This window comes from Puntigrus tetrazona, chromosome 14, assembly GCF_018831695.1.
Source record: "Puntigrus tetrazona isolate hp1 chromosome 14, ASM1883169v1, whole genome shotgun sequence".
NCBI classification, from domain to species: Eukaryota; Metazoa; Chordata; class Actinopteri; order Cypriniformes; family Cyprinidae; genus Puntigrus; species Puntigrus tetrazona.
This window is the reverse complement of record NC_056712.1, coordinates 9,508,379-9,652,557: the sequence shown is the minus strand read 5'-3', so window position 1 is coordinate 9,652,557 and position 144,179 is coordinate 9,508,379. Positions and strand designations below refer to the sequence as shown.

Sequence of the window (144,179 nt, the reverse complement as noted above, 5' to 3'; positions counted from 1 at the left end):
CTTTTTTTTCTTTTTTTTAATTGGTGCTAAGTGAAATCTCGGTTGACATGCATTGTGTTTTCAGAATCTTGTCAGAGAAATGAAGCGCTCTCTTTTCCATTTGCAGAAAGACAGATTGGCCCAAAGATTTCATGATGGAAACGGGCCCTGAGATTCGAAAAAAATGTGTTAGGAAACCTCTTCCTGTCAGCTGATGTCATGATGCTAATGAACAGATGGAGCTATATGAACCAACAAAAATATGGATGTGCAATTAATTCGGGGTACAATATTGATTTAAATGAGGTTTGCCATTCCATTGTGATTATTAGAATACTTTTTTTAGAATACTTTTTTTTATTTTCTGATGATTTTGACTATGCAAAAGTGACCTACATGATGCCAGGGTGTTCTGACTAGTTGTTAGGTGATCCGTGTGAAAAGAAACAAACTTAAATGATATTCTGGTTGACTGGAGTGGTCAGTTATGAGCTTCAGTGTAAATGTATTTAAATGGGATTTTGCCATTTCGGTAAGTTTTAAAATGCAGTCGCTTAAGGCAAGACAATCCAGGAAAAACATTGCATTTCATGTATTTTTTGATCATTTGGCTTTTTGTAACAGTGGATCCATTTAAATTTTTAGCATTATTGAATATTTATTGTCTATTTGCATCTACATTAAAGTTAGTTTTTTTTTTTCATGCAGTCCTTATGAACATGAACATGGTGATTTTCACAGAAAGATTTGTTCATATATCACCAGCTTTTTTAAATTCTAAAAACATGGATTTTCTTTCTTTCCTTTTTTTTTTTTTTGATGGATGGATTGTTGTCGTTGACAGTATTTTCTGATCTATGTGATAAAAAGACAAATCCAAAATCCCTTCCTAACCTTTGACTTCAAAATGTCAACAAAATTAATTTTGTACCTGGCTTTATCCTGTGTTCAGATTTCTGCTCTGGAAACACACACACACACACACACACACACACACACACACACATCTACATACATATATTTGCATATTTACATAAAGACTTCCTCATTTGCATACTAAAACATAACATTAAAAAAAACCTTTTTGTTTAAATTTAATTCTTAATGTAATCAGCCAACTAGGGAAATATGGTAAAATATCTTTTAATTAAAGTTTGTACCTTGTTTGTACGCCCAAATTTACTCACCCTCGGGCCATTCAGTATATAGAAGATTTATTTCCTTTGTTGGAACAGATCTAGAGAACTGTAGCATTACATCACTTGTTTACGAACTGATCTTTGTGAATGGGTGCCGTCAGTCCAAACAGCTGATATAAACATCACAATAATCCAAAAGTAATCCACACCAATCCAGTCCATCGCTTAACGTCTGGTGAAGTGAAAAGCTGCATGTTTGTAAGAAACAAATCCATCATTTAGAAGTTTTTGACTTTGCTTAAGGCTAACATATCTGTCCTCTAATAAGACTTTTTCCATTGAAAGAGTCGTCTTGTATGAATCGTTTTGAGAGAAATATGCGCAGATCAGGCAGTTTACAAGCGAAACCACATCTAAACAAACATGTCTGTGGATTTCAAAGTGAGAGGACAACAGCAGATGAACTTTTCACACGGGAAGAGTTTTATTATGGATTATAAACTTGTGCTTTGGCCAAAAGCGATGACTTAAAGTTAAAATTCCCCTCACGAGACATTAATGGATGGACTGAAGTTGAGTGGATCGCTCGTGTATGCTTTTATCAGCTCTTTAAAGTACATATTCAAAAATATTTGGGTGAGCTTTGCTTTAGGGGTTTTAAAATCTCTAACTCCAAGTATAGTACATTTTCATCATATTCTTCCAACACCGTATCACAAAATGCGCATCAGTCATCTGAAATATGTGTATCTGTGTAAGGAAATGCACTCTGTGTATTCACAGAGTCGAGGGCCAGCTCGCTGCGGCAGTTATCAGAGCGATTGTCCTCCTGTCCAAGTCTCCAGCAGAGCCTTGAGGCATCTGGCCGTGCCGTCCCCGTGTCCTCACAAATACCCTTCTACAACACCAGATGTTTCTACACACGTCGCCGTCCAATCAGAACGCGAGATTTTCCCTCCCTGAATCGAGTCCACCAGGTGGCATTGGCAGATATTTGAGCGTGCTCACAACATTACGTAAGTCCCCTCGTTTTCTCAAACAGGTTCTAAAAAAGTAATTTCCATGTCAATAGAGAGTAATTACTACAGATGCTTTAAATAACACAAATCATTTATTGATATGCTCATGCATATACAAGTATTTTTAAGGAAAAACGAGAAGATCCATCATAAATGCATCTACTGTCTCTCTCTCTCTCTCTCTCTCTCTCTCTTGCTTAGCGAGTACAGTGCGGTAGGCAGAAACAGAGAGAGACAGATATATACCACCACCCACACATGCATGTATGACCCTGTGCATCTCACAGCAGAGAGTCGGCCCCCACATCCGCGCACACACCAGCGATTTTAACATCCAAGGGGTCAGAGTCGCTCCCAGAAACACATGCATGGGCTGGCGGAGGGAGTCACGCTGCTGTTTATCACATGGATGGAGGGCCGCTCCTCAATCACGGAGATCAAAGTGGGAAAAAAGGGTCCATACTCACAAAAACATGGCTATATGTAGGTTGGGAGAGGAGAAAAAAAAAAAAAAGTCTTGCGTGCCGTATTTAGCACACTGCCTGTTGATGAGGTCTTTAAAGAGTCTTGTACAGTGCGCTGTCAGTTGTGTTTAGAGAGCGCTGCTGCGTAGCTCTGCCTGGGATTATAACAAATCTGTCATGAATTTTAGATGCTACTAAACGCAGGGACTCGGCAGCCCAAGAGACGGCAGTTGGCTGTGAATTGTCATTAGCGGCTCCCTCCGAGGCTGCGAGTGGTGAAGCCGTACTGGCATTGAATGTTCTCTGGTGAGAATACTCACTTCCCCCTGCTGATCCGGGTCCATATGGATATCTAGAGTCTCGGATGTCTGTTTCAGGATCACTTCCGCGCTGGATAAGGCGAACCTGAACCTAGGTTAGCCCTCAGCGGATATAGAGATGTGATGCAATTTAACCTAAAAAAGAAAAAAAAATTGACATGCATAAGTGCATTTCCATATTTTATAAATAAAATGTGAGTGGTGCTTACCTGTCAGGATGTCGCTATGCAGTTGCTAAGAGGTTCTGGGTTGTTGCTAAGATTGGATAATTGTTTGCCAGAAGGGATATAACTAAAACTAAATTTAAATCAAAAAAAAAAGAAAGAAAAAAATTTAATTATTTCATCTGGTTCATCAAAGCAACATTTTTCCCTTCGTTTTGTTTACATTGATGTAGTAAAATAACTGAGACAGAAATGAAAAATGATAATGGATAAACTATTAAAATGAACAAAAAAAATATTTAACTAAAATTCAAAAAAAGAAAATATGAAAAAATATATGAAAATTAAAAACTATATTATATTAAAGTATACTAAAAGAACACTGATTGCTAAGTCAGCATCAAGGTTATGATCGGTTTCTAAAACTACTAAAACAGCAAACTACTTTTGTTAACAGAGATAAAAATTATAAAATAAATTAAAACTAAAACCCCTGATCAGATCAGACCTAAGTTAGTTGGAATAGCCCAGGTACGGTATCTTTTTGTTTTAGCGTTCATGTTTGACATTTTACGTGATTAAAGTCTTCTGTGTAAAAGTAACTTTCCTGGGTATATAATTTTGTAATAAAAATAAGCGTCTGATTCACAAACCGATAACAGCTTAACATTATTAACCTTAGCCTACCCTGTTATTATATTCCAATATCATTATGCCTCAATTAGCTAGATATTGACAGAGTTGTTGTTTTACAGATGCTCTCTATTTACTATAAAAACACAATTTGTAATAAAATTGTAATAAACTTTGATTAACATTTGTGTTCTGTAAATGCACTGCTGGTCTATTTGGCTACTTTTTAGCACACCACATAAAGTATGCCATGTAATACGTTAATACGATTTTGAATGTTACGTGCAAATTAACACCCGACCTCGTTTGTAATGCTGCAACTGTTACAATAAAAAAAAAACACTGAAAAGTGAAAACATACCAGGTAAAAGATAGCATGGTGTAAGCAACACTACGACAAACAAAACTGATCATGGGTGTGTTAGATTTGTGTGAATAAACAAGCTTTTGTCATATTGGCGGTACCGAGGGGCTTAGGGCCAACATAAAGGCTTGGGACGACCCTAGGCCTATTAACACAGAACAGGCCTGTAAGGATTCCTGGAGCTTCTTCTCAATAACTTCAGTTTTACCTTTACTTTTTTTTTTCTCTCTCTAAGCAGAGGGAAGAGGAAAAGCTTTGAGAAAATCCTTGTGAGGGTTTCTTCATTTATAGATAGAAAGCTCAGATATATTTATTGATCTCCCAGGAGAAACGTAGTAATAATTGGCGGATTAGCTGAGAGTCTGGAGATTTTTACTCTTCAGGAATTTGGAAGTGGGTTCTCTTAGAATCCTCATGGTCATTCCAATTACTCCTTTTACAGCATCAAGAGACAAAGCAACTTTTATGTGCGTTTTTTAAACAAATGCTAGATCAATAACTCGTTAACAGTGTGATTTAGTTACAACTGCTATAGTTTAACACTACTGGATAAAGACACAGTCGGTATTGATAAAAGAATCAGTACGTCACCTGGTCAAAGTGTAAATGAAGCTCGTGTGTGTCCACATTGATTCTGCTGTCATTATCCGCATGCACTGTCCTGTCTCATTGACTGTCCTATTGTTATAGTGGTCAAAATTATTACAATTACACTGTAATTTTGTCCTCTTACAAAGCTCCTTATAAGCATCTCCATTTAGAACATCACAATACAATGTGTGCCATTGTCCAAGCTTGACTTACTTTACAAACCTTTAGCTGACAATCTGAGCGCAAGACACTTCTATTTGATTTTATCTTCCATAACGCTCACATCGTCTGTTCACTGGGTCTTGGCTGTCTGATTGTCCTTCTGCCTCACTGTCTAGAGACTAAAAGGATTCATAGTAGTGCAGGATATCAACAATCTGGTCTCTAAAATGATTATCTTCCAGTTTTGTTTCTTCATTGGATCAGAATTGGGGAATTATTTTTATTTTAAATTTTTTTTTGCACATTACATCAATTACTCACCAATGGATCCTCTGGAGTGAATGGGTGCCGTCAGAATGAGAAAGCAAACTGACTCCATTCCATAAATTCATATCTTGGAAGCAAAAAGCTGTGCGTTTCTAAAAACTGAATTCACCGTTGATTTGTTTCGCTTCTGGCCAAAATACTAGTCGATAATCCATAATAATGCTTCCTCCAGAAAAAAAGTTGATCACCTATTGTCCTCTCATATCAAAAAAAAAAAACAAAACACCAGCATATGTCAAAAGCAACATCAAAAGCTTTTTGCTTCACAAGACTTTAATTGATGTCGTTTGAATTATTTGTGAAATTTTTAGGACGTTTAACTGTTCGGACTCTCATTCTGACGGCACCCATTCACTACAGAGGAAACATTGGTGGCTAAGTGATGTAATGCTAAATGTCTCCAAATCTGTTCCAAAAAAAACAAAAAAACAATTTGGGCTGAGCACATTTTCAGCAAATGTTCATATTAGTTGAACTATTACTTTAAAATATGATTAGAAAGACAAACATTTGTATTTCTAAGTACTGTGCTCTGAAAAACAGGAATGTTCATTTGGGTTTCATTTTAGCTATAAAAATCCTGCAAAAAGATCCAGACTCCACCTGTACTGTGCCTTTGGTCTCCAACCTTCAAATGTATTTAGAGTGCCAGTCCACAGTATCCCACCTGACTGACTGCACTTCCAGCCCGTGCCAGATCCTGGTCGCGCAACCTGTCTCTCCAGCCCAAATCCAGATCATTCCAACTTCTCCCTGCTCCCCACCTGATGCCCCGTGATGCCACGGTCGATACCCCACAAGTCCCTGCCACCACAAATACACCACAAATCTGGATAAACACACGTTACATATTTGTAATGTTTGGCTGTCAAATACGAATGCGTTTATCAGATCAAATCCCATAGGAAAGAATTACAAATGAGCCATCTTTATTATTTTAATATAAATCTTGTTTCTCCTAGGCAGCGATGAGATAGTTTTTTTTCCTGGATGAGAAAAGGAGCCAGTTTAACTCACAGAGATCTCAGCAATGTTTTCTCAACAATGTGAGATTTGCCAAGACTCCAAATGTGCAATCAAAAGTCAAGAGATCTCGATATGAACTCTCATCAAATTCTTCAAAGACCAAATGTTCAATGCGAAGCTTTCCACACGAGAAAGAAATGGATGTCCAAAAGAATTTTCTTTCAGGAACAGCTATACATTTCACAACCAAATATAAAGAAAAAGTAACACAGTGAATGCACCAATTAATTAATTAATTAATTTACTAAAGAAATACTTCAATAAAAGCTCAAATGCACATTCATGCATATTTTTTTTTTACCCCAAATGTATTTTTTTTTACCCCAACAAATGCATTTTGTTGAGGTAAAATGTGGTGCAAGCAAATGCAAGAATGTTAGCATGTTAAAATAAAATTAAATCAATTCATTCACTTTCTTAGACTCTAGCATAAGCAGCTCAACATTTACAGCACGTTATTAAATTAAAAATGTTTATAGTCTCATACTATTAATAGACATATAGTATCAATCTGTCAAAAAAAAAAAGCCTGTTGCGGTTCTTCAGCTCCAAAACAAAACAAGGTTAACGGAAGCACTTTGATCAGACTATCCTCAGACTCCATGGAAATATAAGCTATATTTTCCATATTGGAACATAAATAATGTATAGTAAATAAAATGTTAATAAAGTTCATTAATATTAAATCAGCGGAGATGCAAAGAGAGCACATTCTTACCTCACTGGAAAGACAACGATAATAAAGTTCTGCTTGTTATTTTGGCCTTCTATTATAAGACTCTCCAAAATATGCGCAGAAAATAGTGACAGGAGGTTAAAGCGATACAAGTGACTCACGGACGTCAAACCGATCAGGTTATTTTTAGAGGACATCACGTTTTTGACGGCTTTGTCCTCGTGTGACTGTGAGCCGACATAATAGGATAATAATATTAGGTAATAATAATAACAGAAAACAATGAGAGCTCATTTAATATTTGACCTTCTGCAAATTGCATAGCGTCTCACCATGAAACTGAGTGCTGAAAATGGATTTAAGTTGGAAACGTTTAATAACGCACTGCAAGAAGATTAATTGCCATCGGAGCTTATTATGCCGAGAACCGCTCAATTTCCTCTGAGCTCGGACACAAATGAGACACACAAAAGACGCTGTTCTTATTCACCTTGACATATTAAATGTCCGCACTGACAAGGACTCAATCAAATGGTCGTGTCCTGGGGCTATGAGAGCTTTGTGCTGTGTGTCATGGAGTTTCAGCTTTGTACTGCGCTGAGGTGACCTGCTGAATTACATAAAAAAAGGCAATGTCATAAAATGGCATAAGATTAATAAAAACTAAAAGTAAATTCTTATAATAAAACCATGCAGTTAAAAGAGAATATTATGTATAAAAAGCATATTAGAAAAATAATATTATACAATTTTCTATTGAAGAAAACTTTTTTTTGTACCTTTTACTTTGATTTCTATAAAGATTTTAAGTTCACGTAAGCAGTAAGTTCATAAGCAGACGTTCACAGTCCCATATGTGGTTTTAATACAGATTTAAAAATAGCACCCTATTTCATTAGGCTTCATGTAAATCTGTCCCACTTGAAGTGTGTTCAAACCCTGGAGACCAGGAGAAACAGGATACTGGAGCCGATCCCTCTCTCCTCATGGAAGCAAGCATTCTTCCTCTTTTTTATTTCTATTTTATGCCTGATTTGCTGTCGTAAGCTATGACTCACCATCAAGCATATGAAATTTGAGTCCGCTGCCAGTATATCACGGTAAAATGCCTTCTTTTGGTTTATAGCTGAGCGTGGTTGTAGATGTAAGGTCAGACTGACAGGCTGCTAATGTGTCCGTACCATTCCAGACAGTGTCATGTCACCAGATCTTCCTTGCCGTTTTGAAATTTATTATATATATGATGTTAGAAAAAAAAAAGTACTACCGTTCAGACATCATCAAGGTTGTGATGATATGCACTGGGCCCAACAAAAAAAACAACAACTTGTAAACCAATTGGAAAAGCCATTATTGATTTTCTGTTTAACGTTAGTCAATCATATCGGCGTTTTTTTTGCTTATATTTATAGGTCAAAAAATGAGGAGGAAAAAAAGTGAAAAACATTCTGCTCGTCAGTCATTTCTGCTCATTCGCAGCGGGCATTCCATATATGAAAAACCATATATATTTTAAATATGCATCAATCTGTCAAAAACTATTTACACAACCAGAGAATAGAAAGACATAAGAAAATAAAGAGACAGGAAAGCCAAGGGACTAAAAAAGATGTAAGACGAGAGTGAACACTAGAAACTTTTCATCGGTGGAGAGAGCTAAGAATTTCAAAGCGCTTGAAATCAACTGCTGAGCTTGCTTTGCTTTTGCTTGACAGGCTATACAATGTATGTCTAATTCGGTGGCAGATGTTCTACAACACTTAAGAACATTTTACTTCACTACCTCACAAAAGCACAAAAAGCATTATTTGCTATGATTAAATCACAGCAGCCAGTTTACTAGATGAGGTTTAAATTAGAGATAACATTTTGAGTATGTCGTCTTCTGTATCAAGTTCGTGGGTTTAATTTCCAGAAAATGCATGAACTGATTAAAAAAATGCAATGTACTGTAAGTCGCTTTGGATAAACGCGTCTTCCAAATGCTTAATGTAAATGGTTACCTGAAAGATTTCTAAATTTGATCCAGCAAAGGCGTCAGTAGGTGGTAACCAGGTTGTGTGCAAGGAGGCCTGGAGAAAACCATTCGTTTGCATTCCCATTTATCTCAATTGCAGCTGTTTGGCTGCCACAGGACATCTACTGAGACATAATGAAATATTAGTGATATATACAGTACATTGCTTGCAGTGTAATAACAGCATCTACCAGCAGGGGCCAATGGGTTCATGATTGTTGCATTACTTGTCATTTTTTTGTATAATTTGCTTGCAATTTCCTTAGTTGGTGAGACATTTGCATGCAAATTATAAAACGCTATTGCTATGGCACATTTCAGAGTGTGAGTTGCTGTTGTATGTAGTTTTACGATTTTAAAAAGCATTACTTTTTTGTAATTCTGTTGCAACGTGTCCGGTTTATTACATTCATTTTCACTCAAGTCATCCATGAGTGAATACTATTGCTATTACTTATAACTTAATTAAATGCATGGTTGCGAGATAAAAATCTAATTTAATGATTTAATTAAACTATGATTAAACCAAGTTGTAGTAACTTAATGAAACTGCCTTGATAACTTAGGAAATTGGGCAGTGGATTTCCATTTTCCAGCGTGCTTTGCATATAATGGAGAACGAGAATAAATGTTGAAATTACGTCTTATTTCATGGCCTGCTGGTGACATTTAAAAGACTTTCTGTTTCTCTTTTCTGCTGAGAAAAAAAAACAAAAACGATTTTGCGACCTATTTTAATTTAACAATTCTGACTGTTTTTTCTCACGGTTGCCAGTTTGTGTCGGAATCGTGAGCGAAAAGTAAAAATTCTGAGATATAAAGAACTGCTGAGAAAGAATTATGAAATGTAAACTCGTGAAGTACAAACGTGTAACTGCGTGAAAAAAAAACGATCCGTAACGCAAAAAGTCGCAGTTACTTATTTCCCCCTCCGTGGCGGAAATAAGCTTTCATAGATTTAGGCTGCGCAATAAACAGGGTACTCAAACGAACGCATGACACTGCTAATGTTTTAAACCGTGAGAGATTTAGAGGTTAAGTTCAGCCGCTGCAGCCTCAATCACAGCCACACACACACCTGCTCTCTTAACTGAGGTGTTTACCTCATCTGACCCTGTATCATATCGTTCATCTTTGCAGTTGTCTCCCTTGTCGCCCATCCCTATTTAGCTCGGATGTGGCCCGGGCGTCCTTAACACACAATGACTGCGTTACGCTGCCTCTGGGACCGAAAGGGGCATGTGTCGCCCCGGCCGAATCCATTGTTCACACGTAGACACACATACTCACACGCACTGAAGGTGTCCTTTGCCCCACACTGCCGGTTGGTAATTATCAGTGCTCATCTGGTCCTGCTGGCCGGACAGCCGGTCAGAGAGCGAGACAGACAGAGATAGACAGACAGACAAAGGGAATGCAAGTGAGACAGACAGAGAGAAGGAGATACGTGGTCTAATCTCAGAGTGCAGGGGCTCGGTCATGTCAGAACAAACGCACTTAAAGTCAAACGGTGTTTACAGTTCGCAACCTGTATACTTCCGCCATGTGGCATAATGTGAAATATATGACATTGATTTTATACGAGGAATGATTTAAGAAACCAGCAGGGTTAGCTTAGGGGATAGAAAATATTGTTTGGCCAGTATAAAAAAGTAAAGCGTCCCCACAATTCACAGAAACATACGCGTGTGTCTGTGCTTAATTATACTATGAACAATTATAGTTCTAAAATGATCATTTAACGTTTTTTTAAAGATCATTATTTGGTGTATTTGCTGTAACCAGGTATGCTGACATGCTTTAATTTAATTGATTTTTTCGAATGCTGTACGTTGTTGTAGCTCCAGTACGCCCGCCTCTCTCTCAAACGCTTCGTTTTGTAAAAAGGCCCCTTCTTCCAACAAGCACGGTCTACTCTGATAGGCCAGTTTACACAGTTCATTGTGACTGGACGAACCCCGCAAGCAAGCGTCGGAAATGTTACCACAACCCGAAAGGGGAACAGAGTCGTGTGGCAGACACAGCGCTCGTATGTATTTGCAGTATAAAAGCTGCGATGTGACCCTGTCTTTCACACGCAACGAGTTTTAATGCCCTTTCACACAGCGCGTGGATTACACTTTGCTATAAAACTATAAAACTAATTCATTTCAATAGCTTGCGCTACATGAGTGAAAAACTCATAACACATTTGAACAGTCAATAGCAAAAAGCGTACTGTAGCATTATATTATATTATACAAATTTGTAGTTTTATATTTCTTCTGGTCTATGTTTATAGTTTTGCCACTGGAGGTTTATTCTGCTTCTAAGAACCCCGGTAATATGAAAAGAGTCCATAAAGCCTTAACCTAAACAATCCCCAAAGTCTGCAAACAAACAGCAGATTTTATTTTCATTCAAGCTTTTTTTCTTTTTTTTTCTCAGAGACAGATGACATTTGTTATCAGCGATACCAACCCTTTCAGTTCCTCCGTAGTGTGAAAAAGCTGCAAGCTTCTAACTGATCCGCTGAGACCATGACGACCTTCAAGAGAAAAAAAACAAAACAACTTAAAAAAAAAAACACACCTCTTTGGCAAGAACTTATGATAAATTGCTTGTGCTGTTCCTGATTTGTAAGTCGCATTGAATAAAAACATTTGCAAACGGGCTATAAGTAAATTCATATCATGTTTATGTATATATTTTAGATGCAAATTTTCTCTGACACATTTTTGTTGATGAGTCCAGGCAGTAGAAGTTCACAAAAATTCACGTTATGTTTATGTGAATGTTTCTGACTCAAATTAGAAGAAATTGGCAATGATGTGCTGCATTGCTCTTGGTGTGAATAGGCTTTTAGTATATCAACACTAGCATGTTACGAACACCATGAGCAAAAAAATAATAATTTTTTGATTACTTTTTCCGCATTTCCTTTTCTGCCATGAGCATATTGTACTAAAGCATTCAAGATAAAAAAAAACACTGTCATCGTTTATTAAATCAAATACAGAGCAATTCGGGAAGTCCAAAGACCGTCCATTTCGGCTCTTAATGGCCGAGACGTTTTTGCCTTTTCCTTTGTAATTATCAAATGAAAGTTGTTCCTGTTCTTTTAAGGAGTCTCTAAGCAACAATAAAACGCATTTGTATCTGCTGTTTTAGGAAAGCAGCAGCTACTGAAAACGTCAAGAAAATAACGCAGTGTTAGCACGCATGCATGTTCAGAGGTTTACTGTACATGCGTGTGTATGCATCCTTCTAGTTGCGTATGTATGAATTTGTGCATGTCATACTTAATATTCATATACCCCAAATTAATAAATATTACAGCAATTCTAGATGAAATGATTAGATAGAAATTTGATTCATTTCCTCATGTAATTTGCACAAACAGAAACAAAACGGCAACGGCAAGACTATAATTCTTACAACTTAAACCGTTTGTTCTAAATAAAGTTTAAGAATTGTATGAAACCGTAAAAATGCATTTTCATAGTTGTAAATAAGGATTACAGGAGTATGATTTTTCTTGTATGTGCTATTGTATTGTTGCAGTTTCTTGACATTTATTATTAACATTATTTTGTGAACTTCACGAGCAATTTTTGAATTAAAAAAGTGAGGTTCGTAATAAAATTAGCAATACGTGTATCTCAACAAAGTCGTATCTTACCAGCGTTTACCCTAATCGCATGTTAATTTTGCACCCCATTTGCAACAAATTTCAGTGCACAGCAGCATAAATGAACTTTTCACAATTATGGGGAACTGCAGTATGTACAACATGCTTGGAAAAGACACGAACTGATTGTCATGACAACGGCAAAGTTTATGACGCAGAGCGAGAAGGGTAGACGCGCTGGAATGATATATTCATTTGGTGGTAACTACCATATTCCGTCCACAGCATCGATGAGGATGCAGTCATTATACGCTCAATCATCACTTTTGACGCATGCATGTGTGTTTACGAAGGGAAAGCGATGTGAAGTGACGTCGGTGTAAACATGCTCTCTTAACGTATATCAAAGCCTGTTCAGGCTCTGTTGGAATAAACCGTACTGCGGTTTCAGAGCCGTTGTCGGATCAGGAGGGACCGTCACATCTGTTTGGAAGGTTGTTTTTTGCATGACTGTCCCCAATAGTAGTCGATTCTCTTTTAATTTGGGAACGAACGGAAAGCAAACAGCTTTCTCTCCTTGATGTATGTTTTTATTGCCGCGTACGCCCTGCGGGGACAGCGTGAAACAAGTGAGCATTTCAAACAGGCAACATTCATTGAAATCGTTTCAGCTTGTCCGGCTCAGTGAAACAATGAATCTATTGCTCACTTCAGCGTTTTTTTGTTTGGGATGGGGTGAGAGTCTGGTGATAAAAAGCTCTGAATAGACACAAATTGGCACTCTAAACGGGGCTGCAGCGTTATATGAACACATACTGAATGTTCTCGCGAATAGAGATGATAATTAAGAGTCACAGACCTGGACGTATTGTACCGTAGTATACTGGCCTGCACAATTACCTGGAAAATACAATGAAGTGGATTACGCTTCCCTCCCCCATCAAATCAAATATACATTAACAGTATAATAAATATACATGAACAAAACCACACATCTACAATTATTATTTGTTTTTACGTAAAGGTTTAGGGTCAGGGTACCGCTGATCAATTTATTATAATCATTTTGGAAGAATTCTTGCCTTTAAACAGTTACGTTTTAAACATTTTTTTGAATACTTTGAGGTAAAATTAAAGTGGCTGTATCTGTAACTCAATAAGGCCGTCTGTACTCTGTATTCTCTGTTTTGCTTCGATTAACAAAGTCCAGTTTTCCCGTGTGAATGGGAAACCGTCCCAAACGATTCGGCCAGTGCCAGACCAAAACCACGATGGCAAGCGACTGACTGACGACACGGCTTCATGCTGATAGGTTCAGACAGCCGTGGTGCTGCGTTCCTATCTAAAACGTGCTATTTTTATTTTTAAATCTGATTTCACGCAAATATGAATTTCAATTTAGGCATGCATATTTCCAAACACTATGATAGTGCTCTCTCTGAGTGATTTGTAATTGTAATATTATGTCTGTGCAGTCGAACCTTTTAAACTATAAGTGAATTTTAGGTGTTTCATGTTCATTAAAGTAATAAATATTTGCTTAATAAAAAAATCATGAAGGCCGTTTCAACATTTGTTTTAATGTATATAATATTCCAAGATTGGGTTATCCATAGGACCTACAAGGAAAGTCTCAATTTGCTCTCAGTTCAGTCTAATTGCTTATTTGTTTGAATTTATTCATGCTTTTTTTCTTCGAACACTTTTAAATAGGTTTCATGTGCGTGTGCGCGCATGCTCATGTATGTGGCCTTTTTGGAAATTTGAGCGGCTGGTTGGGAACGTGGCCATCCATGAGTCCATCTCCGGAGAGCTCCCTGGGAGAACTGATGCTTATTTCTGGAGCTCCTATTTATACTACAGGATCCTGAATGAAGAGGAGCTGGTAAAGGGGACCAGCGTCCCGACCAGAGACATTATCAGATAGTCCAGGGTCAGTTTTCAAAGAGACGCTTGCAAGACAGCGTAGACTAACTGCTGCAGAGTCTGTTCCTCGAAATATTAATAATTCAGTAATAAGAAGAAAAAGGAAAAAGAAATATTCTTCCTACACAATACACTTAACAGATTTTACATGCGTTCTCAAAACTGGATATGGTTCCACATATAAGCTGTTAAAACATTACCATATTTTTTTGTATATGCATGTAGTATCACATATAGTAAATGCTATGGTACATAAATATGTTTAAAAATAAATATATATTTATTTTTTGGAAATGATATCAGTTTTGTAGCCTGATGTAAATATATAACTCATATAATATCATTGTGTTATTTTACGCCAATCATTCAATAGAATGGTACAGAATTGAATGCTTTAGTTTTACAAGGAGTGAACGTATTTTTTTATACTTGGCTGCAGTGGTACAATTTTGTGTGCCGTTGTTAACTAACGCAGGTTCTTGTTTGCTACTGCAGGCTCATTTGAAAGCCTACTGCTTCCTCTCTGTGAATGTGTTCTGCTTCAGTCCCCTGCGGGTGAACTTCCTAATCGCTCGCTTTTTGTAATGAGAGATTTGGTCAGTGGGCTGCACAGTGCTGTAAATGAACACTTATTCCTCCCTCAGAAACACAACAGTCACAGAACGCAGGAAGAACCAGGTGTTGAGATCGCAGCAGGTGCGAGGACAAAGCCACCTGATGCAGAAAGGTGTTTATTTTGTAAGTTTGACATCAGCTTTTGTAATCGTTATAGATAAATATGATTGTTATTATTATTATTTTTCATATTTGTCTTTATTTCCTATCCCTGTCATTATTTTGAATTAATCTGCCTTGATTTTTATTGTTTTATTTAAAATATAACCTATTAGTTTCATATAAAGGCATATACAGTGAGGTTTAAGTATGCTCCTGTTTTGCATTTTTCCATTAAAGGTCATTTTATCGACATAACAACTGATTAACACTTAATTATTGAAATGGAAGATTTTCCCTTTGTCCCACATTAGCAGCACTCTGCCGATGTGAACACAGCTTGAAGATCATGCTTTCCAGCAAGATTTCACAATGTTTTAAAGAGCCTCTTGTACTTTTCCCCAGCTTTAAATGAGATTTGCAGTTGCAGATTTTCACTGTGAACCCTTGAACCCCACTTTATGCTCTTAAGATTTTATATTCATAAACTCAACATTTGTACTTCAGCTACCGCATTTGTGCACACCATTTTTAAAAAGCACTTTTTATTATAAATTTACAATCCCTTCTTATCATGTTTTACAACGCATGACACTTTGTTTCCATAGGGACACTGATGAATGAGTGTTGATTTCCGGGCCTCCTGATAATGTAGTTACTAACACGTTTCCTATTTTCATTTCCCCCTTTTTCCCACAGAGACTAAAGCATCTTTTTAGCGGCGCAGAGCGGAGCAGCGCTGCACTTCCTCATACATCATGTGTGTCAACACTCAAATCTACTGCATTGAAAATTGCCCCACAAATCAGCAAGCAATAAAGGAAACAGAGCGTTGAAAAAACACATTTTTACAATTACGTGCAGCTGTTTGTGGATCTGCGTATTGAGCACAAAACAAGTTCAGTTTGAATTTCTAACAGAGAACAGAAAAAAATGTTCAGATGAATCAAAACCAACACTGGAAGCTGTTTTAAACATGTCTGTAACTTTAGCGCAGGTTATCCCGTCGCGTGTCTGGCCTGGTGACTATACGATGGATTTTTATTTGCTGCGTGATCCAGTGATTTACTGTACAGTATGCACAGTGTGTGACCTTAATACAAACATCTGGCCTGTGGATATTATATCAGGTGAGAGTTACCACACACACACACACACACACACACACACACAAGCGCATTTAATATTTAGATAAAAGAATATTGCAAATTCTGTCATCATTTACGTCATTTCTTGGAACACAAGCAAGAAAATAGTGCACTTAATCTGACTTTTTCACGCAATTACAGTGAACAGAGGCTTGCAAAAAGAATACAAAAGCACCATTAAAGTATCATTAATGTGGGCAGTATGAATCGTGTGCTTTATTTCAAGTTCTCTGAAGTCATACAGTACAATAGCTTTGCGCTTGGATCGGATCTTTCTTCAGGGAACTGTTGAAGAAATAGTTTACACAAAAATTAAATTGGAAAAAACATCCAAGATTAAGTTGTTTCTTCATTGGAAGAGCAATGTAGTGTTTGTAGTACATCATTTGCTCATCAGTGGTTCCTCTGGAGCGAATGGGTGCCGTCAGAATGAAACCCCAAACAATGGCTAAGAACCGCAATAATCAAGTAATCCACACAGATCTAGATGAAATGAAAAGCTGTGCTTAATTTCACCAGCTGTTCGGAATCTAATTCTGACGGCACCCATTCGCTCTAGAGGATCCATTTGATGTAATGCGACATTTCTCAACAAAAAAAAAAAAACATCTTACATGGCCTAAGGGTAAGTACATTTTCAGCTAATTTTAATGTTTTATGTATTTTATTCCTAGTGTTTAAAAATTACTGAAATAAAACTGCTGCAATCAGATCATTGACTGTTTTGTCAACAAATTATTCAGACCAATTCTGAAAATTGGTTTAACAGGCATTTCTGCAAATTCGCAAGTCTCTTTCATGATATGCAACATCCCTTCACAGTCTAATCAAATCCCGCCCTACATTTTTCTTTTCTCTACTCATTGAATATTCAGCTTCGCTTAGAATGCCGTCACATTGTACAAGTATAAAATGGGTCGCGAATACCGTTTCACCATAAGGTGTGTTAAATCCAGAAAATTCATTTAATATTAACTGAACCGTGCAATACAATCATATCACCAAATCTGTTCTCAGATCACAGTCTGGTCCGACACCACACGCTCAGAATCTCCCGATGTATTTTCTTTTTGCTCATAACACAAAATCACAAATTCTTTTTGCTCTTCTCTGTCTACCCCGAGCGTCAGGGCAGAGCAAAGTCTACAGACAGCTGAATTCCGGGACGTGGCATAAGAGGGGGGGAATAAGCTGGATATAATCCCAGTGCAGTGAAGTCTCTGGATCTGGTCAGAGTGGAGCTGTTGCTCTGGATTTAGTCTGACTGATGTGCACAGGGCGCTCAACGCGGCGAGTGATCTTGCGTATGTTGCAGGGGCTGTGTAGGTGGCAGGTATTTATTGCTTTAACATGGGCGGCAATGAGGCGTCGACGAACACTGGCCGTTTACACACCGCGAACACTCTCGCCCCGGGCCAGGGAAAGAGAGATGGGGAGGTGGAAGAACGCAAGGCTGAGGTGAAGCTGCTGGATGAAAGGGCAAGAGATATAAGTCTGGGGGTTACGCTTGTGTACAGCAGGGATTCTTTCTGACTTTTTTTTTTTTTTTTTCTTGTTTTCATCGCTCTATCTCCCTCCGCTTTTGTGTATTCGTACACAGACTCTGAATATTGCAGCAGCAGACAGCGGGAAGCAGCCTCCTGTTGATTTGGGGTTATCGAGTTAAGTTCTGATGTTTGACAGTAGCTTCATCACTCCACTTTAATGCGCCCGCAGGGACGTACAGGTGCCAAGTGGGTCCATTTCTAGCCTTGTCCTGAGGCAGCTGATCGGAGTTAATTGTTTAAACGGTAAAAAACAAAAGCAGTGCAACTCTAGACCAGAATTCGTCCTCTTTGACTTTTTGTTTGACACGCTCTCCTCTTCTTTTTTTAAACAGAATTAAATATTTAGTCTTGCAGGCTTTGCAGTTCTGTTGTAAATCATCCAATAATCTCCACACACTCCTGCAGCACAATACAGCAGCTCTACGGCTTGATTTCCGAGCAACTCTTTTTAATTAGGTGACATATTTAAGCACCCCTCCCCCCGGTTTTACATCCACGTCTTCCACGCCGTTTTTCTCTCGCTACCCCTCAAAAAACGTGCTGCGCTCTTTTCCTGAGGTTCCTGTGAGGAGAATCAACACCCCTAATGAGTTTCATCAGTGTAATTGATGCTGTAGGGTTGCTTTTACAACCATATAGACCACTTAGATCCCCGGGGTTCACAGTCTAAGATCTATCTGGGTCTGAAACCACTTCAAGCACGCACAGAACCATCTAATCTGTGAAATTACACACACTGGGCATGAGACACTGCATAAGAGAAAATGTAAACTTCTGCAGGTATGCGTAAGTACATAAATACAAATAGGTTTTTATTTATTTAGTTTTTTTAATGTAATGTATGATTTAATCAGACTATTTAATATATATATTCTATATATATATATATATATATATATATATATAAAATTAAAAAAAAGTGTAATACTGTTAAATATTGCTACAACCTTAAATTACTCTTTTATGTATGCATTTGCAATATGAAGACATTTATTCCAGTGACCCAAAGCTGAATTTTAGACACATGATCAAATTTTTTTCTGATATTGATTTTCTCCCCAAGAACCATTTCTTATGATTCTATGAATTTTATATTAATTCTTTGATATATTGAAAAAGTATGTTATAAATGCTGTATAATATCAGTGGCGCGCCGCGCTTTTCCCACTTAGGCTTCCAGTGGCGTCCTACAGTCCACAAACTAATATAACTCTTCTTACTAGCAATGATGCCACGGTTATAGAAAGCATAAATATTACACAGAAAGGCAGTATAACAGAGCATTGCATCACAGACAGCGAGAAGGAATGCTGTTAAAGCAAGACCATTTTGTGCTTGAGCACCACTAAGCCACTTCAGCAGCTCCAGGCACGTGAACAAAAGCAATCTCATTGGTTGGCCAGTTTTTAACCTGGCACGTAAAACCCCTCAAAAAAGTGTGTACAAGCCTTAATAAGAAAAAATCACAAATTCATTTAACCTACCATAGTGATGTTTTGTTTTTCACAGAGGTGCAGAGCAGATGTGTGTGTAGTTGTTTTTTTCGAATAAGAGAAAATACAACTAACACATACACATATACATACATACATACATAGTATATATATATATATATACACACACACACACACATACATACATACATACATATATATATATATATATATATATATATATATATACACATACATACATACATACATATATATACATACATACATACAATACATACATACAAAATATATATATCTTCTAAAACGTTGCAGATGTTGAAACGCCCGTATTTAAAAGAAATAACTGATATTTAAAATGTGAAATTAACTGCAAAGATTAATATTCTTTTGATTAGTTATTTAACTGTATTAACAGCCCTAATTGTTATATAGGCAGAAGTTGTTAAGACTTTAGTGTTTAGAGTGCGTCTCTCTCTGAAGGTTACTAATATCTATCACGCTTCATTTCAGGTGGGCGGTGTTTTCGATGCCCTTCAGTGTGTGGATATGTCTCTTCCTTAATTGTTCCCTGTGTGACCATCTCTTTCCCTCCCTTTTTTAGAAATGAAAAAATCCTTTTTTTTTTCCATTCCTTCATCCTCATGGAAAATTTTTCTCTGTTGGCTGCAGCATCACTTCCTCAGCGTTCGCTGTGGCGATGCCACCCCCCGTCAACAGCAGCAGATGTAGCCCCAGCACTTTTCTGGGGCTTTTGCTGAGCCGAGAAAACGCCGCTGAACCCGATGGAGCAACATCACCCGTCAGAAAATCCCTCAAAACAACATACAGGACAATGTCTGCGTTTTGTTTTTTTGATGGTCTCGGAGAATTGTTTTTCAGGTCTGAGCTGAGCATATTGTCCTGCTGCTCGATCTTTGCCTGAGGCCAGATCACAGATTGTTGATGCAGTGTGTCCACAGTCTCACCTTTGAGATGTTATGGAGAAATTCATAATACAACAGTGGCTCTCAGTGGGTTTTTTCTCTTCAGAACCCAGATGTGGAGACCAACACGGCTCCAAAAAAGTAGACAAAAATACCCTTAAAATCAATTGACAAATGATGATTTTTAGTTCCTTAAAGTGTCTTGAATTTTTAATGCTTTCAGGCGACTGGCAGCCAGTAATTCACTACACAAAAGGGGTTGTGCTCGACCCAAACCATGTTTATCCTTGCTGCGATCTATTTTTAATACGGTCTGGGTTGTATTTTTGCATCTTGTGAAGTTTTACTCGTGGTTTTCAAGGATGAGGCCATGTCACACAACCTGTCCATGTTGGCATCTGTCTAGCTTGGCTGCTTCTAATTCTCAGATCAATCTGTGCCAAAATACCGTAGAGTCCGATTGGACGCGCAGCCGTTGACGTCAACAACAAAGCATATGTGAAGCATTTCTACTGCCTTTTAAAACTCGATAGGCTCACTTTTTGTACGATTAGACTGGTTAGTATGACCTTGCTTGCCCCTGCTGTTAGATACCGTAACTGTACCATCTGGCAAGATCATCTTTTTCCATTGATGGTCATTCAATAGCCATGTATTCTCTTGCAAGCGACAAATGTTTGATTATAGCAGATGCTTCACCGGAGGCTTTTAAAAGCGTGAAATGGATTTATATTTTTTCCACTGGCTTCTGTTTTTGACAGCATAGAATAGTTTCTGTTAAGATCTTATGTTCTTATGGTGCAATCAGTCAATCCATGTTGTCACGATGTCTCCAGATTGAATAATCATGTTTATGCCTCAGATGATGGCTAAAAAAAAAAAAAAAATCGAAGAACCATGGACAAAGATGCCATGATGAATGTGTTGCTCATGGACAGTGCAGGTATCTAATACGCACCTAATATGCACTAATATGCGTCACATTTGCTGAATGAAATCCAGTGCTTGTTTCATACTAATTTTGGGCTGCTGATTCCAAAAATAGTTACCCGTTTTTGCTTGAGCATGTCACACTTTCTCACCAAATATGATGCTTTTGATGCAACAACCATTTGTAACTATTGTATTATCCCTTAAACCAACAGAAAACCCATCACAAAGACATGATTTCTAACTTCCTCTGAGCCAGATTACACAGTTTGTTTAATTCCCAGCCAGTGTTGGAATGATTCTGAACACATGCCTAATTCTAATTTACACTTTTTACACTCTTTTGCAGATTGTGCGTTAAATTACACACTTTTGCCATTTTACATGCATTAAGTCTGATGCATATAATGTGACCCTGGGCCACAAAGCAAGTCGTAAGGGTCAGTTGTTTTTAAATCTGATTTTATCGATGTATGGTATGTTAGGATATGACAATATTTGGCTGAGATACAACTAGTGGAACTGAAGTCACAAAAAATATATATATAAATAAAATAAAATAAAATACATTTGTAAAATTACAATTAAATATTATCACTGCATATTACTAATCAAAAATACATTTTTTATATATTTATGGTAGGAACTGTACAAAATATCTTCATGGAACATGATCTTTACTAAATATTCTAATGATTTTTGACATAAAAGAGATCGATGATTTAGTCACAATTAGTGTATTTCTGGCTATTGCTACAAATATACCCATAGTGGCCTACCTTATGATTGGTTTTGTGGTCTAGGGTCATATATATATATCTCATTTGAAAAATCATCATTCTTATTTTGCTAAAACATCTACATGTTGGAAAGGATTTTTAAACTAAGCATCATTAAATGTTTTTTCCAAATCAGCAAAGTCAAGATTCAGGGCTGTGTTATGCAGCTGCATTTTATGATTTACCTTTGGCATAGTTTTTTTTTTTTTCTAAACGACTTTATCATAACAGACCAGGGGCCTGTTTTTGGGTCACAACCCACCAGTTGAAAACCTCTGCAATAAAACACTTTAAAACAAGAAGCATCTGCCGACAGCGAGGAGCGCAAACACCGTGGATCTTACAAAACGAGCTGGACAAACCGATAACACAGTGACGGACGCCATGTCATGAGAACGGAGGTTGCGATAGGATATCTGAAATGCGAGCAGGACAGCTGTGAAGCTGTGAAACGCTGGAGCGTGGCTGTTAGAGATTGCGTGTAGTGTGGGTGAACGATTGTGGGCAGCGGATGGGCTTTTTTCAGCGCAATAATACAGGGATTTGTCAGGGGCAATGGTGATCACAAGAAAATGTGGCATGTTTTGTGTGTGTGTGCGTCTGCATGCGTATGTTTGCTCATGTCAAGTGCTTTTCTGTGGATAGGATTTGATTACCAGACAGTTTGAGTCACAGTTCTGAGTCATTAGTTTCATTTGCCAGTCCTTCCATAAGAGCTCTGAAAACATGCAGTAAAAGGGCCCTCTCCTCTCCCGGCCTCCCTCTCTTTTTCCCTGCTCTCGTTTCTATCTATCCTCTCTCTCTCTCTCTCTGGCGCTCTCTACGCTCTCGCACTCGCTAACACCTCTACGCATCGTTCCCTAAATGTTCCCCCAATGTTCCTGAGTGCTAATGCACAACGGTTAACAGTCTACCTGCTATCTTCCTGCTAAAATTGAAGCAAATCAAACCACTTTACGCATGACGTGATGTCAACTGTGGAAAAACATGGAAAATTCTGTAATATTCTCACCGTTGATTTATAGCTTTCTATAGTTTTCTGCTATAAAAGGTATATATATATATATATATATATATATATATATATATATATATATATATATATATATATATATATATATAATATATATATATGTACACACACATACACACACACACACACATACATATTATACATGTATACACAGGCATGCATATATACACAAATACATACATAATATGAATCTATTCTATAAGAACCTATTACTCTTATAGGGTTACTTCCCACCAAAATAAACTTTTTGTTAAATAATCACTTATACCCTCATGTCGTTCCAAACTTGTGAAAGCTTTGTTCATCCTCTGGAAATTTAAGATACTTTGGATGAAAACCGGGAGGCTTGTGACTGTCCCATTGACTGCCAAGTAATGAACACTGTCAAGGTCCAGAAAAGTATCAGAATACTCAATCTGCCATGAAAATACGTTTTGCACGCGAAGAAAATAAAAGTAAATTATTTCATTCAATAATTTGTCTCTGTCATTTTGGACTCAAATTAACTTCTGTCAGGCGCAAAATGTTTTCTATGTGTATTCATACTTTGATTTCAGCAAAAACTGGCACAGCTGACACAGAAGAGTTACGCAGTTGGCACGCAGTGGATATTCTCCAAAACAGCTCTAGGGTGATTTGATATTTTATGGGCAAAGTGTGTCATTTCTGTCCATCCATAGTTCCACCAAATGCACAGCTGTTTTCATATACTTCCAGTCTCTGTCATTTGTTGACCTTTTTCACATCGAGATACTATTAATTGTAATTTCAGTTCTACGACGTGTGAAATTGGGACTTGATTTAATCCATTCAATAATAATTTCAATAATAATATTTTTCCCTACGCATGCAGCCTCGGTCACATCAGCAGAACAGAAAAAAACAACATTTTAAAGTGGAGAAACTTTTACCTTTCATTTAAGGTTTGCAAACAACATTTATTGTACTTTCAGAACAATGCGCACTGATGAACAAAGCAGAAATTGCAGTTACCTAGACAGAAATTATTTGGCTGATTCGCTGTTTGATTTTCTGTTGTGCACAGACTCTCTGCTTCGCGCTAAAAAAGAATAGAATAGGTTGCGCTGCCTTATTTTAAATCAAAATTAGGACAAGCCTCCGAAGCCTCATCCTCTTCAAATTATAATCGCCGTATGAGGGGGGGAGAAACAGCATTATGACATGAAACTATAAAGTGTAGAGCATTTAAACATCTCTCTCTAATTAATTATGAAGATGACAACTTTGCAAACTCGAAGTCGGTTTCACTCAAAAGCACATGGAGGGCTAATAGAATAGTTTCTTCTTCATTATCGTACCGCGCGTGCATAATGTGATGTTACACTAGAGTGCCGCCTCTAGCTCATTATGTTTATTATAAGCTTTTCTCGCACGCGAGCAACCTGTGAATAAGGCCGGTGAAAACGCCACCAGCTGCCCACAGATCATACGCTTTAGAGCAGAGCGAGAGCGCCGATTGAGGATGAGGTTTTTAGCTTTTTTTTTGTAGCCAACTAAACAAGACACGGCTGCTGATCCTGGATCAGCTGTGATAGTGACAGACCGGGAGTTATTATGCATGTGCAGCGCGTGTCAGCTTGAGCTGATAAGGATCGCTGGGTGCGATTGCTATCAAAAACAATTGGACAAGAGTTAATTAGCTTTTCTTTTCACGGTTTCCATCGAGCGCGGGACCGGGATGGGAAACCAAGCATGTTCTTCGCAGGACAGAACGCACGCACGCACGCACGCATACTACATCGAAGACTTTGCCCCGTCCCAGGTGTACAGGAGCTGCGTGTGGTTTGTCCTACTTCCTGTACAGTGTGACTGTACCTCGGATTGTGCGCGAGCATGTGTGTAACGTTGCGACAAACACTGACCCATTTCGATATGCTGTAATATTTACAAGCCCGGATAAGTTTGATCTTTTCCGAGAGAGCAGGGGCTGTTCGTCTCGCAGCTAATTATAGCCTAATCCGAGAAAGGCGAAATTCAAATTCGCACCTTTTAGTCGCCAAGATCAATTAACACCCGTCCCCCAAAGTCAAAGTTTACCACGGGCAAGATCGGACACGAGAACTGCTGCGTAAAGCGAGTTCATGCGCAATGCCGCCGCTACATCACCAAAGTGATCTCGCGCAAACGTTCGCAGGCAGACTTCTCTTAAGTGCGCTCGTGAGTGCGTTGCGCGTCGGACGCACGTCCCAGTTTTGGCACTGAGGCGAGTGTGTAGGAACCCAGCGCGTCCTCCTCTCTCTCCTCTAACCTCCTCACAGCGAGACGCACGATTCCACAGGATGCTTCACCATATGCTTCTCTTAACCGCTGAGTTTGGGGTTTGGATGTAGGCGATCCATCGGGCGCAGAGCGAGTTCTGGATTTGGATGCTTCGCTGGCACGGCTTTGCGGGTGATGGTGAAGCGCGTCTTGCGCGCTGCCGCACGTTTCCTCGATCTTTCCTCGGGACGTTTGGCGAAGGGAAATGTGAAGAAGGCTTAAAGAATGGCATGTAAACATGGTTTCTGCCAAGAAGGAGATGGTGACTGCGATGTACCCCACTTCTATTTCCACTCTCCTCTACTTTCTGTGCGTGGCGGCTTGGTGAGTTCCAACTGGATGTGAGCGTTACGCATGGCATCTTTACGCCTCGAGGTTACAAACGACAAACCCGGGCGTTTTTTGAACTGTTTGTGCAGTTGATTGATAGGAAAAAATAGGCGTTTATTTCATGTGTGCGCAATGTTAAAATGCTTCAGTTTGCTCTGTGTTGTTTTTAGCATAAAGCGAATATCTGGACAGATCAGAAAGGATGAGAAATTATACCCGGAAAATTTCACACGCATTCTGGACCGACTTCTGGATGGATACGACAACAGACTCCGACCTGGATTTGGGGGTACGTGCCAAAATCATCTCAACATTTGGCCAAAAATAAAGCGCACGTTGCTTTTGAAGCTTCTCGCGCAAAGCGAGCTCTCCAAACGGTGTGTTTTTACGCAGGTCGCATGCTGTTTACCAAGTGTTGTTTGTTTGGTAAGGGTTGGTGTCCTCTGAGGGGAGATGGAGGTGTATGCCAACTCCAAATGTCCTTTTGCTGCCCACTTTCTTTTTCTGCTCTCCATGTATCTAGATCGGTGCCGTTCGGTTGTTTAAGCGAGTTTGGTTATGTAATCGCTCCGAGAAAGCCGCTTAATGCATATTTTAAGTAGGAAGAGTACAGATGTTCGCTTTGTGTGCGTAAACCGCTCGCACTCCTCACGCTCCCCTATCTTTTAACAGCGCGCGTCAGCGTTTTAACGTGTTTTGGGAAGCCGAATGGGCTGCTTCTTTATAACTGTTGGTCAGCGGTGACTGATTTTATGGAAGCTCTAGTTTTGAGCACAACAGCACGAACGATTTGACTCTGCTCACAGTGCCTTGAAACTTCAGAATTAACCCCTTGGAGCGCGCTTGAGATATTTAAAAATAGATAGACACGTAACTTTGCGCGGATATTTGTTAAAACCCAAGACTTTATATCACCATTTGAAGAATTTGCTTCGGAGATTAGCTAGTGCGCATGCAGATTGTTAGAAACGGAACTGAATATGTTCTGCCTATACGCACGAGCCAGTGATGTATTAATCATCGCGTAATATTGATTAATGACTTATTGATGAAAGTCACTATGTAAAGAAAAACATCAAGTGCCGCACGCGTCACACTTTCCGCTCGTATAATTTTTCTAGTCAAGAAATAAATAATCAAATCGAAGCTTGTGGATCTCTATGCGTAATGCCAGGATGTGATTGGAGCTCAGGGAATGAAGCTCTGGTTTTTTTATGTAACTTTAGTGAAGAGGCAGAGAGCACATCTCTCCAAACAGAGCAGCACACCCACCTTCACATGACAAGAGCTCTCGAGCGGAGCTGGATCAGGCTGGAGGGGCTTGATCAGCTCTCAGCTAGATGGTGTGGGTTCACAGTTCTAGTAGGATCGCATGAGTTGCCCTTGCTAAAGAATGCAGTGCTTCAGAGATGATAGATATCAGGGCTCAGCCGCGTCTCTTATCACTGGCCTTCTTGTTGTCGTCCGATTGTTGCGCCATGAGGACTTGGGTTTGAAGAAATGTACTTTTCAAAATATTCGGTATTATGTAATTGTTCACCCAAAAATGAAAATTCACTCTAAAATGTTGATTCGAACCCGATATTCTTTCTGAGGCACATGAAAAATTGCTCATTTAGAATTAATGCCGCATGTGATTAAAAAAAAAAGCACCACAAAAGTAGCCCCTACGAATTATCCACTATAAGTCCTCTGACATCTGTGGCTCGAGGGAAAGACTTTTTTATTTTTATTGTAAATGGCAAGCTGCATTTTGAGTTTCAGATTCTTGTACAAGCTGAATTATGACTTGCAAGAGCATGAGTAATTTTATGATACTTAAAAGGTTCTGGGGTTTTTGTGGTACTTTCTAGAGCTTGACTAATGACACTGAAATAATGGAGTAAGATTTACTTTAAAACTATCTGATCACAAAAGTGCTAAAAAATTTCTTTAATTTTTCAAATAATGATAAAGAAACGGCAAGTAACAGTGAATCAAATGTCAAATTTTGCCATAGAAAAATGTACTCCAATAATCTTTTATTCACATCTTAAAAAAAAAAAAAAAAATACACTGCAAGTACTGGTATATTGAACATTTTACTTCTGTGTTTCACTAAGAAAATAATGTTTTGGAATGACGTTTTCGAGAAAAGAAAAACTGCTCAGTGGTGGTCTTTTATAGCTTGAGAGACTGAGTGAAGTTCTCAGTTATGTTTCATTTAAATCTAAATAAATAACAATAGAAACAAATGAGATAACTGTCATGCAGTAATGCGAATGTGAACGGCAGCTTGACATTGAAAAAAAATTGATGAGAAATGTTTGAGTTCGTATAGAGACCTTTGACTTTTGATTGCACGCTTTGGTCTTTTGGCAAATCTTTGCAGTACGAGGCATTGTTGAGACATCTTTTGAATCTCTAAAAGAGATGCATCTGAAAGCGAGGGACCTGAGAAACCTCCATTTACTCTCAGTTTAATCTCGTTTGTATAGAAGAAAGATTTGAGAGATTAAAAAGATCTGTTTTTGATTTTTGTGTGCAGTGGACTGAGTTTGTGAGATTGTTCCTGTCTTTCATATTTCAGTAGGATCCATGGTTGTCAACTGTGAGAGATGCTTAGAGTGTCTGTTTAATGACAGATAATCCATTTTCTTGTGTTTGACTGAAGGCACTTCTCTCTCAAGTGATTTACTCAAGCATTTATCAGAGAGCCTCTAGAACATTAAGAGTTCAACCCTCACAAGTTCAACCAATGAGACGCTTCAGTGATTAATCATGTGATTTAGAGCTTTGAGTGCCTGAGTCTGTTTTCAGTGACACTTTTGGTCTTTATTTATTTTTTCATTTTTGTCCTCAACAAGAATTTGGTAAAAGTAGATAAATAAATGATAAATGGCTATAGTCAGAGAAAAGTGGAATCCAAACTGTGCACATTTCCTTTCCTAATACATAATCATGGTCAAATTGTGCAATAATTGACAGTGTATTTAAAAAAAAAAAAAATCGGCATAATCTGCCTTTCTTTTTGACTCACTTCAAATCTAAGATGTAGATGCCTTTTGCTTCATTACGACCCATTTGGAGAAACTAAGCATTATATTGCTTTCTCGCCAATGCGGCGAATGGGTGCCGTCAGATGAAAGTCCGAACATCTGATAATAACATTACAGTAATCCTCAAGTAATGTACGAGATGATTCTATCAAGTGAAAGTGAAAAACTGTATGTTTGTAGGAAACAAACCCATCATTAAGCACAGAATCAATATTAGCTTGTGGCTAAAATACGAGTCCTCTATCCATAAAAAAGCTTTATCCAGTAAAAAAAAAGCCATATTGTCTGAATCTGAAGAGAAATATGCACAGACCAAGCACTTTTGGTCTTTATATATATCACATGTGATAATGATTACTGTGATGTTTTTATTAACTGTTTGCACTCTCATTCTGACGGCACCCATTCACTTTATTGGTGAGCGAGTAATCTAATTCAACATTTCTCCAATTCTGTTCAGACGACACAAACGTATCTACATTTTGAGTGGCTTAAGGGTAAAATTTCAACAAATTTTCATTTTTGGGTGAACTATTCCTTTGATTTTAACCAACAGCTGTTCGTGTGCTGTTTTAGACTGTAAAATCTTAAGAGTAGTTATCTAATACCGCATCCTATTTTCATAAAGGTTATACAATATTAGCACATAATTACAAACTCCACTGTGGCTCACATTTAGCTCTGCTACCATTCTGACATGAAACACACTTTACACCATCAGATAAATTCCTTACCGGTCAAATCAAGTCCTGTCCAATATTTTTTTACACAGAAGAAGTCGAAGAAGTCGAGATGGTTCTGATTTAGAAAGCAAAAGCAATCCTGCATTAATCCATTTATTTAATTCTTAATACCTGGTTTGAGTCACAATCATAGATCACACCATATCTGTGCATATATATTTTTAGTCATTAAGAGGTTTAATGTGATTCTGATTCCTGTGTCCGACCAGGTCCAGTGACGGAAGTGAAGACCGATATTTACGTCACAAGTTTTGGCCCAGTTTCCGACGTAGAGATGGTGAGCTATCTGAAATGTTTATGATTATGCGTGAGCAGGTTGGATTTGTGTGTGTACATGCATGTGTGCACGAGCAGCTGTTATATAAAGGTGTCATATCCGTCCGCTGAGATACGATTAAAATAAATAATTCAGCCAGCTTGCCGTTTAGATCAATGCAAGGTGCAGTTGTCTGCTTAGTCAGAGTGAATCAAGTAAGAAATTCAAAAAAAAAAAAAGTGATTGAGTCAACAATTTCGGCAGGTATTCTCCCTTGAGAGCAATATGAGGTTCAGCACCTCACACAAGAGCACAACAGCACTAAATGTGACCAAACTAACAGTGTTTAGCTCAAACTGGTAAGGCTGTAGTAAAAATAATCTTACTATGCTTAAAAAAAGTGTAGAAACTTTAAAAGTATAGTAAGTGTAGAAACGATTAAAAGTAGAGAAGTAGAAAAGTTCAACTGCATTTTTCATTCTTTTAAAATGTACTCCAGCAAACTTTGTTTTATTTATGACTTAGAAAAATAACTTTGTACAGCAGATTTGATTGGGTCTTGAAAAAAAAAAAAACCACAACAATGATATTGTTTACTCTTTTTTTTTTTCTGCCCACACAACCTGAATTACATTAGAAGAAAATAAATGGTTGTTTCATATGTGTAGAAAGCTTGATCCTCGCTGCAGTGTTATCAAAATAAATGCTATTTAGCAGAATTAAATGAACCGATGGTTCCTAACCTAAATGGTGTAGAATACTGCAACGGAAATTTCTTTAAAATGTAACTAGAAAATGATGATTTTAATAGTTAAAGGGGAATGTTTGACGAGGTAATGCAAGGGTTTCTTTAAAAAGTAAGTATGCTTTATTGATTTTATATTTTTAAGCCGTTGCACACTGAGCCCAAAATTTTTGTTGGAATTTTTTGCGCATTAATATGAACTGCCTTGGAAAAAAAATCAAACCAGGTTCAGTTTCCTGCTTTTTTTGCATCCGCAGCAAGCATTTTGATAGGACATGATGATGAATACGAAAAGTATGAAAAATGCATACGAACATGTCAGCAAGCACCTTGACAGGGGATTTTTCAGAATTACAGAAGGAAATTCTTCATAGGGTTTATTTGTGTTGTTTTTAAGGAGCAAAAAAATTACAGAGCATGTTTCACAAGAAATTTCTTTTTTGGAAGAATTTGATGAGAAATCCTTGAGTTAGTAAACAGGGTTCATTTTGATGTTACGTTGTTTTTAAGGGTTACAGGGGAATTTGGCAGGCGCACAGTTTGTCAGCGTGAGAAGAAGTGTTCGTTTAAATGCCTAGACAGATTTTTTTGCAAGATTACGGTGGATTTTTAAAATTTATTTATTTCTTTTTGATTTGAGAAGTTGCTTTTTACGGAACCACTCTAACGAAGCCTTCTGTCAAGAGTAAGTCAGATTGATTTGCGTGCAGTTTTGACTGCTCTATTTCTGTGTTTTTTCCAGGAGTACACCATGGATGTGTTCTTCCGCCAGACGTGGGTGGATAGGCGGTTGAGGTACGACGGCCCGGTGGAGATCCTCCGGCTAAATAACCTGATGGTGACCAAAGTCTGGACCCCTGACACGTTCTTCAGGAACGGCAAAAGATCTGTGGCTCACAACATGACGGCGCCCAACAGACTTTTCCGAATCATGAAGAACGGCACCATCCTGTACACTATGAGGTACAGCGCATATCCGTCCGGTCCTGAGTCCGATTTATGCTGAAAAGACTTTGGCAGGCTGTGTTTGCTCGTGGGTGACCATCGTTTTGCCAAGTAGGATGTGTTCCTGGATCATCTTTTGTTGGTCCTGCAACAGCATTTGTGTTCAGCGAAAAATGGCAGGTTGATAGGAATGTTTTTGAAGCCTCAAACGCCGCCCCAAGGCTAACGCTACAATACTAGCTGGTTGATAGAAATGGATGTTGATCCAGGAACATGTCCTGCTCGGTGTAAAGTGGTGTTGAAGGCGTTGGTGGACATCGCATCCTCAGTATTTTAACCATATTTCTGTGGTTTTTTGACAGGTTGACAATAATTGCAGAATGTCCGATGAGACTCGTCGATTTCCCCATGGATGGCCATTCCTGCCCTCTGAAGTTCGGCAGCTGTGAGGATTATACGTTTTATATATGTTGATTTTTTTTTTTCGCCCTACGGAACACTAAAGCGTGATTTGTGCTAGTATTTCAGAGTAAAGGAAACATGGCAGTTTAAATGGCATGTTTGGAGCGAGGAGAAGAACATTACTTGTGAAGCATTTCTTGAAGAGCGCTGAAATAATCCCTTCTTTAAAAATGGATTTTTCTCTCTCTTCGCTGTCAGAGGACTAAACAATTCAAAAGAGAAACTGAATTGATTATTTAAGGGCGTGTTGAGACCCTACAAATTCAGAATTGTAGTTCATCTATATGCTAGTATGCTCCTAAAAGCTGACAAAATTCACTTCTAGCATGCGCATTTTAAATTCACAGGCTTTCTCTCGCAGAAAAAAAGCTATTAATGACTTGTTTAAATTTCATTGCATTTGTTTTTGTCCAGTGAAATGCAAATGTCACTTCAGCTTGTAACGCACTAAAACAAGCATTGGAAATGTGGCTGATCCAGAATAGCATTCTACCATAATACACTTTCTCCGCCTTGTCTTTTAAGGTAGTGTGCTAGTATTCAATTCTAAACTGAGACTGTGTTTTTCAAAACATGGCAATATTCAGTATTCAACATCACTGCACATAGTATTTCTGCTGCACATAATATATACACTGCTGAATTATTGAGGCTGGATTTATTTGACCAAATACAGTAAAACTGTAGCTAGCATTACAATTTAACAGAACCGTTTTAAATTTGAATATATTTTGGCACCAAATGAATTGCCTTGATGCTGAACTAGGTTTTCATTATCATTACTCCAGTCTCCAGCGACACACGATCATTCGTATATCATTTTAATATGTTGACGTGTTTATTAGAAACATTATAAATATCTTTACTGTCACTTTTGGCCAGTTGAATGTGTCTAAATAAATATATTACTTTCTTTACTGATCAACAGTAGCGTATGCAATACGTGGTATATGCATTTTATGTGTTGAATAGCTAAGTTGTTTGCTATATTTGCCAAAAATATGTGTTCAGCAGAGCATGCTGCATGGAAAATTGCATCCCACAATGCAATGCGCTTAACTTGACAATTCAAGTAATGTTACAGGTTCAAATTTCTTCACATAAGGTCTTTTAGAATTGATGGTACAGACAACAATTTGAACATAACACAAAATTGTTGCCCTGGCTGCTAGTTTAAAACGCTGAATAGTTCTCGACCCAGAATGACTTTTTCATAGTTGGCTGAGCAAGTGTAAACTCATTCTTTTCTTTGGGAGAAAGAAAAATAAAATACATATATAAATATATGCACAGTACATAAGCTACAAGTTTTAATTTGAGAGCAAATACCTCAGAGGTCTGAAAAAACAGCTCTTCTCCACAAGGAGAAATTACTTTTTCCTCCGAGTGTGTAAATACGGAGTTGGTTCATATTCTAAAAACTGAACAAAGAATCTCTATATCAGCAGGACTGTTCACGACAGTCGGTCAGCAAAAATGAAAAACGAAAACGTGAAAAAAAAAAAAAGTTCAGGAACAGAAAGAGAAATCTGAAAAGAAGGCGTAATCTCAAATGGGAATATGTGGCAGGTGGGTAGGGCTCTTTTATGGAGACTGCTGGAAGATCTGGAGATAAAATCAGTCCAGAGAGCTCCTGCTGGCGCATTGTGACATTGTGATGGAGGACGATCTCGATGTTTGGGTTTTTTAGTGGTGGCTGTGCTAATGTGCTGACGGATATCTCGCTCTCTCCTCTTTGTCTTATACATCTTCCTGTCCTTTCTTTGAGCCGGAGGGGAAGCATCTAGACAGAGAGCTGTTCGTCCCCTGTAGAGCCGAGAAGGTCACCACAGCTTTCCCTCCTGCCCCGGGACAGCGCAGACCTATAACAGCTCTCGTTTTTATTTTACACTCTTTACGGTTTTCTTCTCCTCTCTCCTGTCATGCCATTCTCTTTATTCTGTATTAGCGATGTTCGCTCGGGTCACGATCGCTCAGGGGGTTCGTGATTTGAACGATGCTGAATCTCACGGTGCAGTTCATTCTGCGCAGTAAGGCCGCACAATCAATTGAAATAAAAGTGCAGAAGGGCTGTGATTAAATTAAATTAATACTTCGTTTCGTGAAGCACGGCACTGCGTTCAGTTGCACGCACAGCTTATATTCAGGTGCTTTTGGTGTTGCAGTTGAAGTAAATGTTGCAACGCTTGAACGCTAAAAGGGTTTGTTCACCCCGAAAGCAGCACAACTGAAATGAGCCCAGATCCAGAGATTAATTCAATTCATTAGTAAAACAGTCCATGAGACATCAACGTCAGTTTTGTGGCACTAAGAGTAATTTTTTACTACTACAGACTGGCAGGCAGAGAGAACAAAACCGACGAGATCGGAAAAACTGAACTGAAACAATCAGGAATTAAATACAAAGTAAATGGCATAATTACAAGACACACCTGAAGACGATGAGACAATTAACTGAAAGTAGGGCACAGAGCAGGACATGAAAACAACAACAAAAGAGTCCAGATACATGACGTTACCGATGTATTTACTATGTATTTGCTGCCTATGGAGGGACAGTGTAGCCTTGATTTTACCAAGGAAGACATGATCCTGGCTCTCGGATTTAATAATAATTGAGGTAAAAAGCGAAGGTCTTCGGAACGATGTGAGGATGAGTAATATGCCCGAATTTTAATTTTGGGGTGAACTAACCCTTTAAAATGTACATTTGTGAATCCATATCCCTGAACTTGTAATAAGAATCGTTTATCCACCTTATTTTAAATGGAAGAGTGCTGCAGCTGTAACTTTAATCTGCAAGGCTTTCCGTGTCATCCACTTCCAGTTATTTTTAACCGTACAAAACAGCTTGTTATGTTGCTTGGTCTTTATCATACTAGTTTAATGTGTTGTCACAATTATAAACACGCTGGTTTGTAGGGTAAACAGTTTTGCTTTTTACTGCACTTCCTTACTTCATTTCTTTTGCATTCTTACTTTCCACCTCAATAAAAACTCAGTGGTTTAATTAATGTTTGAAAATGAAGATATTAAGGCAGCCATAAATACTGGTATTGTTATTTCACTGTTGTAATGAAAATTTAAATATTTATTATTGTCGTTATTATTATTTAGCACTCAATTTATTATTTTACAATGAAATACAAAAATAGTAATAGGCCCTTTTTTGTTTAATATTTTAATTTAGAAATCAAATCTAATAATATTATTTTACTGTATAGCAAATTATTATTATTTCTTGTCATATTGAAATACAACGTTTCTGAATAAATTGCACAATCCTGCAAACCATTTTTTCATTGGGTTATGAAAAAACCCAACAAAACTCTTGATTAAATTCATTTTGAAAAGACTAGACTTTGCTCAATTTTGCTGGGAATTTTAGAAACCACCAGTATTATTTTATTAGAATTTATAAAACACTATTATAATATTTTACTTAACTTTATATTCGATGTAATTGTGTTGCATTTTTTTCTCTATCGATTTTTATTCGCTTTTTTTCAATCGGATTTATCGGGTTATGTTTTAGCTATTAAACTAAACACGAAAGGGAATTACTTAAATAAAAGTTTTTTAGTTTTACATAAAATGTTATTTCAGTTAATGTTTATATAATTCCAAGTGATGAAAATGGCAAGAAACCACTTAGTAATGGCCTGGCAACCGGAAACCAAACGCAAGCATCGTGACAGAAAGTTTTACGCTGACAAGTTTGAGTCTTCAGAAAATAAGTTTGTAACGATACTCATGTTTTACTGATCCGCGCGTCTCTCCCGCGTGGTTCGCCCAATTCCCCTCGAAATATTCTGTCATGCCCAGCGTGACTTTGGATCAAAACTCTCTCAGTCTCTCAGTCCCCTCTCTCTTCTCTCTTGCGCTCTCTTTCTATTTTCATGGGGTTGTTGGTGGGTGTCTTGGAAGCCCTTCCTCTGCTCTGTTTCCCAGTGTGTGGGGGTTCAGAAGCAGAGATGGAGAAAGAGACGGCGAGGAGGAGAGCAAAAAAAAGAGAATTAAGGAAGATAGAGATGATGATGATGACGATCTCAAAGGAGGACAGGAGCGCAGGGAACGTGTCGACGGACTCCTGGATGTGCAGTCAGTCTCTACTCTGAGAGAGCGTGAGCTGTTTGATGTATGGATTTCTCCTCCATAAATGAAATCTGTCTGATTCGGAGCAGGAGAACATCTCAGCGGATCTGATTTCTGTGTCAGGATGATTGTTCTGCTTGGCTTGGATTTGAGATTGGCACGCACAGTGGAGGAAGTGGGCAGCAGTGAGGAAAGATCAGTGTCTTAGCGGCGACCGTTCGACCCTGAGCTCGCGGACTAATACGCACAGTTCCATGCGTAGGCTTACCCAGAGGAAGATTTATTGCTCAAAGATTGCTCTTTCATCGCTCAGGAGACATAATGAAGTTCTCAGATACGCTTAATTGAAGTATTAACTCCTTTATTTCCTTTGGTGAAATAAAAATAGAAAAATCGAGACAGTTGTTGACGTGGAAGAAGTATAATTAGATCATAAATGTTGGACTTTGGTCTTCTGATTGGCAAATCACAAATAGGACCTTTTTTTCTATTTTATTCGTTTCTTACTCAATATTTTGTCTTTTTTTTTTATCACGCATATCTAAACATTTATAAATCCAGATACATTAAAGGCATTGCATTTTTGTGAATCATGAAGAAGGTTTATGGTCAAAACAAGAAAATAATCTGTCAGTAAAGTACCCCAATGGCGGATAATTGTTCTTGTTTTAAGCGTAAACATAATTATAAATGCATTGTCATGTAACAATGTTTAGATATTTGCCATGAAAAACAAGAACGTTTGCAGTACAGAAATGAAATGATCTTACTTTTAACTATAGAACTATCCCACTGATGTCTTAAACCGTGCTCAGATTTGCTAAAGATCTGCTATCATAAATCTCAATGCAAATAAATATTTTCCTCTGATCTCTAGTTTCTAGCAATATGCCAGCAATTGCCTCATTTGTTTCCATTTTACCTAAGGCTTTTTTTCTCTGGAGGAAAATCTGAGCATCAGAAGACTGCAGCAGAAGTGTCCATTTACTCTCTGTTTAATCTTATTAGTCTTTTTTGTTTCCACTGAGATACACACACACACACACACACACACACACACACACACACACACACACGCTGCCACAGCTATGGTCTGATCGTCAGTGTTATGCACAAATATGGTCTATGTGTCATGGAAGGTGTTGTTATGATGGCTCTGTTGTTTGTGTCAGATGCCTACCCAAAGACCGAGATGATCTACACCTGGACCAAAGGCCCGCAGCATTCTGTGGAGGTTCCAGCAGAGTCGTCCAGCCTGGTGCAGTACGACCTGATCGGACAGACTGTGTCGAGCGAGACCGTAAAGTCCATCACAGGTACAGACACATAACACGCTCTCACCGTGACATGTTTGCTCCAAACATCTTGAAATATACAGTATACGACTGTTCGTATGTTTGGGGTAAGATTTTCTATGTTTAAGAAAAAAGCCTCTCGTGCTCTCCAAGGCTGCATTTATTTGATTAAAAATACAGTAAATATTGTCTAATATGATTACGATAAAATAGCTGTTTTCTGTATGTATATGTTTTAAACTGTGATTTATTCCTGTAATGAAAAGCATCATTGTTCCAGTCTTTAGTGTCACATGATTCTTAAGAAATCCTTTTAACATGCCGATTTTCTGCTTAAGAAACATTTCAAAGTATTATTTTTATCAATGTTGAAACTGTTGCAACATAGTTGCAACTGTGCTGCTTCATATTTTTGTATGTTTCAAAAATCTTTCATTGTAAATATCTTTACTGCCAGTTTCAATCAATTGAATGCATCCTTGCAGAATAAAAGCATTATTATTATTTGTATTATTATTTCAAATAAATACTGCCCCAAAACCATAGAACAGTAGTGTAGTGCTTGCAGTGTATTAATGTTCCACAAAACTGTGGTTGGGATTTTATATATATATATATATATATATATATATATATATATATATATATATATATATATATATATATATATATATATATATATATATATATATATATATATATATATAATGGTTGTTATTATGTCACAGTATACTGCAGTTTCAATACAATAAAATGTCTTGCTGTTGTGGACTTAATATGTTGTGCCTGGTCAGAACACAGTGTTAGTCTTAGAGGGATAGTTCTCCCTAAAAAGAAAATTCCCACCTGGTCTCATGACAAAAATGTACCTGAGGGCACTTTTTCATGAGATGCGTACCAATAAGTACATATCACTGCAGTTTCCAAAAGACACCTTTTATTCCTTTTCACACACATTTACATAGTTTTGATTAATAAAACACAATTTCACGCAATTTACTCACACAATTACTTGAATATTATTTTATGACTTCAAAACAAGTTTAATATGCTGGGAGATTTGAAAACTGATACTTTTGAACTGAAAAAATATGCTTATCTAGTCTAGATTTTTTTTACTTGTTTCCAGCCAAAATATCCAAAAAATATTCTTAAACCTAAAAGGGATTTTCTAGACAAAAAAAAAATATTGTTTTCAAATAAATAAAAATAAAATAATTCAAAAATAATTCAAAGTTTTTACTAAGTAAGCTAAATAATAAGCTAAATAATCTGTCAGTGGGGTAAGCAAAATAATCATATTTTTTGTTTGTTTCAGTCAAATTATTTAGCTTGTTCTAAGCAAAAAGTCGCTTAATTTTGACTTGTTTTTTTTAAAACAAGACAGTAATTTAGGATTTAAGAATATTAATAATTTAGATATTTTGGATGAAAAAAGACAAAAATCTAGACTAGAAGAGCATTTTTTGCAGTGTGAATGCAAGCATTAAAACTTTTTTGAATAGCTTCGGTTCGAAACCTGTGTAACTATGGTTCAACAAAACCGTTAAAATCTGCATATAATTAAGTTCAAGTGGCACGTTTGCAAAAACAACAGCATTATTATATCCGTTTCGCATTTTGTTAACAGTATCGGGTATGTTTAGGGTTAGGTTTAGTTAGGTTCATATTTCCAACATCATAAAGCATTAACTTTTAGCAACAGTCCCCAGATACTTGAATTCTGAACCACCACAATAAATACCTGAGGTAACGTAATAAAAAACAGCAATACGTGCCTATATCTACATGATAAAAGGAAATGAACCCGTGTTTTAGTGCCACTCCGTGGATTGGAAAATTTTCTCATCAATCACTCGTCCTCAGGCAATTCCAAACCTGTAAGACCTTCTTTCTTCTTCAGAGAACAAATTGATATATTTTTGATGAAATCCAAAAGCTTTCTGACCCTACACAAACAACAATGTTTCCAGAACCAGAAAAGTAGTAGAAACATTGTTACAATATAGTTAAACCGTAACTTTATAGAGCTATGAGAATGCTTTTTGCGTGCAAAGAAAACAGAAATAACGACTTTATTCAACAATTCTTCTCCTCCACATCACAAGGTAGAATATATAGCTTTTTTTCAGTTACATCGCTGTCTGTACAGGGTCTAAAGCTCTCAGATTTCATCTGAAATATACGATTTTTATGTTCGGAAGATGAACGAAGGTCTTGCTGGTTTTGAATGACTTGAGGGTGAGTAATTAGTGAGATCATTTTCATTCTTGGGTGATCTTGGTTTCTGCAGTGATTTATATGTGAAACAACATAGTATTCAATTGACGCACAAAAACGTAAACTTGCCTAAAACTCAAGAACTGCTGTTTCTTTCTGGGGGTGCAAATCTAGTTCTGTTTATGCCGTTTACTCTAAAGGAAGAATTACATTTTGGACATCAAGCTGCCACGGATTTTATGCCTTAATAGTTTATCCTGTTAATACAAATACCCTTGGCCGACCGGCTCTTTAGGCTATGTTACATTTAAGTCCGTCTTATCAGTGCGCACGTGTTCAGAGACACCTGGTCTGTGTCCGAGTCACCTGATCACCGCATATGGAGAATATCTGATAGCGACGTAAGCTAGATTAAAAGAAAAACCTTTTTACTCATGCCACAAGGCCTAATGTAAGCTTAAACGTAAAGGTCAGCGCGAGTGCCTGCAGATCGGCTCTGTTTTTTAGAGCGCTCGGTTAAAAAGAACGGGAAAAAAACAACGGCATTTGTTTATTTATTACGTCTTTTTGATCAAAATTACATAAGAGATTTGGAGCATTCAGTGTGTGTTTTGATTACTGGAGCGCTGTTTCCCAATACGGCTGTGAGCCTCATTCTGTTAAAATAAGATGAATCTGCCAGCGCAGCTTAACAGCCAGAAAACTTCGCTGTTCAGCCAAAATAAGTCTGCCGTTGTGACAGACTGTCATTCTGACCTTGTTCCTATGCGTGTCCGCTTTCGGGCTAATAAGGCACTTCCTGTTTCTCTTTCTCTGCTCTTTCAGGTGAATACGTGGTAATGACGGTCTACTTCCACTTGAAACGCAAAATGGGCTACTTCATGATTCAGACGTACATCCCCTGCATCATGACTGTAATCCTTTCTCAAGTGTCTTTCTGGATAAATAAGGAATCCGTGCCCGCCAGAACTGTCTTTGGTACGTGTTACTCTCAAATCTTCTGCACCGTTTCCCCCTCTGAGCCGCCAACACCATTTTCATGCAAATACGGAGAAAAGAGCTGCTTCCTTCTGTCACATCTTCCTCCTTCCCTCTATCCGTTTCCCTTTCTTTATGCTTTTCTTCCTTTTTTCTTTTTGTTTTATTCCGCCGTGCGCAACCCTGGGTTAATGTCTTGTTTAACCCAAGGTAAAGGCCACCTTTGAAAGTGGGTTAGCGTCACTTTTTACCCATGTTGCGGCGCTAAAGATATTCTGCGTGGTGTGTGAAGAGCGCCTTAAAGCCGGGCATCATTAAATTTACATGCACTTTGTACAGTTGCAGAAAGTTTAACGCTTTCACGCAACAGTTCATTTGCTTTCTCTTTTTTGCATTTTTTGGACAACTTGTGACAAATAGAGCAGATTTACACAAGTAGGCGCACTACTGTTGAAAAGTGTTTTTGAACTTCCCAATCTTTGAAAAATCATGGTAAAGAAATGTGTATATATATCATAGGTCACAAAAATATTGAATAGCACAACTGTTTTCAACATTTATGGTAATAAGAAATCTTTCTTAAGATGCAAATTAACATTTTATAATTATTTCTGAAGGAACATAAAGCACTAAAGACTAGGAGAGTAGTGATGCATCGCTGGAAGAAGTTACATTTTAAATATATATTCAAATAGAAAATTTGTAATAATATTAACAATATTACTGTTGTTACTGCATTTTTAATCAAATAAATGCAGTCTTGGTGAGCATAAAAGAATGTAAATCTAGAATAAGTGTGTTTTTTATATTTCTGTGTGTGTTAGTGTTTGTTTTGCGACTTTAGCCTGATCCAATTATGACGCCGTGATGCCTCACCAGCCACTGAATCATAACATGTGTCACCGCGTGTATCGTGTCGATTCCCAGTAAACGAGAGAGGACGAGGTATTTTGTGTGTGTTGCAGGATCAAATGAACACAAAATGCAGGCAAGCGTGCACCTATTATATTCACAAACTGAGTTGCACGTTTAATAAAAAGTCTTTCTCTAATTCCGTAAAAGATTTCGAACCATATTTTTAAAAGTTGGTTTCAGTCACTGCAAAAATACTCATTATTTTAGTCTCGTCGATCGGTACAAATACCTAGACATTCAAAATGAAGATACAAATGAAATCTTTTTTTTTGAACAGTTTATCAAAATAAAGTGAATTTATGCTCAAAACAAAACAAAAAATCTATCAGTGGGGTCAGAAAAAAAGTCTTGTTTAACCTTTGAATTAAATGTATTTTTCTTACCTCGCTGATGTTCTTGTTTTAAACACAGATTCACTTAATTTGGGGGCATTTTTCAGAAAACAAGACTTAATATCATTTTGCTTTTCAAGTAAAAATATCTCGATTAAAGAAAGTTGAAATATTTGTACTGGAAAATAACTCAAATAATGCAGTAATTGTTTGCTTAATCATGAATTCAGCTATAGTATATTGTTATTGATGCAATATACTAAAATGTCATTAGAGACAAGCTTGTCACATTCATAATACACGCAAAAATGACGGTAACTCTTTACAATAAGCTGTCGTTTGCTAACATTAGTTGATATATTAACTAACATGAACAACCGTGAACAATACATTTATTACAGTATTTATTCATCTTTGTTAATGTTAGTTAATAACAATGCAATCATTATTAGTTTTAGCTCACAGTGCATCGACTAGTGTTAACAAACACAATTTTAATAATGCATTAGTAAAAGCTAAAATTAGCATTAAGATTATTAATGCTGTAGAAGTATTCGTAGTATTCAACGCAATCTGCTTAATGGTTCCTTATAACAGTTTTCTATGGGAAACCACCATAAAACATTGCTTTTTTATATTCTGGCTTGATATAAATCATCAATAAGGTGTTTACTGAATTTCACCTTTTAATATTTCTGTGACGTCACGTGAAAACTATCAATAAGTCATTCTTCGTTCATGTTAAATAACGTTAGCTAATGATCCTTATTCTGTGAGCAGCCGAAAAGCACGACACAAAAAGAAAAGGCCCACCACTGCACGCACTGCTACTTTTTTTGCACAGAAGTGCCCTGTTCATTTCCATAGTGCAGCGCCATGTGCCTGATCAGTCCTGAACGCCCTTATGTGCTGTGACCTTATCTGTCTGCTGCAAACACAACAAAACACTTTACATCCACAGACACTCGTTCACGCTCGTGCACACTCGTGCACGCACCTCCTGTTTCCTTCCACACTTCACCTGGGGCACTAGAGATGCTGAGAATAGCACGCTCTCATTCTCCACTGGAAAAGTGTAACAATGACCCACCTTCAGATGGCTACTAACAGAACGGTGCGCTTGGACGCGGGCCAGAGGAGCGGATTTTCATGTCCTAGATGGAAGTGTGCTTAGTGAAGGGGTTTCTGGGTAATGACAGAGTGAGTTTTTGATGGCCGGTGCATGTTCAGAATGGACACAGCAGGAGACCACAATGATCTGTTGTTTATCTGTTCTGGGATGGCTTCCATATTTCGTTTTCTCTGTTTTGGAATGATGCTGGCTTCCAAATGGCTCCGTTACTGATTTTTTTTTTTTTTTTTTTTTACTACTTTTGTCAGCACAGTGTAGTTTGAAATTAGTTTGGGAGTGTTTGATAAAAGAATTTGCTTTTGCTTTTTTTATGTTTAAGGCATAAAAATGGGTCAGGATCATAAATAGTCAAAGTTATGATGTCAGAACCGTGAGTGCATTAGCATATGGAGACCAATATTTGCATATCCATACCATACACTGCAAAGCAAGCAAAAATAACTCAGTATTTTGGTCTTGTTATATTCGATAAAAATATATATATAGACAATCTTAAATTAAGATGCATTTACTTGGGAAAGTAAGAGATATTGTGTTTTCTAAGAAAGACAAAAAAATAAAGAATAAAGTATTTATGCTTAAAAAAAAGTGGGGTAAAATTTCACGGGGATCTTCACGGGGATAATAAAGGCTTTCTAAAGAAAACTGATAGATTTGTGAACTACAAATATCCATATATAAAACTTTATAAACTGTAATCTCCAGCTTCCACAAAACTGTCCTACAGATTTTAATATAAACCGGTCGAGGTTTGCCTTTGCTTGAAACAAAACTTTTCATGAAACTAGCATATTAAACATTACGGTGATATATAGTTTTAAATATTGATATTTTTTCTTACTAAAAAAAAAAAAACATTAGTTTGCTTCAGAAGGCTTTATTAACCAACTAGAGCCACTTGGAGTATTTTTATGATGGATGGATGCACTTTTTTACAACCATTCACTGCCATTATAAAGCTAGAGTCATTTTTTTTTTTAAATGATTATGATAGTATTTATCTGAAAGAATAAAGTCATATACAAGGATCAAGGATAGCTTGAGGGTGAGTAAATCATGGGGTAATGAACTATCCCTTTAATATCTTATTACACACCTCAAGTAAATACACCTTGACTGATATTTATACTAGAAAAAAGACAGAAATATGAAAATATGTATTTTTTTGTTGTTGTTTTATTTGTGTATATTGATGGGTTTTTTTCAGTGAATACAGTACTTAAGGTAACATAAGTGCTATAGGAAGGCAAGCACATTTAGCCTTAAAGATGTGGTGCTAAGTTTAATTTGCAGAAAAATGGTGATGGCAAAAAGAATTGCCTAATATGTCGTAGTTCCTTTAGAAATATTCAGTAAATGCTGTCATTATTTATTACCTTCATGCAGTTCCAGACTCATTTGACTTTAATTCTGTGAAAACTAATTAAATTGAATGATATAATGAAAACATCTCGTATGGTGAAAAGGTGCTGTCAGTCTCATAAAACGACAAAAACACTATAAAAGAAGTCATTAAGGGAGCTTTTAGCGCGAAACAGATCAAATTTTAAATGATAATGGCTGAAAATCTTGCTATCTGCTGTAGCTCTAAAATCTCATTTGTGTTTTTGTATATTTATACACGCCGATCAGATCCTAATCCAAGAACCCAAGTCGTTCGGTGTCATGAACATCAAATCTGTCACGGCACATCTTCACATGCCAAGTTCACAGAATGTCTTTAAAAAAAGAAGCAATAAAACACAGGTCGGTAAATATCGACAGGGTGAACCTTTACTTTGAATCCGTCTCTCTTTCTGTTAGTTATTAGTTAGTCGTGTCCCGCTTTGTAACCCCTTCTGTTTGTTCCATTATCCGTCTATTGCTCATTTGGGTGACAGAGCTCTCTCGTTCTTCTCAGCCAGTCACACAAGAGCACTAAAGCAAAGCTCTCACAGCTCTGTGGATTCGGCAGTGCAAAACACATCCAGCACCCCTGGCTAAATGTAGCCTGTGATGTACCTATTGATCGTTCCAGATCGGTCTGCACGTGGGCGTTTGTGAGTGCACTGTGATCGTGCGAAGTTTTCCAGAGAGTGTGGATTATTCTCCAGAGCCGTGAGCTCATCTTATAGGCGGTTTTACATTGGGTTTCATTTGGCTTGAACCAGGGTTGGATGCAAATCCCTCGGCCTGCCCCCGCAGGTCTGAGAGCCACCGTGAGCACCGGCGGCACCTGTTTACTGCTGTAGCTAGGTAACTCAGGTGGAGATGTTAACTTCACTGTTTTATTCATGGTTTTGTCCTTTTGCTGCTACTAACAAAAATTTACATACGTGGAACAACACTTGTGTTCGTCTACCGCAGGTGTGAGGAAAGATGTGAAGAATACTGCTCACCAGAGGCATCTTCTGCAGAGATAAACAGCTTTGAGACGTGTATTTTATAATTTTATAGAGTGCATGTATATAGAGATCATGCCCAAGTCATGCTTAACCCCAGATTCGAAAATTTTATCTAATTTAATTATTCAGTTTTGTTTTTTAATTTTTTAATTTTATTTAATGTATCTAGCTAGCTAGCCATCTATCTATCATCGATCTATCTATATGCAACAGTTTTTGTTATAATTTAAATTAAAATAATTTAATTAAAGCGAATACATTAATAATAAAATGATTTAAATAAAATAAATTTAATATTGTATGATGTAACAAATTAGGATTTTTCTTTCTTTTTTTAATACTAAGACAATTAAGCCTATTTTAGGTTGTTATTATTTCTCAGAAATTATGAAAATAAAACATATTTCTCACAAGTCAATACCAATTATATAAATAGTTTTTTGAAACTGTATTTTTCTTGACTTTTACACACACACACACACACATATATATATATATATATATATATATATATATATATATATATATATATATATATATATATATATATATATATATATATATTATATAATACGATTTGAACTAATACTAATTTTTGCACATTATTATTCTATTTGTTCATTTATTTTATTTTACATATATTTTACAAGATCTATTCAATATATAAAGCCTATTTTTGAACCATTAGGTTGTTTTTATTTGTCAATATTATTTATAACAATTAAACACACTCTCCACAAATTTTTAGTAATTTTTGTAATGATTTTTGTAAGATTAGGTTGTTTTTATTTGTTAAATATTTTTTAAATTCCAATTTTTGTAATGATTTTTTGTAATGATTTTTGCTACTGTCACAGTAGCATTGTATTTTTATTGTTTTATGATATAAAATGTACTGTAATGCAGTGCCTTCATGAAAATCAGCGTAAAAGCAGTAGAACAAATATTACCATCATGTATCATTTCTTTACACATTACAGTAATGAGAATGAGATTTTGTTTGCATTACGATGATGAGAATCGAGGGCAAATGTGCTTAATTGTGGTGAAAAGAACGCTAGCGCAAACATTACAGATGGTCATAAAAAGCACTTTTTAATTTTAAGCAAATGTATCTCTTTTTCATATTTCGAGTTAAAATCCGCCCGGCCGCTTTCTTGACAGGTTTTATTTCAAATGTGACACAAAACAGCTGTCACACCAACCAACAACCAACAAATTAATAGTGTGAAAGCGCCTTTTTATGTCCATGTTTATTTCTAACATCTCGCAAACTCCAGAATACAGAGAGAGAATATGTAGGAGAGCGTGTTTGTCTTGTGTGCGGGGTTGGCTTGATGCGCGAGAGGTTTGTGTGTGTTTTCTTATGTTTTATTAGCGTGTGCGTGTGGGTGTATGTGTGAGTCGAGAGAGATTCTGTGTGTGTGTGTGTGTGTGTGTGTGGGAGGAGAAGGGATACTGGCTGCCTCCGTGATTGTGTGTATTTGTGTGTTGGTGTATATGTGTGACTCACGTCTGGCATGCTCGCTGCTCTGTGGCAGGGTTTAGTTTCACCAGGAGAGAAACGCTTCCAACTCAAGACATTCAGGTTAAGAATGAATTCCTGACTCCCCCTGGTGGTCCACAGCGTTACTGCTGGAGAAATTACCTCGTTTTTGCATCTGACCTTTAACATTTGTGTCAGGCCCGCCGGATGGTTCAAAACAAAAAACGAATAAACCTAGTAAATGGATCAAAAAATAGCGCTCGGAGATGTTCTTAAAGCTGAACTTTGTTGCGGAGTGTCACTGCGGTGTAGATGACTGTTTTTATACGTTTGAAATGTAATAAAATTACAACTAAAAAGAGGAAAATGCTTCCCTTACATTTTGCTGCGAGCGTATTCCGAGCTGAATGTCAAAAGAGCTGCTGAAATAACTCTTTCTTTTGACTGACATCAAAAATGGTTTCACGAACTTTTGGTTCATAAAAGAAAAAAAACTGAAGCGGGGGCATAGCATTTAGGTAACCAGGTGCATGTGGGTCCACCGAAGCAGAACTTTCAATTAAAACAAAGGAGCCAATGCTTAATTCATGCCCAAAGACCGTACAGCATCACGTCCAGCTTCAGTAACATCTGCAACATTTCAGTTCTCTTTCCTTCATTCTGATTGGCTGTTGCCACTGTGGCTTCAGCGGAGGGTTCGTTTTCAAAACCTAAGCTAATGAAAAAAAGTATGCGTGGACAAGAGAATACTACAGGCCCAGAGAATGCAAATAAATTGAGTGGGTAGTTTTGTTCATTTGGGCCGCTGTGCCAAGATTGTGTTTGCGTCCAGTAAAAACACGTCCATGTTTTAGTGCCATGTTGAAAAATAAATAAAAATAACTATTAAAGAGTTTATTGATGACCCATTAAAGAGCATAAAAGCGCAATTATTGTTCGTATTTTATCATAAAATTGAAAGAATTTTCTGTTGTAATAAAAGTAGCATAGCAAAAAGCTTATTTGTGTGGTTATTATCAGATGGTTGGCCTGCTGCAAATAATTAATGGGCTTGGAAACGTTATTTCAGTGCGAATAACAGCTTGTGGATAGTCGTGTAATGTTATTTAGCTCAGGAGGAGTAAAAAAGAAGACATACTGTTTAAATAGAGGACATACTGTTTTGCTGCACACCGATTGGATGTAATGAAGTAGGCGTTTCATTCAGAAATGAATGCTGACAGTTGGAGGGGCGTGGTTAATGATGTCGATAATGATGTCGTTTTTGCATGTGGCCTCCGGGCTGACTTGCTTGTTCTAATGTACTTTTACTTGTACTTTTTCAAAGATGGTTCCTAGAGAGTGACCTTCTTTGAGTTATCGTCTCATCGCGCCTTAATGCGTCTCAATACGCGGTTGCTTCTGTTAGCCTGATGTTATGGACTTTTGCGGCAAACGGATGGGGCGCTAATAGTTTTGCTCATCAAATTTAGTTTAATGCTAAACTCTCGGCAAATTACGCTCTCGTGCCGTGGTCAGTTTAAGCGCTGCCGAGGGAATAAAGAGAAGAAGAGCATAATCACTAATGGACACTTACGGACGATTGGAGTGATACTCGATGAGTTTGTTTACATTTATGGTTTTCAGTCAGAGGTGAAGCATTTTTACCTGGTTATAAGCAATAAGGATTTTAAAACGCACATTACGTGCTATCATTTAAAAGGAATTACCATTAAAAAGCAGTATGCTCATCACAGACCACCTTAATCACCCAAAGCATATCAAATAAAAAGGTTCACAGGGCATGTAATTCATTCATTCACAATCATAAACATCATTGTCGTTCATATATTGAATGCGACCTGGTCTCGTAAAAATAAGTACCTCTGTGCGCTTTTTGTGCAATGCCGTTTTTACGTGCCTTACTGCATGTTTCGCAAATGTCCACTGAGTGGTGCTAAAACACAGGTTCAATACGTAAACCCTGGCACGGTTTTATTACGTTGATATAGGTGCATATAGCTGTGGTTTTATTACATTGATATAGGAATGTACAAATCCAACCCTAAACCTGGTGTTAGCAAACACAAAGCGGATTTATAAAAACGCATTTGTTGATGGAACCGTGCCATTTCAACTTCCTTTTACACAGATCTGAACAGTTTTGTACTTATTGGTACTTGTTTCGTGTCTCGCTAAAAAGTGCACCCAGGTACGTTCATGCCATGAGACTCGATGTTTGTTTCTTCCAGGAATCACCACTGTTCTGACCATGACGACCCTCAGCATCAGCGCCCGTCACTCTTTGCCCAAGGTCTCGTACGCCACCGCCATGGATTGGTTCATCGCCGTGTGCTTCGCTTTCGTCTTCTCTGCTCTCATCGAGTTTGCGGCTGTGAACTACTTCACCAACGTTCAGGCAGAGAGAGCCAAAAGAAAACAGGCCAAAGCCGCTGCCGCCGCCGCGGCTGCCAAGGGCTCCGTGCCGTCAGGAAAAAATAAAGACACAGAGGAGGTTCTACAGGTGAGAAGATGTTACACACTTTACAGAGACCACATATACATTATAAAACACACAGTTCTGCCTTTAAAATTTGATGCGGTGCGCTGTTACGTTGTACAGCAATTCAATTATTAATGCTCCACACTGCACAGTTCTCCTGCTGCCTTCAAGTCCTCTTGAGGGTTTCCTACTTACTTACAAGCGCCAAACATAATTTCAGAGGAAAAAGTGGACGCATTGGAATATTTAGTATTATTATTCTTTTTTTTCTTTTCACTAACCAAGCCCTCGGTGCAGCCTTCAAGTCTTTTGGAGACGTTTCTACTTACCTGTACTTAGAAGCCTGAAAGACACTTTCAGCAGGAAAAAGAAGAGGTTGCTTTGGCAAATTTCTTTAAAAATGAATAAATGCATATTTACATAAATACATAAATACATAATACAAAAGCGGGAAGGTTTTTGAGGGTTGGTGCAACAAAATGTGCATTACATTTGTTATTGACTCTTGATTATTCAGATAAATATAACAGATGGAAGTGTAGTTTGCTCCCCCAAGTCTGCCAGTGTATTACGGTCTACATATTTCATATTTTATGGCAAGATTAATTGATATTTTTCATCAGCAGCACGCAAAATTAATTGTATTTGAAAAAAGGATGAAAACAAAATCAATATTTTTCATTTTGCATAAAGAAAATGAAATCTATTTCATAAGCTATTAAAGTTTTTATATGACATGAAATATATCATATAAAACATGATGTATAAATATGTATGTTACCTTATTAATTTTATAATGAATTTAAAAAGCCTTGATTTTCTTAATGCAAAATGTGATTACATATTTATTAATGCTGCCAAATGATTACTTGCATCCAAAATAAATGTTTTTGTTTGCATAATATATGTGTGTATATTTATTATGCATATATATACATATGACATACAATATATTTCAGAAATATATACATGAATATACATTTATATATTTGTATTCTTATATATTATATTATTTATATATATATATATATATATATTTCATTTCATTTGACAGCACTAATATGTTCTTTTAATTTTGGGATCAATTTTGAACCTGACCTGTTCATGCTAGGTTTTTATCTCATACTGTAACTGCAGTAAACATTTCTTTTTAACTTTTATTCAGTTAGCTTTTTTCAGTCGGTTGAAAAAGTATGATGTGTAAAAGCAATATGCATATTTTCATGTTTTTGCATTGATTAACGCGACCGTCCGTAGCTAGAGTTCTGCATCGGAATCGTATGTTAGTTTAATTACAGCTGATGGGCCAGAGCACTCAGAGCGTGCATGTGAGCCGTGGATTTGGTCTTTTGCTGGGACATCGTTCGTAAGCTGAGATGGCGGATTAGAAGTGGCACATGCTGACAGCTGTGAGACTTAGTGAGAGTGTGTCTGTCAGACTGTTGACGTGATATATTACGGGCCTGTTTTTTTATGTCGTTTATTTCTACAGGCTGTTAAAGATGCTAATGTCCCTTATCTAATGTAAGTCTTTCAAATCAAATCACCAATATTTCTTTTTTCCCTCTCTTTCTCCCGCTCATCGTAACGCGCATTTCTATCTGCCGAATAGAAGGATGGGGATCTTTACTGTGAAAGTCTCGTATGACTCAGTCAGTGAGCACAGCGCAGCAGGAACTACTGTACGCTCGACTTCATACACGTTACAAATAATCCAGCCTGGGAATTCACAACTTTTTTTCTGCGCTTACATCCTAAATGTCCAGTGCTGCTAGAGTTTCATTAACAGTTAACAGTTAAAGGAGTGAAATACGCCTGGTTTCTTATGCCCACCCAGACTGAATTTATTTAATATTGTAAGCAATATTGTTAAATATCATTACAGCTTTGACTTTAATGTTTGAATATATTTAAACATTTCATTTATTCTTGTGACGGAAGCAAAATTTTTAGCATCATTGCTTCTGTTTTCAGTGTCACATGATTTTTTAGAAATCATTCGAATATGCTGATTTGCTGCACATAAGACTTTGTTTTTATTATTACTAATATTAAAAGCCGTTTTGTTGCTGATGCCAGTAAAAGTAATTAAAGTGTAAAGACATTTTAAAATATTAAAAATGTTTCTTTTTTAAATAAATTCTATTCACAAAAGACATTATTAGTAATTATCAATAATATAATCATTATCAGTTATTCTCCAAATGACCTTATTTAAATGATTTCTGAAAGAATGTGACACTGAAAACCGCTTTATGCCATGAATACATTTTTTTTTTTTTTTTTTTTTTTTTAGAATTTAAATAGAAAATTTTCCACTTAAATTTTCCACTTTAAATGATAACAAAGATTTACAATATTACACTTTCTTTTCTTTTTTTTTTTTTGTTTTTTGAAAGTATTTGTTTTACATTTGTGCTGCATCTTACTGGGGGGTTGAATTTTTTTATTTTTTTAAAGACAGTACTTGCAAATAAACAGCACTATCAGCAAGGGCAATCTATTCTAATCAAATTCCCTCTTGGGTTTTTATATGCTTGATCTGAACCCATTAAGGAACATTAGGAGAAAATCCCAATATGGAGCAATTTAAGTCTATGTACGTACACGCTGACCACAGCACGGCCCCGGATTAATGTGCCTCTTTTAATAGGTTTTTCTGTGCCGGAATAAAGAACGTAAGAGAAAATGTTCTTTTCCTAGAGAGACTGAGAGTTGAGAGAGGAAAAAAAAACAAGTATAGTATACAAATTATCAGGGAAGTGACGTGATGGGTTTGATCCCAGCAATCCTTTTCAATCCCTGTCCGAGTACTACATCTGCTGAGATTTGAACCTTGCAACACTTTTTTATATCCCATGAGGCCATCAGAGCTGAGGATCTAGTTGTAAAATGGAGAGGATCGTGAACCAGGAGGTTTTTTTTTAAAGAGTAAGCGGCCATAGATACCCGGAAAGTTGTTTCTTGAAGTTACAGAACTACGTTCTTGTTCTTATTTTTGCTCTGTGAAAAGTGCCATTGCTTCTTGTGGGTATGAAGTATATTTATACTGCATTCATTCATACCTAAAGAACGTATATCAACGTACAAGAAATTCTTCATCAAATGAAGTGTATAGAAGTAAGGTACAGGAAATTTGGACGCAGTTTACGTCTTTCAGAGCTAAGTATTAAGTCTCTTTCTGTCTCTCCTCACAGCTTGCGCTAACATATTTTCCACACACCACAAGACACCAATTACACTTTGCCAACTGTTCATTTCTCAGAGGAAATGGCGAAAAATATCAGGGTGAAACTGGGCTATCAGGTCCAGTGAGAAAAAGAAAGATCTCTCTTTACTATAGTCCCGGTATACTTGTTTATCTTGTGTGCAGAACAGCACTCGGTATAAAAAAAAACAAAAAACACCCATTCATCTCTACATTTTCTATTCAGATTTGATATGCCGACTTTGGGTGAGAATCTATAGAGTTCTGTATTTATTCAGGGCTGAAATAAATAAAATAAAACGCATATAAGGAAAAAAATAAATAAGAAAAATATAAAATAAGTAAATAAAGTATCAGAGAAGACGGAGAGCAGGTCACTAACATGTTTGAATTGTCAATGCTGTTATGAAAAGCTCATAAAAATGCACTTTCAACTATGAATTCCCATCAGCCTTTGCTGTAAAATCTCCTCCCTTGATATCATTTGGATCTGTTACACTTGTTCACACACTCACAAACACATACACACACATTGAGTGGACTCATCTCTCTTGTCCTTGTTTATATGAAAAAAGCTGTTTATAGAATAGCTCCACCCTCCTCCTCCTCCTCCATACACCCACAAACAGCAAACCATCTGATCATAAAAGCTCCTTACAGCCCTGAACGCTACTGCAAGCGTGACGTCTGTTCAGTTGCACATTACAGACACATGCTCGCTGCGTGGTGCACTTCATTCCGTTCCTGATATCTTATTTAAAATGGTTTCAATCATGCATATTGCGTGTAGAAGTATTATCTACGCAAATAAATAAAGCTTTGTTTTTTTGGCTGCTGCACTAAAATCGCTTCTTCAAATGGGTTATGGATTTGCTTTGACCGGTTTGATTCAGAAGCTGTTGCGAGACTCTTACGTGTCTTCTCATTAAAAACTTAAGTTTGGCAGCTCAGATGTGGCAATGCAATAGTGTCATCAACACATTTAGAAAAGATTATTAAACCAAAACTGGGTTTTATATTGCTTCGCATTTCAGAAGACAAAGTTTTTTGTAGCAATGCTTGCTTTAATGTTTTAAAACTACTGTCAGCGCTAACTTTTAAAGGAATAGTTTAGAACTAAATTAACTTTTTTTCTAAAAATGTACTTACCCTCAGGCCATCCAATATGTATATGAGTTAGTTTCTACATCAGAACAGATTTTGAAAAATTTGGCATTAGATCAATTGCTCATTAATGGATCCTCTGCAGTGAATGGGTGCCGTCAGAATAAGTGTGCAAACAGCTGATAAAAAACATCAGAATAATAATAAAGTAATCAACATGACTGATGGATTTTGATGTGAGGGGACAACCTGAGATGGACTTGATTAATTGAGCATTCATTTGGATTATGAACTCTTATGAACTCTTAATATTTTGGCCAGAAGCGTCAGTTTAAAGTTAAAAATGTTAATGAGGAATAATTGTTATGCAGCTCTTCACATAACAAGGCAATAATTGATGTACTGTAGCGGTGTGGATTGCTTGTTGATTATTTCGTGGTTTTATCAGCTGTTTGGATTCTCATTCTGACGGCACCCATTCATTGGTGAGCAAGTCAAAATGTTCTCTGATGAAGAAACAAACTCATATCCAAATTAGATAGACTTGAGATTTGAGTATTTTTCTGCACATTTTCATCACTATTCTTTTAAGTATATACTGTAAATTCTATTTTGTATTCAAACAGCATTAGCTGAGAGACTTCGTTATGCATTACGGTTACATTTTTCTCCCTTTTACCCAACAGCAAAACTCAGACACCAATGGAAACTTACGAAAACGCGTCAACTCCAATGTCCAGTCTCAGCCAGACTCCAAGAAAACCCAAAGAACCGAAACGTCTAGCAAGAGTGGCACAGCTGCATCCAAACCGACCTTGACCAGCCAATCATCTTCCACCTCAGAGGGTACCAGCAGTTTCTCCAGCCAATCACGTCTCAGCCCCAGTTCCGCCAGCCAATCAAATGCAGCCACTTCATCCTCTGCCTCAAAGACAACTCCGCCAGCCCCGCCCTCAACTCCAACAGTTCCCGAGAAACCGTCGCCCAGCGCACCCACAGGCTCCGCCCCTCTTCATCATCTCCTCGGGCCTAAATTAGAGAATATTAAAAAGAAGGAAGCCAAGGCTGCCCCTCAACCTACCCCTCCTCCAACCGGAGGAGCCAGCAAGATCGACGAATACGCACGTATTTTATTCCCAGTGTCCTTCGGGGCGTTCAACATGGTGTACTGGGTGGTTTACTTATCTAAAGACACCATGGAGGCAAAGGGAGGCTAACAAGAAGAGGATTGTTCTTTTTTCTACAACTCAAATGAAATAAAGAGCCCTCTTAAGGATTACGTCAACAAGCAATTCCAAGAAACGAAATTATATTACAGCAGACAAAACTGCACAAGCGCGCAGAAGAGATTATCGGGGTGAAATAATATTAAAACTTTTTCGTTGGTAATCAAAAGGGCCGTACACAAGATTAAGCATGTGGATATATTATAATAAGTCAAGATAATTCAATTAAAAACAATCCAAGCAATCTCACAGGAATGAATCATAGATTTATCTGTTGTCTGTTTGAATAGCCATATTTCCAGTCTGTCCTATTTATCACCGGACACACTGAAGAAGGAACAGTGCCACTGAATAGTAAAACCAATACCAGGGTCGTTTAGTCTATTTTTATATAGAGACACTTCTGGAAAATATCCTTCATTCGGAGAAACGGAATTTTCAGAAACCTGACAGATCTTAACTGACCATGCGGATGTCTGCCAAGAAGACGTATTTCTGACATATTTCTTTCAGTTGTGATGAAATCTATTTTAAACCACATCATGGTGTATGTAAACTATCGGACACGAATGGTATCTATCCTGTGTTCTCTCGCCGAGAGAAAATGTTGGAAGGGAGCTCGTCCTGATTGGTGAAAAACACATATGCATGTCTTTTATTTTTTAAAGAGACTTTAAGAATTTTCGTCGTTACAAATTAAGTCGTTAAAGCACAAATGATGAATTTCTCTCTTTGTTTCTGAAGTTGAATGGCTTGTTTTTAGTTCGGGTTTGGGTTTCGTTTTCATTATTGCAGTATTTTTTGTCTTATAGCTGATTACGTTCTCTGCTATAAAGAAGGAAGTGTGACACAGGGAAGGAGTTTTACCATACGAAGCACGCAGCATGTGCCGACGGGCCCCCTGGAGCCTGGTGCCGTGGCAACCGCACCGGGGCCAGATGGTTCTGGAGTCATTTAGAACAGTTAAGAGGGTTAAACAGACTGATGTTGTCACACAAGAGCCAGAGGACGATGAAAACCTCCACCGATCCACATAGGGCTGTTTTTGTATGTATTGGATATAAACAGTGATTGGTTGAGGTCTTCATTATCCGCCAGTCGTTAGTTTCCACAAAAGAAATCAGTGTTAAAGGTATAGATCACTCAAAAATGGTTCCCATGAACAAGAAAAGAACATTTTTTGTGGACCGTTTGGTGTCTAAGCCTTAAAATGGGGAAAAAGCACCATAAAAGTAGCCCAAATAACATAGTGAAGTCATCAACAACGATCAATATTTGCTTGTTGAGCAAAGCTACTGTATGCTTTTTTTGCATTGACACTATTTATATATAAAGATTATATATATATATATATATGGAAATAATCATATGGACTACTTTCATGGTGTTTTTTTTGGCTTTACAACCATCATAACTAAAGGTGCCAAAAAGGGGGTTTCTTAGTGATGCCACAGAAGAACCATATTTGCATCCCCAAATGAAAGTTTATTCAAAACTGTTGTTAGTGTGACAAATCTTTTAATAGGCTACATTTTTACACTATAAAGACCCTTGGGTGCATTGAAAGGTTCCTTGGTATAAAATGTTCTTCATACAATCATAGATCCCAACAAAGAACTGATTTACTGAAGAAAAAAAATATCCTGTGGTGTTCATACAGGTTTTGAACAGCATGAAGTTAATTTTTGGGTGAACTGTCCCTTTAAAGTTTGATTTATTTGACTCGTGGTGTTTTGCTGGAGACTGCTGAAATGATTCTGTGATATTTGGGGTGATTTTAGCAGACGGCTTTTCAATGGATCCATTTCACCATTCTGTTAAAATGCAGCATAAAACATAGCTTATATGGCAAAAATTAGTTCGATTTAATTAAATCTATACAATTAATTAAATGATAATTTGATTACTTAGAACAAATGTGCATGTGTATTATTAGACCCGTGCATGATTGTGGATGTGCTGATATTTCTTGGAGTTAATATGGAGATAAAGACAGTCCCACTGATTAGACTTGAATCTTTAATGATCGCTTCACATGTTAAGAAAGCAGCAGAGTTCATCTAATGAATCATTAACTTTACTTTCCCTATATCACTTTGTCTCCACCATAAACGCTTTTAAATTTACTGGTCAAAGAGAGAGAGAAAAAAACATTTTAATAAGCATAAAATTGCTTATTAAATTAATTGCTCATTATATACTGTATATTGCCTATTTTATTTAAAACACTACAGCTTGTTTTCTCTTGGATTTCTAAGTGCAATATGCAGTATACATGCACTAGTAGTGAAACATTTGGCATAATTACATTTTATGTTTTTGAAAGAATTTTACACAGGAACATTAAGAAGCAAAAATGATATTTTGCATTAATAATAATAATAATAATAATAATAATAATAATAATAATAATAAGGAGAAGCAAATCAGCATATTATGAATGGATTCTGAAGGATCCTGTAATACTGAACTGGAGTAATGATGCTAAAAATTCAGCTTCGGATCACAGAAATAAAATACATTTTAAAATGTATTCAAACAGAAAACGTTTATTCTAAATTGTAATATTAATGAATGTTACTGCTTACTGTTTTTTGAACAAATAAATGCGGCCTTGGTAAACTTCTTTAAAAAACATTAAGAATCTGTCATGAATTAACATTCTGCCCAGTAGTGCATATGGATGAACGTGTTTTTTGTTTAGTTTTGTTTTAAACGGTTAAATTTCATTGTCATACAGCATGAGGGACTGTGTGTGCTAAATGAATGATATTTGTAAGATGCTGATCTAATTCTTTAAGAAATAGTGAGTAGATCTCAAGAAAGCAAGACAGAAAATAAATAATGCATGTCCTCAGTATGTTGCATGGTTACATAAGTAAGATACATTAGTTATCTTCTCAGAATTTGGCCTAAATATAGTTATTTTTCTTTTCCAGTCTATTTTTGGCCCAGTATTGTAACCAAGTGGATTTGTCTTCAAACAGATTTCCATAACAACCAAAACTCATACCATTGGTTGACTCAGTGTGGCTGAATCAGGCTGGTTGTCTTTCTGCACACTAGTAGTTTCATAGTGTGTTTCATTGTAGGATACAGTATGCGGATGAATACTGTACATTCTTAAATATAGTAGGCCAACTGACCTTTCGCCAGGAGTTTGATTGACAGGTGATCTGGCCAATCGTGTTGTTAAACAAACCACAGGCGAGCAGATTACCGTCAGTGGACTTGAACTTGGAAAATGGTATGAACTGATACCTTCTGATGTTCATTCGCGTTTATTTCATGCTATAACTGGTAAAGATGAAGAGATGATGGCTTGACCTCTTTGCTCCACGATGTATTTTTTACTGCGTGAGAACGTGCGCTGTGATAGTGGCTTGTCGGACACGGTCTTTACAAAAGGTCAGTTGGGTTCGGTGTTAAAAATTAGCGTACTGTGCTGCACAGTATACTGCATACTGCTTTCAGTCTCTGTGTTAATGTGTGTGTGTGTGTGTGTGAGAGAGAGCGGGACAGGCTATCAGCAGCGTGATGGAGTGATCAAAATGTCTGGCTTCCCTGGGAACTCAGCCTAGTGTGAAATTGACTTTGTACCTTCATCCTCCATCACACACACACACACACACACACACCTCGTTAACCTGCCACTTTAATGGTCCTGTATATTGGTCTCTCTCTGACAACATTACCCATTCAGAATGATGAATATGTGTTTATATACATTTACACTCACAAACATGAGTCCATGCATGTGTATCTCAGTCAATTACCAGCGGTAGTTGAAACAAGAGCTCATTTGAGCTGCGGTTTTGCACTTAAAACATATTTAGGCTTAAATGTGCATTTGTATTTGCATGCAAAATTTCCATTTTAACATAAGCTCCCATTCTGTTTAAGAATAAAGCTAGAGCGTTGCGTATTTGTCAATCACACTGATAAATGAAACGGGTGAGGTTTCTTTAGTAGTAATAATAAACGAATGTGTATTAATAACCAGATTTATATATTCATCATCAATAAATCCACTTTATTTAAATCACATACATTTAAACTAATTGGATATCATTTATTCCACAGTTAAAGCACATTTTTAATGATAGTTGTTTTTTTTTCACATTTTGAGTCTAAATGATTTGAATAAACACATTTTGAAAATGTTTTCATTTAAATAAAATCAAATAGATGCAAATAAATGTCCTGATTTTCTGAGAAATGCTGCCCGTTTCTTACCCGTTTCATTTAGGCTTGGCTGACAAATATATGTGCCACATTACGCTTATTAGTTTGTTTATGCTAAAACTGCGGGATACTAATGGGTGGAAATTTTTAATGCAAATCAAATACGTAAAATATTAAAATGAGGTATTTTTTGAGTGTGGGTCTGTTTTTAGGTTGGTGCCGTGAGGGTTGAGTGTGTGTAGAAATGGGAGAAGTGCATGACTGTTAACTTCCCACTTTGTGTCCCCCGCGGGCCGTTTGCCTGAACACATCTCCTCCGGCGCACCGCAGCTTATCGTTCAAACACAGAAGACTCTTTTGCTCCAGTGAGGCATTGCTTTATTAGACATGTTACGTGAGACGCCCAGAGACCAGAAATGTCCTGGCCTGTACTGAGCACACTAATACCCCTAAGAAAAACCTTAGAGTTTCAAAGATAAAGTTCATCTGAGGTACAACAAAGAACATTTGTCTTTTCTTTTTTTTTTTTGAAGTCATTTAAACTAAATATGGTTCATGTGTTGCTATATAGTCATTGAAACAAGCCAGGAAAAAAAAAAAACTTTAAGGTCACATTCACCTCAATATCACAGAAGGGAAAATTAAGAAATTCAGTTTTGCATCAAGAAAATGAAGCCTGTTATTTTTAGACCTTTAATATTTTAGCAGTTAGATGCTATTCTCACTGCTGTAAATGTGACAAACTGATTTTGTTCTTCTTCGTAAGACCCTTTGGAAACGATGTACACATTTTCTGAATGTGTAAAAGTAATATACACTCATGTTTCATTCATTCATTTATTATTAATTATCATTATTACTATTAGTAATTCCCAATATGGCCATTCTCATTATATTGTTTTTATTATTATTATTATTTTTGAAGTCAACATGAATTAAAAATGCAGTAAAAGTAAATATGTATGAATAGTTAAATATTAAAGGTATTATTATTATTATTTAATGCAATTTATTTATGTATTGGAAAAAGCTCAAATCTTTCTAACTACATTTCTTTTGATTGAAATGTACATTTCCAATGAAATATGACACACACGTGTTCTTTTGGCTGGTTTTGTGAAATTAACAAAGTCAGTTAAAGTTCTTTGAGGAACATAGAAAGTTCTTCTCTGGCATCAGACTGCACCCTTATTGGTTCTGAGTGGATGCTTTATTTTAAGAGTGAATCCAGTAAACAGATCTGCGTGCTACATGCATCTAGAAAGGAAACTTCAGCGGGCTTACTTTTTAAATTCAGTTTCTTTGTCTTTCTTTAATCTGCAAAATCATTGTGATCAGTCATTTTCTAATTATTGCTTATTATCGCAATGAAAAATTGGTTTTATAAGACTTTTTGAACACAGAAAGCGAAGAAGTCATTTGTACCGCCACTCAAAAGCCTCCTCGGAGTAGATGAGAGCGTCTCGGGGCCAGTAGCTGTCTGAACTGATAAACTAAAGTACATCGTGTATTGCTGGAGACAGAAAGACAGAGAGATTGTGTTTATCGTGCCCTACAGAGTTTATCATGTTGGCGGTGATAAGAACAAATATCCATAATCTTCCTCTGGATGGAGCCCAAAAAGAAGAGAGACGTAACACAAAGAGAGGGAAGAAAACATGGACTAACTGCTATTGAGTGGGAAATGGATTTTGTTCGGATTCATTTGTCAAGCTCCGACCTGGAGGAAAAAAAAACAAAACAAAAAAATCACACCGCTTCCTCTGTATATAACTCATATAAGTAACTGAATGTCTGTTTATAAAAATGAAGAAAATATACAATCAGTGTTTTGTAGTGTATATATTATTATTATTATTATTATTATTATTATTATTAATATTCTTTACTTACTGCCCTATGCAAGAAAACTACTTCAGAACTGATGAACAGGTGCCTGTGATCTTGCAATGATGAGGTCATCGCTCACGGTCCAATGAGGAAAGAGAAAAAAATAAACATACATCTGTCATGTATAAACAAAACGTCCTTGTGTCTTTACATGATCCTTATTTCTAGGTTTTATTTATTGTATTTTATTAACTGCACCATGTGAGTTTGTGTTCTGAGATTTATTTGGCAAAGGATGCATTGAAAAACAGGTATAGAAAAAAAATTGCTATTTAAATCTCGCCGTGCATCGGTTAAATGCTTGAAGTTTTCCCTCAGAACAATCATTTTAAAAGTCTAAACAAAGTATATTTTTTTGTTTACATCAGATTTGAATTTCTTATTGATTTAGGCTCAGATTAGATTTTCTTATTGATTTAAACTCAGATTTGAATTCCTTATTGATTTAGAGAAACCGCGTGTGTTTTGGCACGTGTGCAAAGGATTAAGTACAACTGATTGCAATTTGCTCAATAATTAAATGCACATGGCTTGATAAGCTGAAACTGATATACTGACAAACTCTAATCATTTCTTTTATTGTTTCGGCCATCTCATGCAAAACGATGCAGTTCAGTTGTGTTCAAATAGTCAAAAATATGTTATATGCCATAAATATCTGACATATAATGTATGTTACACTTATAAATATAAAGATGCTTAAAAGGATCTTCACGAGAAGAACCATTTTTGGTTCCACAAAGAATTGTTCAGTCAAAGGTTCTTTACAGAACCTTTCTTTGCCAGAAATAATAAAAGGTTCTTCAATAAAACCATTTAGACAAAAATTTTTCTATTGTTCTTATAGCCTTGTATAACACCTTTATTTCTGAGAGTGTAAGTTACAGTTACAAAGGGGCACCACATTTTATGAAACTTTTCAGACTTTTTTAGGAATTTTGGAAAGCTTTTACCAAATTTAGAAGCAAATGTGGAGTTTGTCAGGCAGGAACATCACAACCCTAAATGGCAACCGCTACAGCAGTGCTGTATAAATACATTTATATCAGAGCTTTACATTTATCTTTAAAAATGTGGTAGATGTAAAAATCCTTGTCTTTCACGTGTTGTGGAAGAGCAGTAGGGAGGTAAGGATGTATGGTGGTGGTGTAAGTTGAAGATAACACAATATGTGAAAATGAACTGGCCGTAACACATTTCTACAAAATAAATGTACTGCATGAATGTTCAGTTTCTTTTTGTACTACATCACTGACGTTTTTCAGCACATTTACTGTTATCAAAAATGTGTTATAAACAGACAGAAGAGACATTCTTGTATAGCGCACAAAGAGGTCTGCCAAACCAAAAAATAAATCAACCGCATATAACAAATATGAAATATAATTGCACATAACAAAATACAATTTGCATATAACATGAAACTAAATGGAATATTCATATGACACATAGTTCTATGGCAATTTTTAACAACATTTTAAGCAGTGTGGCTCGCTCCACGACAAAAGCCCTTTTTATTCTGGTAGCACTGGCCAAGTCACTGACACACAGCTTGAATTAAATATTTTAGAAGGGGTCGTACATTTTGAATGTATGCAACGGAGCCGAGAACAGTTGAGACGCTTGCAATTACCGTTTATTGTTAAGATTGTTTTGAAAAATGTGCCAAAGCAGCCGAGAAACACTGTAATTACAAAGAAACAGCGAGTAACATCAGAAGCAGGAAGAAACTTAAACATATGCTTTTAAAATTTACCCTAATAATCTTTATTTACTTTTTTTTCTTTTTGACTAAACGTAACATCGCCCTTTCCACAATTTAGCATTTTTTTGTCATCTTACGGTGATGCTCTACATTGAATCTTGTTCGTAAGGCTTGCATTTTGAGATCCAAAAAGCCGTTGTCACGTAAATTAAGCGGCAAAGCCCAAAAAAGTCCCGTATAGTTTTTCTGCCCCACAGAGACCCCAGCATCTCTAAAGTTTCGAAAGATATCTCAACAGCATCTCAAACTTTCACAATTCCGAGATTTGATCTCAAGCATCTCTCATCGATTTCATCAGAGACCAGATCATTTGAGCCGGTATCCACATGTAGCCTACTCTTAATGTGCGTCAACAATTGCCTCATCCGAGTCTATTTTTATTCCTCAAAAGAAATGTTAAAAGAAACATCTTGTAACCTCGCAGAAACTTAATTGAGAACTCCATTAAGCCTCCAGAGATGTGATAGAACGACCTCGGTGCCCCTCTGGGGAGTTACGACAAGAAAAGACGACAAGGATTTGACAAATTAGAGCCCGTGTTGAGAGGCGAACCTTTTTATCTGATAAAACCAGACGGATGCGCACGCTCACAGCATCAAGCTTTCCACAGAAGCGTGCTTCACCTCCGTAAAGAGACATTAATCAAACAATCAGCATCTATCATAATTCCTGAAGAAGAATTATCACATTAAAAATATTCTCAGGCAAATCTGGCCTCTTTATTACAGTCAGCCTCCCTCCAAAAATAACCGCTGCTGCCATGGCAACAGCTGCTTCAAAGTAATAACAGTAAATAGCTTTTATTGTGACTGTTTTGAATGGGCAGTTTGCGGGAGGCAGTTTTAAGCCAAGCAATTATACTCTGATAATAAGATTTGGCCTCAGATTCGGCCAGCGGAGGACTGGACACATACACACACGCACTGCAGGCGCTTTCTTGTGTTTATTGTCGTTTCTCTCTCTCTTTCTCTTTCTGCGGCTCAGTATAATTTATTGTAATAATGAATTGAATGTGACAGCATCTCAGCGTCGGCGCTAGAGAGTGAGGTACACCCCGGTGTGGGTAAATGAGCGCTTGTGACTATACTGAACAATCACCACCATTTCTTCTGTTTAGCGATTTTGTTCTCTTGGAGAATATGATATGAGAGCCATGAAAATAAATGCTTAATGCTAAGAGACGTATGCATGTTTTTTTTTTTTAATTCTCTCTCTTTCTTCTCGGGCAGCCGATCAAAGTGTCGTATCTAGCAACAGAAACGAAAACTTGAAACTTTTGGGCATTCTGATCTTTTTTCATGAATATGGGTCCTGATCACATTGCATTACGGTTTAGAAAGAGGGGAGAGCTCTACTGGTCAAACTTGGTACTGCAACAAGATTCATTCTGCCAAGTTTTTTTTTCTTTGTTAACTAAACTGACACAAACTACAATATTAAAGAAAACATCATCATATATATAATAATAATAATAATAATAATAATAATAATAATAATAATGTACCTTTGTGTATTTCTGGCCACATAAGAAAATTTTGTAATATCATAATTATGACATAAAAAGTCTTAATTGCAATTACAATATTCCATTATCGCATAATTTTTAATTTTTTTCATGTTTTCATAATTCTGACTTTTTAAATCGTAATTATGATTTAGTGTCTCATCATTTTGACTTTCTTTTCCTCATAAATCGGACATTTTTTTATTTATTTGACTTCAAATGGTCTCACAATTACTTATTAAATAAAACCCAGAACTATTTCCTAATTATAAGTTAATATGTCATCATATTGACTTTTACTATGAAGATTATGATTCTTTATATCAAAATGTAGGCGTATATCATAGATATCATTTCATCCTTTTTTATCATTTTATGACTTTTTAATCTCTTTTTTTGACTTAGCATATCATCATTTTGAATGTTTTCCTCATACGTATGACACAGCATATCTTAATTGGTAATCCTGATTTTCACTATCTGTAAGCGTATTTCACAAGCGAGCTTGACAGCACAGGCTAAAGTTTCCCGGTTCATCCTACAGGTAAACCCGAAAGCATGTTTTCTCACACAGGCCATGACAGCGATCCCGGCCGTACATTTAGATGTTAAAGGGCTCTTGGGATACAGCTGTGAAAGTTATTTTTGTGCTATAAATGCTCTTGGTTCAGGCATCTGAGGGAGAGGAGAGTGGTGGGCGTTTGCCTCTGTTAGATCATATGCTGAGCTGTCAAGAGTAGGCGCAGGTTGGCTGCACTTCAGATTGTGTCTGAATCTCAACTCACTTACGGTAATTATGCTCTGTGCGGGAAATGTTTGCCGTGGCTTCTTGCACAAGTGCATGAATAACGGGCACACACACATTGAAGCGCATGTTCTCACATTCTGCCCCCTCACACACACATATTCTTGTGGATTTTAGGATAACCCCACTCACACACACAGTCAGCTACCCACGCGCAGAAGACAGCTCATATGTCTCCTTTCTACTCATTTCGTTAAATTGCATCTCCATGGCAACACTAGTGCATATGCATGAAACCACATTAATTTATAATACAATGCATATTTCAATAAGATCCATAATGCAGCAGAAGATGTGTCAGAAATCGCATTTTCCTAATGTTTTACAGTACGTGAGCGTGTTTGTTTCTGACGCTCTGTTGCTATCATGTGATGCAACGCGTAGCAAAGCTCCATAAACTCTGACAGTCGCAGTGAGTCCGTAGTAACGGTTTCCCTGGAAACCACTCTGAAGTGAATTAGCAATTAAAAGTGCTGAGAAACCCCCATCGGTGAATAGGACCTGCATATTGTGTGGGGATGGACGTGGCTTTTATTAGCAAACAATGAGGAATTGTTCTGTGATTCTGAGCAGTGAACCACCGTTGCCGTTTTATGTTTTCTGTGATTTCCTTTGCTTTATCGGGTTGTTCTGTGTGTCATATGATTATTGTGTGTAGAATCGTGTATATATATATATATATATATATATATATATATATATATATATATATATATATATATATATATATATATATATAAAGAAATTGGTGATCATTTTATTTTTGGACAGATCTAATTATTTCAGAATTAATTATACAGAAACATCGGGTAACACACTGAACGAAAAGTGAAAGTTTGATTTTTGTTTTTAAATTGTAAAGATTATTAGAACGTGCTTTACAAGAAAATTAAGATTAAATTAATATTTTTTGCTTAATTTTTTTTAAATCATTCTTTGTAATGTGTGTGTGTGTGTGTGTGTTTTATTGTTCTGCATCCAATTTCTGAGTGAAAATCATACACCAGATTTTCAGTGTGGAAAAAGTTTTATTTTGTAAAACATATTTTAGTAATCTGTAAATATAATTCAATAATTACAACTTTAGTTAATTTCGTTAGCTGGTTAGTTAACATATATACATATATAATTCTGCTTGCGTAAAAAAAAAAAATGCGATTTTATGAGTTATAATTAAATTTCATATAGACATGCATATTACATGAAAGTGATCACTGAAGTTATTCAGAGTACTAATATTAAGATGCTTGTTATATTACAGAAGGATGTTTTAGCTTTATTGGCTGCAACATTAGTTTTATTTGTTCCTCTTGAGTACAGTTTGCACTTGTTTAAAAAGTGTTCAAATAATGCAAACAAAATAAAAACTAAATCAAACAATAAAATAAAATAAAATTGCTTTATTTAAAGGTGCCCTTGTTACACATATTGCATGCACTTAATGTTTTAAAATTAGTTATGCATATTTATATCAACTTAACCCTGAGACAAACCCTAATCCTAAAATATAGTAAACACATGTAGTTAAGTAATATTACTCATTATATAAATGTATAATTACAGTGTAACAAGCATGCCTTACAATAACATAATAAACCAATAAAAAAACAAAAGGGCATGTCAAAAGGTCAGCAATATCATTTTGAACTAAAAGGTCAGCTAAACTACCAACCAACATACAAAACCATAGAGAAAAGCATTTGCAAAAAAAAGCATCTCCCGCTCTTCAGTTTTCTCTCCAGTGACTAACCATAACTCCCTGCGCTTTTTTATCACTACTTTTTATTCCTCCTTTATGTAATGCATTAAAATGACAAAGTACACATGTATCTTGAATGAACACAGTCCATTATTTCTAATGATGATTTACAGCTTTTGTTAAGTACTTGGTTTGGAGCAGAAGGGCCGTTATGGTTATTTGATGATGGTATAGTTTATCTAAAGCTAGTTTAGTGGGAGATTATGCATGAGTGATTCTTTCTATCTCTCTCTCTCTCTCTCTCTCTCTCTCTCTCTTTCTTTCCCCTCCTCCCTCACTCTCGGAGTGATGCTGTTACCCGGGCAACAGAGCTGGAAACAGCAGCATCAGTAGCAGAGATCAGCTGATTGCCATGCCGTTCACATGAGCGTGTGATGAGAGACAGACACGTTGTATCCTTCACAGTTGTCCTGATGATGCTCTGAAGTGTTTGCGACTGTGTCGTTCTTTTGTAATAAATAGCATTCTGTCTGTATTTGAGTTTTTAATATGGAGTATTTAATATATTGAAGTCCATTCTGTTGTCCATCGGTCTCCAGGGAACCAGAAATGAATGCAGTGTAGAGTGACTCTCCATGAATATATATGTGGCAGCCTGTCAGAACATCACTGAAAACAAAGCAACCGGCTGAAGAAACATGAGTGCCACAGCGCCAGTGTGGGGGGTTGCTAGGATGATAAAGCTGGTTGCTAGGTTGTGCTAGGTGATTATTAGGCTGTTCTGACTGATTGCTAGGTGTTTTGGGTTCTTAGATTGTTTCTAAGATGGTTGGTAGGGTGTACTTGCTGGTTACTATGGTTGTTAGGGTATTTTAATTGGTTGTTGGATTGTTGCAGGGGTGATTGCAACAGGATTTCAACAGGGTGATTCTGGTTGGTTGCTAAGGTGGTTGTCAAGGTGATTGTTAGGGTGCTCCTTCTGTTTTGGGTCCTTTAATTGTTCCTAAGGTGTTTGTCGTGGTTGCTACGTAATTCTGGCTAGTTATTAGGGTTGGGATATTTTGGGTGGTTGTTAAATTGTTGTTATGTGTTCTGGGTGGTTGCTAGGGTATACTTGCTGGTTACTAGGGGGCTTGTAGGGCAATTTGAATGGTTGTTTAATTGTTGTGAGGGTGATTGCAACAGGATTTCAACAGATTGATTCTAGTTGGTTGCAATGACTGTTTTGGGTGGTTATTAGGGGGTTCCTGCTGGTTGCTTGGTGGATTCAACTTTGTTTTGGTTGGTTGTTGGATTGTTGGAGTTTTTCCAGGTGGTTGCTAAGGTGTTCTGGTTGGTTGCTAGCTGACCATTAGGTTTGTTTGTTGCTAAGGAGTTCTCGGTGGCTTCTGTGGTGTGGTGTTGTTTTTGATGTTTTAGGTGGTTGTCAGGTTGTTGCTAGGATATTCCAGGTGGTTGCAAGATAGTTATTAGGGCGTTTGGGGTAGTTAGGGTGTTCTGACTGGTTGCTAGGCAGATGTTAGGGTGTTTTGGGTGTTTGTTACAAAGGTGTTCTGAGTGGTTGATAAGGTGTTCTGGCTGGTTGTTAGGGGAATGTTAAATGTTTTTGGTGGTTGTTATGTGACTGCTTATGTGTTCAAGGTTTTTGTGAGGGTATGCTAGCTGGTTGCTTGGTGGTTTTAGGGTATTGTGGGTAGTTGCTAGGTGGATGTCAGGGCATTTTGGGTGGTTGTTAGGTTGTTGTCAGCATTTTCGGAATTGCTGGGATGTTGTTGTTGGTTGCTAGGCAGTTGTTTGGATGTTGTTGTTGTTGTTACGGTGTTTTGGGCTATTGTTACTTTTTTTGCTGTGGTGTTCTGTTAGTTGCTAGGTGGTTATTAGAGTGTTCATGTATTTTAGATTGTTGAAAGTGTATTAAAAGAAGTTGCTAGGATGTTCTGTCTGGTTCCTAGATGGATGTTAGGGTGTTTATTAGATTGTTGTTAGATTGTCCAGGGTGGTTGCTATGTTGTAGCATGTGAAGGTATTTTGGGTGGTTGTTGTATTGTTGCTACTGTGGTTGTTAGGGCTTTTGCAGTTGTTGGGGTTTTCTAGGTGGTTGCTAGGTGGATGTTAGGCTGTTTTGGATGGTTGTTACATTGTTATTGAGATGTTTAATGTGAATACTTCAGAGTTCTGGCTTCTGGCTTGTTACTAGATGGTTGTTTACTGTCTCTATAATATTAGTCATGACTGAGGTTCCTTCTTTAGTATAAGTCTATCGGATTTTAGTACCCATTTTAATGCCCATTAGGAGATTTTAAATTATAAATCTATGTTTATGCCTGTTTGTAACATGCACTTTTTGATGAAAGCACTAGAGGTCACTGTTTCCTAATAACTGGCAACAGTTTCAGTGGAGGAGCTTGGTGTGTGATTTACAGTCATTTGCATGAAGCAGCTCAGTGCATGAAACTCAAATGAGAAATGTGGGCCATTATCTCAGAGGTGACCCTCGCCGCAATACTGCTGTGATGTGCTAAACTGTAACAAAGCATTTATAGTTTCCACATTATCATTCCAAACAGGTGTGTTAAGTGGTGCAGATGGTGATGTAATTTGGTGCAATGTAAAGAGCTGAAAGCTTATGATCACAAACAAAGTGTTTGCATTCAGGTGGCGTATGCGCTCAGCAGGGGCCCCTGGCTCTCAGGTGGGGGTTTGGACCCGAAAACACCCCTGTTCTCGTTTACAGCAACAGAAAGCCTGAGTGATGTCAAGCAGCTCGTCTCACTGTGAATTAAGGTAATTGGATAGATTAGAACATTTCATACATAATTGATCGTTTCACGTTTGGTGTTTGCTTATGTGGTCTATTGACATTTGTGCGATGAAGCGGAATATGACACATCTGAGCCAGTATTTTAATAAAAGAGAAACATTAAAATCATGCACTACCTCAGGAGATCTCCATTTATAGGAAGATTAAAATAAATAAATTGACAAATATCAAACAAATTTAAGCATGCGTTTTTTTTAATTAAAATGTTTTTTGTTTTTTTTTAGAAAAATTATATGATATTTTGAATAAATAAAGCCTTTTGGACTATTATTATTGTTATTATTATTATTATTATTATTATTATTATTATTATTGCTATTAGTAGTAGTATTTTGCATGAAACTAATTAATTGGCACAGTTCCCCACAAAATTACCATTTAACTATATAAAATGCTTATTTGGCCTGAAACCTTGTCACAATACAACTAATTCTAACCTGAATTGTCCTAAAATAGCTGTTATTTATTTTTATTTAGTTATTTTTTGCTGTAAAGTGTGACCTAGACTCTTCTTGACAGGTTTCTAGATTCACCTGATATGAATGCAAGAATAACATCCCCATCTGCTGTGGCTCCATGTTTTATTTATTTGCCTCTTCTGCTGCTCATGTCACACAGGGCATCTACTCATATGAAAGAGGGTGTAATTGTGAGATTTAGTGGTCGAGCTAAACTCAGAACTGATGAAGTGGAGCATGAGAACTGATTGAATCATGACTGACAGCATTTGGAATGAAGGTTCCTGGGGTCGGTGCGTCCCGTCCTGAGGGTACAGACAGCCTTCAGGTAAAGCACAGACACCACAACACGAACACACACACACACACACACACACATACATACACATGCATTACAGAACCAGGACCGGATAATCAGGGCAGTGGCCCCAAAAGTGTTTTGAATGTCACTGCAACCTAAGTGCAACACTTCTCAAACCAAAGATTTCACAAAGAAAGAAGTTTGGTTGGTTTAAATGATGGCAATAATAGATATACAGTTAAATCTGAATACAAACCTAAAGTCCTGAGGAATGACTGTAGTGTGTGTGTGTGTGTGTGTGTGTGTGTGTGTGTGTGTGTGTGTCGTTGCAACTATTGATTAATTGATTGAAGTGAAGGAGCTCTGGGTTAATCCTGGCACCTAAAGACACTATTTCTTTTCTACTGCTTCGATTTCTGTCCCTCCATCTCCACTTATTGAATAACACATCTAGTTGATTGTGGCCTTGCATATGCTTAACGCTTCATATTTTTATGGGACCACATAGATTTTTCTCTCCTCAGAGTCACTACTGGATTAATGTCTTTGGTTGTGCACAATTAGACTCAATGGTTTTCAAAAAGATTGAAAAATTATTTTACACATTATAACTGGTTCAAAAGGATATGTAATCTGTTTTTTATCACTTTAGTATAGATTTTTAGACTTTTAGTTCAATGAGTGTTTCCCCTGTGTTACTGTAGGTCAGTGATGTGCGGTTGCATATGTTTTGCATGAGTTATATTAAATTAAAGCATATTTTTATTAAATTAAAATACTAGCCAAAAGTGGGCAAAAAAATCGAAATATTTATTTTATTTTATTAATTTATTTAGAGCAGATATTAGAATGATTTCTGAAGGATTATGTGACATTAATGATTGGACTAATAATAGTAAAAACTGTATATATTACATTTTACAACATATTCATATAAAGCAGTTGTTTTAAATAGTAAAAATGTTTCACAATATTACTGTTTTTACTGTATTTTACTGTATAAACTAATTTCAAAAACATTTTTAAAGAGTGGAATTATTCCCAGTACTACTGGTGTAAAAAAAATGTATAAATTCTACAATAGTATATAAATAATACTAAAACAACACTGCTAGCACAAAAAAATACGTGATGAGTTGCATGTTAAAATCCTTAGGGACCGATTGAATCTTTAACCGTTATGAGTAATAGCAATAGTGATGCCCACCTTAGAAAACACAAGTAGTAAATCATTAGGGTTAGTGTTAGTTTGCCATGTCAGTCTACTCTTTCTTTTTAACCTTTAAAATTAACTTGTCCGCCTACAAGCATATGAGCTCTGCATCAAAATGGCAACAAAACAAAGAACCTTTTGGCCCATGTTTGCATGTGACTTCACCAAAGAAAATCTTTCATCTTATCAGTCCAAAACTGTGCAGGCATTGAAAATCCAAGATTTCAAACCGTTACGTGAGACAGAAACCAATAAAAGATTTGGTATATTAGTCTTCAGATTTTGCTGATAAGAGGTATTGCTCAGGGAGAGACGGGGAAAATCAGAGAATGCAATTAAGGAAAGATCAAAATTGCATCTGAGCTTGAGGAAGGGAAAACCTTATTTATCAGCCAAGGAGACGGTGTTTGGACGCCCACAGTTCTCGCAGGAACCATAGAGCATGTGTGTTACCATACTTCAGAGGCACAACAAGACATTTGCATCTAGTCGCGCAAAAAAAAAAACAGCTCCTGTGGGATTTAGGCGGAAATATAGAAGCTGGAATTAGATGAAGACATACACCAAATGCGCTTTCAAATGGGTTTCAGTAAATCATCTTATAAGGCTGTTAAAAGCTGAACAAACGTGTCCACACGGTCCTAGAGGAATATCAGATTGAAAACTGACATATGTACTTAGTATTGTCAAGATAGCATGAAGGATTTCATTGGTTTACGACGGCACGTCTCCTGTATTCCTCAGAGTTACTCAGAGGGAAATAGTGAGTTTAAATATCACATGCTCACTCCAGCAGAAAGGTGTGCAATGCTCAGAGCTCATGCATTTTAAATATATGACAGGATTTAAGAAGATATTGTTCACCCACACGGAACGTTCATTTTCAGCTTATAGTTAGAAATTTCCCACTGCCAATCATTTTGAGCTATTTGCTTCATGATACATTACAGTTCAAAGGTTTGGGGTTGGTAAGATTTTTTAATGTTTTTTTTTTTTTTTTAAGTAATGTCTTATTTTCACCAAGGCTGCATTTATTTGATTATGAAGTAATACAGTAAATTTACTGTAAAATACTGTAATTTTGTGGAATATTACTAGTATTTTAAATAAACGTTTTTCTATTTGAATATATCTTAAAAATGTAATTTATTCCCGCGATGCAAAGTTGAATTTTCAGCATCATAACTCCAGTCTTCGCTCCCGTGATACTTAAGAAATCTTTTTAATATTGATTCGCTGCTCAAGAAACATTTCTGCTAATTAGCAATTAACAATTGTGCAGCTTTGTATTTATATAATTTGTGATTTTTTTTTAATTCAAGATTGTTTGATGAATAGATTTTTAAAACAATATGAAACGTATGTGTTGTCGCTTTTTAATTAATTTAATGCATCCTTGATGTATATATGCATTTATGTCTTTCAAAAACAGGTTCATGCAGTTCTTTCCCGATGGAATCCCAAACTGACAACATGCTGTCGAGCTGATACAAAATATAATGAAAACTTAAACATAAACACGCACACTAAATTCAAAGTCTTGCTGCTTTATGTAAGGAAAAAAAATAGACATTATTCACTGATAACGTCGTTGCAACTATCAAAGCTTATTCTCAAATGTACATTCTCAGACTTTACACCGCCAGATGTTGTTGTGAGACGCCACATACACACCGTTAGCTCTTGCATCTTGTAATTAACTTTTTATTGTGTTGTTTATCTTTTGGAACTGTTGTCAGTTTACGATTTAAAGAGAAACTTGCTTTCCGCAGAGGAAAGAAAGTCATCCAGCTTTTGTTTTTTTTCCCTTGTTTTTATTTTTTATTGTTATTATTTTTATTATTATTTGCCATATAGCTTTTGAAGACATTTAAAAATAACATTCCAAAAGGTGGTTTTGCAGCAATGCCATTTTGGGAACCATTTTCCAGTCCTTAAATGACCTTTCGGTAAACCTTTCCTAAAAGAAACATCTTTTTTTTTTCTTTATAAAGAACCTTCTGTGGGATGGAAAGTGTCTTTGTGGAACCATCAAGGCCAATAAATAACTTAATTTTTAAGAGCAGCCTACATGAGCGTGATTAAATGATGAATTTTATTTTTTAATTGAGCTGTTCCTTTAAGGATATATTTGAGCTCATTGATCTCAGACTGGTTGTTAGGCTAATAACTATGTGACTCATTGCACTTTTTATATAATGCGTCTGTGTGAGCGCTACAGAGGAACACCTCCTACTAACCTCGATCGTGTTGCAAAGGTAAAGGATCCAAATAAAGCATGTTATTAAGAAGCAGCGCACCTGATAATCCCACACAACCTCATAAATTCAAATCAAACCCTTCTGTTGTGTTCCAGACGCCCTCATCTCATCGAAAACGCCCGGAAGAGCGCGGCCCGTGGCGTTTCGTTGGTCAGCGAGGAGCTCTGCCGGAGTCTGTCTGGCACTGCGGGTCGGACGCCCTGTGCCAGCCCCGACATGTGCATAACCGTGTGAAGCTGAACACCTGAGCGCTCGTGCCAGATCTGACGGGCCCGGTGCTCGCATAAGATCGTGTTTATTTTCTCAAGTGCGGAGCGGCGCGCTCGGATTCCAGGCGACTGTATATAATCATTTTGACTCGCTGCACCAAAAGACAGCGTTTGACCACCGCTTTATCCGGGGGAAGAGCGAGCCTCATAAATGCAAGCCTGTTTTCATTTCGGAAGATCACACTTTTGAATTACTTCCACTGAGGCGGCGAGGCAGAACTGGAGCGTTGTCCTCTAATCGAATTTACTCGAAACGCCGCCCGTTTTGTTCCGCGAAGTCAAACATTAGCGTTCTGCCGGGAAGGCGTTGCGAGGGAAAGGTCCTCGGGTAACGCTTTGTTATGTAGCCTGCAGTCCGAGCGCGAGCATTTTTCAGGTTATTCGCTCACAAGCAGGCAAATTCCAGCCTGCTAACTGCTTCAGTTAAATGCCATCATCACCCATGCGGCCTTATGGGACACTTGATGACTCAAACGGAGATGGCGGGCTTCGTGACACAATAGCGCTGCGGTTATGAGAGCTGAATGCAAATGGGAGACGAAACTGAGAGGAAAGAACTAACGCAAAACACAGTCGCACGACTAATTCGTACGTGTTTTACGAGGTGGTTAATTCTGCAGGATTCGTCTCAAACCCAGTGGCGGATAGGTTTAGGGGTTAGCTGTAGGTCATTCACGCAAATTGGCCACACGCAAAACACATACGACTTCTTACGACTTTCTACGATTTAGCCATCTAGTAAATTATGTAACGTGCTACCTGGGAAAAAATTTGGGTAACCGAACATTTTCAACAAATAGGCTAGATGACTTTAACAGGAACATTAGCAAAAGGTTCAGAAGGCATTCATGTTAAATGGTTGGATCACCCATTTGATCCAGTCAGTCAGACTGTTTGTGATTCAGTTTGATTCGTTTGGACTGTTTACTCACTTACTGAATCGTTTCCAGTGGTTGCTTGCATTGAAATAATAGCAGGATACTTCATAACAGAACACACAGAGCACCAGATGAGGTGGATATTACCTACTGTTCATTTTAGGAAACAAAATTTGTGAGCAACAAAGCAGATGTGTAGTGCACACAAGTAAAAACAATTTCTGCACAAACCTTAAAACCTATCCATAAAGGTATACGTATGATGAAAATTATGAAAAGCTAAAAACATCCCTGCTGTCGTTTAAAAAAAAAAAGGATGCAATATGCATGAATATATGAAACATTAGCATGCTACATTCTGGGCACATTATGTTAGTACTCGCAGGTTTATATTATCCTCTACATAATAAAAATGGTTATTTGGCCTTTCTGATACAATTTTGTGTGAAAATGCCTTTAAGTCTCCGGTGAGGAAAAAAAGAGTCAAGAAAACAATATTACAAGTTTTGGCTGACATTTCCAGTGTGATGGTGATTACTTCTGGTTCATTCATCACACTTGAAATGTAAGGTCATGCTCAATGCATTGCAGAGTGGGACACGTGCACATTTTGGCAAACGCAGTAGGTCACCTGGGCATTTCATGCATATGGAAAATTTGCATATTAAGTACGGTATATACCGCAGAAACAGTATTATGCTATTCGGAACAATAGCAAATGTCACCAAGAGCAGCAAAAAGCTTCTTTTTGAAGGTCAGAACGATATTGTAAGGAATGGACCCCACAAAATAATTGTCATATTGAAGAACAATTAAATTTAACATTTAAAATTGGCTGAACGCAAACCCATGCCTTTGACATAGCATCACTTGAAACACAGAAACGCTGTTTTTAAAGCAACGCCGTGTTGCATCAAAAGCTACCGCTCTTATGCGGTGTAGAAAGTGTATTTGCATTGACAAACATGCTTTGGCATTTAGCATTACACTCTCATCAGTCTTCTTGGGGCCGCGGGCTGACATGGCTGCCTTTTTGCTTTAAATATTTATGCAGAATCTGGAGGGGACATGGGAGCAATTAGAAATTCATCATCTGGACCTGATCAATAGCTAATACAGGTTTATAAATAAAATGCTTTTAAGGGAAGTTACATCCTCGCCCGTTTGCTTTCGGCAGACAGACACAATTAGTCCACAATGCAGCCATTTGCAATTAAATTACTGAATATCTGGATTGGCATGAGTGAGATTTGTTCATTCGTTGTTGTTGTTGTTGTTGTTGTTTTTATAGACGATGCTGGGAAAAGTTATTGGCTGTCTCCTATTTTTATATTAGCATTGCGGGATCTCATTGTGTCTGTTGGATTATTTATGTATGAATGCCACCCAAGCATAAACAAACATTACGAGGCAGATTGGGTCATAAAATATTATTGAACGGCATTATGTTTATTGCAGATTTCCTAGATTAAGATAAAGTTTGCATTTGGTTATATGATGCAACTTGCGCCCGCACACACACATATGGGCTGTTTTTACTGCGACACCCCCAGTTATTGATATCACAGGGGGACGTCAAATATTCTGGCGATAGAGGGCTTGGAATAATGATGTGTTTTATGTGGAAATCTTTTTTTTCTGTATTAAAATTGCATAATTAAACGGCCTGGTGTCTGTTTAGGTTTTTAGAATACATCCCCTGACAAATTTATGATTAAAATCTAGGTGTAATTATTTCTGGATGTGTTTCTTCCAAAAATGGGGACTCAGTGTGAAATATTCATGCCATTTTTGGGAGTCATTTTTAACCCGATGGCTTTCTTGGTCATTGAATTCTGTGTTTCATATTGTTCGTACGTTGCCCTGAGGAAGTAATTTATCTTTAGTTACCAGGTTTCGGGATTTTATGTGCAAAAGCTGCGTAATAATACTTATTTGCATATTCCTATTTGAGTTTATGGGTTTAAACAGCGGATTGGAAAAGACAGGACACAAGCAGTGTTAATAACTGCTCATCCATCTGTGAGGATGTTTATCATTATTAATTCTGTCTCTTTCAGGCGTAGGGCATTAAAGATTCCGCGACTATGCAAATGGGTTAATATTTATATGGCAAACATTGTGTACATGTATTATCTGTCAAGAATAGCATCGTTTCATGATGTGTACCATTGTGTATTTATTTTGTTTCTTCGTTTAAATAGACCAAGAAAATTGCAACAGCCCGTGATCGCTATGTATATCCATTGCATATGAAAAGCGTTTTTGGACTGTTTGTGTTCCACGAGAGAATAATCTGTGGAATAATCTGTGGAAGGATACGTTCAGCCAGAATTTTTTTTTTTTTTTTTCGTCAGAACAGATGTGGAGAAATTCAGCAATACTTGTTCAGAAATGGATCCTCTGGAGTGAATGGGTGCCGTCGGAATGAGAGTCCAAACGGCTGATAAAAACATCACAACAAGCAATTCTGCATGATTACAGTCCAGCAATTAACATCCATAGTGAAAAGCTGTGTAAGAAAACAAATCCATCATCAAGGCTTTTTCCACTTCAGACAGAGCCGTAATCCATAACGCTTCCTCCAGTGAAAAAGTCAATTCCCTTTTGTCATTTACCATCGATATCCACCAACATATGTGTTTAGAACTGTTTTCACTTGCTGTTTAATCTGTGCATATGTCTCTTCTTATTCAGACTAGGTGGCTTTTTCACTGGGAAAAGCAATGTCATGGATAGAGGGCTCGTATTTTAGCTGAAAGCAATGGTTCAAAGATAAAAAAAAGAAGGATTAATGATGGATTTGTTTCTTACAAACGTGCAGCTTTTCACATCACGAGTCATTAATTGATGGACTGAAGTGGTGTGGATTACTGTGATGTTTTTATATTTATGTTCAGACTGTCATTCTGACGGCACAACATAACAGTAAGTAAAAAAAAAAAATCTTACATCATTTTTATTTTATCATTTAAACTAATAATAAAAATGTAATAATGCAAATAAATGAACACCTTCAAGCAAGTGTATGTGTGTGGGAAAGACCGCGCGCGAGAGAACAGCGCCATAATATAACTGCCTTTAGGACCCAGCTAGCTGTCTCTTTCTTTGTAGTTATCCCCCTTTCTTTCTTTCAGGAGAAAAAAAATAAATAGTGAACAGTATGAGATCCAGTAAAGAAGATCTGAGATCACGGCGCGTCAAGACGCGTGCGGTGCGTTAAAGAGAGAGAGAGAGAGACGCCGTGGAGGATCAGAGACCCTCAGTGATGCTCACATGCATCTGATATTATAGTGAATTATTATGGGAATTCATTAACGCTCGTCCCCGATCCACGTGCGCGCTCTTGAATAACACTCGCGATTCCGTTTCCTCGGCTGGGAATAAACTTTCACATTCCGGTTGTTATTTATCATCCTTTATTCATAAGGACAAAGCGGATCTGGTGGATCACAGGTGGGTGTCCTCTCCATAAAGTGCAGGATATTGTGTTTCTGGCCATGTGTGTAAATGGTACCCGGCCATATGTTGCCATTTACACGAAGATCATCATCGCGCCGCGAGCCGTGGTCACTTGTTCGTGGTTTTCCCTTCTTGTGATTTGAAGTGTTTTTAGGAAATATTGATATTCGTATCATGAATTGTTACACGCTGTAAATATTAATGAAATGTCTGGGATCCATCATCTAAGATCAGCAGGTGGATCGTACGTACCGTGTGCGCTCATGGACCAACTTAACCCGTCACCGTAGTGTGTGATTGGCAGTATTTTACTAAAACAAACACCGCTTTCTTCACCTGATTTGTGGATTTGTCTTCTTGTACGCAGGCTTGAGTGGCAGAAATGAGGGAGAGGTTCGCGTTTCATCTTCTCATCTTCGTGTTGACGCTGTTTTGGCACACCAGGTAGGACTGACAGTCTTGACGACGCTCTTTGAATGGGCTCGAGGATGCACTGCTTAAAAATAATCGCGATAAGTTTAATTTAAAGAGACTGGGATCGCCTCGAAACCTCTCGTCTCCGTGCGTAACTGGAGACTTTTACGCGCACGACTCCGGTGGTGACCGAAAGAAATCGCTCCGATGACAAAGACTGACAAAGACCGGCTTTCTGTTCGTCTGATGAGGGCTAATTATTGCTAGTTTAATTCATGCAAATTGGCTTTTCGTGAGAGGCTTCTAGAAATCGTTGGTTTTTTGTAGGTGAACAGTAATGAATCCTCTAGGTGGTGCAGAACAGCGTGGAACCATGAGGAGCGCTTTCTCATCCAGGGGAGGTACTACAGGTGCATAGGCTGATTTTTTTTCTCTTGAAATTAAAACTGAAAACTAAAAACATGCACCCAATCAGGTGTTTAAAATTACAGTTATGCACAATCCTACTAAATATTAAGCATCTTATTAAATGTATTTACATATTAGAAAATGAAAATCGATACGTAAAATGTCACTTAGCCTTATTTTGTGATCGCGACCTCAGTGATTTGTCATCTGCCATGTCGATTAGTCAAAAGGTTTTTAAAACATAAAAAGTACACATATATATAAATGCATATTAACGTTTATGAAGACATTTACCTTATGTCTATAGATAAAAGCCTATAAAATAGCCTACAAAAAGCGTTATGAATATTCGTATCATTTGTGAATGACACTAATCATGAATTTCCAAACCCTCATTTCAGAAATCTATTCATAATAATGAAAAGAAAAAATGCAATTTCAGATTAGGGCTCTCTAACTATTATAAAATATGAAATACTATGTTCAATTTGAACGCGAAAATGGCTTTTCACAGATACTGATGCTTATGTAATGGGTGAAGGACGCGAAATCATTGAAATGAATGTTTATGTATTAAATTGGCTAGCACTTTGTGTGTTTTATGCAATTTGTTTTATTCCAAGTATTGAGGAAAGTGCAAACTGTAAAAATCCTGTTTACGCCTGTAGTACCTTCCTTAAGTGCAGTAAACGGCTATGCTGTAATACTGGATCGCCCAGTGAGTGTTTTGGTCAAAGTTTTGCTCGTAAAAAATAAATAAATAATGATAATTAAGAGGTGCAACCTTGATTTTGTTGCAAAGCCATGATTAAATAGTGACCACATGGATTAAAATTACTCTGACCGCTCTGTACACACTCAGCTCAAGTTCACTGCCAGTTAAATACAAACTTAATATGATTGACTCTTTTCCTTTTATTCATATTAAATCATTGACTTAGACCCTCTCCTGGGAGTGAGCATGGTCACACTGCGCCTTAGGCTGCTAATCAATAAAGCAATATCATATAAATCTAGATAATTCATGTGATAAGCAAGCCCATCCTCCTGTTTGTGTCATAAAGTCGATTCATGAAATATGCTTTACTTGTTTCCACGAGCTGTGAATTCACTCTGAATAACTGGAATCGGGATGGCATCAGATAAAACTCCCTCTAATCTGGGTCACGCATGGATGCTCCCCGCGAAAGGAGCGCTAGGGGGAGGTTTGTCCTCCAACTCTAGAGGAACCATGAAAACAGAGTGCTTTCTATAACTCTAAATGGGTCGATACTGTCCCTTCAGGTTCCTTTGTGTTCCCCCAGATGGTAGCAGTATGACCGGCTTCAAAGCTGCATAATTACCTATTAAATGCTCTCAATGTATGTGAGGCTTATGTAGGAATTAGCTACAAATTTGCTCTATAATGAGGTATTACCCCGTGGCAGAGCGCAGAATTATACATATGCTGAATATTCCAGCTGAGCTACTCAAATCACGTTCAGAAGAACTTGCTCAGTCATGTCCATTTATGGTGTATGGCTTTGTTCCAAAACCTAGTGAGCTGCCTCACTGCTGCCTACATAGACAGCTGCCTTGCACTGCAGCGTCCTAACTGACTGATTTGGAACGCCCTATGTAGGCAACAACTTCTAAGTTCTTCTAAGATGCTCTGTGACTGATATTTGTTCTTGCTTGTTGCATTCATGCATGCTGTTCGGTGTCCTGAGAAGGTAGCTTCGGGAAGAAAACGCACCTTTAAATGCTTTCTCAATCGTCCGCTCGTGGGCTTTGAAACAGAGCGAGTTGAAGAGCTTTAACAGTCAGCTAGCAAACAGATCAAGTCGACGCTCATAATGCATGCATGATTGCTTATGCTAATTAAGCCAATTATGTTTAAGTATGTTAATTATATTCCTGAGAAGCGTTTCACATAAACTTTCCTGTAAGTAGAACATGTGAAACAGAGTGAAAGAGTGCTCTAATCACATCACAGCAGTGTTGGGGAGTTAGCAACACTAATATTTTCAGAAAGAAGCATAGGGGATATTTGCAGAAAGTAGCAATGTAGTTAGATAAAACATGCTGTTTTTAATGTTTAATGCTTTAAAAAATGTTTAAATTACCTGCATGCCATTTGATATTTATGTGTTTGTTTGTTTAAAATTATTTTATTTATAAAATAAATAGTTAGAAAAATCAGTTTTTTTCCTATGTAATGTTTTTATTTCAGTGTTTAAAAAATAGGTTAAATATCATCACTTACAATTCATTCATTTAGGTAGCAAAATACATATATATTAAATATAATCATGTAAAGTATGTATTTATGTGTTCATTTATTTAAATATTTTATTAAACAATTTTTTTTTTATCATTACGCTTAACATTTTTGTGTCATTAGTGTTTCAAAAGTCATCATATTGAGTTAAGTCATAAAATTGCCTTTGCGCAAATAATTAATTTAAACAATTTGATCAATAAGTTAATCGTTCAGTGCATTATTCAGTGTTTTATTATGTGTAAACAGGTTGCTTGCTCCTTAATTGAGATCTGGTTTTTATGTCTAATCTCATGTCTAAAAAAATATAATGCAATCCGATTAGTATCCAAAACATGTAAAAACTTAATTGTGAAGGCTAGTCGAACTATGGTGCTGTCTTCAGAATAGCTTCTCATAGGTCTGACGGCTAAAAGGAGTTTCAAAGATTTAAAATTTTATTTGAATCTGGCGCAATAATTCTCAGAACAGATGAGAGCTGTAACTCGCTGCGTATGAAACTAGGATCATTAAAGTGCTAAAAAGATGTCAAGAACATTGTGAAGATCAGGTAATTCCTCATTTCACTCAGGCTGCAGTTTGGCCGCTCTCATTTTTGAAGTCTTTGAAGTCTTTCCAGTGCTGTTCGTGAGACTGTTAAGCTCACACGCACACTCTCGACTTTGTTGTGTAGGTCAGTGTCCGCAGATGCCACAACAGATGCCTTCAAAAATAACATCACCCTGTTCACACGCATCCTGGACCGCCTGCTGGATGGCTACGACAACCGGCTGAGACCCGGACTGGGAGGTGAGTTAGTAGTGTGTGAATTGAACAACCTGGTCTCATAAAAATACGACATCGATGCAGTTTTTTACGTGCCTTACTGCACGTATCAGGGCAGTTTCAAAGAGAAATGTCTACTGACTTGCTAAAACGCATTTTTATTATATTGATATATTGCTGTGTTTTTATTACGTTGCTTCAGTTACGTATTGCGTACATCCATGCATTGCTAAAAGCTAATGCTCAATCATGTTGGAAATGTCCTACACCAAATCCAACCATAAACCTACCTCATGGTGTTAACAAATGCAAAACTGATCTAAAAACGCATTTGTTGATGTAGCTGTGCCATTTTAACTGTAATTACCGTAGTTACTACGGAACAAACCTACCGTCTGAAAACACATAGATATGAAGCTGGATATGTGTGATGTTCAAAAGCATCAGTTTTCAAATCTCTTGGCATATTAATATTGTTTTGAAGTAATGTTTACTCTTCAAGTAATGTGCAAAAATTACACTTTATTAATAGAAATTCAGTAAATTTGTGTGTCAGAGTTTTAATGCCTCAAGTATTCATTTCTTTTGGAAAACTGCAGTGATATGCGTTTGTTGTATGTATTTCGCGTCTCTAAAAAAGGTGCACCCAGGTACAATCATGCCATGAAACGGGTAGGAATACCCCTATTATTGGTAATTACAGGTTCATATTTTGTTTTCGGGAGCCCCCAACAACAGGTTCACATGCTTGCAAGGTCAGAAACACTTTAGGTCTTAAAAATGTGATTTATTTTAACAATATCTGCTCAACAGCTCCCAAATGATTCGTTTAACGATTCACTTTTCCAAACTCCTCCTTTGCGTGACGCTAATCTGCATTGATTGGTCTGATTGGTCTTGCCTGTAATGCCTGATAAAGCAGTGGGCTTTATGTACAGCGTTACCAGGGAAACTGCTATCTTACCGCTTCAAAAGCGGCACCTAGTGGCAAAGAATGAATTAGCATTTTCATTCAGACCAATGAGAAAAGACCAACAGCGGCTGGCAATATGCCAATGTTTTACGTTGATGTCGACACAAAACACCTAGGATTTTGTTTTAAAAATGACTCGTTTCAGTGATTCAAAGCTGACTCTTTCTTTCCAGAGACGACTTTAGACATGCTACAACTTCACACTTTGCAGGATGTTTTGATTCAGTTAGAGCCGTGTTACACACTGCATGGAAGGTAATTTTCGAAAATCTATAGGGGCACTTTAAATAGCTTGCATTTGATATCCCGGTAATGATAAAGCATGCTGTAATAAGAGCACATATGAAGGCTGAAATCATCTCTGCTCTTCTCTAGAATCAAGTTTATCTTTCCTCAAGCATCGCTAAATCTGTGGCGTAATGGATTTGAACAAAGACCTTCAGTGCATTCGGATCTAGCTTATCTCCGTGGTTTTATCGGTGTAGTTCGTGTCTGATGTTGTGATGATGAAGGCAGGAACACATTATAGTGCTTATGGTGACAACAGAAGTACATTAGCCCAGATTAAAGAAAGATACTGAGTACCTGTTTTTATTGATTTGTGCGGTCATGTACGCGCTGCTATTATAAAGCAGCTCTCTATTGACTGGCATAAAAGGAGGCATTTTTCTAATGTTTTGTCACTACTTAAGTGTCAGTGACATTTTTCCATTAGCGGATTAGTTTAGCTAACAAAGGCCATAACGATATGCAGGATTTCACTGAACCTTATGGATTTGTCTGCCGATGTAGTCATTCATCCTTTAATAGGCGTAGAAGGACTGTGAGCTCACAGCAGTGTCATAGAAAAGAAAATCGCAAATGAAAATCTCTTTAATGTCTCGTAGACATCAATGAAATTAAAGGAGAATTTCGCAGAACTTTTTCTTTCTTAAGTAAAGACCCCTGTAATCTCACTTTTGTCTACTCTGGGGCTTTAGAAGAGATTGCAATGTCTCAAATTGTGTTCACTCTGCAATCAGAAGTCAGATCGCATGGACTCAAATGGATCTCATCAAATTCTTCCAAGACCAAATGATCTGAGCTACTTTTTGCCTTCTAGAGCAGATTGATTACTAGTAGCAGGGAGTCTGATTCATTCCAGTAGCTTGGTCCGTTGAGATCATTTGATTATTTTCAATCGCTTTACTCATTTGAGTTGTTAGATTCACCTAAATAGTTGTATTAATATGAAACACTAGTGAATTTGATTCACTTCACCAGAAACAGTCATTCAGGTAATAAAACCACAAATTAGTGCCTGAAAGTGAATTGAATTCCATTCCCGATTGAGACGAGACAAACCATTTGACCTGCAAATTTACATTTTATTTAAAATAATTAGTTTTTTTTGTACTAATGTACTAATTTTGTCTTCTGGGAAACATTTAAATATATTCCGTAGCTTCCAAAGGTGCAGTGCTAAATATAAAAATATTATATTTAAATAAAAAAACTTCATCCTGTTCAAATGTATTTATATGTCATATGATAAATTTGTGCTTTCAAATGATTAATCACATCCAAAATACATGTCTCTGTGCTGTGTATATTTATTATATATGTATGAACACACACATACAGTATATATTTAGAAAATATTTAATTGCATTTATATGTATGTATTTGTATTTTATATTTAATTTACAAATATAATAATTGATTTTTTCTTCAATATATATATATATATATATATATATATATATATATATATATATATATATATATATATATATAGAAACAGGATAAATATACACAATATACACATTTATTATGTAAACAAAAACTTATCTTGTACGTGATTAATTGCAATTAATAATTTGCTACAATAAATGAAAAAAGTAGTTGTTTTTTTGTTATCTTTCTTTGTACTGCAGTATAGTATGCGTTGTGTTCAGAAGCTGTTAGTACGAGTGGTCGGTGAAATGGTGACTTGTCACACTTCCAAAAAGCCCATTTAGCAGGAGTGTCTGTAACCTTAATAGCCCAATTGGTTGGTGTTTTAAGAACAACGGTCTTTACGATTATGACTGCAAACACAAAGCAAGGCAAAACTTGAGAGCGAAGAAGAAAAGTGAGCAAAAAACTGAAGGTGAATGATAGGGACTGTCAAACACTAAAAAGGGTTTTGTGTAAACGACACAGAACTACTGCAGCAAAGAGACGGCAAACCTCAATATCTCAACATCAAAGGCCAGTGTTAAAATGTGCAAAATATGGTGACATGTTCTTAAAACCTATAGAGCAGGACAGCCCCTCCTTAATTTAAAATAACTTAAAATGTTATTTATTCTTTCGATGCAAAGCTGAATTTTTAGCATCATTACTTCAGTCTTCAGTGTGAAATGGCAGCAACGTACTGTATGTGCGGTCATTTCGAAATTGATTAAATTATACCAAAAGGAAATTTGTACCCTAAATGAAACATAGCTGCAGAAAGGCATTAAACTGCATCAGCAATAAAACATTCTTCTAGGCAGGTCGTGTTTATAGCTCAAAGGAAGTTCAAGCTGGTCTTAGCATATTAAAGAACCAGCTGGTATAAAACTTACCTGCCGCTGACACTTTGGTGATGATACGAGAGCTTGAAAAGACAAAGCAGAATGAATAAGTAATTCTGTTTCAGCCGTTCAAAGCAAAGGTGCATATTTTCAGGAGCGAGGAGGGCTGAATCTTTTCATCTTTTCACATCCTTTGAACAGTTTTTAACGGCACGGCTGAATGAGCTGTTTGCGCTCGACACGTGTTGAATCTCAATTCTCTTCCGGTCTTCTCAGTCGGCTCAGTTTTAACCTGTGACTTTTGACCCCCAGGTCCGGTCAGACCGGCTCATTAATCCTGAGGTCAAGGGCTGTTGATGTTAACTGAGTGAAGCGTCTTGCATCACTGCTGTGATGTCTCTCCGTGTTAGAGGTTATTCATTCATGGTCGAAGATTTGTTTGTGGGTTTCCAGCAGTATCCTGTCAAGATTTCATAAAAAAATCAATAATCAAATCAATGACTTGTTCACAAGAATTACTGTTACTAGTCACATGTTTTGCGAACCTTCAGGGTTTCCCAGACACGTGCAGGTTTTGGTACCATCTGTCTCCTGCGTAGTGCTCCTGGAGTAATAGTGGTGTTTCATTTTGGTTTGTTTGTTTTTCAGCTGAGCAGATTTTCTAAAATGATTCATATATATATATATATATATATATATATATATATATATATATATATATATATATATATATATATATATATATATATATAATATACACACACACACACACAAACATATATATATATATATATATACACACACACACACACACACACACACACATATATATATATATATATATATATATATATATATATATATATATATATATATACACACATTATTTACCTCATATTTGCAAACAAAATGAAATATTAAAAACTGATGAATTGATTGATGAATAGATTTTTTTTTAATACATCAATTGATAAACTGATGTATTAAAAAAACTAAAACTGAAATAAAACAGAACACAAATTCGATACTAATTCACAGGCATTTAAAAACTATAATTAAATAAAAACGACAAAAGCTTACTGCAAAATTACTAAAACGTTTGCTGAATTAAAACTTAACTAAACTTAACAAGAACTAAAATAAACTAATAAATAACCATGGCAAATTACTGTTGTAATTACTAATTGTACAGACATAACCATAATAATAACAACAACAGAATATGCAATATTCATGCATTTATTATAACAATTTATATGCAATATAATAATAAAACAACATATGAATTAAAATGTATAATATTATCTAAATATTATCTAAATGATTGTCACGTTCTCTGGACTTTGTTATTGTTTTTGTTGTGTTCCGTTTAACCCACTTTAGTTAATTGTCTTAGCGTTTTCACCTGTGTCTCATTTATTAAGTAATTACGTTGAATATTTAAGTCCTGTGGTTTCAGTTCTGTTTGTCCGATTGCGTCTTTATGTGCGTGTGGTTTTGTTCTGTCTACCTGCCTGTCTGCCTACCTGTAATTATATTGTTTATTTTCATCTCTGAGTAGATTAAAACGCTTTATTTACCTTTATGCTCGTTGTGTGCTCTCCTGCTAACCACATTCGTGACAATGATACAAAATTAACACTGGTTATTAAATACCTTTAGTAAAAGTTAATATGAACTAAAAATAATAACTGCTTTAGATGTACAGTATTTCTAATTTGATAGTTCATGTTTGCCAATCTAGTTAACAAACGGTGTTACCAAAATTATTAAAATATTTTAATAATGTGAACACACCGATGTTCCTATATTTTAAATAGACTGATTTTTGTGTTAACAGTTAATCCAGTAAATGATATGTTTGTTTATGGAAATGCTTTTTTTGTCGTCCTTATGCCGATTCGCTCACAGACCCTGGGGAAAACAGCCCGAGCGGTCAATACACTCATCATTGCTGAGGCCAAACTCCCACAAACCCCCTGTTCCTCGATCCAATACGGCAGTCAGTCAATCTCCGGATGGATGAATGTGTCAGTAAATCTGAATGTGTTGTTATAGCGTTTATGTTTGGCTGATTAACTTTTGCGAGCGAATCAAAGAGCGCCTCTCGCCGTGTCGAGGAGTTTAGCACCGCTGGAACGAGGATATAATGACCTAATAAATGAAACATTTAGAAGAAGCATAAACCAGACTCGGATAATCGTTTCGTCCTCGAGAGTGTATTGATTTATTTCAAGGTGAATTCGCGGGGTTGTTATTGCCATTGCGAGCGTTTTCTTACATCGGAGGGGTTGGATGGAGAACGTGTGTCCTTTGTGATTCTAGGCTGATGGAGTCTTTGTCGCCTTCTGTTGTAAACAAAGACAGAGAGCGTCACAAAATGAATCAAACTGAATCATTCACTGTGATCTGGCCAGTGAACAAAAGGAATTTAAGCTCTGCTCAAAAACCTAGTGAGCTGTCGGTGTTGCCAGGGTTTCGTTTTTTTCCCACACACTGGGCTATTTTGAAAATGCTGTCGCAAGAAAAATTACAGACCTTGCCTTTTTATTACTGTTATAATGCACCGAAGCCACAAAAGGCTTATTTGTAGACAATGAAAAATGAACATGGATCCTTTTACTAATGTGTATTGATCTTCGGGAATGATTACCTGGCAGACTGAGGAGCAGGAAGAGCAAACGGAGAAGAGATGGAGGCGTGTTTGATGTCTCATCGCAAACTAGAGGTTACATGAGTTACTCCCACATCGGTAATTTTAAGGCTGTTAATTGAGTTTGCCACTGTAGATTAATTGTGCATTGATTCTTGTGTTTAGACAATACAGGAGTGAAGAGTGAAGCAGGGAGAAAAACAATATGCAGGCTGTTATTAATGGTCTTAACTAAGGTCGGAAAATATCAGAGGTGATTTTCATGTACTCTATATGAAAATCTAAAAATTTGCTGTACAGGAATTTTGGAGATGAAAGGATTGGGGCGATGTTGGCGTGTCTCATGTTGTGATAATGTCACCAATGTTATCTGTGTCTCACATATAATAATAAAAATGCATTCTAAAGTTTATTATAAAGTATTTCTTTATTGATTTCATTTTTATATATTAATGATTTGTTTACTGATTAAATGTGTATGTCACCAATATAATATTAATATTAATAATAATAATAATAATAATAATAAAAATGATAGTAGTAGTAGTAGTAGTAGTAATTTTTAAATACTATTTTTTCACAGTTAAAAAGTAATAGTAATAGTAACATTTAATATAGTAATAGAAATAATATCTTAATTAGGAATTTTTATTTACCTTCTTATTACTACAGTTTCTGTTTTACACTACAATAGTATTATTGCAACAGTAATGTATTTATTTTTACAAAATAATAATAATAATAATAATAATAATAATAATAATAATAATAATAATGTTGATTTACCGTTATAAAATGAATATATATATTTTTTCTCCTTAACTAATCAAATGTCTTTAGCCTGTGGGAAAAAATAAATATATATATATATATATATATATATATATATATATATATATATATATATATATATATATATATATATATATGTATATGTATATATATGTATATGTATATATATATATATGTATATGTATATATATACACACACACACACACATATATATTTATAGCAGCAAGGCAGGTCAATAGGTTTTGTAAGAGATTTGGTCTCACAGAATGAATGCAAAGCTGTAGAGAGAGGTGAAGTCAAACAGAAAGGGCATTCCCTCAGACGTTACGCATCGCTCTGCTGCATATGTGAATAATGTCATGTATATAAGAGCACTTCTTTATAACCCCCCCCAGTCTCATTTCAGACAGTCTCTCAACCCTTCCCCCGTCCCTCGGAGACCCGGCCGAGCCACTTTACATTCACTCAGACACACAGACCCCTAACAACACAACCATCTAACCCCCTCAGAATAATGGCACCTGATAGCCATGCACAAAAGAAGCTGCGGTTTATAAAAGCTACTTAAAACAGTAGGGTTTTTTATGCCTTCCCAGCAGTCTTTCATCTCTGTCAGAGATGAACGTCAATTCAGTGGAATTTCTCTGTTTTTTTCATCCGTTTTTATCCTCGTTGGGATGGTGCCCAGACGCTCGCGTGGCATTGAGTAATTAGGGCAATTCAAGAGAGTGAGACAGCCATTGTTTTGAAGATGAGTAGTCTTAATTATTAGTACCATTAGTAGACTAGCATTATCATTACTGTTGCATATTGTTTTATTTTATTAAAGCTGCTTGTTTAGGTTTCTAATAAAAAACAAAAACAAAAAGCGATTTATAATTTTCACCTAGTGAATGAACAAAGAATATCTCACAGACACGCTGAAGGAGGAACTCAAAACCAGAATATCATAGAGATCTGAGGATGAACACTTTTGGGTTTGAAAAGTACATAAAAAAGGATCATTGTTTGATTCTTCTGATAACATTACAGTTGTGGATAAAATGTGTCCCTTTTTTAAAATAACTATATTAAAAATAATAAGGAGATATAATAAAAATTAAATATCATTAATAATAATAATTATAAAAAATAAGGAATATAAATGTAAAATTTATCACAAATTAATTGCATCTAAAATATTTTTTGTGTATATAATATATGTGTGTGTACTGTGTATATCAATTACATATATTTAAATATACACACATGCACATATAGTAATTTGTTTATATTTCATATTTAATATAAATTATCTGAATATAAATATATACATGTAAATACATCTAAATATTTTCTAAATATATACTGTATGTGTGTGTCTTTATGCATACATAATAAATATACACAGTACACACCCATATATTATATAAAGATTTATTTTGGATGTGATTAATCAAGATCAATCATCGCCCAACACTAAATGATACCTTTAGAGTAAAGTAAAAAAGTATATATATTAGTATGTATTAGTAGCTATATAAAGTATAAAATAATAGTAATAATTATGTTATTCTATGGCTGTTATTTGTCTTAATTTCTATTTCAAACCATTAACCATTAAAGGCTCCCTGCCTTTTAAAAGCATTTAAAGCAACAGGTTTAAAAACTTTTCATTTCGAGTCTGATTAAAAGGTGATATGCTAAAAGCATCAGATAATGAGCCGTTTTTATGTAAAACAACATGAAATTGCAGTCTTTCTGTTTTTATATTCTGAGTAAGCCACAATGTTCAGCCCTGTAGCAACCATCTAGACTTCTCATAGCAATGGACAAGAAACCACTCCCAACACCTTAGAAACTGCATAGCAACTACCCTCAACACAGAGAAGACCTGAGAAGACGAAAACATCTAGTTTTGCATAAAACTTCAATGTTTTTCGATGTCTCTTTATACTTTCCCAGCAGTCTATCGATTCCGTGCAGAAACAGCATGCAAAATCTAGCCAGAGATGAATATCAATGCATTTTTTCCCCCCTTTTCTATCCTCATTGGGTCGGCGCCCAGACAAGCGCGACATTGTATAATTAGGGCAATTTTAGAGACGTGACACAGACAGACAGAAAGAGAGTGACATTGTTTTTGAGATGAGCAGTCTTAATTTCTTCTTGTTTGTTTGATTGCTGTTGTCGTCGGCTGATTACTCAGTGTTTTTTTTTTTATCAGCTTTCGTTTGTGAAACAGGAGAATAAAGTGAATAAAAAACCCCACAGAAAAGACATCAAAGCATCCTGGTGTCTCCGAGCCTCTCTCCTCCTGCTCAGCGCTGAATAAACCACCCCTACATTAGCCAGCTATTAATATAACACACCAGCCTCTCCAAGCTCAGAATACACTCGCCACTTTAAGCACTAAAGAAGCACTGAAGACCCCCGGGCTCTCACTTTGAACTTATGAGCTCATTTATGAGAATATATCATTCATTCTGATATTTATCTGCATATGGGACAGGGCGCTGCTCTGCATTTGTATGCATCGAAACTCCTTTTTTTGTTTAGCAAAGCAGAATTTTTATTGCTGTTTAATTTTTGGTATTTCAAAATCAATTTCTAGAACTGTTGTAGCAGCCTAGGCTTATTAGAAATATGCAGCTCTGCCTACCGTTCTGCAAAACTACTTTTTTTTTTTAAAAAGATGCACAAGAAGTATTATAAGCTGAATCGTGTTTCTCCATTGCAGGTGTCATGAGAAAAAAAATATATAATAGGGTTGCCTGAGAAAACCTTTTTACAGTGCTCTGTAAAACAGTATATAATATAATATAATATAATATGCAAGCAATGTGGTACGAGAGGCTGTGATGTATCGCGAATAAGAGGCTTAAGAGCGCTAACGACGGTTACCACACAATACAAGATATTAAAACTAAAAATATGTGTTTGTGAAGCAAGTTCGTTAAATGCAGTGCTTCCATTAAAAGTAGTTCCTGACAGAAACAGTAATCTAACGGAGCTTAAATAAACGCAGAATAGCAGAGAATAGCTTATCATCCACTGTATCATTTCTTAACACTGGCATATATGATATTTATGTCTGTTTTCCCTCATTTATTTTTAAAACAGGAGTAGCTTGAGATTGCATGCATCACTGCAAACCGATGGACATATGAATATATATAATCATACCCGAAACAGAAAGCTAAAATATACCGTAATACTCCCTTCTGACGGCGGAAACTGAATGGTTTCACAAAGACACGCGCATGAGAAGCATTTATTAGGTGGGGAAGGGCGTGGTCTCAAAATTAAAGATGAAAGACGCAGCATTAGGCCAGTAAGGGTCATTCATATTTCATTAAATTGACAACAGACGTTTAATTTAACCAAAATACATACTATACAGAGCAGTTTTAATGCTGTTTTCTTGATTGTTGCTAAGGGTGGTTGCTAGGGGGGTTGCTCAGTGATACACGTAATCGTAGGCTAAGCGGTCAAAGTCGTGCTGTATCGTGAATAAAACTCAGCTGCTGACCAATCACAATCCAGGAATGGAACTAACTGCTTTATAAAATGTAATATAATATAATATAATAGTATAGTATAAAAACAAACTGAAGCATTGAATATGATGCATAGAAAAAAAAAATATTTTATTATTTTTATTTCACATGCAGTTCTATTTGCGTTGTTGAGCTATTTCGTATTAAGTTTCTACAGCGGCTCATTTGGTACGCGTCATTCTCTTTCTACGAAACTTGTAAACCGTTTTTTCTCGTAAACCGTCATTTCTATTGTTAACTGCTGATTACTATCTAATCAAAATAACAAAATATTGAATAAAGGGATGACGAGAAAAAGTGTAAAATCTCTGGTCTCAACCTGGAAAAATTATTGGCACACGTTTTTGCTGATAAAATTGATAAATCTGATCAATCGGTCCACCTGTAGCGGCAACGTTTAATGACACGGTATGTGAAATATAACATGCTGGTTCAAAAATGAAATGTCCAGTGAGTGGAGCTAAAAGGTTCATGCTCTATTGTGTTTTGAAATCCCATAAACCTAATGTTATCGAAAAAGCAAACATTTATCAAAATGCATTTATCTTGCCAGTTTTGCTTTTCCATCTACAAGCCTTTGAGCTTTTTGAAAGTGGCTTCACATATTCATGCACCATTTGAAGTTGATTGATGTAAACATCAAAACATTTGTGCTGGGCAACGATTAATCAAATCCAAAATAAAAGTTTTGTGCACTTAATATGTGTGTGTACAGTGTATATTTCTATTTAAAAACAGACATACAGTGTGTATTTGGAAAATATTTACATGTATTTTCATGTAATATTTATGCGTAACATACATTGTTCTTAAATATATACATGCTTTGTGTTTTAAATATATATATAGTACAAACACATATTACGTACACAAAAACTTTTATTTTGATTGTGATTGATCGTTGCCCAGCACTAATATACAAGTGTTTTTGGGTAATAATATTTTATTTTGCAAGGAACTGCTATAAAATAAGCCTTTATTCTTCAGTAATCTGCCCCTGTAATCATAATTTATATGAAAATCAACAACAGTTATTGTTAGTAGTAGTATTTCACCTAGAAACTGCAGTGCAATGAAAATACAGGTGCAATTTGGACTAAAAAAGTCCTAAAAAATGCCATTTTTAAATTGTGCTGTATTTTTATTTGCATTATATTTTAAAGTTATTTGGGTCTGTTTTAAAGTATTAGTAAAAATATGTGTGTGTGTGTGTGTGTAGTAGTAGTAGTAGTAGTTCTGTATTTAATATTTTGCTGTCTGTCTGACTGAATGTACCTGTGTTGTTTAGTGCATTGATCAGAGGAAATATCGAGCTCTTTTGAATGCCAGAAAGAAATCTCAGGAAAAAGAAAGGGGGGAATAATATACTGAAGCAGAAACAGAAAGATTTGATTACTAGCCAACCTAACACGGGGCCAGTAAGCGCAAGCACATTTCCCTCTGCCTAATGCACGCTTTCATCTCAGGAAAGAAAGATGCTCTTTCTGCAGTGAACCTGTAAAGAAAATGTGAATTTCACAAATCTTTTCTCTTCTTGGACAATGCGGTTTTGCCCCTTTCAAGGTGGATGAGACAGGGCTTTTGCCATTGCACTCTGGGAAAATAACATCGGTCATTTTGATGTCTCTTCTTTTTGTTTTTCCAGATCGAGTTACCACAGTGAAGACAGACATTTACGTCACCAGTTTTGGCCCTGTTTCAGACACCGACATGGTGAGTGAAATTATTTTTTTGCATATATTTGTCACAGACGGACAGTAAGCATCCCTTTGCCATCACTATCATCGTCATGGACCAGCACTTCACAGATTTTTCAAGCCAAGAACCACCTACTTAGACAGGAACAGACCGCCTGACCAACCACCGATTGTTTACCTGTAGAGGAACTAGTAAATCTGAAATCATTTACAGTACAGGAAATGACTGGAAAACACACATCAGGGTAAAAAAATTATAGTAATTACAATGTGGTATAACTAAAATTCAATTGAAACTAAAATTAAAACCATTAACCAAATTTCCCTTTCAGTCGGTCACTCCGAGTCACGTCGGATGACCGACGAATTGGGATCTCGCTTCGAGAGACCAATCTACCAGTGTATCTAAACGAGCCAATTGAAGATTGGCATGCGCTTAATCGCATCCAGCTGCCGCTGATCACAGCGCGTGTATAAATAAACAGCGGTGCAGCGCATATTCAGCTTTCGCCGGAGCCGAAGCGTGACTGTTCCCGCTCCAAAGACGATCTCACGAGTGTTGGAGTACGGCGTTTCAGCGGAGGTCGCTTTCCTGCGTCGAGTGGATTGCCACAATCAGGCTGCACTACCCCCTGTTTGTGTGCAAAACGGCTATCCCCTGTTGCCGCGAGCACTAAAAGAGCATTCGCGGTGCGTGTTTTTAAAGACGACGTTACGTCTGGCAAACTCGACGCGTCTTGGAAGACAGCGTGGGTCTTGCTTCAGACGACGACACCCGTGTGTTTCTGGATGCGGTTGTTACCTGGTGTTAGGTGATGGTCACAATCGTTGCCTCGTGTGCCTGGGCTGAGCACGCTGAGGTGGCGGTTGTGGATGAATCATTTCCTCGCGGGGAGATGGTCATCTCGGAGTGATGGGCGGGCTCTGTCGCCTTGAAAAAAGGAGGCGGAGCTTGTGTTTGCTCGACTTGGTTCTCATCCTGGCTGCAGACAGGTGGGTTCCATTCGTTGTGACACAAAGCTTAAACTCTGCAACCAGTGGAGCTGCAAAGGGCAGTCTGACCTCACGTGGGGTATCAGCTGTACCCTCTTGGGCTCCCCCTGATGATCAGAAGTCAATCGCTGCATCGGAAGGTGAGCCAGACATTTCTGGAAGTGAAGATCTGGTTGCTCTGCGTCTACCAGACGTTGAATGTACTGGATACAGATCTAGAAATGGTGGCTATGCTTGCCCAGGCCGCCGAGGTGATCGGGATCAAGTGGAAACCTCCACTGTTTCCCGGGCCCTCGAGGCTGGATGATTGGTATTTAAGGGTGGCTCGCGCTGGTTCTCAGGGCCCCACCCTGGTACCTTTCTTCCTGGAAGTGCATGAGGAGCTTACTGGGATGTGGAAAGCACCTTTCACTGCCAGAAACTGCCCCAGTGGCTCCTCCTCCTTCACCACCCTTGACAGCGGCACAGCCAGGGAGTTACGGTGATCACCCCCCCAGTGGAGCGGTCAGTTGGGATGCAGCTGTGTCCCAATGCCGTTTCCGCTTAGTGCGGTGATCCTGTACTCCCAGGCCTGCAGGTACTGCCGGCTCTGAACGGCAGTGCCTTGTGCGCCTGTGGACAAGCTGCGCTCTGCAGTACACGCTTGGCGTTGTTGCAGGTTCATCAGGCCAAGGCACTGAAGGATCTGCACAGGGGTGGTCATGACCGGAGTTCTGAAAGAACTCTGTATCGTGATGGACTCGCGCCACGAGCGAGCGAAGGTCACAACGCGGTCTCTGTTATGCGATGGCCTTCACGGTGGTCCAGAAACGCCATCTGTGGCTGTGTCTGGTCGACATGCGCGAGGTAGACAGGACACTCATTTGAATGCCCCCATGTCCCAGACCGGCCTCTTCGGACGCAGTGGAGAACTTTGCCCAGCAGTTCTCCGCTGCCCAGAAGCAGACTGAGGTAAGAAACATCCTGCCTCGCGTGCAGCTGCTGCCTTCACCCAGCCGCCGACGGCCCGCCTCAGCCAGCTTGTCGCCGAGGGTGCCCCCTGCTGCCGCCTCGCTCCCGTGCAGCCAACGCAGCAGCCCCATCTAGGGCAGCACCATGGAGCTGGCAGCAGGGCAGCCACCCAGCCTGTCCAGGCTCCTGCCAAACCTGGAGGAAAGCGCAGGTGCAAGAGGCCCTCAGATCCGGGGATGGAGGAAGCCGCCTGCCGGGCAGAGAATGTTGCCGCTACCTAAAACCTCGACAAGGGCGGGTTCCTCTGTCTCTGGGCTAATATGCAGCAGTGGGAAGACTGGGACAACCAACGCCTACCCGCCTCACTTCTGCGGGGATGCAGGTAAGAGTTGCACACACTCAGACCCCGCCGACCGGCCACGACGCCCCGAGCGGGTCCCTGCACTCCCCTCGCTGCCCCATCGCCTGCTGCCGTGGTGGTTCCGCTCGAGCCGCTTGTTCGGCTCTGGATGCCTGGTTGAATCTTCCCAGGCTATCCCAGTGGCTCCTGCGTAATCCACGACTCGCTATATGATTCAGTTCGTCCGGCGCCCCAAGTTCAGTGGGATCTGCTATACGTCAGTGAACAATGCATGTGCTGTCTTGTGGGCGGAGATTGCTGTCCTTCCAGTGAAGGAACGATAAAGCCGGTTCCTCCAGCCGATATGTGAGGTTGGGGCTTACAGCCCATACTTCATAGTAGTAGAAAGGCGGTGGGTTACGACCAATCTTGGATCTGCGAGTCCTGAATCGAGCACTCCTGCTCAGGATGTTGACAGAAACGCCTATTCAGTGCGTCCGTCCCCAGGATTGGTTGCAGCGATCGTTCTGAAGGACACGTACTTTCATGTGTCGATTCTTCCGCGCCACAGGCCATTTTCGATTCAAGGTCGAGCATATCAGTACAAGTCCTACCCTGGTCATTCTCCTGTCGCCACGCGTCTTTATGCAAGTCGCGAGGCAGCCCTTGCTCCACTGAGAGTAAGGCGTCGCATTCTCAACCAACTGGATGACTATCTATTCAGCTCAGTCCCGGGCTCAGTTGTGAATACGGGGATCTGGTGCTACAGCACCTCAGCCAGTTGGGGTTTCAGGTCAACCAGGAGAAGAGCAAACTCTGTCCAACGCAGAGGATCTCTTTTCTTGGGATGGAGCTGATTGATCGATCAGATGGCACACCTCACAGAGGAGCGTGCACCTGTAGTGTTGAACTGCTTGAATATGAGAGCACGGCGGTCCCACTGAAATATTTTCAGAGGCTCCTGGGGCATATGGCATGAAATGCCACAGTGATGCCGCTGGAACTACTCCATATGAGACCGCTTCAACATTGGCTACACGATCGAAATCCGAGGTGGCGCGGGCAAAGTGGCACTCACCGGGTTCAAATAACACCGCCTGCCGCCAAACCTTCACCCCGTGGTCAGACCTCTCGCCTTCGGGCCGGAGTGCCCCTGGAGCAGGTCTCCAGGTATGCTGTGGTTTCACGGATGCCTCCACCACTGGCTGAGACATTAACGGGCATGCAGTGTCAGGGTTTGGACACCTCAACTGCAATGGCACATCAACTGCCTAAAGTTGCTGGCAGTACATCTCGTCCTAGGCAGTCTCAAGAACTGCCTTTGAGGCCAGCATGTACTAGTCCGCACAGACAACATACTGACCGATGGCGTACATCAACCAACAAGGTGGTCTACGCTCCCGTAATATGTCGCAATCCTAGCCCACCACCTCCTCCTCCTATGGAGTCGGAAGTTCTGAGGTCGCTTCTCGCCATTCACATTCCAGGAGTGTGCAACCAGGCAGCCATACAGCTGTCGTGAGCTGCACCACCCGGAGAATGGAGACTCCAACCCGTGCAGATTTTGATTTGGGAACATTTCCGAGCCACCAGGTAAACCTGTTTGCCTCTCCAGAAATTCCCATTGCCCACTGGCACACAGCTGGCCGCGGGGCCTTTGCAAGTATGTATTTAGTGAGCCTTCTTGCACAGACACTGTGCAAGGTCAGGAGGACAAGGAGCAGGTCTTTGCTAGTAGCACCCTACTGGTGAAGACTTGTTCCCAGAACTTGTGCTCCTCGCGACAGCCCTATGGCCGATCCTCTGAGGAAGGATCTTTCTGACTCAGAGACGGGCACCCTTGGCACCAGCGCCCAGACCTCTGGAAACTCCATGTCTGGTCCCTGGATGGGATCTGAGAGGCTCTGGTGAATCCTACCTCAAGGGGGTAGTTGACACCATTTCTTCAAGCTAGAGTGCCGTCCACCAGACAGGCCTATGCCTTGAAGTAGAGCCTGTTCATCGAGTGGTGTTCTTCTCAGGGTGAAGACCCCGGAATTGCCCTATCAGTCGTGCTTATCTTCTTGCAGCAAGGGTTGGAGCGAAGGCTGTCTCCCTCCACCCTTAAAGTCTAGGTGGCTGCAATCACTGCAAAATGACCCCATAGATGGGAGGTCTGTGGGTAAGCATGGCCGGATTATCAGGTTCCTGAGGGAAGCCAGGAGGTTGAATCCTCCACGGCTCCCAACAGTACCCTCTTGGGACCTGTCTGTAGTGCTGACAGCACTGCAGTAGGCTCCGTTGGACCCTTGCCAGCAGTTGTGCTAAAGTTCTTTTATCTATGAAGACGTGTGCTCCTGCTGTGTTGGCCTCCATCAAGAGTAGTAGTAGTTCTGTGCAGGCTTTTTCGGTCGTCTGTCTGCTTACAGTTTGGGCTCTGATTCCCAGGTAACACTGAGGCCACGGCCCGGCCACGTGCCCAAGGTTCCCACTACCCCCTTCAGAGACCAGGTGGTGAACCTTCAGCGCTGCCCTGGAGGAGGCAGACCCAGCCCTGACGTCTTTGTCCCGTCCGAGCACTAAGATGCTATCTGACCGGACACAAAGCTTCAGGACCTCAGTCCAGCTCGCTTGTCACAGAGGCCGGCAGAAGGGGAGCGCCGCCTCCAAGCAGAGGATGGCTCACTGGATAGTGGACGCCATTACCCTAGCCTACCAAGCACAGGGTATGCCTGCCCCCCTAAGATTGCGGGCACACTCAGCAAGTGTTGCATTCTGGGCGGTATTCTGTGGCACCTCGCTGACAGATTTGTAGAGCTGCGGGCTGGGCGAAAGAACACGATTGCTAGATTCTATAGCCTCACGCAGTGGAACCGGTATCCTCCTGTGTTCTCACCTCAAACGGGTAGAAGCACTGAGAGGCCCGGTTTCGGTCGGCTTGTTAACCGCTCCAGAGCGTCCATACAGTAGACCCTGTCGAGCTCCTCCATTCCCCTCGGCAGCCAGATGTTGCGGAGCGCCCGGCGCCAGGCCTCTCGATGAATCCGTGAGAACCGGTGAGGGCTGGGAGCCATGTAAAGTACCCCAAGAGGACTTTATGTGTATATTTCCATGGCATAGCCTTCCCGTGTTTTTCGGCAGACCTTCTGCCCGTCTAAGAGGGTTCAATCACCTCCAATTTTCCATATGCAAACTGAAATACTGTCCATATGCGTATTGGTTCCGAGACCTCCTACGGGAAGGCTGGACTTAGACGCCCCTGTTCACTAGAACGTGGGATTTTGTTCCAGTCTTACGAATGGGTAGTGTTACAAAGTAGCTGGCTTCTTGTGGTTGAGCCCGCCTACGCCGATAGACTGAGGGGGCTTGTGGGCTCCACAGGACACTGGAAGAGGCAGCGTCCATGGCGTTTTGGTAGGATCCCAATTGGTCGGTCATCCGGACGTGACTCGGAGTGAACGACTGAAAGGGAACGTCTCGGTTACGATGTAACCCCTCGTTCCCAGGAAGAAGACCGCGGAGACACGCCCCGCCGCCACGATTGTTGTACCTCTGCTGAAGGGGCCGGGTCACTAGCTCGCTCCTCAGCGAGTAAACCTGAATATGCGCTGCACCCGCTGCTTATTTATACACGCGCTGTGATCAGCGGCAGCTGGATGCGATAGCGCATGCCAATCTTCAATTGGCTCGTTTAGATACAAAGTAGATTGGTCTCTCGGCGAGATCCCAATGTGGTCATCCGACGTGACGTCTCCGTTCCTTCTTCAGGGGAACGAAAATTAAAACCATTAACCAAATATTTTCATCGCTTAAAATGTAACTAAAATAAAATAATAAAATATATATTTCAGTTACTAAGGCAGCATTTCTTATTCCAACATGATATACTTAAAAAACTAAAGTTGAAATAAAAATTAACGGACAAACAATAATAAAAATGTCAACTTAAATAAATACTTTAATTTAAATTCAAATGAAAACAGAAATATACATTAAAACTAACATTAAAACTGTGTGTATATACAGTATGTATATATATATATATATATATATATATATATATATATATATATATATATATATATATATATATAACCTGAATTCTGCAATGTTGTGAAATTGTAATAAAATAAAACTAAAAATAAAATAATTTCAAATCACATGAGCCAATATTTTATTCACTATAGAGCACAGATAGCATAAGAAATATTTAGACTGAAGAATTTAGCAATTTTATGCACAAAACTGGTTTCAAATTTGATGCCTACTCAGGTCTCAAAACAGTTGGGACAGAGGCACGTTAACATGGTGTAGTATCTCTTCTTCTTTTCAAAAGAGTTTAAAGATGTCTGGGCATCGAGTTTCTGGAGTTTTGCTTGGAATTTGCTCCCATTCTTTCCTGATATAGGTGATGTTCCTGATATTTCCAGCTGCTGAAGAGTATGTGGATGTCTTTGGCTTATGTTCTATAAAAATGTTCTCTATAGGTGAAAGATCTGGATTGCAAGCAGACCAATTCAGCACCCACACGCTTCTGCTGTAGGGCCTTTCACATGCAATAACTATTTCGTAGTACCTGAACTAATTGTGGAACTACACACTTCTTGGCGTGTTCACACTGCAGAAACATGATGATTTTAGTTCCAGGAACTTAGTTTGGAGGAACTAAATTAGCTCCTACTTCAGAGTAGGATCTAAAAAAAGTACTATTAGTGATGTATGTGTATACTGATTGGCTAAACGAGCATGAGCTTGCACAAATTTATCCCAGTACTGTAGTACTATACTTTTAGTTCTGGAACTAAAGTGGAGCTAAAGGCTCTTATGAAGTCATGCTGTTATGGCTCCAGTATGTATTTTTGCATTGTCCTGCTGAAATATACAAGACCTTCCCTGACGTCATCTGGAGGGGAGCATATGTTACTTTTTATATCTTTCAGCATTCATATTGCCTTTCAAAACAGGCAAGCTGCCCATACCACATGCACTTATGCACCCCCATACCATCAGAGAGCTGGCTTTTGAACTGAACGCTGATAACACACTGGAAGGTCTCCCTCCTCTTTGGCCCAGAGGACATGGCATTCGTAATTTCCAACAAGAATATCCAATTTGGACTCGTCTGACCATAAAAAACTTTTCCACTTTACAAAAGTCCATTTTTAATGAACCTTGTCCCACAGGACACAACAGCTCTTCTGGACCGTGTTCACATATGACTTCCTTTTTGCATGATAGAGTTTTAGTTCGCATCTGCAGATGGCATGGAGGACAGTGGTTTCTGGAAGTATTCCTGGGCCCATTTAGCAATGTCAGTGACGTAATCATGCAGATAAGCAATGTATTGTTGGCTCATAATGCAACTCAAATGTTAGACCATGGCCGGGTCATGGGTTTGATTTCCAGGGAATGTGCCTTATGTGCAAATGTAAGTTGCTTTGCAGGAAAGCATCAAATGCATAAATGTAAATGTGAATAACACAACAGCTGATCGGTCTCTATCTAACCGCTGCCTACAGAGAGCCATCTGTACAGGTGTCGCTTTTTGAAAAGCACCACTGCTAATGTATTAATGTCCACACACATCAAGTTGTGACAGCGAGCTCTGTTCGGATCTTTTGTTCGGTCAGCGCTAAATAACCAGCGGTCCACGGCGACCCGGATGAGTTTCATATCCGATGGAACGAGGCAGGAAATGAAAGGCTTTGCCACCTGACTGCGTCCGTGACACAGTGAATTAGTGCCAGTGACTCCGATGACTCACGCCATCGCTCTGACACTTCTCAATGGATTCAAAGCTTCTTAATGGAGTTTTTGTTCTGGGGAGATAACGTATGACTCATGTAAGCCGCAATGAATATATGTGCTAACAATGCTTTCTGATTGTACGCACACAAGATGTACGTTACGAACATACTTAACAGCCCACCCTGGAGCTTCAAATGAACTTTAATCGAAAGCCATTAAATTAAATGAAACTTGGATTCAGCTGCAAACAAACTAACAAAGCAAATTAACAATGAGCACATGCAGCTGCACTAGTCTTGTTTGGCTTTGCGGTGTTAGCTCGTTCATGCTTTTCATTACGGAGTTGGATAAATGTAGACCGTTTTTGCAAAACACCGCAGTAGTTCCTACAGTCGGCGATGTAAGTATAGTTAAACAATATTAAAAATGCTTCAATTAAAGATAATGAATTCATCTCATTGTACTAAATGTTTTTTCAATGTTTAAGAGTAAAAAATGCAAAAGTAATTATGCAGCGCTTTTGCTCCACAGAATTTTAAAAAGGTTAAGGTAATTGCAATTTTTTATTCAGACAATTCAGACATTATTTCATCATTCTAATGGGGAAAAAGTCTGAATAGTGAGATATAAATACACAATTTTGACTTTAAACTTCACGAATGTAATGTTTTTAAAAAGTGCAAATTGTGAGATGTAAACTCATAATTACAAGATAAATTCAGAAAGATAACAAGTCCAGATTACATTTTTTATATTTTTATCTATGGTGGAAACAAGTTTCCATAAATATTTACAAACCTTTGTCAGGAGAATAAAAATGTGCATTTTGTTGTCATGTGAAACAGGAAATGACAAAACCTCTGAAAATCCCATAAGTGTTTTTTTTGCTTTTTTATGAATAGTTTCATTATTATGGCAATGTCATAAAATGTAACGATTATTAAAATAAGTAAAGTTCAGTACAAAATATTTTATTACTTGATGATACAGCTGGCATTTGAGTACTGAACCCAAATGAATACAGAGACATTTCTGGAGATTTTAAGATGCTTTCCACCTTTTATTTGTTTAGCATATTGCTTTGAAGACAGCAGTAGTTATCTGGTAGCTGTCTAGTTGACTATGCTATGCTACATGTGTGTGTGTGTGTGTGTGTGTGTGTCTGCGTCCGTGTGTCCACTCATCAGCGTCTCAGTATGAGCGTCTCAGCCCTGATCTCCTGTGTCTTTGAGATTAGACCCAGATGCTACACCTTCTGCTCCTCAGAACCAAGAAAACAAGCCCTTCTTTCTCCTTCCATCTCTTCATCGCTGGCTTGCCTTCTTTCTTTGCTTCTGCTCATCTACACCCTTCACTCATTTCTCTCTCCCTTCATTCTCGAATCCTTGTAACACCGGCTGTTCTTGTGTCATTTTTTTTTTCCAGCAGTCCATATTGAAACATACAATGCATGGCATTCTCCATTGTACAGCGACGTCTGTGCCGTGCCTTCACACGTTAGCATGCTGACCCTTTCCAGCAGGAGGGAGAGCAGTTCACAGAGGCACGTCTAAGTCTTTGATATATTTTTTTCATTTTCAAAGACAAATTGTTCCATTTCTTTGCCTCTCCACATTCCCCGGAGCTTATCATCCTCCTCTGCCGCACCATCCCTCTCTCTTTTTTCTTTTCAAGTGCTCTGACAGTTGACGGTCAATTTTTTTTTTTTCTCCACTCCTTCTGAAATAGATTCCCTCTCAACGTAGTAGCATAGTCCTTCCTCATTCTGCACGTAAATCTTTGCACTATCAATTATTTAAAAGAACTCATTCTGCCTCACTGAATCATAGCTCTTCTCCATATAATGCTTTCATTAGGAATTCAACATGCAAATACACATTTCAGTGTCAACCTCAGCTCTGCTTCGAAACCTGGTGACCCAGAGAGCCTTTTAATGCAAAGGGTGCTCCAGATTACAATACTGTTGAAAAGTTAGGGGTTGGAGAGTTTATATACAAGTGAGTAATTAAGCGGTAGCTAGGTAGTCACTGCATAAAGAAAAAATTTAATAAGCAATTTTATAGAATGAAAGCTAACTTTCAGAGGTTTTGGTTTATTTTTATTTTTTTAAATGAATGCTTTCAATCAGCAAAGACACATTAAATTTAACAGCAGTGGCATTTAAGACATTTATAATATATATATTTCAAAAAAGTGGCGTCCTTTTGAAAACTCTAGCTACAAAAGCAGCTCAACTGTTTTCAACATTGATAATAATAAGCGTTTTCAGCAAATCAGCATATTAGAAGGATTTCTGAAAGATAATGTGACGCTGGTGCAAGAGAGATGCTGAAAACTCAGCTTTGCATCACATTTTAAATGACATTTTAACAGAAATAAATCACAGAAATAAATGACGTTTTAAAGTATATTTAAATAGAAAACAGCTTTTAAAACTCTAATAATGTTTCACAATTTTACTGTTTTACTGCATTTTTACCAAATGAATGGAGCCTTGATAAGAGATAAGAGATGAAAAAAATCTTATTAAAAACTGTATTTTATTTATTGCTAAATGAATTGATAAGATATATTTATCACTGCATTTTATTTGTATTATTTTAATAAATTGAAAATTAAATCGAAATTATGAAGTAATTGAGAACAAACACAGACACAAACATACTTTTTTTGAGTACCGTGTTGTTTGCTTCATTTCTCATCATTCTGTGCACAGTCTATATATCTGAGTTTCCATCTCAAGAGCTGTTGTATGCACACCACAAGAAAAGCCTTTTACGATTTCTTGTCCCTGATGAATAATTCATGTCAATAATTTGAAGAAATAGCTACAGCGAGCGTAGCGTGCTCTAAAACATGTCCAGGTTTGATTCCTTAGCTTGTAAATCGCTAGTAAACAAGTGACAATATCTTTTGCTCGTTGTTTTGTGATTTCATTTCAAGTCAGAGGTCACATTGTTATCGGCAACAGCTTTGAGCTGTTAGCAAAAGCCTGTGGATTTAGTTTTCTGCGCTGTGGGTTTACAGTGATGGCCTGTCTCTCTCTCTCTCTCTCTCTCTCTCTGTCTCAATGCCCTGTGGCCATGCTAACCCTCATCATTAGAGCTGACCCTGCTGGGAACCGTGTGACACTCAGGTAAACAGCTGAGTGAAAAGACTCGTGGGTAATGAGCTGTAGAGGTTGGGTAGGTGTGGCCGCTGAGCGTTAGCATGTTTGCCGTCAGGTCGACATCGGTTAGTGAGGGTTTATTAGAATATGTGAAACAGTACCAGGGTAATTCTGTTTAAATTGTAGGTGACACAAATAGCATTCACAGAACGATTCGGAAGAGCAATGTCAAACGAACATCAGAAAATCACCTCTTCTCTGTGGAAAATATTATTGCTTAAGGGTTGCTTTTGGAGACTTAATTGAATAATAAGACAGATTTTCCTTGCTTGTCTGAAGCGTTTCTTCTGAGAAATGGAAATATATTGAAATGGCAAAGTGTAAATGTGCAGTGTAAAAAAATAGATATTAAATATTATTTAATATTCAAATATTATTGGAGTATATTTACAAGAAACTACAAATTCCGTTTTTTCAGTGTACAGTAAAAGTATAGAGCTATAAAACTGATATGTTAGCATTGCTCAAATCGTTTGGTCTTGGCAATGTTTTTTTTTTTTTTTTTGGTAACACTGAATTATAATTTAATTGATTTTTGTATGTGTGTTTTACTGTATGTCTGCAGGTTTTTATATATTTTTTATTTTAGTTATTTTATTGCTAGGTAAAACTCCTATAATCATGTAAGCATATTCTAAGGATGTCCGGTTGCCAGATCTCGAATGAAATGCATCCTTCTCACACAAATTTCAACCCATTTGTCCCCTCAGCTTGGCAACTCTACAACCCAGTGATGCTTGTGGTATCTTACCAGTAGTGATGCGCGGATGGCGGTTATATTTGCGGGTTGGGTAATAAAAAAAATGCATTCTTATTATCTGTAAGTGGTGAAGATGAACCATTAATGATGCAACTAATAATTACATTTTTTGTGTTTTATATATTTTTTGATAAGGCATACAACAGCCTGTGTGTGTGTGTGTGTGTGTGTGTGTGTGTGTGGGCATATGTGTGTGTGTGTGTGTGTGTGTTAGCCTGTTCGGGAAGTTGCAGTAACAAAAAAAGAGTTAGGGGGGGCTTTGCTCCAAAAATATTTTAAAGCAATAAACATGTAAATTGAGATATAGCTTATGATTCAACTGATTAAATATGAGCGCTGCAAGCAAGTCAGGTGCTGCGCTGCTTGGTTTACTGCGGTTATCAGAGCAACGGGCTATATTGCACCGCCTGGTCTTTCAAGACCAGACACATGAACCACAACCTGAAGGGGAACTTTTTTAACAATAAAAAAGTATATACTATCAATCAGACAACAGAAGCTATGTAGTAGATTATTTATGAGCTTTTGTGTATAATATATGATACAGTAGGTTTTATAGGTTTAAGAGATCTCATTTATGGTTTCTCTTCCTATGGGATCCTGCATCTTTGTTTTTCCATCATTCCTCTTCCTCTTTATAATCATTAGTTTCTGTCAGCCTGTGCAGCGACAGATATGACTTGTGGGTAGCACTGGGAATCTTAAACCAACATCATCTTCATGTGAGATGTCCAGTTGTGATGGATGAGGGTGAACCTCTGGTTCTGTATCCTGATAAACCTACTCTGAAGTAAGCCTCCAGTACTGCTTTATCTCGACTAAACAAAGCCACAGTGCACACACACACACACCAGCACAGAAGGTCATCATGTCTATTAATGCTGTGTGCCTCTGAGCCATGGAGCAGACGGTACGGAATAAGAGGCGAGTGAGATGGAAGGACAACAAGAAAAATGGAGAGGGAGGTTAGAGAGGGAGTAGTATTTGTTTGGCCCCTGTACTGCCCTACTGCCCCCAGGAGCTTTTGTAAACAGCTGGGGTGATATGAGGACAGCCGAGATTCAACTGAACTGATATCTGCTGTCATATTGCACTTACACACACACACACACACACACACTCACACACTCTTAAGTCTAGGAATCCAATGTTTTCCTTGACATTAGAGACCTTTCAGTCTTTTCAGTCTTACTTTTTGCAAACCATCTAATCCTAATAGAAAATTTACATTTTAATGGAAAAACACCAACTAATATTTAAGTACCTTTAATAAAAATAATCAATTTGAAAGTAAACAATATGTAATATAAGTCTCTGGTGTCCCCAGAATGTGTCTGTAAAGTTTCAGCTCAAAATCCCCTACAGATCATTTATTAGATAATTTTGAGTATAAAGGGGCTGATTTTCATGCATGTCTTTTTAAATGCAAATGAGCTGCTACTCCCCGCCCCCCGTTCCCGAATAGATATGCGCCATTACATCTCGTTTCTGCTAAAAACATCTGTTTTGATCCTGATTGTCATGTTTAGCTCACTAAAATCATGCATTTTAAACCGTATTAGTTTAAACTTACGTTACGGTTTTCTGATTGCACACATCTGAAGGACATGGACAGAAAGTGGCTGTCAAAGGCTTGCGAGTAATCAAAAGTTCTCATTCACACACAAGTGTACATTAAAAAAAATAAAAACAGTCAGTTAATTATATCTGTGAAGGTAATCATCTGGGCAAAATTGCACGTTTATATTAAATCTGTGTGGCAGCCGGAGTATAAGTTAAGGCCCTGATATGCTTCAAATGAACTTCTTTTTCATTCTTTGTTTGAGGCAAAAAGGCTGAGTGTTTCCGAATTTACTGTTTCCCAATTTTCTGATTTTCTAGATTAATGTAAACATGACGCAAAGCTCACATGTAGCTTATAAGTTTGATTTCCTTTATTCGCTTTGAAAAAACAACGACAATGACAGCAGCAGCATGGTGTAATATTTATTCGCTTGCTACCTTTCCTTTCATTTTTTACGGCTTTGGAAAACTTTTATCTTGTGTTTCTCTACATCGCTTTTTGCATAACTCCGGGTCGTTGTCACAAGCTTCGTTGTAATTTCTTTGTAGGAGTTAATTGCTTTCGCTGAACTTTTAAAGTCTCTCCTCGAGCGATTGCACAGGTGCGGATATATCTGTGGCAGCTCAGCTATATGTATAGTCACTTGGAGATGTCGCTCTCTTTCCTGACCTCAGAAGCGAACCGGGAAGAAAAAATGTGTCAAAGAAGGTGGTGTTTCAGAACAAACCCACCGATGCTAGCTCAAAAGAGGAACTCTCCAAAAATTTTGGCCTTATTTTGTTCGAGTTGTTGTCATTTCAGTTGGTTCTTCAGTTTCGTTTGAAGTATAACCTTCCTTTACAGTAAATAAATCAGTAAATCCACCTCTGTCTTGTATCATCTGAACCTCGTGTCAGTACATTAAAATAGAAAGAGGGGGCAAGCTACATCCTTCAGGAAAAACTTTTTAGCAAAACCTGTTTTGAACTGGCCCTCGTTTACAAAGCAGCCCAGTGTAAAATGAAAAGAGCAAGCAAAACTGATTTAGGTAGACTGGAAGTGCATAGTCTGTGTAATCCTCTGTGTCTTCAGAGGCTCAGATGATAGGAGTAAATGACGACTGCTATATCTATTGTTACTTTCAACAATAAAACACCTCAGTAGCTTAGAAGACATTCTCAGAACAGTGTCAGACTGTTTAAGCTCACTCAGGCGTATTTTGAAGTCTCATTGCGTTCAGGCATGTCTACTTAATTAAGTCATTTCATTTGTCCTATATAAGTTCCTGTTTGTTCTATGTTAAATTGTCCGGTCTTGTCGTTGTATGTGTGTGATTCCTGTTTATCTGCCTTCCAGTCTTCCATTAAAGACTGTTCAAAGTAAGATTCCTCGTCGAGTGTTTCTTCCCGCTCCCACACGCCTGACAGTTCTTATCCTGTCCATCCCGTGATGGGGAATCCCAGACAGAATATATACTGCAGACATTGTCACAATTTATCAACATTAGTTGATAAGCATCTATCATAATAGGGTAGTTGTGTATACACTGCCAAGACACATTTCAGTTCAAACATGTAACAGTGAATTTTGCATCCAATGACCCCTTTAAACAACAGCATATGCTAGATCAAGTTGCTTGTGGCAATGCAGTAAAGTAATATTTTATATGAACTGTGTTTGGTGTCTTAATTGAAATGAGAAAAACTGTGGACTGTCTGCTAAATTACACTTTATGCAATGACTGTTCATCTTTAATGAACAGTCATTGCAGTGTTCTGATGATGTCTGAGCAGTAATAAAACTTTGGGCTTCTGTCGCAGTGCTTTTATCTGCAGTCCAGTCCAATATAGAAGTGTTTTACGTCAGGCTGCTTTTATTCTTAAATTCCTTTCATTTTAGTCTATACGCGCTTTTATTCTAGCCCTGCTTTCAGCATAGAAAGGTTTTGAGTCATGAAGTGTTTTTGTTTTGTTTTGTTTGTCTTTTTGCAACATAGCAATCAATTGATCAAAAGTAAAAGTAAAGACATTTACAACTCGAATTCCAGAAATGTTGGGTTACATAGTTTTTTTTGGAACTTGGAAAAGCTAAACAAATTTTAAAATCACACAAGTCAAGATTTAATTCATAATAGAACATAGATAATGTATCAAATGTTTAAACTGACAAACTGATAAACATTTTATGCACAAAATGAGTTAGTTTTAAATTTGATGCCTGCTACAGGTCTCAAAATAGACAGTGACATGTTAACATGGTGTAGCATCTCTTCTTCTTTTCAAAAGATTTTGTTTTGAAGATGTCTGGGCATCGAGTTTCTGGAGCTTGTTGTTGAAATTTGGTCCCATTCTTGTCTGATATAGGATTTCAGCTTCTGGTTGTCTTTGACGTATTTTCCATTTAATGATGCACCAAATGTTCTTTGTAGGTGAAAGCAGGTCAATTTAGCACCAGATTCTTCTAGTATGAAGCCATACCTTTCAGCATTCATAGAGCCTTCCAAAACATGCAAGCTACCCATACCATATGTATCATCAGAGATGCTGGCTTTTTAACTGAATGCTGATAACACACTAGAAGATCTGCCTCCTCTTTGACCTGGAGGACACGGCGTCCACTATTTTCAACAAGAACGTCGAATGAGCCTTGTTCCGCAGGACACGACAGATCTTCTGGACCAGGTTCACATATGGCTTCCTTTTATGCTTGATAGAGATTTAGTTTGCATCTGCAGATGGCACGGAGGATTGTGTTTTACCGACAGAGGTTTCTGGAAGTATTCCTGGGCCCATTTAGTAATGTCAATAGCAGACTCCTGCAGATGAGTGAAGCATTGTCGCCTGAGGGCCCGAAAACCACAAGCATCCAACAGGTCTCCACCCTTATCCCTTACACACAGATATTTCTCCAGTGTCTCTGAAACTTTTGAAGATGTTATGCATTGTAGATGATGAGATTTGCAAAGCCTTTGTAATTTGACATCAAGGAACATTGTTTTAAAGTGTTACCCAATCTTTTTAGGCACTCTCTCACGGATTGAGTCTCTGCCCATCTTTACTTCTGAGAGACTTTGCCTCTCTAATACATCCCTTTTATAGCTAATCATGTTACAGATCTAACTTAATTACTAGATGTTCTCCTAGCTGATTCTTTTCAAAATCTGTTGCTTTTTTAGCCCTTTGTTGCGATAAAAGAGTGTAAAATTTATCTGTTTAAACATTTAACACTATGTTCTATTGTGAAATAAATATTGGTTCATGTGATTTCAAACAAAAAATGTATATATATATATTTTTTTTCACATTTAAAAAACATCCCAACATTTCCGCAATTCTGGTTGTATTGTCAAAAAATATTTTTATTTGACATAAATCCTGTTAATTTTGTAATCCTATTTTATTTGTTTATTTATTTAAATCAGCTTTTTGAGCAAATGAGGATATTGATAATGATTTTTAAAAAATCGTCTGACATTGAAGACTGGTAATGGTGCTGAAAATTTTTACAGGAGTAAATGTAATTTTTAAAATATTTTTAACTAAACAGTTTGCGCACACACACGCACACATAAATGATGTGTCTACAAGTAATCCAATGTAAATGCATACTCAGCACCTGTGAAGCAATCTCATAAACACTCCTGACCTCACCACCTACTTATCTTTATTTCCCTTACTCCCTTATATGTGTGTGTGTATGTGTGTGTGTGTGTGTGTGTCTGTGTCTGTGTGCATGTGTGTGGTGGGTGTATGTTTAATAATGTGAGTGCAGGGATGGCATGGTGGTGGGGTTTCATGGTTCATCTCTACTTGTTAATGGATGTTCATATAAACCCTCCTCAGCCGGGACAATACAAGCCCCTCGACAGAAATTAGATGGTCATAACCATTGCAGAATGCTGACTGGACGAATCGACCAGATCTGAGAGACGTGCCAGAGAATGATCTGTACATCCATCAAAAAAAAGCACCTGCAGCGGCGGAAGGACTCTGGCTACAGTCCCTGCAGTGCTCAGACACCGTCTGAACGGTCATAAAACTTCTGTCGCAGTGCTTCTCTGTAACTGCTTGCAGTGTGACACAGACTATAGCTGCTTTAAACCAGAACTCTTAGTCTGGAACTTTCAATGCAGAACTGATTTAATTTAGCCTAGCTTTGGTTTAAAATCAGGAACTGATTCCAGTCAGTTTTATTCTTTACAATGCATTGCACTTATTTTACTAACCCTAAACCAACCCTAACAGTCTACTCTGCTCAGAGTTAGTTGCTACTTAATGAGAAATAGCTGACATTTCATTGACATGTAGTCACAAAGCTACTTATAGTTACAATGTCTAAAGTGGACTAAATATAGTGTAACCAAATATTGCAAGTGTAACCAACCTCTGTAAATGTACTAAACATGCTCCAAATCTGATTCAAACCGCCGTTTCTGGCATGAAAAACACAAGTATCCATACAACATACTAACATCACATAGAAACAACTGAGTACAAAGCACACCGTTGGTGAATATGTCTGTCTTGGCTGGGATTGTGTTCCAGCAGCTTCACATTTACTGCTTGTTTCTGGAAACCTGTTGATTGTTAGAGAGAACTCTGTTACCTTTTCACCTCCCAATCTAAAGCCGAAACCCTCTCATAATATTTCTGTAAAGCATTTTTAAAGTTTTCTCTGTTCTACCAGCCATGATGAGCTTCATAATGGCATCTCTGGGCAGCCCAATCTCTCTTATGGAGCCGAGAGTGGGATCTGATCACCCTCAGCAGCACTAGTTAAAGGTTTGAGCGATTGACTCTCCCCTACAGTCTCAAATGCAGTAAACTCCATTTGCAAATCGGTTGGCAAACTGTGTTTATCCACCAGAGCAAAAATAAGTGGATAGAAAATGTTACACCACAGATCATTTGAGGGTAAGAAAATGTCTAAATTTGTATTGCATTCACAGGCTTTGCTTGAAGAGGAACATAAACCCAGGTTGTCCAGTTAATTGGATTGTGAACTCAACAGCAAATTTGCCACCAATCAGTCACTGTAAGAGGGTATTGTGTGCTCAATTATCACAAACAAAAGACTATTCGATCCCTTTGCGACATTCCCAAAGCATCGAGCCCAAAGCATTCAAAAGAATGGTTCTGTAATGTCCTGCTGTTTTATCTTTTTGCAGGAATACACCATTGATGTCTTCTTCAGGCAGAGCTGGAAGGATGAACGGCTGAAGTTTGAGGGACCGATGAACATTCTGCGTTTGAACAATCTGATGGCCAGTAAGATCTGGACTCCAGACACATTCTTTCACAACGGGAAGAAATCTGTCGCGCACAACATGACCATGCCCAACAAACTGCTGCGGATCCAAGATGATGGCACCCTGCTGTACACCATGAGGTACGCAAGGTGTTACTTTCACTAAGTGCTTTCAAAGTATCAAAAGCTGTGCATTTAAAGTTTCAAGTTGAAATCTTGTTCTCATCTGACATTCTCAAACACTGAATATTGACCCCTACTGTGAAAATATGATGTATGATCATATTGTCAAATACATAGTTCTGTTCACTTTTTTGCAACACCGTTTTTATGTAGCTTACTGTACGTTTCAAGGAGAAATATCCACTGAGTGGCACTAAAACATAGGTTCAATATGGGTTCAATATAGGTTCAAACCCTAGCACAATTTTATTACATTGACCCTAAAAGATAATGCTTTGTCATGTAGGAAATATGCCCTACACCAACTTTAAATCCAACTTTAAACCTACCCGATGCAACAAATGCAAAACTGATGAAGCATTTGTTGATGCAACCGTGCCATTTCAACTTCCTTTTTGCAAATATCTGTTTTGTTGAACCGTAGTTACACAGAATTTTAAACCGGAGCTCCTCTCAAGTACATCTCTGTTCTCTGTGAGCTACCGAACAAACAAACAACCAGTCTATGAAAAAACATAGATATGAAGCTGGATATGTGTGATCCTAACGTTCAAAAGCATTAGTTTTTTAAATATCCCAGCATATTAATATTGTTTTGAAGTTATTTCATGATATTTTTCAAGTAATTGTGCAAAAATTGTGCTTTATTAATTGAACTCTGTAAATTCATGCGAAAAGTGTTTATTGCCTCTAGTGTTCATTTCTTTTTGGAAACTGCAGTGATATGTACTTATCGGTATGTGTTTCGCTAAAAAAGTGCACCAAGGTACATTCATGCCATGTGACCAGGTAGATATTACTGAATATTAACAGTCTTAAACCCAAAATATCACCATAAAATTACATCGGATTGTAAGACCAGCTTTAAGTATTTATGATTTATGATCATATTGTCTGTTAAAAGATCTGGCCTATTATCTCGAACTACAATCCAAGTTTTCTTTTTTCTTTTTTTGGAACATACCCAAACCGAGGAATCTTGCCCTCCAATGATTTTTTTTTCAGTGAATAATGGCTTTAATTTTTTGTCTGTTCCTCACATAATGTTATCAGAATTTATATTTTTGGTGAACAATCCATTTAGCTCATATTGTGGGAGGCAAATGGAGTCATTCTTCATGTAAATCCCTGAATCACCTTGTATTCCCGAGAATTAGAATAATTCATTCCTCACCAGCTCCCACAGTGTGACAGGCGGCCGTATTGATTTAGCCACTAATTAAGATGTTTCATCTGTTTTCAGAAATGTGACACTCAGTTTTGTAAGAGGCGATTTCTTTGAAACCAGTGACTGTCTCTTATTAAAGTGCAGTTCTCATTATAATCGACATATATTCAAGAGTCTGCGAACGTCATCATCAATCTCCTTAATTACCTGCAGATGAAACAGGAAGAGCAGAATTTGTGATATATTGTCGTGTGTCGTGTACACAAGCCCCCAACAACACTGCCTTTCATAATGACTCGATCTCGCCTCTGTTCATCCTGACGCCGCTCCAGAACACATCATGACACTCTCCAACACGTACACTCTCAATTTTGTTTGCTTTTTTCTCTCTTCTAAATCGCTCTCTCGCTCGCAGCTCTTCCTGTGAGCACAAATGCTCCTCGCCGCTGCCAAATCAATGAGAGCCTGACTCAGCCGTGAAACGCAGGAAGAAAAAAGGAGACAAACTGAGAGAGAGACTGAGAAAGAGAAAGCAGCAGACAGAGCGAAATAGAGGAGAAATTGATGTGAAAATGAACCTGCATTTATAGGACAGAGTAGAGATGTTTCTCATTCAGTGAAAAAATGAGGAGTGAGTAAGACAGTGTGGAGAACTTTAATATTTTTATTTTTATTTTTACATAAGATTTTGGTAGATTTTAGATAGATTTGATGAAAGATACAGTACATACTGTAACTGTGGACTGCAGTAAACCATATTAACCAGTAATGGAGCAATGACAATGAAGTAGTGATGCTGAATGAAACGGTTATTTCAAAATAATAGTAAAAATAGTTGTGTATAGATATTTTTTTAAATATATATATTCAGCATCAGTACTCCGGTCTTCATTGTCATTGCTCCAGTACTGGTTAATATGGTTTACTGCAGTCCACAGTTATGTTCAAGGTTTCTTTGATAAATGGAAAGTTCACATGCACAGGAGTCTACTTTAACTGTTTAAATGTCTTTACTGTCCCTTTTGATCAATTTAATGTGTCCTTGGTTAATAATTAATTTCTATATTTCTTGGCTATATAGAATCACCCACCCATGCTAGTAATTGTAATGGCATAAAATGTCTGCTTTTGCTGTGTTTGTGAATGTAAATCACAGGTTGACGGTGCATGCAGAGTGTCCGATGCATCTTGAAGATTTCCCTATGGACTTCCACTCCTGTCCTCTCAAGTTCGGCAGCTGTGAGTAACAGCATGGAGTGTTTCGCTTGTTTGATGGAAACTTTCAAACAAGCATATGCAAAGTTCTAATTGTGGCCCCTTCCTTCAGATGCTTACACAACAACAGAAGTGACGTACACCTGGACAAAGAACGCATCCAATTCTGTGGTGGTAGAAGAGGAAAGCTCTAGATTAAACCAGTATGATCTGCTGGGACAAACAGTGGGGAACGAAACCATCAAATCAAGCACTGGTGAGTCGAGACACTTACATATTGATGGATATGGCTTGATTATATAGAAAAGCAAGTGAAAGATTCTTCAAGGGTGCTTCCAAAGTCAATCGCGTGTCAGTAAGTAAATGATGACAGAAGTTCCTTTTTTGGTTAAGTTTGTCCTCAAACAGAAGCTCTAAAAGTCGCACATTGGATAAACATGCAAGGATGATTTTGAAGGATTGTCTGATGTCACAACAGATTTGTCCTTCTTTCTATCATAGTTTATGAAGCACGCATTCGTTCTGTTCTGCTAAATCTGCTGTGCGCTTTAACACGATCTCTGGGCAAGACTCAACAAACCCTGCCTGTCACTTCCTGTGGTTCGCTCTCGCTGTCTTCTCTCTCGCTCTCTCTCTCTCTCTCTCTCATGCACATCTTTGGTTTGCAGTGACATTTCTTGCGTGTTGGCATTTGGTAGCTCAGTAAAGCGAACATATCCTCGATGTGGGGTGAAATCGAGGCCGGTTCGGTTGAGCAAAGGGACCGTACAACAACAACACCCAAAAGACGCACCTCGTGTCATGTTTAAAACATTAACTTCATAACAAATGGATAGCATACTGACAGCTGGATTGTATTCTTGCTAAACAGTTATGACAAACACATATGGGGTTATTAAAATATGGATAACTAGAGAACAGAGGTTAATTTTTATTTTTTAAAGTTTAAATTTTTTATTGCTTTTGGAATAAGTCCTTTATGCTCACAGAGGCAGCATTTCGTTAATGCACAGTAAAACTATTTAAAATAACTGTTTTCTATAATCTATTTCTAAATGTAATTTATTCCAGTGATGGCAAGGACTGAATTGTTTCCTTCAGAAATCATTCTAATGTGCTGATTTGTTGCTAAAAACAACTTCTTATACATAGTTATCAATGTTGAACTTTGAAAGCAGTTATGCTGCTATATATTTTTGTGGAAACTGTGATACATTTTTCAGGATTATAGATAGATAGATAGACCAGATAGACAGATCTAATATAAACATGCGATTTCTTTCCCAGCTGTTTACCTTCACTGACGCAAACAACTGTTTGTAACTCATGCGCATTTTTAACATAAAACTTTTTGTAGCTATTTAACTGAAATAGAATGCCATGTGACGGCCTCTTCCCACGCGATACACATGCTTCGATTGTGTGCGCTCAGAAAACCGTATATAGTACCAGAAGTTTAAACTAATATAGTTTAAAATGCTTGATTTCAGTGCAATAGAAATTATCATTAAAACCAAACATGTTTTTTAGCAGAGCATCTGAGGAACAAGCTGTGAAGTCACAGCCGTATTCTGGAAAAGGGGGCGGGGGGAGCAGCAGCTCATTTGCATTTAAAGAGACATGGACAGAAAACAGCCTGTTTCTTCTTTCACATTTTCAAAATGATATAATAACTGAAACATTAAAGACACATTCTTGAAACTTTTATATTTTGTGAAAAAAAATCCACTTTAAAATATCTTGTCTGACAGTTTTTAGTTTAAGCTCAACTAATGTTCGACTAATGTTGTTGAAGAAGCTGCTTTTGTAATGCATTGTTAGTGAAAGTGGATGCCCATGTAAACCTGAACTGAACCAAATCGGATCATCTTTTGAAGGCATGAAGATAATAAGTCGTAATTCTGTTCATTAAGCTCAAATACTCGATAACTGTTTCCATTTAATTTCCTGAGACAGTACACCCCTGCCGAGCAATGGCTTTGCTTGTTGTGTCCTGCGGGATTGGTGTCTTCTGCTCAGATCTATTTGTTAAGCTCCGTTTACATCACCCATAGCAAGCAGATGTACTCAAACCGGTACCGGTGACACACTCACACAAATGTGTGCATCAAAAACACACATGCATGCGCCTTTGGGGCTTTTATCCCGAGGCTCTTGTAAGTCCCCATCATGTGATGTGAGATTAATCATTCATTACAACCGCGTGAACATGCCGTCTAGTGTGAAGGAAATTGGGTCATCTGCCACACTTGAGTGTGCACTACATTTTGCACACTTGAGTGTTCGTAATAATCTGAAGGATTTTTTTAATACCTTTCTTCCTTGAGGCCGCAGGCTGGGAAACCACTTAGAGTAAAAACCACTCTAGTTTGTGTCTATGTGTGTATGTGTTCGCCTTGATTAATGATGCAACGAAGGGGTGTGTTTACAAAAATCAAGTGCAGTTGAAAGGCGCAGTGTCCGTGGACACTTAAACATGATGTCATGTGTTATTCAGGCTTGTCTTGGCTTTAAGATAACATTGAACACACGTTGGTATATCAATGAGAGAATTTTCTTTCCTGGTCATATTTCACCCCAAAAATTAGGATAGGAAATAATATGAAATAATATTTTGCTTAAAGAACATGAAGCCTATTTTTGGGGCCATTAAGATTTTATCACATTATTGTCATGAGAATCGAGCAGTGTTACGTTAATGAGAATCTAATGAGATGTTCCATTGAGAATAATGAGAATTACCAAAAAAAGGCGGGGGGGGGGACACTGTCAGTAAAATGGCCAGATGCATTACAGTAATGAGAATAATGAGGGGGAAATGTGCTTAATTATCATGAAAATAATGTCACAATGCAGCTGATCTTGAAGGAATAGTTTGTCCAAAATGAAAACACTGACCTCAATTCAAAATTATGTGTTGTTTTAGCCCATACAATGAAGTCAGTACATTTTTGGATAAACTAATGCTTTAATGGTCCCATTAATTATGTTATGTTATGTTATGTTATGTTATGTTATGTTATGTTATGTTATGTAACTTTCCTTTATGCCCTTGAACTTTCCACAGTATTAACTTGCAAGTGTTAAAGTTCTAGTTCACCCAAAAATGATAAACCTGTTATTATTCACTCACCCTAATGTCTATAGAAACCCTAATGGAAAAATGCCATTGAATGTACAAAATGACACAGACATTTGAAACAACATGAGGGTGAGTTTATGACCCTTTTGGTTGTTTTGGTGAACTACTGCTTTAATCACAGATTCAGCCCTCTTTCGGTTTGTTGATCTTTTCTGTCCATCGTGATGTTCACATGCTGAGATCTGTGTGTTTTTGTGAGATCATTACTGGCGAACATTGCTTGATGGCGATGGTTTCATCAAAGTGTCTGGGTTTCCCCTGCGAAAAGATGGAAAACGAGAGACTGAGAGAGAGAAGGGGAAAGATCAAATGATGTTAGATACTGTCAGTGACATTGTGCTTAGAAGATGAGACATCTGGATCCCAGGCAGCATCACTATGATGATCAGCGTCACGGTTGTGGCGAGAGAGAGCGACACGAGCTCGCTAGCGGTAATTAGCGCTGTAGATCTGTCATCATTTGCAATGCTTTTGTGTTTATGTGTAAGATCAGACTTCTGGCTCTCAACTTAAAGTCTAGTCTACTTAGCAGCTTATTATTGCCCAAAAAACTATACTCACTGAAATTGTTAGTATAATAATTAGCATTTTTTCATGAAAAAATGCTAAATATTACCTTTTATGTACTATTTTTGTCTTGCAAATATCTAAACACTCTTATATCAAGATACATCTACTTGAGAAGAAAGTACACATTTTATTTCTAAAAAAAATTAAGTGTGTTTAGGCTTGAAACAAGAAAAAAATGATAAAGTTCTCTTACCCCACTGACAGATATTTATGTTAACTGACTTAATTTTGATACATTTTTTCAGAAAACAAAACTTTGTGTAAATGTTTCTTGATTTAGGATTTAAAAAGATATGAGTAAGATTTTTTTTCAGTATAATTAATTGCATACTGTTGAAAACATTGTGTTTAATAACAGTTTTCAACAGATGTTTTATTGCTGCGTCACTCACCTTTTTAAACAGACTCAGAGGGCCGTTTCTTTGTCTTCATTAAATGGAAAAAAAACCGAGTGTCATTCTCTTGTTATTACTGTGCTGGCTTTTAGGTCTTGAGGTCAGGGTGAGGTCAGGCTTCTTAATGAGAATCTTTCTGTCAAGCGTAGTGTTGCTGTAATATATTAGCTCCGTTCCAAACCATAAGGAGCTGTCTATCTAGACAACATTTTTAGGCATCATGCACACGCCCAACTTTTTTCTCTTTATATTCTCAAATATTCACTTTCATGGGTATTAAAGGTTCTTCATGGAGCCGTCAATGCCATTACAGGAACCGTTATATTTAAGTATTAATGGATTTACCGGATTTGTAGAGCATTTTATTTCAGCTTCTCGTGGGGGTTTGATTTCGATTATGAAGCTGTCTTAAAAAGCATCTGCTTATGTAAATAGTAGACAGCAGAGCGGCTCACTGGGGTTTGGAACGGAGCCCGTGTTTTTTCTGGAATCACGGCATCTCCTGTGACCTCCTGTGACCGATCGTCATCTTCACGCTTTAATTAACATCTTCACGGTGCACAGACTGCAGCTCGGACACACACTAACACAGTTTAGTTACAAAACCTAATGAGCTTCCTCAATATATACTGCCTTCAAAGGAAAAATCCCATTTATTATTATTTTTTTAATTGGTTTACATTTTACAATTTGTTTATTGGGTTTTTTTTTATTGTTTTTTACATTTTCAAATTCATGTAATATTTATTTTAATTTATTTAGTTATTTGTATTAAACCATTTTTATTTAGGTGTGATTTTTGCAATGCTTTTGTGTTTGCATGTGTAGGATCAGACTCATTTTACTGTATTATTATAAATTGTATTGTATTATTTATTTTAGCATTAATGTTAATATTTAGCCCTTTTACTAGTTTTTAATATTTATTTAGGTTCTTTTTATTTTTTTATTTTCTATTAGATTAATCAAATATAAAATTAAATTGTATCTATTAATAATTAGTTTTAGTTTGTTTTATTCAGTTTTATTTTTTTAGTTCTTGAACTTATTTCAGTCCATTTCAGTTTTGTTTTGTTTCATTATCTAATTTATTTTAGTATTAATTTTTATTTAGTTTTTACTATTATTTAGATTTATTTAGAGTTATTTTTATATTAGTTTATTAAATCTAATATTATAATATTGTGCTTTTTCATTTAAATTTTGTGATCTGTGAATTTTATGTTTGCATTTATGATTTTTTTTTTTCTGTTTTAAACGTCACTATTTAATTTAAAATTTAACTTTCAGCTTTGGTTCAGTTTTAGTTTTCTGCTTACCATTTGGACCAGTCTTCATGTCAAGAGTGAGCGTATGATGCTTTAAAATCCTGCCAAATCCTGCAGCAGTAGAGATATCTATTCTTTCCCCACAGTCTCTAAAATACTTATCTTTATCTTCGGCAGAGACACATTCTCATACACGTACAGGCCTGAACTCTCACCTTCTTTCCTGTGTCTCTCTCTACGCACATTTACATTTCATCATGCCGTTTCTCTAGTGGACTGCTGTTAATTAAATTAAATCAGACGTGGCTCAGCCTCATCTGTGCTTATTTTCCCCACCGTGGCTCCGTGCTGAGCTAACCGACGCTTGTGAAAAGAGGAAACAAACTCCGAGAGGGTGCTGTGAGCACTCGAACAAGAAAAGGAAGAGTGGGTTTTACAGGATTAGAGCTGGCTAAAATCCGTCTGTGCTTCTTCTGCAGAAAGGACGAGGAGATCCCCCCCTTTGCCAAGTGGCACCAGCGCGGCATCCTCCACCAAGATCCAAAGGCGTCAGATAGATTTCTCTCTTCTGTTGCCATGGGCAACCAATGTCTTCCTCCATCTTTCGTGTTATGCTTTCCCTCTCTCACTCTCTTTCTGTTTTGTGGGCCGCTTGCCGGTAGAGATTCTCCATTTCCAGGCGGCTTGCCACGATTCTGTGTCTCTTCGAGCGGTTGGGATAATGCTCTGTGATAATGAGGTTAAAAACCTCATGATGATGTCGAGGAGATTTTCTCTCTTTATGCCATTTTGCTCGGTAACAAACTGACCTGATCTTTTCATCCAGGGCTTCGTGAGATGAGGTGTAATTGTGGCATTCCTCAAAGAGCTCCCGGCTTATAATTACATTTATCTTTCCCTCCCCTGCTTTGTGACATCAGCTCTTTCAGAATATCCTCGGTCGCAATATGCGTTTCATAATCCTGCTCTTTGATGTTCTATTTACAGAGCGCCGCTTCTTCACCTGGTCCCATTTTTCGCGCTCTTTACTTATGATCTCCCATCAGGATCCTAAATTAGATTTTTGTCAGCACTTTCTGACGGCGGGTGAACTGGGAAATTTCGTCAGCCATAAATATTTCTTACAGATCATGAAACTGTGTTTTGCATTATTCCATTAATATTATATAATTTGTTGACCCGACAAAGGAATTATTTAGCTGTTGTGTATTTGCAATGTATCATGATTCATTGAGACTTTGATCCTCATTTTTTTTTGGTTTTTTTATTCTTTAACGCTCTTCATGTAGATCCAAAACGTAAACTAAAGCACTTAAATACCTTGAAAGGATTTCTATTCGATTTCTTTGAATTAACCTAAAATTTAAGTTTCCTAAATTTTACTTTCTGTTAGGTCATAGACTTTGTAGTTTGTCTCTTCATCAGAACAGATTTGGAGAAACTGAGCATTGCATTAATGGGTCCTCTACAGTAAATGGGTGCCGTCAGAATGAGAGTTTAATCAGTGAGAACAAATAATTCACACCACTCCATTACATTTATTAATGTCTTATAAAGTAAAACTGCTTGCTAAAAATCCATAAAATGTTTTTTATATATATTATATATCCTAAAAAAGTAACTTAAATGCTCTATCAATAATATTGCTTCCTTCATTGTAAAAGTCATGTGACATTCATTAACCTTTATAAGAAACTGCTTGTATGTATTGTATGTATTTGAATTGCTCATATTACTTGCACATTGTAGCATTAATATTCAGATTTAAACCATGTTTCGCGTTTTGATCCCAAAACTGAACTGCTAGTTGGCTTTATTTACTTAAAGCCAGTTTTTATTCTTAATTTGGACTGTTCCCCATGACCTCTCTTTTGTCCTCACAGGTGAATACACTGTTATGACGGCCCACTTCCACCTGAAGAGGAAGATCGGTTATTTTGTGATTCAGACATACCTGCCGTGCATCATGACCGTCATCCTGTCCCAGGTGTCCTTCTGGCTCAACCGAGAGTCTGTTCCAGCCCGGACTGTTTTTGGTGAGTTTAATTTTCTAAGTGAATCTCGAACTTAACCATTAATATAAATCTGGGGTTACGAAATATTTCACACTTTGGACGCTATTTCAAAGAAGTAAAATATGACACAATATTAGTATTGCAAAGACAAAGGTAATAACACAGTTGAGAGCAAAATTGATTTTGACAACTTAAAAAAAACTTTAGTGGTTTTGCTTTAGTTTTACAGGCTTTCATATATGCACTTTTTTGGTTCAAAGTCTATTTTTTATGTGTATCGTTGCTTAAAATTCAAACGTTAGGTGTTTTAATATTATAAATGGACTGTAATCGTTTTGAGTGTGTTTACCATGTTACATGTTGAAGTTTGAATATAATGGTTGATTACAATTAAAACATATTGTCACTGTTGCCAAACTGATTTTATGACTTCTGCAGGATTTTATGACGCACTGGTGGCCTCCAGCCGAACTGATGCAGAAAATCTGCATAAATTAATTTACTGTGACAGATTAATGGAGGACTAAGGTCACGCTGAGCTGAATAAAGAGGTGAAGGTTTGCTCGTAGATTAAAATGGACAATTCTAACAATAGATATATGTGCTGTATGTAGTGCATGTCTATATATAATAATAATTTATGTCACTGAAGAAATTAACTGAGAAATATTTATGGTACAGAAGAAAATCCAGTTACCTATTCATTACTAAGTTGTGTAGAAATGCATGGGGAAACTGTAATAAATTTGCTAACCAATAGATATTTACATATAGAGTAGGATAAACAGGCTAGTATTTCTCTAAAAAGACAATGAAAAATAGTCCTGAAATGACTTTTTGGTGGAAGAAAAACTGGAGCATGTTTTCCAATATAGCAGTACACCTGATTCTAGTTCACTAATAGAGTCTCTATGACCTAAATTGGCTATTTTAGGTATAAAAACATCCAAAATGTCGCCGTGCTCCAGGATCATGACTGAGAAACACTATTGTAGAAGAAGAGGTGACCTTCAAGCCATAAAATGCACAAGGAGCCCTGGGAGCCCCTGGCTCCAGGGCCCTCTGCCCTAGATTAGAGACTTTAGCGGGGAAGCCGGTCCTTTCTGAGCATTTCTGTGAGGATTTAAGGAGCTCAGGTACGGAACAATTTGGTTACTGTGGAGATTCCCTGAGCTCTGTGTTGCTAAGCAGGTAACGTTGAGAAGATGAGCCCTCCTGGCATAGGTTCAGATGTCTTTCTACCCCTACCGCCCGTCTCTCTCTTTTTGCCTGTGTCTTTATTCTCTGCCTGTCCCTGGAGTCCTCCGGCAGTTCTTCAGCTGTCCCAGTCACTCTTTCTGTCTCTTATCTTTCTCGCACTATCCAACTATTATATGAGCCTTTTAAACAACGTGCCATCAGGCAAAAAAAGAGTTAGTGCTCCCAAAAGAGATCTCGCCTTGTCCAATAATAACCCTGAAATGTCAGTGTATTAATTGTAGAGCATCAGATGAATTTGTAAAAAAGCTCTGACTTGTTGTGGATTGCTTATTAGAGTTTTATGAGGTGTTGAGTTATTAAAGTTGAAATAGAGAGAATATCATTAAAATGGAGCTCAGATAAGCATGAAGGCGGTCGAGAGCTACATAATTGAAAACCTGCTCCAGGCTAAATAGCTCTGGAGCGTTATCTAATGTATACTTTATTATGACGCTTGTATGTACACAGCTCGGCCATGTGTTTTTCAGTTTGTTGCATTAGTAAAGAATTAAAGGATTAGTCCAGCTGAAATTGAAAATTGCGTTGATTTTGCTCACCCGCGAACCAGTATGGGTTTCCTTTACAAAAGCAGTTATATAGCTGGAATGCCCAGAGTGCTTTTTATAATGAAGACTGGGGCTTTCGAGCTCTGAAAATAACAAAAAAATCACCATAAAATCGGTCCGTATGACTCATGCGGTACATTCTCTAGTCCTCTAATGTGATGCAATAGCTTCGTGAAAGGAGCACACCAAAATTACGAAGCCGTTTGCGGAAAATCTTGCCATCAGCGACAACTCGCAAATCTTCAAACACGTTCATTTCAAACACGATTTCTAAAAAAACACATTGCACCAGGTTTGACGACAGTGATGCCAAATGCCTCGGTTTTTCATGTCGTGATTGATCGCGTAGTGACAGGTTTAAATAAATGCTAAATAAAGCTACCATATAACTTTAGAAGGCATGAGTCATGTGGACTAATTGAGTAGTAATGTTTTTGTTCATTTTGGAGATTGACAGCACGTTTATACTCATTAACTTTTTTTGTTGAATGGAAATAAGCAGCCATTCTGCCTAACATCATCTTTTGTGCTTCACAAAAGAAAGAAAGTCATATGGGTTTGGAGAGACGCGTGTGAAATAATCAAAGAATAATGATAATTTTTTGTGCGTGAAAATGCGATCAAAGGCTTTAAATAATTGAAAGCATTTAAAAGAATAGTTTACCTAGAAGTTGATCACTGTCAAGCCATGCAAGATGTAAATTAATTTGTTTCTTCATCAGAACAGATTTGGAGTAATGTAGTAAGTTTTTTAGGGGTTCAGCTGGGTTTATTTGCAGCTCGGTCAGTAATGATACTTGATGGAAGCTGAAAAATAATTACACAGAATTCAGCCATTCTGCCGGCCACCGTGCCATTTCATAACCTAAATTTAGTGTGAAGGATTTTTCAGATGGTGTTTTGCTTTTTTGAAATGTGCCAACAGAGGCATTTGAAGCCGTTTCAGGCGGTTTGGAGTTTGTTCGTTTCATCTCCCTGAAGTGCTGAAGTGTGTTCCATTACATTTCTCTCCATGCCAAAACTGATACTTCTCCATCCTGCAGTCTAGAGTCTGACCGCGTCTCTTCGAATGAGATGATTAAAGATTTGAACTCTTCAGCAAGCAAATCACCTGCTACCCAGGCAATCAGGGTTCCTGCGCAGCCCTCACTGCTCCCAGTGTTTTAATAGACTCCATATTCAATAAATTACAGCATAATCTACCTGACTAACATTTATTTATTTATTTATTTATTATTTTACTAGAATTAATGACAGAAGTAATTTAATATTTAAAAAAATTCAGCAATTTTGTTGTCAAATTGCACTTATTATTTTTTATTTATTACAGTTATAATCACATAATTGTTGCACTTGAATCTAACAGACTCAATTAGAATAATTTATTTATTTCCCTAGATTTAATCATTAATGTTAATTAATGTCAAATGTGATTTAATATATTCGGAAATTCTGATTCATTCACAGCAGGTGTAAAAATTGTATTCATTTTTTAATTTAATTTTAATTTGTTACAGTTCATTTACAGTTATAATTTTTTTTTAAGCTAGCACATTTGATTAGGACTAATTTCTTTATGTGTGCTTTCTTACTGTAAAATTGTAATATTTAAAAATATTTTAATGTTTAATATAAAAACAATCAACCGATTAGTAGTTAGTGTGTAAATAGTGTGTGTATTTTTATTGTAAATTGAAATTCGAATGAAAAATCATAACATTAACATTATAATAATAACATTATAATCACATAAATGGTGCACTTTTTTGCCTAGTAACCATTTACTTCAGGCATATTTTGAGAAGTAAGGCTAGTGAGGTGGTTCACAAGGACTGATGGGTAAATTTCTCTCCACTTCCTGTGTAAATGTGTTCTCTATGATATTTGCAGATTGAGCTAATGCACTTCCTACGATTTGTAATTACATTTGAGATGGTCAGCTGAAATGCATCCGCTGTGTGAGATTATATTGATCTGTTTTGCCTTTCACTGCAGCATTTCTGACTGATGCATTGACTGCTTTGTCACTGGATGGATATCTGCATTATGGCTGAAGGTATCTGACAGTCAGGGGAAGGTGATCCATCCTACGCTCCCTATCTGCTCTTCTCTGGTTGGCAGCCCGTTTCAAACTGCTGTCATGCTCGTCCCACCTGGGATTGAATACTGAAGAGTTTGACGACGATGGAAATTAATTGGAGGCATTTGTTTACGTGCATGGTCGCGATCGGAGTCCCCAAGCTTGCCGTCTGTCAGGCCGATCTGTCATTGCAGACCTGGATCAGGCAGGAGTCAGGAACGCACAGGTTCCTCTCCAGAATCCCTTTACGATGCCACCGAGTCTCAGCTGAGAGCGTTCAGAGCGCTGCAAACCAAAAATGCCGGAAGATTCTCATTAAGGTTATTGTCTCCCCGGTCCCACGACTGAACAAGGCTGTCATCTACTTGTATTATTTCCCTCAAAAACAGAATTATTCAAGCCCTTCCTTGTAATTCGCAAGGCACTTTCTAAAAATACTTTCATTTCAGTAAACACAGCGGAGTTCTTAGAAAGGGACAGAAATGGAGAAGAATGAGAGCAATTCAAGCGTTTAGAGGCCAAAGGGTTGTCGTGTTTTTGGATGATTAGAAGCCTCAAGACTGGGGGAAAAAATGTGGTGCGCTGAAGATATAACAGCAGGGTCCCTACAGACTCAAGCTTAAGAGATGTTTAGTCTTTCAGAGTTATTGAAGGTGATGTCATTTTTGTGATGTTAAAACGCTTTCTCTTATGACACACAGGTTGTTTATAATGCTATCCGACTAATTTGAATTTGCCACTATGTAAAATCCGCACAACTTTTAAATAGTCTTATGAATTTGTAGGAATTAGCCACTTCGTAAAATATATACGAATTGCCATGAGATTGGGTTGGTTGATGTATAAAGGTCTGTTTAATTTAATTGGTTTGTCTTATTTATTGTTTCATTTATGCAATGTTTATCTGTATTTTGCAACCAATAGCAATTTTTTTAGTAGTTTTGACTAGTTTAAAAAGGTGTTTTATTTTGCATTTCACAACCAGTGGCAGATGTAGAATGTTTTTGGGAACTCTGCATTAGCTCATCATGGTAATTTTCTCTGTGTTGTTGTTTGTTTTCCTCTCAGGTGTGACTACTGTACTGACTATGACCACTTTGAGTATCAGCGCCCGCAACTCCTTGCCGAAAGTCGCCTATGCCACAGCCATGGACTGGTTCATCGCAGTGTGTTACGCCTTTGTCTTCTCCGCCCTGATTGAGTTCGCCACAGTCAACTACTTCACCAAGCGCGGCTGGGCTTGGGATGGCAAGAGCGTGGTTAATGACAAGGTAATTATCATTAATCATGTCCCAGCATGCTTTGTGTTGTTCGGGTGGGTGGAGTATGGAACCGACTGATAGACGTGGTGACAGTGCGGTAAATTTTTGAGTGATGTGACGTCTCGAAAAAAATAAAGTGACTGATGCGAATTTAAGAGCACTTCAGGTTAATGTGAATTTAGCAATTTAGCATTTTTTAGCAAGAAAAAGACCTTTAAATAAAAATTGGGTCTCATTATGGTTTGCCTTTTTAATACTGTAAATAGGGGTTGATTTGGGGGTGCTTTGGCACAATCTATCTTGTTAAAAGCTCTTTTTAAATAAAGGTGACTTGACTTGATTTCATATGCTGAACAACAGCTAAAAGATCTCACTTCATTGCGTATTTATCTGTAAAGTAATTTCTTCTCCAGCGGTTCACTGATATCCTGACTGTAAAGCCATGCTGATAGAATCATGCGCCGTCTATGATGCATGCGGCTTTACGTACTTCTGCTGCAGGTCAGGATGAGATAACCACAGATTAGTCCATTATGATCTTATCATGGAGCTCTGCAGACTTCACTCATATCCTGCTCATTTGAGCCAGGGGAAACTACACAGACTCAGATTACACTGATGGTTCATCTAAATCCAATTAGTACAGATTCATTAGTGATTATTCATGCAGAAACTCTGGACTGATTGATTACAGAAGAAAGTGTCATTTGTATGTTTTTTTAAGTGAAAATGTATGGGGTGTTTGCCTGTGGTTGCTCACATGTTCTAGGTTTTGTTGGAAGCATTCCTATATAGCTGCTAATGTGTTCTAGGTGTTGCTAAGGCATTGCTATGTGGTTTTTAACCTGTTCTGTGTTGCTAGGGAAGTGCTAATGAATTCTATGTGTTGCTATGGGTGTTCTAACGAGTTCTAGATTTTGCAAGGGCGTTGCTATGTGGTTTGTAACATGTTCTGTTTTGCTATGGAATTGCTAATGAATTCTATGTGTTGCTGTGGGTGTTCTAATGAGTTCTATGTGTTGTTAGGGCATTTCTATGTGGTTTCTAATGTGTTATATGTGTTGCTATGGGATAGCTAATGAATTCTAGGTGTTGCTATGGATGTTCCAGTTGTTTCTAGGGCATTTCTTTGTGGTATCTAACATGTTCTAGGTGCTAATGAGCTGCTAATTAGTTCAATGTGTTGCTATGAAGGATCTAGGTGTTGCAGTGTTACAGTGTGGTAGTTAACATGTTCTGTGTGTTGCTATGGGATTACTAATGATGTTTAGATGTTACTTTGAGGTTGTTAACATACTCTGTGTGTCGCTAATATGTTCTAGATGTTGCTAGGGTGTTCTAGCGTGCTTACTGCAGAGGTCAAAAATATATCTGATTTTGTAGATGTGGTTTACAGTGCAGTTATGGTGTGAAATGTCATGTTTGAAATTCATGTTCAAAATGCAAACTGTATGGGAAAAGTTATGCTCCAAAATTTAATACTCAAGCCTTAAAGAGTTTTTTAACTCATTTATAAACCAATAATGAGAGAAAGATGATCCAAGACCAGCACTGGACATTTATTAGCAGACAAGATTTATGACAGCACAGTCGGTTAAAATTAAGACTGCATTATATGCTATTTTCCAGTCAAATGATTTTAATGACTATTGAGATTTTAGTGCTCTGCAAAGAATTATTGTAATGCAGTGAGGTCAACCCTGAAATTTACCGTCACCCAGTCTTACTGACAGACTTCTTTTCCATCTGTCAGAATCCACAGAATCAAATCTGAAATCCTATTCTCGTTATCTGGGATTGATTAATATAGGTTTCATAGGGTCTCTTCCTTCCCCTAGCCAGACTCCGTAGCACAAGATCATTGCTTATTCATGAGACTTCAAATCTCCACAAATCACATTCTTCCCACTAAAGGTCAGTCAGCCAATCAGAAATGACAGCCTGTAGAATTGGCATGTTTATGCAGATTTTTGCACTGTCTTGTTCTGTCACAGTCACAGAGAGTAGATGTTCATTTCTGGGTTTCTAATAGATTTGGTGCCACTACAGTGAACATTTGCTAAACTTTTAAGATAAAGTCATGTTTTTATGCAAAAATGTTTAATTAGAAGAAAATCAAGCCCTTTACTCTTTGCAATGCAAACAGATCTTGTTCTCATTACTGTAATCCCATTCATATATGTGTGTATTTACTTATTTTTATATATATATATATATATATATATATATATATATATATATATATATATATATATATATATATATATATATATCAAACAAAATCTTTTGCTTTTAATTTCTGGCTTATTTTATTAAACAGAAAACTGACTTCACATGTACACATAGTGTCTGACTTGATTGCTCAGGATCTGCCACATAAATTTTCTAAAACAGCATATAAATAAATTATTTAAGCATGAAATAGGCTCTGTGGGATTTTAAAGTGTCATTTCATTTGTTTCACCGAAGGCTGTTTGACAATATGCTCACGTTGTCAGTGTTCATTTTAACATGCACAGCTACACACACAAGACATGGTTTTCGATGCTATCAAACTTTGTATTGCCCTCTAATCTGAATCTCAGCCCAACCAGAACCTTTAAGAGATCTTCAGTGATTTTATTCAAGGTATCCAAGCAGCAACTGTCAGACTCATTTCCAGTGATCACACATTGTTTAAGTGCAGAATTTCAGTGGTGTTTGAGCTGACAGTGTATTAAGGGCCCCTCTCTTAGTAACCATCCTGCGTTTAGACTGATGCATTACTAGTTCCTGTCAGTCTCTTTAATTACCACAGCGTTGCTTCCAGCAGCGCATTCATCAGCGCATCAGGGAGAGGTGCTGCTCTTGGGATGAGGGGGAAGGTGGAGGTGGAGGTCTGTCTGTGGCGTTTTGAAGCACCGGGAATGAGAGCAGGGCCTGCAGGCATGTGCCGATAACCCAGCTGGAGAAACATACTGAACACTCAGTGCATTTGCCATCAAAACACCTGCGAGAGTCAGTTCTGCTTTACTGCTGCATCATCTTGTATCACTCGGGGCAGGACCTCTTCCTTTTAAAGTCAACATGAAATGGCATTTACAAACCACTTTAATTTCACGAACAGGATGTTTGTGGAGGGGGGAACTTATTTCTGTCATGACAATTCTTTGGGTGTTTAGCCTGAAATTCTTTGAGAGTTTAGCATGGTGATATACATGGAAATTATAGTGTGTTTGCTCTTGGAAGAATAGATCTGCTACACTGCTGGCTGCACATTTAACATACCTGGTCTCATGGCATAAACGTGCACTGGGGAAATTTTTTGCAAGCCACAAAATATGTACCAACAAATACACATCACTGCAGTTTTCAAAAGAAGTGAACACTAGAGGCAGTAAAATTATTTTTCAATTAATAAAGCATAATTTTAACACAGTTACTTGAAGAATATCATGTTATGAGTGTTATGACTAATGTTATGAAAAAATTAATATGCTGGGAAAAACAATGCTTTTGAGCATTATCTTTACACAGATATGAAGCTGGATATATGTGTGTAACTACTGTTCAACAAAACCTCTGTGTAAAGGGAAGTTGAAATGGTACGGATGCATCAACAATTGCATTTTTATATCAGTTTTGTGTTTGTTAACACTATCGTGTAGGTTTAGGGTTGGATTTGGTGTAGGGCATATTTCCAACATGACAGAGCATTAACTTTTAGTGACAGTCTATATCAACATAATAAAAATGTGCCATGGTTCACCTATTGAACCTGTGTTTTAGCGCCACTCAGTGGACATTTATCTTTGAATCTGTGGGGAAAACATGCATTCAGGTAGGTAAAAACAGTTGTTGCACAAAAAGTGCACAGAGGAGGTACATATTTTTATGTGACCAGGATGCATTTAACATATGTGGAATAACCTCCCGTATACAACACATTAAATTCTCCAAAATAGATCTATACAGTTGGAGCTTGGGAAGATGGAGGGTTTTTGAAACACACTACAACTGCTGCAGCATGCATTAGCCGAGTAGTTGAATACTGAGCAGCAAGCTCATTGGCTGCTGATAAAATAAATAAACCAATCAGACACGACATGTGAATAATGAATCGTAATGTTAGACTGAATAAGAATCTATATGAAAATTGTAAAATAAAAAAGTAGATATATACAAAGAAAATAGTAAAAACGCATACACACACATTTAGTTTTAGCTTTTTACTATATTTTTGCTGTGTAATATATAATTTTAACATATTAGTCTATATAACCAGGCTTATCTGTGTGAATTGCATATGTCTCTTTTTATGTGTGTGTGTGTGTGTGAGCATGTGCACGTTAATGGAGAGAAAAAGTTGTTATTAATGATTGTTTGTTGTGCGTGGGATCTTGTTATATCTCTGCGTGTGAGTGTTGCCGGCACAGCTGAATTTTTCTGCTGCTGTTATGACAAGAACTTATTGAATCATGAATCTTCCTCCCGTTCTTCATCATGAGTCTGCTCATCCTCGACATCTCCAGTTGTCCAATCAACTCCTCATCATAATACCGCTCATGTTTTACAACTTGTGTGGTTTTCTCTGGCAAGTGGATGATGTATAGCACACATGGGCCGCATCCCCACAGTGTTTGGGATTGACATCCATATTTGAGGCTGGAATAGTCTTGTTCAGATCGAAATCTGTCAGCGTGGATGGCAGCCAAACTTATTCTTTTAATCACTTAAACTGTACAGGCTATTAGAGAATGTTAACCAAGAGCATACAGTACATAGATATTAATCATTATTTTAGCAAACTTGCTTTTAATGTAGTTTTATTCTGGTGTGTAACACCCAATTTTTATTTATTTATTATTTATTCTGCACAGATTTGTGATTACAGATGTAAAATTTTAAAAATTGTAAAACCCACTCTGTGACGTAGAAAACAGTGTTTAAACAAGCTGTTTAAAGGAGTTGTGGACAAGTCATAACATGTTTATTTGATTTTAAGACTTTAGCCTTTGCAACTTTAGGGATCTTATCAATGCACCAACAATCCAAAGATAAAGGAAAACTTTAAATCGCACCATATGACTCTTAAATTAAACAATTAAGCAAAAACAAGTTTTTATTGCAGCTGTTAACTTCACAACTTCCTTATAAAGTGTTAATAAAATATGGTTCTCACTCACTTTCGCAACTAAACCATCAACAGAATCGCATTAAGCACCTCAAACAGGACTGAAAAGTGAATTTCTTTTTAAAATGTGACTCTCACTTTCCCTACAGAAAAAGGAAAAAGCTTCAGTCATCAAGAAGAACAACGCCTATGCCGTCGCCGTGGCGAACTACGCCCCCAACATCACCAAGGACACCGTCCTGCCCACCATTGCCAAGGGAAGCGTAGCCGAACAGGGAAAGGCCAAAGCCGATGGGAAACCGGCCGAGGCGAAGAAAACCTTCAACAGCGTGAGTAAAATTGACCGCATGTCCCGCATCATGTTCCCGGTTCTCTTCGGGACATTCAACCTGGTTTACTGGGCGACGTATTTGAACAGAGAACCCGTGATCAAAGACATGATGCCCTCTTATTAGACGGTATCCAGGGTTGCAACGGGTTCCACTAAGCAGGACTAAAGACTAGGCCAAAACCACCCAGGGACTGAATATAATCACGCTCCGATGCTCTATCCCATCTGCTCCACACAGACGTGTCGTGGATTGTTGCAAGATGCCTTTCTATCTCTCTCTCTATCTCTCGTCGCTCTTTTCTACAGCTTTTTCAGCAGTGCTTTTGAAATGACATTTGCCTTTGTAAATATGTACGTAGTGAAAATGAAAATGACGTGTTATGTTTGTGTTTCGCTCTGTGAGAATCTGACTTTGGACCTCTATCTGTGATATAGACTAGCAAATTATAGTGATTTATTTATTTATTTATTTATTTATTTATTTATTTGATGTAAAAGTTCAATCTTTTTGTGATGGTGCTTGTTTTTGAGTAGCCTATAAATATATTTTCTTTATAAGACCAAGCTCTTTTGTGCAGATGGTCTGATATTTTGTGCTGGGCCCATACACAAAAAAAAACAAAAACATATGAGATCAACCGTTTACACACTTTGCTGTATCTTTACCGTCTGTGATTTTTTTTTATTTTGTTCTATTGAACCAGGAATGTTCCTTTTAGCAGCATTTTGGAAGATTTGTTTACTGTCAGATTTTGACTACATCCCTTTATAAAGGTCTCTAATGCAGCAGCATGCATCAGGGTTGTATGGAAAGCTCATTCAACCTGAACTTTGAAGTGAAGAAGAAACCACTATTGCATGCCATATTATTTCCATCATGTCCTATTTTTGAGTGAAATTACTCAACAACAGCAACAAAACGCAAGCTGAGGTTTGAGCTAACCCATTGGGAATTTACAGTATTCAGTTTTACTTAAAAACAAGACTATCTGATGTCAGCCACCAAGGCTAGAGCTGAAAGCAAATTTTGATCAAAGTCAATGATGAAAGATTAGGAATACATATTATTTAGGCTTAAAAGAAACGGCTAACCCAAATATTAAAAATGATTTGATTATTATTTATGGATATCAATTTATGGATTATTACTGTGACGTTTTAATCAGCTGTTTGGACTCTCATTCCATGATGGTACCCATTCACTGCAGAGTGAACTTAAAAACTATTTTCTAGGCATAGTTTTTCTTTATTATTTTTAAATTGCATTTTAATGACCCCGCTATAAAAACAGCAAGTTGAGCTTTCCTCACATCCTTTCATCAAAGATGAAGTGCATCATTTTTGATGTTCAAATACTTCCTCCTTGTCCAGGTTTAATGTGAAAACCCCATTATAAGACATCTGGATGTTGCCTTCTTAAAGAGTGAAAACACTGTGGCATTGTGGCACTTTAAGAACTTTAAGCAGCCGGATATGGGCGGGGCTATTTGTTTTCCAACCAATGGCAGACAGGGAGTGTTTGGAAACAATCTGTTTGGTGCCGCTAATGATGCAGAAATGACACACTTCATCTTTCATGCTGGAGCTAAGGAAATTAGTGAACATGTTAAAAAATTATAATCATGGAGATTTCATGTTCAGTAGTTTTCTTCTTTTGCCACTGTGCTTTCCTGTAATTGAACTCTTACAGACAATTATTTTTTTGGACCAAAAGACCGAAGTGCTTCAACTACTGCATGTTTACTACAATCGTTTACCCTCTAAAACAAAGCTAAATATTCCTAAAATTCAGTGTGTTGCAAAATATGATGCATCATATAAATGTAACTGACTGAATTCTGCAAATTTCAATTGCCTGTCACAGAGTAGACAACTTTTTTTTTTGTATATATGTAAGGAATATTTGTTCATGTAGGTGTTGTTATACACTTGTGTGTGATTTACCATGAGCCTGTTTTATGTTGTCTGTTTGTACAGTTTTATACACAGAAAAAAACTGCATTGCAGAGATTTCAGGCAGGCTTTTAAGTTATTCATTTTAAGGGAAAGATGTATGATGTTCATTTTAAGCATGCTGCAGCCTTTATGGCTCTATAGAAAATGATCAAAGTGTTTCGGAATGGTATACATTGTTGTTACACTTATTTATTACTATTTATTATTGTTAATTTGTTCATCATTATAAAAAAATATTTTCTAATGTTTAGAGTTCATATCAAAGCGTCAATATGTTTTTCAATATTTTTAGCTAAAATTGATTTAACAGTATATTTATTGAAATGTATACGTGTTCATTTATTCTCTTTATTTCTCGACGCTAACATATTGAATCTTTTTTTTCTGTGTGATTATCATATGGTTTTGAAGCTCTGCTTTAAATTTCACATTGCTTTGATTGTATTAAATGATGGTTGCATCTTTGTTATGCAGAAACTGTTTGAGCAATAAAAAAAAAAAAGACGTGGTGACATGTAAACTTCCTGGCATGGAAAAGAGCTTTCCACACACAGAATGTATAGTTCTCTGTCATTGTCCTTCTGAAAGACGATGCAAATACATCTGAATGAAACATTCATGTGCCGGCGGTTCATGTTCTCAGATGGGATGTTGTGAACAGAATGTCTGAATATAATAGGTGATTTTTCTTCATAGGTGTTACAACTTATAAGCTTTTAATGACGGCATTATTATTTAAAAATGTGATCTCTTTTACATGGTGCTCTAAATGCGTATGCTGTTATTATGTTGGTATTTTTGTGTGCTTTTGGAAGGTTTACAGACATGATTGCTATGAAACTACACGAGGACCTTTCAGAAAGTCTTCTTTTCACGCACTTCAGAAAAAAATACCAGCATACGGATTTGGAACAACATGAGGGTGAGTAAGTGACTGTATATTCACTCTGGGTGAACTATTCTTTTAATGGAAAATGTGAGTTGTATCCTTTTATGAAATGAATCACCAAGACCAGCTAAGTTCTCACTAATGTCTGTTATCATTCTGTATAATGAATATGTTGTTTCCTATAATGTAAATGTGAATTTAGGCACACAACCAACAACTGAACCGCTTAAGTCCTTTAAGTGCTGGGACTCGATTTCTAAATATTGGTACTTTCTCTTTCAAACATCATTCTACTTACTCTTTCAGCAGCTTCTTGCTAAATAAAGAACTAGAACAAATATATTAACGTCTGATTCTTTTGTTTATATCTCTTCCAGGTGTTTTTCCAGTATCCAGGATGGTCAAATGCATGCTTAAACACATTGTTTTGCTGTAATTTGCCACTGTAACACTTTATTTTAGGATCTCTTAAGTGTGCATATTAATAGAATATTAGCCATTTATTAGTACAAATGAAGCACACATTAATGCCTTATTCTACAAGACCTTATTCTGCATCCCTAAATTTAACAATCGTACCTGAAGTACCTTAAAAATTATTAATAAGCAGCAATATTGGAATTTATTGAGGGAAAAGTTAATAGTGAATAAGTCTTCCTCATTCTAAAGTGTTACTGTTTTTTCCCCTTTTTGTTTATTGCTAGTATCGCTATCCTTTTATCCAAGCAACTTAGGAACCGGAAAGGAATAGTTCACTCATAAATAAAAATCTTCTGAACATTTACTCAAGCTCAGGCCATCCAACATGTAGATGAGTTTATTCCTTTGAGTTTACATAACTTGCTCACCAATTGATCCTCTGCAGTGAATGGGTGCCATCAGAATGAAAAACACCATAATATTCCACAAGTAACCTACACGACTCCAGTCCATTAATTAATGTTTCATGAAGTTTAAAGCTGCATGTTTCTGGGAAGCAAATCTATTATTAATGCATATTAATGCATTTGAGACTTCTGGTCAGAATTCTAGGTGATGATCCATAATAAAATATGCTCTGATGAAGAAACTCATTTATATCTTGTATGGCCTGAAGGTGACTAAATTTTAGCAGATTTTCATTTTTTTGCAAGAAAAGATCAGGACACGGGTCATGGAATTATATCATCAGATAGGGATTTCCCTCCAAGACTTTTCAGCTGGGTCAGGGGAACAAAATACTATGAGCGTGACACGCAATACTTCAGCTAAGTCCCCATTCAGATTGATTTTAGCGGAGGAGGCTTCTCTCTGCACTGCAGCTTAACTCTCATCCACTCCGAGGATCTGAGGTCCACTGTCAAATCCATGAGACAATTCCATTAGCAAGACACTGAGGGCAGGAAGTTAATGACCAACGATTTCTGGTGCCTCAATTAGGTCAGGAATGGTTTGAGTCTCAGTTTATTTATTTATTTAGTACCTTTGTCTTGACCTCAGTTAATAAAGTGCGCAGCCTCTGTCTAGAGCACAGCATAAAAAAATATGAAATCTGTCAAAAGAAGGTTGTCCAGGTCATATTAAAATAGTAAAAGTAATGATTTACATATATTTACAATCATGATGATGTTTTTTTTTTTGCTTTGCAATACAACTTTTGAATTATTTGTGAGTAAAATGATCATTACCATAAATGCAAATATATATATATATAAATTCTTATTTATGGACTCTGTTTGTTCAATTATTTCACTTTAACATTTTAAAGTGCTCATCAGATGAAAGAAAAAATACTTTACAAGTTGTTTGAACATAAATGTTTTTGGAAGTGTATGTGCATATCTAATCTATGATCTATAATCCCCCCAGTGGTTTCTTGGTACTTTTTTATCCCTGTTTTAATGTCATTTTAAGGCTCCTAATATTGTTTTGGGAGCTTTATATCTATGCAAGGTGAAAAACGCTTTAGTTTTTTCAAAATATGCATTTAATATGCATTAAAATATGTATTTAGGCTTTATAAAAGTCAATTCTTTATTTTGGGAAACAATAACTTTATCATGCACTTTTGGATTTACAACTTTGCAGACCGTTTACATTCACATGCAGCTACATTACACACTGCATTAAAGGTAATACTGGAAAGAGTATAATATATGGGCACTTTAAAATGCCCTTTCCAGTGGTGTAAAGAGTACCTGAAAACCGTACTTGAATAAAAGTACAGATACCTTACAGTGAAAATTACTCCACTACAAGTTACAAACCACCAATTCAAAAACACCTTTATTATTAGAGTATCTGATTTTAACAGTACTTAAAATTCTTTTACTTATACTAAATATAAGCTCAAAGATGCACTAGTCAAGGAGACATGCTAGTAAAAAACTGTAATGTTGTGCCTGGGGAAGCTGGGGAAAACAGGCAGAGGCAAGGATCTATGTGAAGATATTTCATGAAAATGTAGAACAAGCAATAAGCCAGAAACCACAGGGAACAAAGAACAGATTGATAGATTAAAAGACTACCGTTACATTCAACATTTCACAAAGAACTAAAGAAACACTAGGGCTGTATATATACATGAGGATACAAGCTGAACAAGATCAGATACAAACTGGCTACAAACACTACAGGAGACAGGAAGTCCAATACAAGGCACAGAATACACATCAAAAACAAGGAAGAGCTGATTTGTATATTGTTTTTTGTGTGTGTGTGTGTGTGTGTGTGTGTGGGTGGGTGGGTGTGGGTGTCAAAGTCTGGTTTGGGCCTCATTGCCAGCTGAAGTCATGTCCTCATCTCACATTCACGGAAAGTAACCTTGTTGACAAGTTTGGGTAATGATAAAATGTGCAAGATACAGTACTTTCACTGCCCTGTAGTTGGTGATATGACATCTTTTGTAGCATAAATAAACTGTTGCAGAAACATGAGGTGCCATGCAAAATATAATGTATTTTGAATGTAGTGAGTAAAGTGTAATGCCTTTGATACTCAATTAAACTACAAAGTATCCGAAAAGATTTTCAAATAGAGTAATTAGTTACATTTACTTAAAGGAACAGTTCACCAAAAATGAAAATTCTGTCATCATTTACTCACCCTCAGGTAGTTCCAAATCTGTATAAAGTACTTTGTTCTACCGAACACAAAGGAATATATTTTAAAGACAGTTTCTAACCAGGCTGTTTTGGGTCATCTATAAAAAAATTTCATGCAAAAGTTATTTCATTGTTTCCTTTTGATTTGGGCTGAAATATGCCTGAGACATTTGTTTCGTTTTGTCAGATTCACCTTTTGCTCACCCCTTTTATGGGATTTTAAAACTAGTATTTTCAAAGCCCAACCTGTTGTATTGGTTGTCAAACCAGATTGCAGAACAAGGCATCCTGGGTTTTTCATACATGACCTGGCATCACACATGAAATTGAGGGCAGGGGAATCCAGATGAGGTCTCATTTCTGACAGGCCGCTATTTTCCAGACGGTTCATTCTGACTGATTAAAGAATAACCCTTAAATGGAGTTCTAAAAATGGCCGAAGAGAAAGAGGAAGAGGTCGTTATCCTTCATCAGTCAGCAGAGGAAGGGCCCAATGACAGTGAATGACAGCCCCTGTCTAACAACACCAAGGATTAGTGCACTTTATTATGGTACTTTAATTTACAGGTTATTTAAGTCTAAACAAAATCATTTTCGCATAGTTCATCGGTACGCCTACACTGTAAACTGGAATGTTAAAGGCCAAATGTACACTGTTGCTAAATCTGTCAATGGATGTTTAAAACTACAGAGTTATAATATGACTCCCCGTCTACAAAAATTCCATAAACAGAATCTTAATTTTCCCGTTTTTCTTGCCAAAGTCAGCTAATGCTAAACTAGTGTTTGAACTTGTTGACTGAGACTCTGTTAGAAGCCTGTGAGGATCACATTATAAGAATCAAATCTTACTAGCAAATGTGCTGCTGGCATTGAGGAATTCAAGATCTTCTGTCCTTCTTTAGGAGGAGTGTGATTGTCATGTATTTCACAAGGTCGTAAAGGTCAAAAAAAGCAATTATGTAACTGTGCTTGTGGAGATTTTCTTCACCCTTGAGAAGGAACAGAAGCTGCCTCTGTTATTGCAGTGTGGCTTTGGTTCACTCACACTAGAGACTTCATATGATTCTCACTTGCGACATTTTTTAAATGTCACCATGAGGAGGGAGTTAAAGATGAGATTTGAGACTCTCAAGAGCCAGGTCACATTCCAAATTTAACAACTTAAAGCTTGTAAATAATCATTTGTCAAGTGAAGTCAAGTCAAGCACTAAGTCATTTTTCAAACATAAGATTTACTTAATCAAAAACACAGTAAAAGAGTTTTTTATAACATCACTGGACTGGAACAACTATTCAAACTCCAACTAAACAAACATTTAACACATAATATCCGTAATTCGTCAAATACAGCTATATTTTGATAATCAAGGGGAGAAGTTTGAATCGGATGAAAATAAGTGTGCCTTTCCCATGATCATCGACTGGGCTGCAGCTGTGAGGGACTAAGATATTCAGTGGATTATTTCCTCCAACAGCTTCATGACGTGTTTGAATGTCCTGCTGGGGGTCAAGATATTTCAACACAAATCATCGACATCACTCAAGGTAACCGCACAGCTGCCGAATATGCTATTGAGTTCAGAACGCTTGATGCACAGAGTGGCTGAAACAATGTAGCATTAAAAGCCATGTTTTACTGCAATCTTAACACCGAACTCCGGAATGAACTCGCTTGTAAGGGAGAGGGAGCATCAAGATCAACAATCTAATGAGGAAAGCATCTAAACGTAAGAGCAGCAAAGGAAATCAAAGTAATTCCAGAGTTCCAGTCATCGAAAACCACACTCACGAAGAACCCATGCAGATTACTTCCTCTCGAACCCCCTGATGAGGAAAGAGAGAGGTGCAGTCAATAACGTTTGTGTTATTACTGTGGAGAAACAGGTAATCTCAGTCTAGGATGCTTGCACAAGCCACAGCAAAACTCCCTGGGTAAATATTAAAAATTTCTGAATTCTCAATAAAAAAACATTCACTATCCCTATTACTCTAAGAACTGATGCCCTGTATCTTAATTTGACAGCGATAATAGATTTAGGGGACCCTGAATTTGATTAACAATCTCATCAAGTACCAAATCCCCACGCGACCCTGCATTCCACCCACCAAGATCAAGGCCATTGATGACAGCCTCATTGGCAATGGAATTACACCAAACCCTCATTCTTCAAATTGGAGAACTTCATCAAGAATCCTTTAACTTGTATGTCATTGAATCTCCTAAAAATTGTCCTGGGACATCGCTGGTTGTCAGCCCACAACGAATATTTGCTGGCATGACGGTCAGCTAACTCAGTGGTCAACATTAAATTACTGCTTCCAAACTAAACCCCAACCATGTCTAACAACCAGCACTGAAAGCCCAAAAGTCAAAGAGTCATTAATTTCCCCCAGCTACCACCATGTCTCGCCCCTCAACTTCCACTGCAGTGGCAGGATTCTTCTTCCTGGAAGAAGAACTTGCATTTACAACAGGGGCCTTAACAATATAACTGTTAAGTTTCCGTACCTCCTTCCCTTAGTTCCAATCACATTAGAACAACTACGAAAAGCTACCATTTACACCAAACTTGACCTTTTGATACAGTTGCTGGTCACATAATTAGAATATCATCAAAAAACTAATTCTATTCAAAAAGTTAAACTTGTTTATTATATTCATTCATTACACACAGACTGATATATTTCAAATTTCTGTATGTCACATCTTTGGACTTTGTTATTGTTTTTGTCGTGTGCCATGTGTTCCGTTTAACCCACTTTAGTTAATTGTCTTTATTGTCTTCAGCCATGTGTGGTTAATTTAGTGATTTACCTGGTGTATTTAAGTTCTGTGGTTTCAGTTCTGTTGGTCCGATCTCGTCTTTATGTGCATGTGATTTTGTCCTATCTGCCTGTGTGCCTGTCTGTATTTATATTGTTTATTTCATCTCTGAGTAGATTAAAACATTTTATTTACCCTTATGCTCGTTGTGCGCTCTCCTGCTAACCACACCCCTGACACTGTATCTCAGAAAAATGTAATATTGCGAAAAAAGGTTTAATACTGAAGACACCTGGTGCCACACTCTAATGAACTAATTAACTCAAAACACCTGCAAAGGCCTTTAAATGGTCTCTCAGTCTAGTTCTGTAGGCTACACAATCATGGGGAAGACTGCTGACTTGACAATTGTCGAAAAGACAACCACTGGCACCTTGCACAAGGAGGGCAAGACACTAAAGCTCATTGCAAAAGAGGCTGGCTGTTCACAGAGCTCTATGTCCAAGCACATTAATAGATAGGCGAAGGGAAGGAAAAAGTGTACAAGCAATAGGGATAACCCATGGAAACAAAACCCATTCAAAAATGTGAAGGAGATTCACAAAGAGTGGACTGCAGCTAGAGTCATTGTTTCAAGAACCACTACGCACAGATGTATGTAAGATATGGGTTTCAGCTGTTGCATACCTTGTGTCAAGCCACTCTTGAACAACAGACAGCATCAGAAGCATCTGTTGACAAAAGACAAAAAGGACTGGACTGCTGTTGAGTGGTCCAAAGTTAGGTTCTCTGACGAAAGTAAATTTTACCTTTACTTTGGAAATCAGGGTCTCAGAGTCTGGAGGAAGAAAGTTTCCAGAGTCAATGATGGTTTGGGTTGCCATATCATCTGCTGGTGTTGGTCCGCTTTGTTTTCTGAGGTCAACACAGCCATATGGAGATGCAGATTTTATTTTCCAACAGGACTTGGCACCTGCACACAGTTCCAAAGCTACTAGTACCTGTTCTTAATTGACCTTAACCCCATAAAAAAATTATGGGGTATTGTGAAGAGGAAGATGCGATATGCCAGACTCAACAATGCAGAAGAGCTGAAGGCCACTATCAGAGCAACCTGGGCTCTCATAAAAGTGCTGTATATTCTCATACTTTCCATGTTCACACTTTTCAGTTGGCCAAGATTTCTAAAAACCCTTTCTTTCTAAGATACTGAATTTGGGATTTTCAATAGTTGTCAGATCTAATCCTCAAAATTAAAAGTAAAAAATCATTTCATATCAATCAGTGTGTAGTGAATGAATATAATATACAAGTTTTAATTTTTTAATTGATTTATGATTAACCACGGAACGTAATTATGATGTGGGAAATAAAAAAATTCTATTGATGAAAGCAACCATTGAGGAATGGTGTCATTGGCTAGAAGAAGCCATGTGTCCTTTCCAAGTTATCACATATCATAAGAATTTAGAGTACATTAAAAGTGCCAAACATCTGAATCCACATCAAGCTCGATGGGCACTATTCTTCACCCGGTTTCAGTTCACGGTAATTTTTCACAGTAAAAACTGTAAAGCTGATGCCCTCTCCAGACGATATGACCTCACCGTGGAACACGGCACTCCTGATCCCCCATTCGTTTATCCTGGCCCCAGTATCCTGAAACATAATAGAAGAAGTTCTGCAAGAACAACGTGATCCGCAAACTGCTCACTGTCCCCCTGGTAAACAATACATTCCTCAAAGCCTTTTTAACAAGTCATGCAGTGGGTCTGCACTTCCATCAGTGCAGGTCATCCTGGCATTTCTCAACCCATCTTATCCAAACCCAAACCCTTTTGGTGGCCAGCTATGACTACAGAAACTTCAAACTATGTCAAATCCGTCAAAGGCATATCTCCCTTCAATGAATTCACACTATTCTCGTCATCATAGTCCTGTTGTCTCATTTCTCTAAGGAGTCTTCCCACTACCATATAGACTGCACAAGCCCTTTAACATGTTTTCAGAGTCTATGGCCTCCCCAAAGATGATTCACAATTCACATTCCAGG

General features: G+C 37.5%; 2 protein-coding genes and 3 long non-coding RNA genes across 8 annotated transcripts; 3 read left to right on the top strand and 2 right to left on the bottom strand.

Annotated features, from left to right (window-relative positions):
* Window positions 1-2,343: 2,343 nt before the first annotated feature.
* LOC122358128 lies at window positions 2,344-5,016 on the bottom strand. 2 transcript variants are annotated; one of them, XR_006252581.1, is made up of 3 exons: window positions 4,887-5,016; window positions 3,131-3,218; window positions 2,344-3,056 (listed from the first exon to the last, which is right to left on the bottom strand). It is a non-coding gene; the product is annotated as an uncharacterized LOC122358128 (long non-coding RNA). The 2 variants fall into 2 exon arrangements; XR_006252582.1 differs by lacking the exon at window positions 4,887-5,016 and adding an exon at window positions 4,674-4,866.
* Window positions 5,017-5,771: 755 nt separating this feature from the next.
* LOC122357421 lies at window positions 5,772-8,046 on the bottom strand. The gene is made up of 3 exons (XR_006252473.1): window positions 7,923-8,046; window positions 7,355-7,474; window positions 5,772-5,966 (listed from the first exon to the last, which is right to left on the bottom strand). It is a non-coding gene; the product is annotated as an uncharacterized LOC122357421 (long non-coding RNA).
* Window positions 8,047-24,543: 16,497 nt separating this feature from the next.
* Window positions 24,544-54,860, top strand: gabra4 (gamma-aminobutyric acid type A receptor subunit alpha4). Its single transcript, XM_043258071.1, has 9 exons — window positions 24,544-25,549; window positions 25,726-25,844; window positions 29,546-29,613; window positions 31,080-31,300; window positions 31,645-31,727; window positions 37,012-37,155; window positions 40,180-40,332; window positions 48,813-49,084; window positions 54,062-54,860. Exons 1-9 carry the CDS (start codon window positions 25,464-25,466, stop codon window positions 54,590-54,592), a joined length of 1,677 nt encoding a protein of 558 aa, XP_043114006.1. The 5' UTR covers window positions 24,544-25,463; the 3' UTR covers window positions 54,593-54,860.
* A 12,018-nt stretch (window positions 54,861-66,878) lies between these two features.
* Window positions 66,879-76,361, top strand: LOC122357429. Its single transcript, XR_006252478.1, has 4 exons — window positions 66,879-69,016; window positions 69,092-69,233; window positions 69,889-70,056; window positions 73,599-76,361. It is a non-coding gene; the product is annotated as an uncharacterized LOC122357429 (long non-coding RNA).
* Window positions 76,362-77,805: 1,444 nt separating this feature from the next.
* LOC122358085 (gamma-aminobutyric acid receptor subunit alpha-2-like) lies at window positions 77,806-136,616 on the top strand. 3 transcript variants are annotated; one of them, XM_043257858.1, is made up of 10 exons: window positions 77,806-78,106; window positions 78,480-78,556; window positions 81,868-81,983; window positions 94,103-94,170; window positions 112,805-113,025; window positions 115,392-115,474; window positions 115,563-115,706; window positions 122,709-122,861; window positions 127,794-127,996; window positions 133,250-136,616. In XM_043257858.1, exons 2-10 carry the CDS (start codon window positions 78,495-78,497, stop codon window positions 133,553-133,555), a joined length of 1,356 nt encoding a protein of 451 aa, XP_043113793.1. In that variant the 5' UTR covers window positions 77,806-78,106; window positions 78,480-78,494; the 3' UTR covers window positions 133,556-136,616. The 3 variants fall into 3 exon arrangements, with proteins under 3 accessions (XP_043113793.1, XP_043113796.1, XP_043113795.1); XM_043257861.1 differs by lacking the exon at window positions 77,806-78,106 and adding an exon at window positions 78,191-78,226; XM_043257860.1 differs by lacking the exon at window positions 77,806-78,106 and adding an exon at window positions 78,223-78,356.
* Window positions 136,617-144,179: the final 7,563 nt, after the last annotated feature.

Bases quoted from the DNA above. Each gene is read 5' to 3' on its own strand.
- gabra4 (XM_043258071.1), top strand. From the start codon at position 25,464: ATGGTTTCTGCCAAGAAGGAGATGGTGACTGCGATGTACCCCACTTCT. The intron at 31,728-37,011 runs GTGAGGATTATA...TGTTTGTGTCAG, and splicing joins CCCTCTGAAGTTCGGCAGCT to ATGCCTACCCAAAGACCGAG. The intron at 37,156-40,179 runs GTACAGACACAT...CTGCTCTTTCAG, and splicing joins GACCGTAAAGTCCATCACAG to GTGAATACGTGGTAATGACG.
- LOC122358085 (XM_043257858.1), top strand. From the start codon at position 78,495: ATGAGGGAGAGGTTCGCGTTTCATCTTCTCATCTTCGTGTTGACGCTG. The intron at 78,557-81,867 runs GTAGGACTGACA...TTTGTTGTGTAG, and splicing joins ACGCTGTTTTGGCACACCAG to GTCAGTGTCCGCAGATGCCA. The intron at 113,026-115,391 runs GTACGCAAGGTG...TGTAAATCACAG, and splicing joins ACCCTGCTGTACACCATGAG to GTTGACGGTGCATGCAGAGT.